Here is a 144179-nt window from a genome sequence, read left to right as displayed (position 1 = left end):
ATAAGGATGTTAATATGAAAAAAGAAAAGTAGATTTGTTTTAATTACCAATTTAAGAATTAAGAAAGCCCCACAGAATCCAAATTCTAAGAGCACACTTCCTTATCAGATTAACATAACCCCTAGTGATTTGTAAATCTGTCAGAACTGATTTTGCAAACCTGAATAGCTAAATGAACGTTGAGATGACAAAATTCTATTTGAATTCTTGTCAACAAAATACCAGACAAATGTTTTGGTAAAGAACCAGTGTGCATATATTTTCAGAGATGAAAGTCTTTTAATTATGGACTTAATCCACCTGCTAAAACTTTTTATGAGTGTTGTTCCCCACCTCCACCTCGCCCTACCCACCGTCACCCACTCGTACCATATTGCTCTACTCTATAATAGGAAGGACATTTTTTATTCAATCTGAGAATGATCAAGATGCTATTGCCTGTATGCTCTTATATCATCTCTGTAAACCATAAGTAAAATTATAGTGCAAGGACAAAACTCTGTGCTATTAGATGATTCATTCATTCATGCATACCATGAGCATTTACTTTGTGCCAATCAAGTGCCAGGCACTTGACATAGAAAAGTAGTCCCTGCCCTCAAAAAAATATAATCTAGTTAACCAACAATTACAATATGATCTGTAAGTACTCAGAGAGGAATGTAAACTGGGTATTACTGAAGCACAGGATAGAAACATCTGGTCCAGCCAGATGTTGAGAAGGGAGAGTACCAAAGGAAGAGTCTTAGAAAAAGTGATGCTTGAATTGGTTGAGACCTGAAACGTGTGGAGTCGGCCCTGCCACTCACTAGGGTCTAGGAAATGGGGAGATGAGTCAGTGACAGCGAGAGATAAATAAATACATTCAGTTAATGAATATTTAGCTAAATGTGTACATAACTTATGTTAAGATCTCCATGAGTCAGGTAATGGTTAGTACGTATAATTATCATATAAAAATGACTGTGTATATCATATATTAGGGAGGGGAAGTGTCTCTTTACCACCAGTGGAATGCACCCAATTATCTTACACATGAAACCTCCTTAAGGAGGCTATTTCCAAACTTTCTCCGGTAACCCATCGCAAGACTTAAACCTTTGTTATCGAGGACCCTTTTCCCAATACCAAATTTTATAAACAAAGGAAAATATAAAGGACTTAAGCACCAAGGACAACAACAAATGCCTTAGACCTTTCCGATGTGTTGAGAGTTATTTTTAACCTGTGTTGGAAACACGTTGGAAGATTAAGGACTACTTGGGCAGAGGTCATATATATGTGAAAAATAGCCATAACTGCAGTCCTATGAAGATTAATTCTAACTGAAGTCTTAATCACATTTATTGCATTTGTTGGTTTTCTCTTTGAGATAACTCTCTACTCAATGATAATTTGATTATGAATAAAGTGGGGAAACACTGATGCTTTCATGTTTCACTTGCTAAAGTTGATCGTGCTTTGAACTAGTTTAAAAACTCAGAATATGGACCATTTATCATTTCCTTCCCATTCTTTTGCTATTTCAGTAGATGTTACCTCTTCCCACCTACTTGCTCAATCTAAAACCATGAAAGTGATTCCTGATTTTTCTCTTGTCTTCCTCTCCTTCCCCTATGCTCTCACCCCTCCCCTCCTCAACTCTGCAAACAGCAACATACATATTTACACATACAACTAATACATGAGCATGCCCAGGTGTTTCTATGACTAAAATATACTTTAGTTCTGCTTATTTGTACTATCCCCTCTCACATGGGCTACTATGATAACTGCCTTCCTGTTTTACTGTTTAAATTTCCTCTTCTTCCAATCCAGTCTCCATACTCTAGGTTGTGTCTTTTTAAAAAAATCTCCCACAAGTGGGAGACGGGTGGAGAGAGAAGGAGACACAGAATCCGAAGCAGGCTCCAGGCTCTGAGCTGTCAGCGCAGAGCCCAAAGTGGGGCTCAAACTCGTGAACCATAAGATCATGACCCGAGCTGAAGTCAGACACTTAATCGACTGAGCCACCCAGGCAACCCTCTAGATTGTGTCTTTTAAAAATAGAAATTATGTTACTTCTTGGCTTAACTCTTTCTGGGGTTTTCTATTGCACTGATGGTAAATCCAGTCATCTTATCTTGATGAAAAAGCCCTAAATAATCTGGTACCTGCTTATTTTTGCATTGCTTTTCCACTGGTTCACTGTAGTCAATTCACATGCCTGCTTTCAGTTACTTGAAATGCCAAGTGTTTCTAGCCCTTAAATATGTAGTTCCCTTTGCCTGGAAAGTTCTTGTCCCGTATCTGCATGGCTGGCTTCTTCTAATTATTTCTGTCCCAGCTTCCACATCACCTCCTGAGTCTGTACTGACAACTCTACCAGAGAATCTGCCTCTTGGCCCCTGTTCCTCTCCATTTCAAGGTCTTTTGTTTCCCTCATAACCTGTCAGTCACATTTTGTAATTATTCATTTTTTGTTGATACGTTAACTGACTTGGTATTGTAAGATTCATGAGGGCAGAGACTATACTTAATTTGCTGCTGCATATCATAGTAATGGACTCAATACAAACTTGCTGAGTGAATAAATGAGTGACTCAGTTGATGAATGAACCCGTGATCTTTACTTGGCATGTACTGGTAATGAAAACTATGGGCTAAAATGTCTATTAAGTTAATCTATCATGCACACCTGTGTGGGGCAAAAGAGCCTAAATAGCGAGAAAGGTGTTGAATAAAGGAAAGGTGCTCGACAATGTTAGTGCTATTCCCCAGGAGGCCTGGAATTTATTTTTAGCATCGAAATGTTAAGTAAAAAAGTAGAAGCATGAAGAATAGAGCTGAAGAGAAATAAAATGCTATGTTCTTCTTTCAATTATATAAACCAAATACTCTAATTTGGAACAAACTAACAGCTGAAATGGAATTGGCAGCCATGTTTCAGAGAGCCTAGCTATCAAATGAATTGTCTAGAAAGTTTTAAATTCCCCCTGTGGATGGTGACAGTGCCTACATCTTTTTAATTTTAGTTGTCATATTCACTGCCTTCAGGCTCGAAAACAGAAGTACCGTAAGATGCCTATCAATTAGGAGGTAGAGAAGACTTGTAACACAATGGAAACTGAGGAAGATGTCAGGTGTTTAAAGCTTAGGAAATGAAAGCCCTGTGTAGCCAAATAAAAACAGTGGGACGAGCTGCAAGTTTTCAGAGAAGTTGGCATGACCAGAAGTAAAACGTGGATGTGGAACAATTGCCCTTTTTTGGGCCATTGAGCTCCTTACCGAAACAAAAGTGATGACCCCAGGAAAAATTGCCACAACGTTAAAGCTTAGAAACCTATTTAGGTTTCTTGCAACCTACTTAGGTTTCTGAAGAATATACAGAAAGGAGACAAAAAGATACTCTCAACACCAATGGCTTTCAGTTCATTTTGCTTAAACAAAAACTAGTCTTGTTTTGAAGAATTTATGTCTGTCTGTTTCTGTCTGTTTATATTTTAGGGACAGAGGAAGAGAGTATGAGTAGAGGAGAGGAGCAGAGAGAGAGAGAGAGAAAGAGAGAGAGAGAATCTTAAGCAGGGTCCATGCTTAGCTTGGAGACCAACCTAGGGCTCGATCCCATGACCCTGGGATCATGACCTGAGCCAAAATCAAGAGTTGGATACTCAACCAACTGAGCCACCCAGGTGCCCTTATGTCTGGTAATTTAAAATAATTGATCTCAAGTTTTTACACATTTTTACTGTCTTTACTGGTTATTTAGCACTAAAACATGCTTAAGAGTAAGGAAAGATATGAAAATCAACATTTTAAATTCTACTCCTGGCCAAGATTGAGTAACAAAGACAGCACTTAACCTCCTGCCGTGAAAACTTAGATTGACATATATATATGCGACAACTGTTTTCGAACATTGATTATGTTGGCATCATGGTACTGTGATCCCTGAGAGAAGGAAATGAGGTGAACCCTGTGATTGGGCTGTTTTCTCCCTAGAACCAATTGTAAGATTATAAAAGTAGAGAATATAGCCTCCCATAGCACCAGCTTTAAGGTGGTCTGGGGCCTCAGGCGGAGAAAGGTTAAAAACTAGGAAATGAATGGGGCTGGGGTTGGGGCCAAGTAGTAGGTTCCACCCAAGGACAAGCTTTCAATAGAATGGTAACTTGATGTGTAGCTTGATAGGCATTGTGATGGTTAATTTTATGTGTTAATTTCACTGGGCCACAGGATGCCCAGATCTCTAAACATTATTTTTGAAAGTGTCTGTGAGGGAGTTTCTGAAGAGATTAGCATTTGAATCAATGGGCTGAGTGCTCCCTTGTGTGGGTGGGCACCATCCAATACTATAGAACAAAAAGGCTAAGGGAGGTTGAAATCACTCTCTACCTGACTAGTTCAGCTGGGACATCAATCTTCTGCCCTTGGTGTGACTGGTTCTCAGACTTTCAGATTCAGGTTGAAATCCACATCATTGGTTCTCCAGCTCATAAGCTTTTAAACTGACTTTCCTGGGTTTTCAGCTCGCAGACAGCAGGTTGTGGGATTTGTCAATCTCATGATTCTGTGAACTAATTTGCTTGTAATAAATCTCTATTGATTCTGTTTTTCTGGAGATCCCTGACTAATACAGGCATGCAGGACCCAAAGGTCCACAAGAGGCTTAGGACAAAGAGATTATTTCTAGATCTACCTGCTGGTAGGAATAGGACTGGTAGACAGAAGCTAGACAGGGCTGACTGTAGGTCAAGGGGAGCGAATGAGATCAAGCAGGGGCTGACACCTGAAGTAATGCAAGCTCTATTCTGACATCTAGGGCATCCCAATTTGGGAAAAGTAGAGTAGCAATGTCATCTGGAATATTTGCAGCCTTTTCTGGAAGCATATTGTTAGGCAGCATCATTTTTGGGTCAGCAGGTACTGGTCGGGCTGGTCTTTCTGCCGTGTGGAGAAAAAGGGAAGAAAAATAACACTTCTTGCATGTATTACGAGCCATCTATGGGCACTTTGCCTATATTTCATTTTACCCCCACTTACTGTCCACATTTTCATAAATAGGAAATCCTGAAACCGAAGCTCAGAAAAAAATTGTCATTGCTTAAGCTCACACATTAAGTCATTAGAGTTAAAAATTAAAACTCAGATCTGTCTCCCTTCAAACACTGTGTTCTTTGTCCAACTTTGCAAGGCTAGGAAGTCATTTTTGTCAGAACGTCAAAAATTGGTAAGATTTTCACAGACAGATTCATACTAATCAAATTTACAGGAGACAGATTCATTTGAGAAGTTGTAATTTATAAATATACCAGAAATAAAAGTGACAAGGAAGACTCGAATGCTTAAATCAAAAATTTAGTGCACTCTCTCAGTAAGTTGAAAAGTTACCTAGGAAGAAAACCAATATTCAAAATATTGCTTGGTCGGTATAAATCAGAAACAAATGACTGCCATGATCTTTAGTATAGGTGCCTCCTTTAAGACAGATGGAGGCGGTCCTCCTCACTTGGGAATAGGTTGTCATGGTAGCATCCCTTGGTCAGATCTCCTCTTCAGTGGGCAGAGCGGAGTACCTATCACCACCATCATATTATTACATATACACATCACGTGAAAACAATTCTGTTTCAGAATCACATTCATTCATTTAATATATACTGTGTATCTCTAATGGCCATTCTGTTGTCTTTAGGAATAAAGTAAATCAAAATAAAGTCCCTGCTTTTGAAGGAGGGAGTGTTAAAAACCAGAACAAAGGAAATTAAAGCATTGACTTAGCTACAGCTTTAGATATGCAAATAGAATTGTTTTTACAAAGTGATTTTCTATAAAGCTCTTCTCCACAAATCACTGTACTTTAAAAAGCGGGGGATAGCTTGCTCTATCCCAGTCTGTCACCTATGTAAGGTAAATGAATGGCTGAAGAAGACTGATTCCTCTAAAAGCCAGCAGTACTCAGAGAATTTTTATCTTGTAACATCTGTACGTGTTCCTGTAACCACTCTTAATGCACAGGTGAATTCTTCGAAGGTTTACTAAATCTCTGAAGAAGCCCCCTGTAAGCAAAAAATTGCAGGAGCGTTTCTTATACTCACACAACAAATGCCATCCTCTCTGAGTGCTATCTGGTCCTGGGAGACTACTGGCTTGGTTCCCAACTACCTTTTATGCTTAGACCTTTCTGAGACACTGACTTCACGGCAGTTAATGCCAATGAAAATGCTTCCATAAGTTCACACCGGGTGATCTGGGGCTTTCATGTGGCACTGTTATCCTTCTTATCCCTAAGAAGGCTCTATAACCTTGATTCAGTCTTATTTACTTTTTATTCTAGGATTGTGTTGCATAAAATAACAGTGGACTGATGGCTGAAAATTGAAACTCATGATTCAATAAGAATTTTGATCAAAACGCCCCTTATAAAAGAATTTATCCTCAGTAGGAAAGCGGCCTTTGCTCTCTGCTCCCCAATCCCTGCCAAAATGAAATTTAGAAGACCTAATCTTTGATATAATAGAAAGTTCTTGCTTCTGCTAGTGATTAGGCAGATTTGATACAGAATAAAAAATCAGTTTCCGCCTTCACATAGTTTTCATTCAAGACCGAGTGGCATACAACTTATACACGCACTGATCAATGCTGCAGTCTTGTCTTGGGGGGATGGGCCAAATTCTTCCTCTTCTATTAACTACCTGCGTGAAAGCTCCGTTACTATAGAGGCAGTAAGCAGGGGGGTTGAGCGTGCAGCATCTACAGCCAGACTGCAGGCTTTAAATCCTAGCATGGCATTTACTAGCTGAGTAATCATGAACAAGTTACTTAACCTCCTCATGCTTGAATTGCCTTATTTGTATAAAACAAGCATCTTAGTCCATTCAGGTTATCCAACAGAATACCATAGATTGAGTGGCTGAAACAACAAACATTTTTATTTCTCACAGCTCTGGAGGCTGGAGAGTTCAGGATCAAGGTGACAACAGATTCTGTGTTTGGCGAGGGCCTGCTTCCTGGTTCACAGACAGCCATCTTCTCGCCGTGTCTTCCCGTGGTGGAAGGAGTGAGGGAGTGCTTTTGGCCTCTCTTTTACAAGGGCACACATCCCATTCATGACCGAATCACCTCCCAAATGTCCCCACTTCCAAATACCAGCACACTGGGGATGAGTTTTTAGCATATGAATTTGGCAGCATTGGTGGGAGTGGGGGAAGAATGCATCAATGTATGGCAGAAAGATAATAATAGTACATGCATCATGACAATTGCTACAAGGGTTAAAGCAGTTATTACACATAAAATCCTTAGGACAGTGCCTGGCAAAGAAGATGTGCTCAATAAATGTCAAAGTGGTGCTGATTCAGTCACACTCATTGGCTCTTACTCCTCTTCTGCCTAACTTCCCTCTTCCCTCACACTTGCTTCCCTGGGATTGTACTAATAATACTAATAAAACTAATAAAACTCTAGGAGATACGCCATTGCCTGAGGTTTGCTTTCTGGAGGTTGGGCAGGATGACCTCGCAGATTCCTTAACACTCTAAAAACCACACGTTGTGGTGCAGAGAGAGTGAACTGCAGTCAGAAGATCTAGTTTTATGTCCTGGTTTTAACGATGACCTTGAGTCATCCATTTAACCTCCTCAAAATTTGTTGCTGTTTTTATTGTTTTTGTTTGTTTGTTTTTCTGTTTTTGGTAAATGAGGATAAAATGTATTTGATTCGATGAAAAGCAACTTTCTCCACGAAATGATTAAAATGATCGACTAGGACATTTACATGAAAACAGTGTGAGACTGCAGAGTTTTGCGAATCTGTGTCTGTTGAGGAGCAGTCCTTACCTCTTCCCCTTTATATTTGCGTAACTAGGGACTTCCGCCCCTTTACCCACAAGGGGTGAGTACTATGGGGAGAACTCATTTGGCCTCTTATTCCTCCTCCCCATAGGAAACAGAATGACTTAGGTTTTGGGTGGGTGGGGCACATGACTCAGGCGTGGCAGGCCCTTTTGCTCTCAGGCATCTCCATGAAATCAGACAAGGTGCCTACTCATTTATTCTAGCCCTCCTCTTACCATCCTGCTATTCTGGTACCATAAGTACATCTATTCCCCCACATGTATAGGCCTATTATTGTTTACTCTCTCCCTGTCCTGTCAGTGACTGGGTACATGCTTGCCACAGGTTAGAATAAACACGTGTACTTGGTGTCTACCCTTCAAGTTCAACTGTCCTCATAGCCAGGCCCCAAGACTTAGGGGGAAGAAAATCCCATTAGTCTAAACTACATGACTACCACAGTTTACAGAAGCCTAGGGGTGAACAGTAATTAATGAAGCAGACACCATGTAAGCCTATTCTCTATTTGATTGGAAGAGGGGTGTTTCTTCCTGGTCCCACTAGATCCCTAACCTCTAGCAATATCTTGAACAAGGGATTTACACTACCCCCAAATATTTATCACTTTTATTCTTTTTGCCGATGCTAACTCTTCAAAAAGGAAGAGTTAATTTGGAAATATGAGTGTAGAATAATTTTCCCTTTGAGAATAGAATGAAAGGAAAAAAATCTGTTTAGAGGGCTAGATATAAAAACTTTTCACAAGAAAATGACCTTACCTGCATTGAACTATATTTAGATGGAAAGCCAGCTGGCCACCGTCCAATTGTGTCTCCATGTTCTGCTCAGAACTTAGCCTACTCTGTCAGCTCAACAAAATATACCATGAGCAGTAAACATTGCTTATTTCATATGGGTTTTGACTGTTAGCAACAACAGTTCTAAAAATAATCACTCAGTATACTTCACAGAATATCTGTAGGACGGGAAAAGTGTTTAAAACACTTATGACAAAAGATTGAAACCAGCACACCACGGCTATCTCGAACTAATCAGAAAGGCTGCTGTCTCATTAGTGGGACTAGTTTTAGTTCACAATGTTAGGTATAAAAGTTACATATTCTAAGAGATTTGTATTATTCCCACTGAGCTAAGGTGAAACTATATTTTCCAGAATGCCCTTCTCTGAATAGTCCCATGTTCCATGGACCACAAAGGATGGTTTGCATGACATCTGGTAGCAGAAATGAGGCAGCCGCCGTATTCTCTTACATTCGGTGATACAGCGAACCAAACTCCCTCATATTATCACTTACCTGCTGACTCTGCTTGCGGGTGTGGCACAGGCGGCATTGGCCATGCAGCCCCTCCAGGTCCTGCCAGATCCTCCTTCAACTTCCCTGACTTCTGGGCCAGGTGCATGTTTAGCTCCTGTAGAACACTCAGCAAAGTCAGAAGCTTAGAGCCAGTGAGAGATCAACAGATTATAGTCCATATTATGGGGTCCAGGATTTCTTCCTACTTCTTGTCTTCACATTCATTTTCCTTTCCCAGTGGTTTCAAACTCTAGCACCAGTTGTAAAGACAACAACCTTACCTACCTAGACTGTTTAACAATTTCCCACAAATATGCAAGGTCATAATTTTTAAATAAATCTTAACGGTGCTGCTTCTCTGACAGAAACTTAACTAATACACATTTTGGTACTGGAAGGGTTTCCCCAGAACAGAACCTTAAGGGTAGGTTCTCTGAATTGGCTGTACATTATCTGGAATTGATTCACCTATATGATTAGATTTGGAGTCATTAATTACCATGTTCCCAGTGATAACAGCTAATGAAGCACAGCAATGAGCTCAGGCTCATGGAATTTGCTGGTCTGATTACATTCCTTATCACCCTGAAGTAGCTGGCCTGAAAGAATTATGGAATGGCTTGTTGAAGACTCAGTTATGGATGGCAATGCCAAGGCTGGGGCAATATCCTCATTTTTTTCTATAGCCATTTCCCTCATCGCTAGGATCCACAGGTCTAGGAATCAAAGGGCCAGAAGTGGGATAGCTCCTCTCACTAGAGATCAACTAGTGGAAGTTTTGCTTCCTGTACTCATGTCTTAGGACTTTGGTCATCTTACACATTCTGGTTTCCAAGTAAGGAATGCTTCCCCCAGAAGACTCAGCAGTGGTTCCACAAAACTGAAAGTCGAGATTGCTATCTACCTCTTGATGTAACTTGTGTCAGAAAATCACCAGGCAAAGAATGGGGTTACAGTATTGGCTGGGATACTTGATCCTAATGAATAAGGGGAAATTAGGCTGTTTCTTCACCATGGGAGAAAGGAGGAGTATGTCTGGGATGGAAGAGATCCCACCAGGCACCTCTTAGTATTCCTATCTTCTGTGACTAGTTCAGTGGAAAACTATATCAACTCAATCCTGGAAGGACTGCTAAAGACTAGACTATTCAGGAATGGCTTGGTTATCCCACTAGGCAAGGAACCATAGCTATCTGAAGTGCTTTCTGAGGCAAAAGGAATTGTGGAGAGGTAAATGGTAGTTCTAGTCATCAACTATGACTACATGACTGGTTATAGAAACAAAGAATGTAATAGTTTAAACATTTCATTTTGATATAAATATATAATATTTATTATTCCCTGTCCCATGTTTCTAGTATATAACATAAGATAGTTAGTAGGAGCTAACTTTATATGTCAATATTTAAGTTACAGGATATCCAGGGGAGAGTGTGACTCACCTAGAACAGGAATGAACATCACTTAAAGATGGGTAAATAGATTCGATTTCTTTGCAGAAGAAGGTTATCATGTTTTCAATTATATGAGGGGACTGTTGCATTTTGCTGAAGAGACGCTTGGTCTTGTCTGTATTTGTACATTAAGTATGGTTAAAGGACGTAGTTATAGATGGCAAATTGACAATGGGTAGAATGTAGATTTACGTTGTGCCGACTTAGCTAAACTGAGACTATACCTTCTAGAATTCCTTTCTTTGCATGAGTCCCAAAGTCAATTTTGTGCAAGATTAGAAGGCAGAAGAGGCCACCATATTCCTTCAATTCTCAGAAAGTAGGTGCAGAGGCACCAGGAGCAATTGTATATTATACACGTTGGTGCTTATCTACTGGTTCACCTGGTTGGCATGAGGCGACAATGGTCATGTACCTGTTCCAGCTTCTGCTCTATTCTTGTTTACCTTCTCTGACTCCTAGGCCAGGTGTGTATTTATCTGTGTCATAAAAGAACACTTTCTCATTAATTTGGAGGCTTGAGGGTGGTGAGCAAGAAATACAGTTTCCAGTTTATCATGAATTTCAGTTTGTGCTTCTGGGTTCCAGTTTGCCTTCTCTCTACCCCTCACTTTATATTCTTTCCCCTTCCCAACTATCTGCTCTACTGGACTTCAGATTTTAGCACAGATGTAAGAAAAACAGTTTTACTTTGACTGTTTAGTCAGTTCTCATAATTGTGCAAAGTCAAATATATCTATATAATCACCAGATGTATATGTGTGTGTGCATATATACATATACATACATATATATATATATATATATATATATATATATATATGCAGAGATACATAAATAAACACAAACATAGCATACACACATAAATAAAACTATCAGCATCTAGCATAACACTTGGCAATAGGCACTCAAAACACGTATGTTGAACTCAAACAGCAAATTGAATAGAATTGAAAAGATGGTATGAACATACATAACATTTTTAAACAATACAAGTTTGGGAGCACCTGGGTGGCTCAGTCAGTTGAGCCTCTGACTTCGGCTGAGGTCATGATCTCATGGTTCATGAGTTCGAGTTCTGTGTTGGGCTCTGTGCTGACAGCTCAGAGCCTGGAGCCTGCTTCAGACACTGTGTCTCCCTCTCTCTCTCTCCTCCCCCATTTGCACTCTGTCTCTCTCTCTCTCTAAAATAAATAAACATTTAAAAAATACAAGTTTACTATCTCACAGTTCTGTAGGTCAGAAGTCTGGTGGGCTTGGCTGAGTTTTTATAAGGCTGAAACCAAGGTATAGCCAGCCTGAGATGTTATCTGGAGGCTACGGAAGAAAACTTGCTTCCAGCCTCATTCAGGTTGTTGGCAGAATTCAGTTCTGTCTGAGGTCCCTGTTTCTTTGTTGGCTATAGACTGGGGATTGTTGTCAGCCTATGTTCATGGCCCTTGCATTTTCAAAGCCAGCAACCTTATGTTGACTCCTTCTCATGCTTCCAGTCTTCTACTTCATCTTCCCTGCCTCCAACTGGAGAAAGTTTTGTGCTTAACAGGGCACATGTGATTATACTGGGCTCACCTGGATAATCCAGGACCCTCTTTTTATCTTAAGGTCAGCTGATTAGGAACCTTAATTATATGTACAGAACCCCTTCATAGTAGTATGTAGAATAGTGTATGATTGAATAACTAAGTAATGGGACTCTTGGGGGGGATATATTTGTAATTCACCCACCATAATGCGCAGTCATATTTGATCATAATCTTTGAGCTTAAAGAACAAAACAAAGACTAAGGAAGAAGACCAAGACGAGTCATAGACAGACTCACATGCTCCGCTGCAGCATAGAGCCCTTAATCTGCAAATAATTGAATGGATTTTAGTAGGGAGTTCAGGGTTTTGTTTTAGTTGAATTTCAGGTTGCAAAAGAGAAGGCTGGAGATAGTTGTTTAAGGTCAAGAGTAAAGATGAGCCAGAACTATGAGGGTGATAATGGAAATTAACAAAGAGTAATGCATTCCAGAAGTATCTACAAGGTAAAATTGCTAGGAATTTGGATGCTGAGGGTAAGGATTAAGGATAGGGAGTGCTCTCAGATAATTTCTAAGCTTCTGTGTGGAAGAGGCATAGTGGTGGTACTGAGACATGAAATATAAGGAAGCAAACAGGTCTTAGAGGGTATGGGAAGGGAATGAGAGCTTCCATTTGGGATCTACTGTACTTGAGATTTATGAGAGAAATACAAATCTGTGCATGTGTGCATGTGGAGATTTTGTTGTTGTTGTTGTTGTTGTTGTTTTTACATGGCTATAGGGTAACAGCAAAGAACAAGGGAGCAGATTCATTGTAGCACTCAAAACTATGGTCACTTGGAAATAACCAGACCAAAAAAAAAAAAAAGACAATCCCTCCTAAAATTAGCTTGTACAAATCTCATACAGATTATTGACTGACCCTTTGTGACTGTCAATACTCGATCAATTAGTGGGTTTCAGAGATTTGGTGATGCAGATTTCATCCACCTACAATATCAAACTGTGTTCAGGTCTGTTCTTCTTTCTGACATTCTTGGAGAATGAGTAGCTGCTCACAACTTAAATATACAGGCAATGGAAGTTAAAGGGGAGAAGAAGAGTTACTCAGTAGCTAAAGAAATGGGCCGTTCCTCTCAATTTGCCACATCCACCCCAGCTTCAGGACTCACATTTTTTTCTTTTCTGGCTTCAAGGGTGTTACATGTAAAGAAACACAGAAACTTGGCAAGGAAATTTAGACACAAGCTACACAGCTTGAGTCCCTGGTAGGAGAACTAGAAAATTAAAAAGTGGCTATAAAACCTTGCTGCCATTACCCATGAGAGATTTTGCTGAAGCAAAAAGTTAATGGCAGTGGTCAAACTCAACCTTCTCCAAACCAGCGGTTACCCATGTTGATAAAACTGAGTCTATAAAGCATGACGTGTTTAATATATTTTTAGGAATTATAATAGAAAGTAAAAGTAATTTCATTAAAAATATAATTGTAATATGAATTAATCGTGTTGCAGGTCCTGGACTTTCCTGCATGGAAAGTTACAGGCATGGTCAGAAACTTGAATTTTCCTGCATTTGCATCCTAAAAAATGCAATTTTGTGCATTTTGATAGCTCAGAATCAATTGGGCCATTTTGACAAAGGACTAATCTTGTAAGGATTGTCTCGTCTTAAATATATATTTTTCAGAAAGTTAAATATAGCACAATTTGTTATATATGGCACACACCGTCACCCACATGAACTGTATCAAAGGCCTTTGTGTCCACGGTCTCCAGTTAACCTCGAACTTCACACGTGGCTCATTCTCTTCATCCTTGGAGAAGTAAACTCAACACTTCTTTGTACTTTTTCTCATCTGAATTCTTTTTGAATGACTCTTGGAAAAATTTCATTTCCATTACAAGTAACCAACAAGGAAGAGCTTTGCCCTGGACCAAAAGTGGGGAGTGATCTGCTGAATTAAACATAAAATCATGAAGTGTTTTCACAGCTTGTGAGAACAGTTTGTGTCGTTTGCCCGGTAATTGTAGGGCTGATCACGTGCAGAGATGAGGGTCCTCAGCCACGTGTGGGCTCATTCTTTACCAGCTCCTCATTAGCACTGCCACCACCCTGGCTTCAGCCCTCATTAGCTCTCACCTGGGCTGTCTAATAGCCTTCTACTGGTTTCCTCCAAATCAGTCCCCTCCTGAACCTCTGCTTTCGAAATATTCTTGCAAGATTCATTGTCTTTAATCGCTGTGCTGATTATGTCACAGCTCTGCTCAGAAGCTTTAATGTCCCCCCCTTCCCCCCACCACCGCCTCGGTGCGGATCAGGCTAAACCCAAGCTCCTCTGTGGCTATTGAAAGGCCCTTTAGAGCACTTTCCCCCTTCTGCTTCCGGCCTTCTCATTTCTCCTCCTTCACCTTTCCTGCAACTGTCAACTAGACTCTATCTTCTTCCTCTTCATTGAACCCCCGCTCCTTTATTGCCTCCTTAACTGTGCTATTTCTTCCACAACAATTGACATATGAACATGTTTATGCCATTTAAAAAAATTTTTTTTAATGTTTATTTATTTTTGAGAGAGAGAGAGACAGAGCGCTAGCAGGGGAGGGGCAGAGAGAGAAGGAGACACAATTAGAAGCAGGCTCCAGGCTCTGAGCTGTCAGCACGGTGCCCAATGTGGGGCTTGAACCCACAAACTGTGAGATCATGACCTGAGCTGAAGTCAGATGCTTAACCGACTGAGCTACCCAGGTGCCCCATATGCCATTTTTTGTCAAAAAAAAAAAAAAAAAAAGTGCCAGTCATGCAAAGCCTCTCTCAATTCTGTCCTTTTTCATTAAGATTTTTTTCTAACCATTTGCTTCCCCTTCTTGAGCTAGAGAACTGTTCATGCATCTTTCATGGCATTTATCTTCTTCTGCTTTATATTATAGTTATTTTTTTCTTCCAAAATAATCTGTCTCAATTTCTTTAATCTGTGTTCCCTTTGGGGGGAAAAACCCCAATACCTCATTTTAGTATTTTTGGGATTTCAAAAGAAATGAATTATCATGACCAATAAAGAAATCAAAATATTATAGTATTATACTATAGTTATAGTATTGACTATGCTACTTAAAACTGTAATGGCCCCAACAGAATGTCTTCATCAGTTGATAATTACAAGTCCATTGATTATACTGGAAATGTATATAAAAACTAAGTACAGTATGTATATCCTGATAAGTGCACAATAGTAAGAGAGTGCATAAAATAGCTATTTTTATGATTGTAATGAGCTCCTTGAGAACAGGATTGTCAACTGTTGGTTGCAATATTCACAACTGGCTGGTCCATTAAATGGTATGATTTTTACTTCATGGCACATTTAAGATCATGAGTTCTCAACAATGACAATCAGTAGTAACAATTTTCTCCACATTTTTTATGACACGGCTAATGGGCTTAAAGAATAAATGGAACAGTGGCCAAAGGGAGACAGTGTGTGTTATGCACTGTGGGTGGCAAAGTACTGAGAAGTTGACTCTGGGCATTTCTAGACATCACTGTGAGTTCAGAATCAGATTGTTTTCACACTGAAAGAAATATACAAGATACTCTGATTGATAGTTCAGCAAATCAGACAAATACCTATTTCAGAACTTTAAGTTGTTCTACCATAATTGTCAATGTGTCATCTCAGAGCTTGGGTAGGACATATGTCACATGATTCAAGTAACTTCTTGAATCTACACAAGAGAAAACATTTCAATGTTTCTGATTCAGTGATCTTAAATGGGGGTTGTATAACAAAAGCACAAATTAATAATGTCAAACATCCATTTCAACTTAGTAAAAAATCATGTATGGTTAAGTATTTATGAGCTTAGAATCACCCAAACAGGACTCTTCTAAAATTTTCAGTTATAATTATTAGAAAAGAAGGCTTAGAAATTGAGCCAACATCAAAAGATAAAGTTGAAAATTGAACTCAATCACCTCTGTTAAGAAAAACAAAAAAAGCTACAAGCCTTTTCTTGTCAGATGACTTAGAAGGATATAATCCAGAAAAGCATGGTCACACCCCAGTATGTCATTAAATGCTGATGAAAACACCACAAACATTCCAGGAAACATTTCATTGTCCCTTAACATTAATTTTATTATTTGTTACTAAAAACACAAACTACATTCTATAACAAATGAGGCAAACCATCTAAGCATACCCTTTACATCACTGCGGACACTGGCATGATTGGGGAGCTGGATAAAGAACTAGGAGTTTAGGGGTGCCTGGGTGGCTCAGTCCGCTAAACATCTGACTCTTAGTTTTGGCTCAGGTCATGATCTCACAGTTTGTGGGATCAAGCCCCACGTAGGGCTCTGTGCTGACAGTATGGAGCCTGCTTGGGATTCTTTCCCTCCTTCTCTCTGTTCCCCTCCCCCACGGTCATTCACACATGATCTCTCTCACACGCACAAAATAAATAAACTTAAAAGAACTAGGAGTTCAAAGCAACACATATACTTGGTTTTGAGTCTTTAAAAAAAAAACAAAAACAAAAAACTGAGTCCTCTACATCATTTATTACTCCCTTATCTTTAAAAACTACAAAATAGGGGCACCTGGGTGGCTCAGTCGGTTAAGCGTCCGACTTCGGCTCAGGTCATGATCTCACGGTCCATGAGTTCGAGCCCCACGTCAGGCTCTGTGCTGACAGTTCAGAGCCTGGAGCCTGTTTCAGATTCTGTGTCTCCCTCTCTCTGCCCCTCCCCCGTTCATGCTCTGTCTCTCTCTGTCTCAAAAATAAGTAAACGTTAAAAAAAAAAAAAGTTAAAAATAAATAAATAAATAAACTACAAAATAGCACAACAAATAATTTTCATTAACTTGATGGAGGCTTTTAAGCAAATATCTAAGTAAGCACCCAGGAACGTTGCAATGTATTGCCTGTATTCATGCTCTGTTGGCACAGCCTCCAGCAGTGGCTGATGCCTTTGTGACAACAGGCTGAGTTCATAACAAGAGCCTTCCTCCTATGCTCTGGTGATCTCTGGGTGAACTTCAAGTAGGGAAACCTAGTCTGGAGCACAAAATCAAGGAAGGCTTCCAAAGGGAGGAGAACTGTGAGCTGAGATCTCAGTAATGAATAGGGCTGGGGGAGGGGAGGCAGTGAAGAATGTTCCCACTGAGGAGCAAGAGCAAGGAGCAGAAGAGCCTGAAAGGAAGCTGGTTGGGAGGCCGGGAGTGACAAAGACTCTCCTTGACCAAACTTTGGTCAGGCTCCTCTGAGCCCTCTTCTTGACCTTGCCCCTTGCCCTCTATCCCCATCATTGGCCTGCCTAGCCCGGTTTTAACAAAAATTCTGCTAAGTCAGCTGAGAAAGAATCTCTCACTTTTGATATCTGATCACCCTGGTCTACCTGCAGCAAGAATCCTGTGAAGTCAGTTTAGCAGAACCACTCCGCCTTGACGTCTCCTCTTAGAAATTTTCCATCACTGACCTCTTCATGCTGCTCACTGCCTATACACTCCTGCTGTCCTTGTTGTATTGAGAGTGGGGCCAGCTCTTTCTCTCCTATTGCAATAGTCCTGAACTACGCCTTCCTTACCATTTTAACAAGTCTCAGATCACTGTTTTCTTTAACAGGAGTAGAGAGCAAGGTGTCGGGGGAGACGAGAATGAGGGCGTGATGAAATAAATTTCTAGGCCCCAGATGGAACTGTTCCTGCCGAGGGTGCCACGTCAGCAAGCTGAAACTTAGATAACTCTTGTGTCCCTGCTTGTCCTTTTGCATCTATCTGCTTGATGAGAAATGCAGTGTATCTGGTCAGCCGATGCCCAAATGCCAAGCCAACTCTGGGCTCTATACTTATTTCCTGGTTTCTTATTCATTTTCTATTTTTTCTATCCCTTGTTCCTTACTCTTTATCCTATAAAAACTTCCTGCCTTCCACCCCATTTTGCAGTTCTCTGGACCATTGGGAACAGAGACCACCCATTAATATGAAGTGTTAACATCACCTAAATTGCCTTCTTTAATCATTCCCAGCAGGGGGAAGAAGCAGAGGGTAAGGGAGTTGGGAGAGGCAGACAGGACAGATCAGGCAGGGACCCCTAAGCCACATTAAAGATTTTGGTTTCTGTTAAAAGAGCGAATAAAGGTATTGAAAAGTTTAAAGATACACAGAGACGTGAGCAGATCTGCATTTTTGAAAGATCATTTTGGCCTTTTACAAAGAGCACCAATACCAGTTTAAAAATTCTTTCCAGTATGTAAAGGGACATGAAAGAAAAATGAACTCATTTGTACATATACAACATGGCACCACCAGAGGCCACGTCTCCACAGGGATTTGAAATCTCCAGTCAGGCCACAGCTTAGTGCTCCTCAAGTCCACCTGCAGCTAAAAGACGTTAGCCGTGATTGGCATGACCAACTTGCTCAGGATACGTCGTGTGGGGGTATTCGTAGTGACTCCAGCACCCCATCTGAGATTGCTGCGGGGCTCTGAGGAAAAGTGCTTACTGGTAGCACAATCTATACCCCCGTTTCATTAAGATATGATGAAACTAAGATGTTATTTTGAGAAAGCTCCTAACTAACTGCAAGTTGAGTATCCGGTGTTACAGAGGTTGGAAGGTGAAGTATAACAACCCAGTGAAACCATTGCAGGCCATTAACACTTCAGGCAAAATTGATTCACTGAGGTTAGCAGAATAAGAGGAGGGGTTGAAAAAAATAGAAGGGGTAAGTTTCAGGTGAAGAAACGTCTAAGGCGTTCCACATTGTGAAACCATGTACAGGTAGGAGAGGGGACAAGAGTGTGCAGGTATCCAGAGTAAGAGCCGGATAGCCTTGACAATGCACCCTAGAGAGGAAAGGAAACCAGAGTCCCTAAGAACAAGGTAAAAAGTGTGATATGCAATCTGTCAACTGTACAGGATGGCATGGCTCCATGTGACTGATTCATCAGGGACTGTGAATGTCTTAGAGAAACTGAATTATCTCACTCCATTCTACAGTGTTACCTCATCTTTTGTTTGTTGGGACAAATAAACTCAGTGGGAAGCATGCTTCCCTTCTGCTTTTCAGAACAGCACTGTCGAGTACATTGTCTTGATGTTTGGAAATGGCTTCAAAAACACAAGTATGCCCCTTATTACAAATTAGACTCACTAACAACTTTGTTTTCCTCTGATAAAAAAAAAGGTAGCTCCCTACATTTTGCTCTAGATTTGCCCATCCTCTGCTGAATTGTGGGATGTTGCTCTTCCATTCACGGTCAGTTCATTCGCTAGAATTTTCCAGCATGAAGATTAAGCAAGCATCTGGAGGGGAGCGTTTTGCTTCACAAAGGGGCTGCCAGCTCTTTTAAGATCAGATCTTTTTAGGGTTTGGTTATGGTATGTTATCTGGCTCCATAAGTGTTTGAAAATAGGATTGCAATTTGACAGGTGGGAACATGATTCGTGTCTGACAATGCTTTTCAAATAAGCAATGGAGGCATTTTAAGAAACCGAGCTGGATGCACTTATGTACTCTCCTCTGTATGACTAACTGTGATAACGATGATAAACAAAAGAACTTGCGGTCCTGTAGGTACAAGCCAATATTCTATTATAACAGCTAGAAAGCACAGTCGCTTCTAACCTGTTATATAAAAATGGGCTGCAATCAAGGCCCTCCTGGTGTAGTCATCACACAGACACAGGTATTTTTAAAAGGTGGGGAAGTAGGCAAGAGGAACAACGTCCCATGAATTTTTTTCCCTCCCACCACTTTTTCTGTGGGTGGCAATCAGCGGTGGATATTATGTGGCAATTGACCTTTATATAAATGAATGAGCATTAGTCTGGAGCATCGATTGGTAAGAATTCTGCTTTCATTAAGCAGTAAGACTTGTGGCTTGCTATTTGGGTCAGAAAAGGTTGGTGCAATTAGAGTTTTAATTAGAAACATGCTAGCCTTAATGACCTGTTTGTCACTTTTGTTTGATGTTGGTGGAAATGGTCTTACTTTTGATTCACAGTCCCTCTTTCCACCTCCAATCTACCCCCTATGGCCAGTTAAATTGGTTGAACTAAAACTTAGAACATTTAGTATTGGAAAATCACCTTAATAGTGGAAAGAAAGAGATTGTCACAGGCTAAGAACATAAGTAATTATGCTATGGACTTCAGAAAACCATCTCTTTTTCTAGGAAATGTCTACTCAGGAGCATCTGAGATGTCCTTTTATGGCCCCCCGCAGATAGATGATGCCGTTGACTTGCACAAAATGAAGCCAGTTCCATTCCTGTCCCCTAATCTCCAAATGCAGCAGGTTACTTCTCCAACAGCCTCTCTGCAGCCCAAGCTACCGATATACCCCATCCCCACCACCCTGGCATGGGCTCAATCCCACCTGGTGCATCAGGTGATCTGTGCAGGTAGTAGGATGCCCAGGACAGCGAAGCCCAGACAGCCTGTGACATAGCAAACTCACAGGGGAAAGAAACTGTCCTTTTCATCTGTGTGCCCTCAACACACACACACACGCATGCACACACATCCTGCCCTAGGGTTTACCACATCACCAAGCACATTGAAATGCCTAATGAATAGTTATAGATTGACTGACTGGTATGATGGACCAGGGAAGGTCTTCGTATTCCCCAGTACCGCACAAAGTAATCTGTCATTTGAGGGACGTTCTGTAATAAGAGATGAAATGACTTGTGTTAAGGTGGTATTTTGAAAAAGCTCTCTAAACTCCAAATGACTTGAATAAAATAATGTCAAGTCATCAGCATTCATTATTAAAGTTTGTCATTGTTACTGTGTGTCCATGCTAACCACTCCACAAATATTCAGATCCCGACCCTGTCCCAAGGGGACATTTGCTCTTACTCCTATTCTGTAAATGCAGAAAGTTATTACTCTGCCCAGCTGAGTTTGTATAAGACCACATGAACAGTAAGTAGCCAAATCCTACAGCCCTACTCCAAGGCCGGGCCTCCTAAACCTTACTTTATACTGACAAGTTCATTTATGAACTAAGGTGCATGAGAAGTAGCCCATGTTCCTGAGGAAATAGGACAGAGAACATGTGTCAAGAGGGGAGCAGGAGAGGCCCAGGACAAGGAGAGAGAGAGAGACAGGGCAGGGTGGCCTGGGGCATCTGTGGAGGAGAGTCGGGTACAGGGACAAGAAGTCCTCCGAAACAAACCTGCCTGGGTCTTACTTGAAACCTCCAAAGTGTCCATTGATGGATGAATGGGTAAAGAAAATGTGGTGTGTACATATACAATGGAGTATTATTCAGCCATAAAAAAGAAGGAAATCCTGCCTTTGGCAACAACAAGGATGGACAATGAGGGTGTTATGCTAAGTGAAATAAGTCAGACAGAAAAAGATAAATACTGTATGTTCTCACTTATGTGTTGAATCTAAAAAAAGCGGAACTCCTAGAAATAGACAATAGAATTATGGAGGCTGGGGGTTGGGGGTGGGGTGGGGAAACGTGCAGATGTTGGTGAAAAGGTGCAAACTCCCAGCTATAAGATAAATAAAATCTGGGTGTCTAATGCACAGCATGGTAATTACAATCAATGCGGCATTCTATACTTGAAGGTTAAGAGAGTAGATCATAAATGTTATCACCACACACACACACACACACACACACACACACCACAAATTGTAATTATGTGAGGGGATAGAGGTATTAACTAACTTTATTGTGATAATCATATTGCAGTGTATACTTGTATTTATTCATCACAATGTATGCCCTAAACTTACTTATGTTATATGTGAATAATGTCTCAGTAAAGCTAGAAAGCAAAATTCCAAAAAGCTTTACATTAAATATTTCCTAATCTAAAAAATAAAAAAATAAAGCTCTCTAAGGTCAACCCCAGACATTGCTTGGAATTGCCAGCTTTCAGATCTGCATCATTCAGATTAAGTTTTCAGAAGGGAAGAAGTTTCGTGTATTTGTTTCCTACCGTTACTGTAAGAAATTCCCACAAACTCAGTGGCTTCAAACAACACAAATTTATCATCTTATAGTTCTGAAGGTAAGAGGTCTTAAAATCAAGGTGCTGTCATATTTCTATTTCTTCTGGGGGCTCCAGGGGACAGAATACATTTGCATGCCTTTTCTAGCTTCTTGAGGACGTCTGTACTCCTTGGCTCATGACCCCATTCTTCCTCTTTAAAGCCAGAAGCATAGGCATCTTCCAATCTCTTTCCTTACCTCTGTTGTCATGTGGCTTTTTTTCTGACTTTGGCCCTCTTGTCTCTTTATTATAAAGACCCTTATTACATTGGGCTCATGCAGATAACCTACCTAGGAAGTAATCCATCCCAAGACCCTTCATCTAAGATATTTAATCACATCTGCAAAGTTTCCTTTACCAAGTAAGGTAACATGTTCATAGGTTCTGAGAATTAGGGTGTAGACATCTTTGGGGTGCCATTATTCAGCATACTGTAGTCAGTAAAAATCCAAAGTGCTATAAATCCAATCTCCTGTCTGACCAGCAAAAGTCACAAAGACTGGAAGTCATGTGTGCTGTTGAGCATGTGCAGAGTTAAGAATTGTCCCACACACTAACAAGAAGTGATGAATAGAGGGGAGCAATTATTATCAAACATTTCAAAACTTGTACTTGCTTTTAACCAAAAATTTTATTTTATTTTTTATTTCTTTTAACGTTTATTTTGAGAGAGAGAGAGAGAAAGTGAGCAGGAGAGGGGCAGAGAGAGAGGGAGACACAAAATCTGAAGAAGGCTCCAGGCTCTGAGCTGTCAGCACAGAGCCTGACATGGGGCTCGAACTCACAAACTGTGAGATCATGACCTGAGCTGAAATCAGACACTTAATCAGTTGAGCCACCCAGAAGCCCTTTAACCAACAACTTTAAAAACACATGTTCCTCCAATTGTTCTGCTGTTTTTCTGTGTTGTGTGCAAGGAAGGGAAGGAAGAGGAGGGAAGGACGTGCCCACCACTCCTAGGAGGAGCCATGTCCTTGTTTTGCCCCACCACCCTCCATGGCTTTGTGGCTTTACCTTGCTTTTGCTACAAAGCAGCCGCATTCACTCTGCAGTTCTGTTTGTGACTGTTCTTGCTCTCACTCTAGGTATATAAAATCTGCTGCTTGAATCATGGCGCTGAGGCATCGTGATCTAAACTTACTTGTCCCCTTTTCCACTTTAAGCCGTGCAAGTAAGAGCCCTGTTTTAACACTGTTCACAGACTTCGTGTGTATGAGTTAGACTATTTGGCTACAAGCAATAGGACACCCAAAGCTTAAACCAATCAGGAATCTGTCCTCCCCAACGAGGAGTCTGGTGCTTGTTAAGCTGGCCAATAGCTCAGAGAGATGCCATTGAGGCCCAGATTCCTACTCGCTACTTCCCCTTCCTTAGCAGGTGGCCTTGGCCTCATGGTGGCAAGAGGGCCACTGCACCTCTCAGTGTTGAGTCCATGTTGCAAGGGGAAGGAGGTGAGCCAAAGGACAGACGAGGTTTCAGCCTGCGTGCCTTTTCTATAATGTGTTCCCAGTGCTCTTCTCAGGGACTCCTGCCTCAATATCACTGGCCAGACTGGGTCATGTTGTCAGCCCAGATACCAAAAAGCCTGGGGGTGCAGGGGGCTCCTGGGGGGCTCAGTCGATTAAGCAACCAACTTCAGCTCAGGTCATGATCTCACAGTTAGTGAGTTCAAGCCACGTGACAGGCTATGCATTGACAGCTCAGAGCCTGGAGCCTGCTTCGGGTTTTGTGTCTCTCCCTCTCTCTGCCCCCTCCCCCCAAAGAGATAAATAGTAAACATTAAAAAAAAAAAAGCCTGGGAAGGTGAGTGTGGTAGCTTTCTGGATTCTCGTAGTGGAGGAAAAGAAGGAAGGCGGGGGTTGTGAACAGATGTGGGGATAACCCACAGCATCTGCACCAGCATGCTCCAGAAGTGCCTTAGAGGGAACTCTGGGTTCTTGAACCGAAAGAAATCTTTATTATCTGAGACGGAGCTAAGTTTGTCTCATGCCGAAGGCTACTCTGCCTGCATCGTGGATGCCTCCCAAAAGTTAATTTTTTATAAAGATTGCCACAGTATCTCGAAATCTGTCAGAATTACAATTCTGTGATTTAAGAAAAAGTAGAGGCTATCTATACCAGTGCACTGTCCCTAATTAAATTGTATTTATACCATTATTATATATCTTGCACTATAAAAAATGGGATTTACCAAGTGCTTCAGTTGGTTACTAAAAATGCTTCAGATTTTATCCAGATTTACTCTCTTTTTTCGCAGGTGGGTAGTGGCGACGTGATGTTCTCAGGGTTACCCAGTCAGCCATTGTCACAGAGGCGCTGGTGTCCAGAGCACCTTCTCCTACCCCGAGCTGCTGGATGGTCAGCCCCACGAGACAGTAGGTGGGAAGCATAGAGAGCTGCGCCCTTCCCCAGGGGCCCTGCCCAGGGAGCTGCACAATCTCAGGCTTTCCTTTCATCCCCAGAAAATAATTCTATGCCGCCACTGCTGTTTCGATCAACACACATTCTATTTATACTTTTTATAAATGCAAATTTGATTTTAAGGGGGAACATTTCTAATCTGGAAGTGAGGAAATTCCAGAGTCTGTGTGTCTGTCTTAATGACGGCTAAAATATACTCCATGGACCACTTGTTAAATATATAAATAGGAACATCTTGAGATGAATGTTTATTTTTAAATGCCAAAGATGCTAATGTCTGCAGTGAACCACAAAATTAATACACATAATTTTGCTAAGTAATGTTGCCATAGTAACTTTAGATTCTGGATCAACTTTGAGGTTGTCATACACTCATAAATTTTTTATTCTAAAACACTTTTCTATTGATTTTTTTTTAAGGAAAGTGAAATTCAGTACCTATGTGATATGCCATCTAGCTTTCTGTGGGATATTAAACTAAATAATCATAACTGTTCTCTATTTTATTAAAATAATGCTCCAAGTAGTGTCAAAGTACTAATCACTGCTTTGACACATCCTTTTTAAAAAAAGTTTATTTGAGAAACAGAGAGTGAGAGAGTGAGTGGGGGAGGGGCAGAGAGAGAGGGAGAGAGAGAATCCCAAGCAGGCTCTGTGCTGTCAGTGTAGAGCCCCACACAGGGCCCGATCTCACAAACTGTATGATCATGACATGAGCCGAAATCAAGAGCTGGATGCTTAACCTACTGAGCCACCCAGGTCCCCCCATCCTTCACTTTTTTTTTTCCTAAAGCAAACTGATTTAAAGTCAATAATTTAAAATACGGTTCTAGTCATTGTTAAAATAAAAAATCGACCAAGTAAATAAGCTGGGACCTATTCCCATGTCTGCCAATGCAGCTGTGTGGCTTCGATGGTGATCTTGACTTAATGTCTCTGGGCTTTAGTTTCCGCATCTGTAAATGAGGTTGGTGGACTAGATTACCTCGGTGATACTCACAGTACCAAAGAGAAGTACCAAAGAGAACATCTGATTTGCATACTTTGGTTTTGAACACTGTTCTCACTGTATCAGTTCAGGAGCCTCCAAGAATTATGCGCCAATAGCTTTATTACAGGAATTAGACCCTTCACAGTTTGGGGTGGGTGGGGGAATGCCCTGAGGAACTGATGGCCTCACAGGGGAGGTGGAAGATCCATGGGGTGCCTGACCAGGCCCTTTGAGAAGGAAAACTCATGCAGGCACAGAAGGGGTCACCAAGGGGGAGCTGGTGGAGAAGCCTACTGGAGAAGTGTATGGGTCCATAGTCCTGTGTCTGGGTTTACGGCTTGGGACTGCAGGGTCAGCAGGGTGAGAAGTCGGGAGGAATGGCTGAAAACTGGCCCCTGCTGGCACATCTGGCCCCACGATCTGTGGAGAGGGAGTTGCTGCCTCATTCTGTCTTCCAGATCTTGCCCAAGGTTCTCGTCCAGCCAATTCCAACCAGGAACCGCTCAAGGATGAGATTGTAGGAAGCATAGCTGCAGCATAAGTCAGTTGGTAGTAGAACAATTTAATACAAACACAGCCCAACAAAGGGGTGGGATGTTTGTTCTGATTCTCTTGCCCTATTTATTCAATTTTTCTATATTCTGTGCATCTTTGGAAATAGTCTCAGGTCCTTGGTGCAGAAAATTAGGGAAGGAACACTTTGAAAGAAGTATGACCATGAAAACACTGAGGATTTAGGGACCACGTGGACAATCTTAAAGCGAAGCTTTGGTCTAGAATTAACCTGACTGCCTGCTCACACCAGCACCCCACCCTCCTCACAGATGCCCGGGCTGTGGGAGGGAAGAGTGGGAGGTTCTGCAGAAATGGGACACAGAGCCAGAAGGGAAGGGAAGGCCGTGGGAGGAAGTAGCAGGTGGAGATACGGGATCGAGAAAGTGGGAGAGAGGAGTTCGGGAGAAGGGGAATAGGAGGTAATAGGAAGGACAGGAGTTTGGAGGAAGCACGAAGAACAACGAAAGCCTGGGAAACAAAACTAAATGCACATGTGGTTGATCATAAGAATTACTTATGGGGACTTTTGTTTTTCATTATACTGAAATATTTTAGATATCCCAAGGAATGCAAATAACATTTCTTTAAAAGTTGATCATGATAATGCATCATATACCCACCACCCAGCTTAAGAAAAAGAATATTGCCCACTGTTTAAACTTCCTGGGTGCCAGTTCCAGACCACCTCTCTTGCCCTGGGAAGGGAACTTCTTTTTTTCCTTTATTCTTACCTCTTTTTATTTTATTTTACTGTTAGAATCTGCATTTTTAAAAATTTATATTCATGTTAGTTAACATACAGTGTAGTCTTGGCTTCAGAATAGAACCCAGTAATTCATCTCTTGCATATGACACCAGGTGCTCATCCCAAAAAGTGCCCTCCTTGACACCCATCACCCATTTAACCCGCCCCCCACCCACCTCCCCTCCAGCAACCCTCAGTTTGTTCTCTGTATTTAAGAGTCTCTTATGGTTTTCTTCCTTCTCTGTTTTTATCTTATTTTTCCTTTCCTTCCCCTACGTTTATCTGTTGAGTTTCTCAAAGTCTACATATGATATCTGTTTTTCTGTGACTGACTCATTTCACTTAGCCTAATACCCTCCAATTCCATCCACTGTGTTGGCAAATGGCAAGATTTCATTCTTTTTCATTACAGAGTAGTATTCCATGGTGTGTGTGTGTGTGTGTGTGTGTGTGTGTGTGTGTGTGTATGTGTGTGTGTATACACCACATCTTAATCCATTCATCAGTTGATGGAAATTTCCACTCTTCTGGAAAGATAACTTCCATCCTGTACTTAGAGTACAGAAACATGAAGTTGCTTTTAAGTTTGCAAAGGAGATTAACTGATAGGAGTAAAAGGAGAGTGGATGGGGTTCATTGAGTAATTTTTCTTTCTCGGGTAAACACCCCACTGAGTTTCTGTGTACTCTGACCATGACCTGGCTTCTTGGCTCTTCAGAGGCCACCTGGCTACTCTGACTCCAGTATGTTACTCCAATGTCTTTTGCATTTTTTCTCTAGGCAAACTCCAGTCCTATGGTTATTACATCTGAACGAGCAGAGTAACCTCATCTGTGGAGAGATGCTTTCTACAAATTACAGGCATTAACTGACACCGTTCTTGTATACAGAAATGCAGTACCTAATAGCCCCGTTGAAGGCTGTTACCTTATAAGTGATAAATTAACAGAATCTTCCTATACAGAGGGATATTGTTCTGTTGCCTCTTCTGGGACTTCTAGATTGGTCTCTTTGGGGCCTTTTAGCTTTGCAGGTCCTAAGCAGCCAATAAATAGAAGTCGCTCATAAGGAAGGGCTTGTAGGCGGGCGAGGAGGAAGTACGTACACAGCAGAGAGAAGGAAGGTGGAGACAGCTGAGGCTGTGGCTCCTTGAGGAAGAGAATGTTTCATCCAATTTTGACTCCTTCCCTGTGTCTTACACTTTGCCTGGCACAGAACCATTTGTTGAATTGTTGAGTTGGAATGAGACATACATAATTGGTCAGCAGAGCCTCCACAGCTTTCTAGTTTAACCGTGCTTTTCTATCATCTACTTTGATTCCAACTCCACTGTTTCTGAACTGCAAGTGGAATTGAAATCCACAGAGAAATCTCTCCAACACCAGTGTGTCTGCCAAATGCAGTGGTGACTCAGGAGTGGCCACGTGGCAGCCAGTCGGCCTTCAAGCCTGTGAACAAATTGCCTCCAAAGGGTCAGCTGTGAGCCAGCATTTTCCATCCTGCATCTTTGTACCCAGGTTGTCAAAATGCTCCATAGTAAACTCTTGAGACAGAGTGGCTGCAGGTTGGGGTGAGTGGCGAGCAGGGGCCATGCACAGGCTTGACTGCAATCTAAAGGCAGAAGGGCGCCTGGACGGCTCAGTCGGTTGAGTGTCCAACTTTGGCTCAGGTCACCATCTCACAGTTCGTGGGTTTGAGCCCCACATGGGCCTCTGCACTGACAGTGTGGAGCCTGCTTGGGATCCTCTGTCCCCTCCATCTCATCCTTCCCCCGCCTGTCTCTCAAAAATAAACCTAAAGGCAGAATGTTCTTAGTTTTGGACCCACATCTGAAGAGGTCAGTTATGACTATAGGGAAGGTTTTGTCAACCTTAACACCATTGTCATTTGGAATCAGGAGATTCTCTCTCATTGGGGCGGGGGGTGGGGGGCAGTCCTGTGCATTGTAGCACATCCAGTGGCATCTTTGACCTCTGCCCATTAGATGCCGGGAGCACCCCCCACGACCACCACCAAATTGTGACAATTAAAAACACCTTCAGGCATTGTCTCTGGGGGCAAATTCACCTCCAATAGAGAATGTGTCTGCCGCAGTTTCTCTCAAAATATTATTCTAACCCTGTAGCAGAAACACCTAGTATGTTCATTAAACTACACTGTCCTAGAGGCCATTACATATTTACTGGGATGATAACATCTGAGTGTTTGATGAATGTCCTGAGAAATTCTTTTTTTTTTATTTTTTTAAAAAAATTTTTTTAATGTTTTATTTATTTTTGAGACAGAGAGAGACAGAGCATGAATGGGAGAGGGTCAGAGAAAGAGGGAGACACAGAATCTGAAGCAGGCTCCAGGCTCTGAGCTGTCAGCACAGAGCCTGACGCGGGGCTCGAACTCATGGACCGTGAGATCATGACCTGTGCCGAAGTCGGACGCTTAACCGACTGAGCCACCCAGGTGCCCCTGTCCTGAGGAATTCTTATATACATGAAGCTTGCAGTCATGGTCTTCACTAATACTTGAAGTAAGGATCTTTACAAATAATCCAATAATGTGTGGCCTGTAAGTAAAACTATTTTAATGAATTTCCTTCAAATGCAAGATTTTGTTTGAGAAAGCATTTCCATGTTCTGAAGGATAGGACCTGTTGCTATCATAACCAACTCTTGCTTAGTTCATTAACATAAATTTTCCCAAATAAAGTATAGCCATCTACCTGGCATTGACATTCCTTACTGCACTAAGTGATGTCCCTTCTGCTCTATTTGGTCCAATGGCCTGTGAGTCCCACCACTGGATGTCCCTGTGGGCTGAGGCAGAGAAAGTTCCTGTTATTATGCAAACATATTACTTGGTAGAGGAAACTCTTTAAAACTTGGAACCACTCAGGGCACCTGGGTGGCTCAGTTGGTTAAGCGTCCGACTTCAACTCAGGTCATGATCTTGGTTTGTGAGTTCAAGCCCCACACTGGGGTCTCTGCTGTCACTGCAGGGCCCACTTTGGGAACTCTGTCCCCTTCCCTTTTTGCCCCTCCCCGTTTGTGCTCTCTCCCTTGGTCTCTCTCAAAAATAAATAAAAACATTTAAAAAATAAAAATAATTTAAAAAAAACCCACTTGGTACCACTTAGTTTTAAGGTTAGTCCCAGCATGCTCCATGGAGGAATGGGAAACAGACATTTCCATTTACATGAGGGAGAAGATGTTTCCTGAGTTTTGAATATAAAGTAAATTTTGTTTTGTTTTTGTTTGAACTGGACAATTTCTTAAGATGCTGCTTGTGGAAGCAGCTTCAGTCTCAACATTCTTGGATTTGGTTGGGGGGGGTGGGTGCTGGATGCTATATGCCTGGTTAATTTGGAAGAGAGGCTTACGTCACCAGAGTCCTGGGTGTGGTAGTTACAGGGAATGTGATCCCTTTGGGACGTTCCTCTGGACACCAGAAGGTTAAAGCTGCCCAATAAGATGTGGAAGAACTGAAAGAACTGGAAGACTAAAAATTAACAGAGGCTGCTTTACAATTTTTCTTAAGGCCGACTGCCAGTAACAACAGCTAATGTGTGCGATGCACTCACTGCATGTCTAATGGTCATTATCTCATTTAATCTTCTCAACAGCCCTAGGAGGAAGGTACTCCTCCTACTCTTTATTGCAGATGAGAAAACTGAAGTTTAGAGAAAGACTCGTGGCCAGAACACAGATGTCTCTTCTCTAACCCATGCTCCTAACTCCACATGATGGGCTGAGTAGGTTCCTGACAATTTGACTTGGAAAACACCCTCTAGGGACGAAGGTTCACAGTCTTCTGTGATCTGGCAGTTAATCTACACTATGAACATGGCTTTGAGTTCCACGATGTGGGCTTCTGTTATATCAGTGTCATATCTGCAGAGCTGTCCCAAGGGTGAAGGAAGATCTTGGAGGAATGCAATATAGTCATCTGGGCTGCCTCTCCACCACCCCCACCCCCCAATGGTAGGTTGGGAGGGCCCAGGATCCGAGAGACTGTGGGCAAGCAGGCAGTTCTCCCAGCTGGTGCAGATGTGAACTGGAGCCCTTTAAGCAAGCCAGAGTCCTTCAATTTCTTTTCCTGCACTCTGCCCTTCTGCTGCATACTCTTCCTAAGACCTTCTCTTCCATCTGACTTAATTCACTTAAGAATATAAGGGAGACAGGGTGCCTGGGTGGCTCAGTCAGTTGATTAAGCATCTGACTTCGGGTCAGGTCATGATCTTGCAGTTCTTGAGTTCGAGCCCCACATTAGACTCTGTGCTGACAGCTCAGAGCCTGGAGCCTGCTTCGGATTCTGTGTCTCCCTCTCTCTCTGTTCCATCCCTGCTCACACTCAGTCTCTCTCTCTCTCTCTCTCAAAAATAAATAATTTAAAAAAATAAAGAATAAAAGGGAGGCAAGGAGGATGATTCCAAAAGATGTTTCCCATCTCTGCAGCCCCATAGGGAAGACGAGGCTCTAGAAATCTGCAGAGCCCCTAGAGGAGGCTGTTGGACACTGTGGGGGACAGAGAAGGTCAGGGTCGAAAGGAAGGTAGCTGTCAGAGCTGAAGGTGCTAAGAGAAGCAGCAGCAAGCTTGCTTTATTCAAAGCAGGAAACAAAGAGAAAACACATGGTATTCTGTTCCAACCATAGAATTTTAATGTCCAATCAAGGATATTCAGATTAGAATTTACTTGTATTGGTCTACTCTGTGTTTCCGTGATGCTGTCCTCTTTGATGCCTTTTTTTTTTTTAACGTTTATTTATTTTTGAGACAGAGAGAGACAGAGCATGAATGGGGGGAGGGTCAGAGAGAGAGAGAGAGACACAGAATCAGAAGCAGGCTCCAGGCTCCGAGCCGTCAGCACAGAGCCCGACGCGGGGCTCAAACTCGTGAACCACGAGATCATGACCTGAGCCGAAGTCGGACACCCAACGGACTGAGCCACCCAGGCGCCCCATGATGCCTTTTAACGACTGTGTTTTTGCTCTCCCTTCTCATTTGGTCTCAAAAACATGATGCCTCTGGAGGCAGGACCTCAGGCAATGACAATGTGACCTTTACAGTTACCAGGACACTGTATTACCTGGTATCCTATTTGCGCCCCTCCCTCCCAAATTCAAGTTCCTGAAGTCACGCAGAAAATGTCTTTCAGAACGTAAAATTGAGCTGTCTTTGTCCTCAAAGCATATCATGCCCCTACAGTAGGACATGCCCTCAAGAGGGCGGGCACTTGGCCTGAGGCTTGGCCACAGACAGAGCTACTGTAGAACAGAGCCACCTTTTCTTTCTTTCTGCTCAAGGTCATCTTGTAAGCCACCTGCAAACCGAAGATGCTGTGATCGAGAGCTTTTCTTGTACTTACTTCAGGGCCTCGCTGCTTCAGGCTGGTGCACTTATATTCATTCTGGGGGAGAACCTGGCTCTAACTGGGTCACTTACCACCTCTTTTTCCTGTGCAGGGGGCAAGTCAGTGGAGAGGGTGAGGCTTTCATTCCAAGACTGTTGCATCCTGTACCTTGTAAGTGCTCCACACCAACAACCAAGAAGTGTCTTCGTGCCCCTGTTGTGGGGACAGAGAACTAAATAGCTGTTACACAATGAGAAAAATGCTTGAAGGGGGATAAAGGAAATGGAACTTGGAAATAAAGGAACCGCAGGAAATGACTCGCTCTCCACCAAGAAAGAGAGAAAGAGAGAGAGCTGTCAGGAAACCCAGATTTCCATTCACTCAGTGGAGAGCAGTCACCATCAGGAACCCAGACTCTATAGCTTGCTTTCAGAAAATAATTTGGTCTTAAAGAATCACATCAATGTATTATAAATGAACAAGTTTAAATAAATTTTATTTTAAATAAAATACACTATTATAAATAAATTTATTATAAATTATGAATAATTTAGACATTATTTATTTTAATGTCTTCCCCTGGGGGAGTGTCCACTCTCTGAATAGCCACCTCAAAGATAAAGTGCTCCCCTTAAGAGAACTGAGCTAATTATACTGATGTCTAGTTCAAATGATTCCTTTTATCATGATGACAGTAGACTTTGAAACCAGTCTGAGATTCGATGGGGATTTTCCTCATTATGAGCACAAAAATGTGACAGAGAAGCATACCTAATTACTGTGTCCCAATGCTGGTAGTGTTTTTATGTCCTTGCCCCTCAACCGCTTTATATTGGAAGAATTGAGAGAAATACATACAAGACTTAATTGCTGACTTTCAAATTTTGGAGGAAGAGTCAGGATGGGGATTCAGTCTGGGTGATTAGTTATTGTCACATCTGGAGATACTCACTGTCTCTGAATTAAGGAATAAAGTAGAAAAGGTTCAAAAGTTTGGATAGGTGCATCCTGAGATTGTTCTTTGTTTAAACCAGCCCTTTGACTAAAAATAAGGTTTCTCCTTCCCTCCTCTTGCAGTGTGTCCTCAGCACATGGAGGGTGACGTTCCCCTCCTGGGTGCCCGGCTTCCCTAAAGTTTGTCTCTGCAACCAGCAGGCATCAGATGTCAACACTTGCAAACTTTGTGGGGCAGCTGTCATCAGAGAGCAGGGTAGGAGTCCCCAGTGCCCACAGCTGTGTGGCCCTTCTAAATGGTCAAGCTGCAAATGGTGACTTCGCTCTCTGTCCTCACACTTTCTCGGCTCTATCCCTGCTCTCGGCTTTCCCTGCTCCTGTCCCAGGGATGCTAAAAGCGGGTTTTTAAGAGGACAATGTTGTATTCTGTGGTACCATTCTAACCCTTGGCAATGGAAAAAGATGCGGCCAATTTTGTGCATCGTGATGATGGAAGATGCCTACATGGCATTTTTTTTTTTTAAGTCTAGGAGAGCTAGCATAAATTTATTAACCTAATAGGTCAGTTGGATATTTTAGAAGACATGCAGGATGGAAAGAACTTGAAGAAACGTGACAGGAATACAAACACTATTAATCCAAAGGACGGAGAACCTGTAGTTTTGCCTCAGGCCATATTTCAGAAAAGGCTTTCTTCCACATTTAAATCTACTAAGGTGTAAGACAGCCTGCTCATTTTTATCGTTCAGGAGACTTTGTAGGAAAATCTTATACCTGGTACAATACTTATTACTTCTGATGAGGACAGGAAAGGTCGGAGACTTCTCATTTACAATTCACCCTTGAATATTGTTAATTTTGGAGAAATTCAGAAACTTTAATTCATTGTCACTTGGTCTTGATTGATATCTCTGGTTTGGAGAATACATAAAGTCATATTTAATATTTATTTTCTTTTTCCTTGAAGGAATTATAGCTAGACCGCCTCAGTCTATTTCCACATAAATATGGTAGTAATACATTATATATGTTTAAAATTATTATGAAAATTTGGATGCAAATACCAGGAGCTCCTTTAGTCAGCAAAAGCCATTTGGACCTTAAAGCCTGGTAACCTGGAACCAAAGGACAGGATTGGCTCCGAACACCTTTCTAATTCAACTGTCTGAATACGGATTCATATTAACGCCTGGAAGTATTGAACCAGTTTCCTAACATCAGCAATGAGAAATTTATGACTGAAACTTAACATTTCAGGATTATTCAGCCCTCCCAACCATTAGAGACCAGCCAGGGCTGTGGCGTAAAAATAAATATTATAGTTGCCATAGAAACTGAATCACCTTGGAGATGATTAATACCAGCAGAGCTAACAGCAGAGGTTGCCATCACACCATTTCTGGCCAAATTAATCATGATCAAAGAGCAGCAAACACTTTTATAAAGGCATATGAGCCCAAATCCTCTTCTCTAGACCATTTAAGAACTATTATCTAGTTTTGTTCTCTGTGCAGAAGGAAGTCTCCTAGTAAATAGTTACATTTTCATTTACTGAGCAGCTTTTTACTAGCTCAGCTGTAGGGTTGTTGAATGACTTCTCGATAGTGCAGGAATGAAGGTATAACGAGGAAGGTCCACCTTGTAAAGGAACGCTCTTCAGCAATTTTTTTTTCCATTTTTTTTCCTTTTGCTGTGAATCTTCATCTTTTGAGAATCTGGGGACTCTAGATGGTCATAATCTTTGAGGTTTTGATTGTGGCTTTTACAAAGTTTGCTTTGCTTAAGAGAGCTTTGTCAAACCATCAATACCTGATGATGTTATCAAGACAGTCTATTATTGAACAGGGAGTAATTGCTATTGTTTAAACAAAAGAGTTCTTAATGGAATGTAGAGACAAGAAACAAATTTTTGTTACCTCGCATGGTTGGTTGGTGATCTGACTGTTCAACAGAGCCTGTTCCAGTCACATAGTTCTCTCAGAAATTTTAGTATCAGAGAAAAAAATAGTAGTAGAAGTAATTGTGGGTTTTTTTTTTTTCAGGTAAAGGGGTTACATTATAAAAATATTATTGAAAATTGATCATGTCAAAAATGATTGTCTTCATGCCTGTAATTAATTTATAATATTTCCTCCTGGACAAAGTGGTTTTATTATAGACGTATTAATAATGATGAGTAACATGACTTCTGTAGCAGAAAATTCCAGCAATCGCAGAGGTTTAATTCAATAAGTATTATTTCTCAATGCAAACTTAACAGCCCGCTTATCACAAAAAAGGGCTACAGAGCTCATGTGCCTCCTGACAGGATCCAATGAGAAGTACACAATACCATCTATCAAATGTTCTTGCCAAAAAACCTCACTAATCAAATGATCCATACACAGGACATATGAGGCAGAAAACCTTGTCAAATAACACCAGAGGGATGCAATCCGCTAAATCCAGAATATGGAGAATAATAGAGACAAATGGTCCGTTTCTTTTCAATAAAGAAATCACAAGGATCGGGGGGCAGGGAGGGAGAGGAATTTAAAGATTAAAAGTGACTTAAGAGATATTAACCAATTGTAATGTGTGGACCTTATTTGGATCCTAATATGAAAAAAATGAAATGACTAGGAAAGTTTTAACACCAACTGAGTATTTGATAACGTTAAGAAATTAATGTTAGCGGTACCTGGGTCCAACTTCGGCTCAGGTCATGATCTCACGGTTCATGGGTTCGAGTCCTATGCTAGGCTCTGTGCTGTCAGTGTGCAGCCTGCTTCCAATACTCTGTCTCCCTGTCTCTCTGCCCCCTTCCTGCTCATGCGCACATTCTCTCCTTCTCAAAAATAAATAAACATTAAAAAAAAAAAAGAGAAATTCATGTTATTTTTTTTTTTTTTGCTGTGATGATAGCATTGAAATTAAATTAAGATAAAAAAAGACTCTTTTAGGGGTAAATGCTGAAACATTTACAGATGAAATGGTATGTCTGGGATCTGCTCCAAAATAATTCAGTGGGAAGTGATAGGCAGTAGAAGTGTGACCTTCACCTTTTTGCTTTTTTAAACTCTCAGCAACAACAGAGATTTTGCTAATTAGTATAATGATATTAGAAAGGATCTTCCATTGTTTGTTTATTTATTTATTTTTAAAAATTTAAATTTTTTTTTTTTAATTTATTGTTAACAAGGAGAAAGAGAGAGAGACAGAGCATGGGCAGGGGAGGGGCAGAGAGAGAGGGAGACACAGAACCAGAAGCAGGCTCCAGGCTCTGAGCCATCAGCACAGAGCCTGATGCAGGGCTAGAACCCACAAACCGCCAGATCAAGACCTGAGCTGAAGTCAGCTGCTTAACTGACTGAGCCACCCAGGACCCCTTCCATTGTTAATATCAGTGGCTTTCTAAAAGCAAAATGGGTGAGAGATGGGCTGTCACTTGTGACATCCATAGTGTTTAAGACAAGAGGATTGGGTTCAGTGGTTTGGAGTTATCTCTACACGTGTATGAACAGATTTAATTTAAAAGTCCTGGGATCCCTTTTATTTCCTCATTCATCTTTCACCCTCAAGGATGGGGCCTGAGATTTTATTCCTAAATCGTTCTACATCCAGACATTGGTTCAGAGGGTTCTAGATGCATCTATTTATAACAACTGAATCCTGACTCCAGATCGGTGATTCTGAAAGTATGTTGTCAGGACCTCCAGGAGCCCCCAAGACCTGAAACAGGTTTCAAGCTCAAATCTTTTTTTTTTCTAACCTTTATTTATTTTTCAGAGAGAGACAGAGTGTGAGCAGGGGAGGAGCAGAGAGAGAGGGAGACACAGAATCCAAAGCAGGCTCCAGGCCCTGAGCTGTCAGCACAGAGCCCGACGCAGGGCTTGAACTCAAACCATGAGATCATGACCTGAGCTGAAGTCGGACACTCAACTGACTGAGCCACCCAGATGCCCCTCTCAAATCATTTTTCTAAGAATAAGGTTAGAAAGGTGGCTTTTCTCACTCTGGTTCCCTTAAAAGTGTACAGTGTTTTCCAGAACCACATGATATGTGAAAATATCATTGCTCTGAAAGCTAATGGAATGTGGTTTAATTTTTTAAAGTTCTCAGTTTTATTTTCCAATACAATAAATACCTATAGATAGAAAATACAAAAACAAAATCTCTTTGGAGTCTTCAATAAAGTTTAAGAGTGTGAAGAGTTCCTGAGCCCCCAAAAGTTTGAGAACCCCTACTTTAGATTGTTATCATGTGTGTTCTGAGTAAAACTGTCATTCAGGGTGTTGATGGGGTTCAGGACATATTACTCCAAAATATGGCACCTTGGCATATTGAATATTTTAAGCTGAACGAGACTGAGAAGACAGCAGAAGCAGGAAAGCCACGATGATCTCCCCTCCACATTTGCTTTTCTTTCCTGAAAGCAGGAGATAAATCTCCCTGTATCAGGAGGAAGACATTCTTATCACCAGAGAAGGGGATTTAGGGCCAGGAAAGCTATATAAACAAATCTTGTTACTTCTCCATTTACTACCTGTAGCCCAAAACCCTTTGTCTTGTCAATTCTTCACAAATTTATTGTTTCTTTGGCTAAAAGGTATAAAATTTCCTGCTTTGCTCACTTCTTCAGCCCTTCTCTTGTGAAGGCTCCCATGCACATGTAAGATTTTAATAAAATTTGTATTCTTTCTCCTGTCAATCTTTCTTTGTCAGTTTCGTTTTTAGACCCCACCAGAAACTCTAAGAAGGTCAAGGAAAATTTTTTTTCCTCCTCTTCAGTGTAATAGAAGCATATACATTTTTGGAGAATTAGGACTTTATCCAGCTTGCAGAACAAACTATTTTACTCCCACTTGCTAATAAAAGTCTCTATTGTTACGAGACTTGCCTTCATTATAGCCTAGCAGCAAGTTAAGAGACTAGCTGCACCGATCTGTAACTATTGGTGAGTATTATAATCCATCAAAAGAACTTAATGGTTATTTGTGCCCCCATTGACTTAGTCGATTTGTACCAGTAATGAAAACCATAACGCATGTGCTCGGGAGACTTGGAGTAGGTGATTGGGAAGTTGGAGGAAGGGGCCGTTATAGAGGGAATGTAGAGGTTTTAGGTGTAGAGGTTCTAGCACGTGATATGGGTCTTAGGCTCTTCCATTCCCAGCAGTTCCTGTAATATCTCTCTGGCAGCCAAGCCAGCTCTGGTTTTCTCTTCTGGAGAAAGGAGTTTCCAGATGCAGAGTAGAGCCTGAGAGGTATACTTTCTCCCTGCCCCACCTACTTGCAAAGACTGGGATGATTGACTGGGGAACAAAGATACTCACTCCACAGTTAGAGATAAAAGGCAAAAATCAAAGTCTAATCAATTACTTGATTAACAAGCATGAATGATCATTTGAGATCTTTCTTGTTGGGAGCTCAGGGGAGGGAGGAAGTTGCTCCCAAAAAGCCATGTGTAGAGATAGGAAGAGGACAGTATGAAGGCTGAATTGCTAATAGGTGTATATTAAAAATTTCCTAGGGTCTCCTGTGGGCTGGGTCCAGTACACCTCCTGCCTGGGTGCTTTTTTAGGTGTAGCTGCCAATCTGTTTCTCAAGGTTTGAGAAGACTTCATTTTAGCCTAGGGGACTTTCTTCTTCTTTTTTTAATAATAAAAAAAGTGGGGCGCCTGGGTGGCGCAGTCGGTTAAGCGTCCGACTTCAGCCAGGTCACGATCTCGCGGTCTGTGAGTTCGAGCCCCGCGTCAGGCTCTGGGCTGATGGCTCGGAGCCTGGAGCCTGTTTCCGATTCTGTGTCTCCCTCTCTCTGCCCCTCCCCTGTTCATGCTCTGTCTCTCTCTGTCCCAAAAATAAATAAAAAACGTTGAAAAAAAAAAATTTTAAAAAAATAATAAAAAAAGTTTTAGTTCTTGGAAGATCTGTCACTGAGAAAGCAAGAAGCTTAGAATATATGCAAATCCATTCAATGATAGGTGAAATGGGGGAGCCTGGGTGGCTCAGTCAGTTGAGCATCTGACTATTGATTCCAGCTTGAGTCATGATCCCAGAGTTGTGGGGTCGAGCCACATGTTGGGCTTTACGCTGGGCATGGAGTCTGCTTGAGATTCTCTCTCTCTTTCTCTCTCTCTCTCCTCCCCTCCCTCCCTCTGCACTTCTCCCCTGCTCATGCTTTCACTCTCTCTAATAAAAAAATATATATATAGGTGAAATGACTTAATAATTTTTGAGTTTCTGTATCATCTGAGAAACTGTCTTTTAAAAATGTTTGCTTTACTCTTCCTGGCCTCATTCAACCTCTTCATTCTTAGTGCAAGCATTCTCCTTCCTCATCCCTTCCCTCATACTGTCAGCAAGGATGCGCAGGGCTAGGGCAGTCCAGGGAGGCAGGAAGGTGACTGGCCAGAGTAGATGGTTAGTGCCCAGAACAAGGTGCAAGCTAACAGTGATAGCACAGTGGCTATGCCCACATTGTGAAGGGGGATTTAGCTGTTTGAACTTTATCAACTCCTCAAAGGACAAACAATGTCTTATTGGGTTTTGTTTTCATGGCACTTAGACAATGCCTGGTACACAATGAGCTTTCGAAAAGTGAGTGTTACATTGGCCATGAATGGGTGGGATCATGGGGGACCTTTCATTTTCTAAATTATGCAGTTCCATTTTGTTGACATGTGTTTGGTTTTCAAATAGTGACCGCACATTATTTCCATTACCACTAATAATCATGAAATAATATCACTGAAGAAAGTCCTGAAAGCAGAGAGAAGCAATAGCTTGGGGTGTCAAATCAAAAGGAAAAAACGAGACATGGTTGAGAGGTTAAATAGACAGGGGACAGTTAATGGCAGGGAGAGCAAGAGAGGAAGATAGGAAAGACAGAGTCTAGGAAGAGCCAGCATCCATTGTCCAGAAGAGGCAAGACACAGGTGAAGGTTCAAGCTATCCCTTGGGGAGCTGCGGGAGGGACAGAGTGTGGAAGAGGGTGACCATAAACCTTTCTCAGTGTATTTCTCTTATGCTTAGGGTCCTCACCAATGCCCTGAGACCTAGCTCCTTGGCCTGCCTTTTTAAAAAGTTCCTGCTAATATGAACCCCATGTTCCTTTCCATTTATCTCCTGTTCGTCTCCAATTCAAACTCAGTACTCTAGGAAGGGCTTGTGTACAGCAGGCTTTACTTCTCCATGATTCTACGTCTTTTTTATTTTTTATTCATTTTTTTAATGTTCATTCTTGAGACAGAGAGCGCTAGCGGAGGAGGGGCAGAGAGAGAGGCAGACACAGAATCCAAAGCAGGCTCCAGGCTCCTAGCTGTCCACACAGAGCCTGCTGTGGGTCTTGAACCCACGAACCGTGAGATCATGACCTGACCTTAACCGACTGAGCCGCCCAGGAGCCCCTGCCTGATTCTACGTCTTAACCTGAGCTGCAATTTCTCTCTAAGAGACTGTTCCTGAAATATTTCCCTGATTCACACCAACCCTTCAAGATCTACTTCAAGTTGTTTCACTTTAGAGAGCATTACTTCCTTTTTGATGTGTTTTCAGTGTGTCAAGGATGGTCCAGGTGTCACAGAGGGTTCCCAGCGCCACAGACAGAAGTCACATGGGCGTGCACGAGTTGCTTAACAATCTTTTAAAGAATCTATTTCTTTACCTTAGTTAATAAAATAAATAATGGCAGGATTTTATTTTCTCACTTAACTTGGAAGAGTGGATATTTGCATCTTAAATTTCTATTTTCCTACTCTGTTGGTTATCTGCTGTTAGCGCACAGGTATAAAATTTCATTAAGAGCAAGTTTCTATTTCAGGTTTCCATCTAGGAAATGAAGGTAATTTGCATGCTCAGGTAATGTTGGGATTCCTGGGAGACGTGCACATGGGAAGATGTGCTATACCAGTCACAAGACCTTGGTAATGAAATGTACCTTGCAACTCTAAAGAAACGCTAACTGAAGGTAATCATTTCGACTCACAGATTCGTGAAATTGTAAGATTATGTACACATGGGTAACTGTTTCATTGATGAAATAAATTTCAGATAGGCGATGGGCCTTAAAGATTAAAAGCAAATGTAAGGGACAGAAAGATGATACAAAGTTAATGTTTCAAAAAGGTCACTGACCAACTCCATAAGTCCCGAATTCCTTCTGCAGTTCTGAAGTAGCTTTTCTGTGTTCTTTGCTTTTAAAAAGATATATACAGCTTTTGAAATTACTTTCTTATTCATTCTAGGATCAAGAGTACCACTGGATTAATTCCACCTTTACCTTCCTGCAATTGGTTTATAGACCAGTCTATGCCTTCAACTTTTATAACCAGCCACATATGTTTTCCCCTTCTTACCACAGAGATTTTTGCAAACTGACCCGTAAGTGTAGGACAATGAAATACCGCCTATATTTTTCATCATGAACTAAAAAGTAAATTCTACCAATATCCATTAGGAGTTCAATATGTTCCAACATTGTGCAAGACTCTGAGGCATCTTGATAAGTAAATTTTAAATCTGGAAGAATAGGAATATCGAGCAGAGAGTCTACAACAAACATGTTTAAATCAATTCTTGGATTTCCTGGACTTTTCGGTGCCCAAATTATTCATATTGTGTAAAACACCAAAATTGACAATAATCTCCATTCTGCACAAAAGTCAACCCTTGGTTGACTGTGGGAGCAGTCAACAGAAATAACACATAAAAAGTATATACTTAGAAATACCCACATCGCACCTTCTCAGATATTCTCCCTTTTCTTCCATTGCGAGCCTGTGGCAGCGTTACCACCATGTTGCAGATGGTCAATACTCAATTTTAGGTCTCCTTTAGCCTATCAAGCAGAGAACATAGCCATAAAATTGTGTTAACAAAGTAAATAATGGCATATACAAGTAAAAAAAGAATTTGAAAGAGAAGAACTTGAAGCATCCACAGATGAAATACTAAACATGTAAATATTTGATAGCCAGCTGCACTTTTAGGACTAGATATTTTTGGTATGAGTTTGTAGACATACAATAATTTTGTATCAGAATTTCTTAAGGTATATCATTGCCAGAAGTCAAGCGTGAGAAAAGAATGGCTTCTATTAAATTTGCTTTGTTAAGGTGCTAAATATCTCGCGAGCCAGCATAAAACACAAGGTGGCGTTTACACACCAGAGTGTATTTCATTTCGATTGGTTCATCAGAGAATTTTTTTCCCGTGAGTTGGTAATGAGCATGCTGTACTGTAAGGGATATTAATTATCATTTATACTAGATATGATCCAGGTTCTAAATGCCCTTTGATTCTTGCTCATCTATATTTTATTTGACCCTCTTAAGGTCCTGAGACAGCAATAGACTAGAATAACAAACACAAAATGCAAGAGCCTTTGCAAGATATTTCCTTAACTCTTCAATTAACTGACTGGGAAGCTCATTTGACTTTGCAGCCTATTAACATTGTAAATGATAAACCCCATTTGGAATTGGAAGCCCTTTAGAGAAAGTTTACCGAATGAACACGGAAGTCATCTGAGTGTAGAAAGAAAGTGACTTCACTTTTTAAAATAATAATCTATGAACAGCTTTGAGCTATTGATGGCTCAATATTTGATGACTTCAAATTAGAGATTAATTCACAAACCCTTATGGTTACTGACAAAAATGAGCTGGGAAATAAACACTGATAATATCTATTAAAATGTATGTTTAAGTCAACTAAGGATATTTTCTCACTGCTTCAATGATTAAAAATTATAAGCTTGGTTTTATTCCAAAATAAAGTGTAAATGAAATGCCTTTTGCTGTGCATGGGTTTTCAATAAGCATTAAAAACATATGGTATTCTCTCCTCTTTATCCCTCAAATCTCCCCCACTCCTTCCTTCCCTCCTCCTTGTCTTCCTGCCTTGCTTCTTGTACATGTGGTTTATTGAATATGGATGCAAATGACTCATTTTAGTTTCATAAATCTTGTTCAAAGACAATATAATGGCTCAGACAGGCATAATGGCATACTTTTCATGGCAGAGTTACATAATTAATATCTTAAAACACAGGAAATCAATGTGTAAAATCAATGCTAAAAATCCCCTTTCCAAACTGTGCCTTGTCTAATGTCTGCCCCAAGCATATCACCCCCTGTACCCCCTGCACATCCTTCTAAGATGTGATGAAAGTTTCAATACTATATTTTCTGCCTCAAATTTTAGATACTTTTCCCCTTACCAGTCCTAATAAACTCAAAATCTATTCACCAGATTTTGAACATGTTTTCTTAAAAACTTTAAAACAAAAACAAAAACAAAAACAAAAACCTGGCTTGATTTTTTAATTAATGTGGACACTGGGAATCAATAGTCCCAGATTCAGATCCTGGTTCTGCCACTAACTTGTATGTCCCCCTGGGTGTCAGCTCCAATGGTCTTAATGCTCCTAAATTCCAGGCTTTTATGTTTCCATTAGCAAGTATTCAATCTTTTGTACCACAAATATCATGGCCTTATTGTCTAGATTGTAAGTAATTGCAATGCAAACAAAATCTCTAAATTTAATTTATAGTACGTGTGCTCTATACTATGTGTGAACACATACTCCTGGAGACACAATTTTTACTATTTGGCAATGAGAAATAACTAGAAAAGTGTTAGAAGTCTCAAAGGAGTCAGTGGTGAATTAAAAGGGAGGAGCAAAAATAAAAGTAGATTTCTCAATCATTTCTGTAATAAAGTAACTATTGAACCAGCCAGTTGTAAAGGGAAGCAATACAAATACTCAAAATTTAAGATTATGGTGAAAACTGACTTGATGCCTGAGAATGACAAGGCATGTCTAGAGTTTCTCGTATCCTTTTTATTACTTATTTTCTCTTTTCTTACAGTCAACAAAAGGAAAAATATACATGGAAATCAGTTTACCAATTTACCAGTTTATCAGTTTTAAGAATAGGAATTGACTTGCCAACATTTAACGGCTGAGTGATCTAATTCTGTCACTTTTATGAACGCTGTTCTTGGACAGACCAGCTTTTTAAATTCTATCTCAAGATGGCATCAATGAGTAAAAGGCACTTCAGTGAAGTTGGCCTTTTTCCCCTTTTGTGCCATCATCCTGAAAGAAACTGCATATAGAAAGAAATATAGAAAGAAACCAACTGAATTACTTCAGTTTGAATTCAGATCACAAAAGACTTAGATCATTAAATGGGGATCTGATCCAATATCAAGGCGATTATTATTATTAATATTAGGTCTAACATGGGATTAGATACAGCATAGGGGAAGGGTAAAAGGGCAATTCTTTGGCAGTAAGTGAAAATAATCCATGTATGGCCACTCTAGTTCAGAAAATGGTGATTAAGATCTTTGAACAATCTGAATACCATAGCAGTTGGATGCATGTATATCATTACTATAGGTAAAGTTTTGGTAAACAGATGGATCTTTTTAAAATTTATTTTACTTTTTTAGTCATTCATGGCATGTTTCCATAAATTAAAAAGGGTTAAATTTGAACTGCTAAGACATGTAATTAAAAATTTATCTTTAGGAGATTGTTAATTGCTAGTACAAGATCCATTTTGATACAAAGCTGTGCTAAAACAATGCTTCCTTTTTCCTGATATTACCACTGTTTCTTCTAAAATTATATAAACAGAAACACTCATCTCACCCTGAAAACTTTTCCAATTGATTGCTGCTCTTAAGCCAAGAGCTTAAGATATGCTTTTATCCAAATATGGGAAAATATATATATATATATATATATATATATATATATATATTTTTTTTTTTTTTTTTTTTTTTTTTTTTTTTTTTTTTCCTGGAAGTTTGTACCTCTTAATCCCCTCCCCTCTAGCAACCACCAGTTTGTTCCCATTATTTGTGATCGGTTTCTGGTCTTATTTGTTTGCTTGCTTGTTTGTTCATTGGTGTTGTTTTTTAGATTCCACATATAAGTGAAATCATACGGTATTTGTCTTTTTCTGTCCAACTTATTTCTCCTAGCATAATACCCTCTAGGTCTATCCATGATGTCACAAATGGCAAGATTTCATTCTCTTTTATGGCTAAACCATATTCCATTGGGTCTATAGCCACATCTTCTTTATCCATTCATCTACTGATGGACACTTAAGTTGCTTCTGTATCTTGGCTATTGTGAATAATGTTGCAATAAACATAGGGGTGCATATATCTTTTTGAATTAGCGTTTTCATTTTCCCCAGGTAAAGACCCGGAAGTGGAATTACGAGATTGTATGGAACTTCCATTTTCAGCCTTTTGAGGAATCCATATTGTTTTCTATGGTGGTTGCACAAATTTATATTCCCATGAACAGTGCACAAGGGTTCTCTTTTCTCCACTTCCTCACCAGCATTTGTTATTCCTTGTCTTTTTGATACTAGCCAATCTGACAGATGTAATGTGATATCTCATTGTGGTTTTGATTTGCATTTCCCTGACAATTAGTGATGTTGAGCATCTTTTCATGTGTCTGTTGGCCACCTATTTTTTTAAATTATCTATCAAAGTCAATATTTCCTGCTTCAAAGAAGCTCTATCTCTTTTGTCTAAATTGTTATACTTACATTGTCAGTTAAAGTAAATTTAAAATTGATCATACATCCTGGTTTGGGTCACCTGCTATCACCTGCATTGCATGCTTTCATCCTGCTTATTAGTCTGCTGACAACTGGTTCACTTCTTTGAAAAAGCTCCTTTGGTTTTGGAGAATGTATTAATTTCCTATGGCTGCTGTAACAAAATATACAAACCTAGTGGATTAAAGTAACGCATATATATTCACTGACAGCTCTGGAGGCCAGAAGTCCAAAATCAGTTTCACTGGGCTAAAATAAATGTGTCAGCAGGACTGGTTCCTCCAGAGGGCCTAAGGGGAGAATCCATTTCTCTGCTTTCTCCAGTATCTAGAGTTTTGTCCCTTCCATTTCTTGGCTTGTGGCACCTCCCTCCATCTTCAAAGACAGGGTCTTATCATCCTCTATTTTCTTTCTGGTTTGGTCACATCATTTTCTCTGTGGTCAAATCTTTCTCTTCCTCCTTCTCATGAGGATTCTTGTGATCACATTGGACCCAGCTGAATGATCCAGGATAATCACCCCCATCTGAAGATCCTTAATGTAGTTAGAGTTACAAATCCATTTTGTCATATAAGGTAATACAGGTTCTGGGGAATGGGACATCAACATTTTTAGGAGGGCTTTATTCACCCTGGCACCAGGAATATACTTGGGCATGGGATGTGTATGGGGTGAAGAAGATGGCAAAGCTCTTAGGTAACACTTTCAGACAGTAATAGTAATGCTACATGCTCACTATGTGCCCACCTACGTACCATCCTGGAACCTCTATGAACATCATTCGATTTAATCTATACTAGTCAGAGAGTGGGGCTGGCACTCAGTTGGTACTCACCAGTGGTCTTGCCTCAGCGCTGACAGAAGCCAGAAAGTGGCAGCCAGGTGCAAATCCTGGTACTCTGGGTCCAACATCCAAGAATCTAACCACTCTGCTCTACTGCGGTGCCTGCCCCTCATTATTTAAGAAGCAAACTGCTGCAGAGACAGTAACAGGCAGTGGGTCTCCATCCCAGGGCATCAAGAACCCTGAGCCTTTAGAGTTAGAGCTTTATTGCTTATGTTCTTACTCATCTCACTTCGTAGTTGGGGAATAAGGCTTGAAATAAGAAGTTAATTAAAATTGAATTCAGCGAAATTGAGAGATTGATTTACTCAACACTACACAGCTGGGGTGGTAAAGCCATTGGGGGCATACTGTGTTTTCCTAACCTACTCTAGGGTAAGAATATTCACTCAGCTCCCCTACTTCTCAAAGGGACACCCTTTGGCATTTGTGTTCCCCTCCAAATTCATACGTTGAAATCCTAACCCCTCGTACTTCAGAATGGAATCATATTTGGAGGTAGGTAGAACCTTCAAAAAGGTCATTGAAGTGAAAATAAGGCCCATAGGATAAAGCCCTATTCCAATATGACTGATGCTTATAAGAAAAGAGACACAGAGATGTGCATGCAAAGGAAAGGTCATGGGAGGCCATAGTGAAAAGATGGCCTCCTATAAACCAAGGAGATAGGCCTCAAGAGAAACCAAACACCTTGCTTGATCTTGGACTTGTAGCCTCCAGATCTAGCCTCCAATAGAAAATAAATTTCTATTGTTTAAGTCATCCAATTTGTGGTACTCTGTGATGGCAGCCTGAGCAAACCAATACATCTCAGATAGGCCACAGGTCTTAGAAACTCTTTGGGCTAGAGGCAGTTAGCCCAGAGCCAGATACCTGAAGTTTCCCAGAGGAAGAAATGGGAGTTCCTAAGTAATTTTCAACATTTACAAAAGCCTAAAGGAAATGTATAAAATGCACTCTAACTAAAATTCCAAGTGCTTTTGGGTAGAATTGTATCAAGTCAATATGGTCACATCCACGGTCTCATATTCATCCGAGGCTTTAAGTAGCAACATGTGTCTGATTAATTTAAGGTAAAGTTAATCATTTAATAAAGTTGATTTGTTTGGGAAATAAACTACTCAGGGTGTTTGATGGAGAGAAGGTTTGAGCAGGAATCATTGCTTTGAGCCCCAATTCCTTTATTTGGATTCTCCAAGACCCATGCCGTTTAATCTTCTTCTAATTGCTACAGCTCTTTCAGGGGGGAACTGAGCAAATTACATGGCTTTAGTCATTTGTCACCTCAGGGGTGTTTAGAGCCAGTTTTCAAAGCTGGAAGTATCACTGACATATGCTAGGTGCTATATTTCTGGTTATTTTCCTGAAATTTTAAGTGAAAATGATCCCAAGTATATTAGTCAGGGTTCTCCAGAGAAACTGAACCAATAGGAGATAGATGATTGATAGATAGATAGATAGATAGATGATAGAGATATATATAGGGAGGTTTATTATGAAGCATAAGCTCACATAATTGTGGAGGCCAAGAAATCCCGCAATCTGCCATCTTCAAACTACAGAGGCCCAGGAGATCTGATGGTGTAGTTCCAGTCCAAACTGAAGGCCTAAGAACCAGAGGAGACAACGGTATAAACCTCCGTCTAAGTCCCAAGGTCCAAGGAGCAGGAGTGCCAATGTCTGAGGTCAGGAGAAGACAGATGTCCCAGCTCAAGCCCAGAGAACATATTTGCTCTATCTCTTTTTGTTTTATTCAATTCCTCAACAGAGTAGGTAATGTCCACCTGCACTGGTGGTCTTTCCTCAGTTGACCGATTGAAATGAGAATTCCTGAAAATACCCTCACAAACGCACCTAGAAATCTGGGCATCCCTCAGTATAGTCAAGTTGACTCAAAACATCAATCATCACATGAAGAGAATAAATATGAAAATGGCCTAATTCAATAGGTGGATAGACTAGCACTTTAATCTAATGGAAGCAAAATAAGAAAGCCACAGAGCCCGATACATATACTAAAGTATCAGGTGCCTTCAGTGGAAGATATTTTGAAAGTTCAAAAAACAGTATTTTAAACAGAATTGTACATTTTATTTAAAAAGCAATAGCAAAAGTAGGAAGAACACAAATTTCTATTAAGAACAGAACTTTATTAAATGCTTGATAGTAAAATATTGAGCCCACTCTATTACAATACACAGGCTTGGTGTTCTAACAATTAACACGGACTCAAATCAGGGAAGCCCGTGACGCCAACACAAGCTGGAATCACGGGGAGCTACGAACAGAAATGTATACTCTTTCTCTGCTTCCACAACAGCTGCAATACTGATGCTCAGAAACATTTAGGCATTGGGAAAAACCTGTAAAATTTCCTGAGTATTCCATTAAACAGTTCTTAAAGTCACATGTTACCTTAATGGAAAACATAAACATTTTCTAATGGAAACATCCATTTTAATATTTATTATCTTCAGTAACTGAGAACCAAAATCCCCAAAAGGCCTTACATCATAAGAAAATCTTTGGGGTCATCATAAGGCTTTCCTGCACAAGGTAAATTTCAAAGCAATTTGTCAAGGACTAAAGTTTCTTGAATCACCAAGCGAGTGAGAGGCAAAGATAAAAAAGAAATGTCAGGGTTAGCTGATTATTTTCCAGATAATAGGATCTAAAAAATATTGAGGGGAAGTGAGGATTTGGGGATGAGTGGATGTTGGATAATAAAAGAGATGGCTGGGAAAGGTACTGAGACTAGTTAGCATTAACTAACCCATAGTGTATTTTTGTTGATTAGTCAACATTTTCTTCATGTATATAATTATTTCAAGATAGCATGTCTACAAACTAATTGGTTCATTCCTTTTTCAAGTTAGTTGCAAAGAAATTTTGATTCTGAATATCTAAAGTTATAGCTATTAGCATTTTGATATTTACCCCTACAAATCCCTGGCATTCTCAGCCATGGTGCTTGAATACATGGTTTCTTGATAAAATATCACTAAAATAGAACTAATGCTGAAAAAAAAAATACTACCTACCTAGAGCTCAGGGTACTGATCACAACCAACTTAAACAATTCCTATCAATTAGCTCAAGTAGAACTAAACCAATGTCACGAATTCACATTATTTAGCTCGCCCAGAAACCAGATCTTTTTCCTGTTAGATAATTTAACCAATTTTGTAAAAAAGCAATTATTTAGAAAATCACATCTAAGATTTGCACTCATGCTCATTTAGAAGTATATATTGAATCTTGGCCCTAAATTTGGTACTTCTAGTCCACACTTTGGTACCTTACCTCTTCCAAACTGGACACTTCATTCTATGTATATGACCATCAATGAAAGAACTTGAAAGTAAAGAATGCGAGCTTTAATTCAGATGGAAGTGTTCTGTATTCATATTAATAAAAGAGATAATCTTTTCGAAGGAATGGAAAATGTAAAATCATTTGTGATAATATAAAGTGCTGCAATCATATGTAACCCAAACATATAACCATCTCCCGTATAAACAGCCAGGTCTAACACTACACTACATCATTTGATTACAAGGGCTTTTCACCAATACTTTAACAAGGAAACACTGGTGAAAATTGTTTTAAAATATGTAGCCTTGTAAAATGATATATTTCTGAACATTAAAATCTCGTTTCAGAAGTTCCCCGCTTTAGGTTGTTACTCAAAAACTCATCATGTTCAAAACTCAAATTATTGTGAGACCTTGAAATCATAAGAAGCTTCTCCTTATTGGTAAAGTCTTTCTTGATTGCAGCTTGGGGTACAAGCAGCCTCTCCATCGGGTCCTCTTTATTCTCTAGTTTCATATATCCTTTGCTGTTGCTCCGATCCAACCGAGGCCAACTTGGGTGTTTTCGTTGTTCTGCCTGGACAGTTAGGGTGGAGGGACCCCGGTCTAAGTCTAAGGATTTTGAATGTGACGAGAGCAAATGTAAAGATGTGTTGGACCCAAATTGTCTTCTAGCAGCCCCAGGAGATAAGAGCTGTCCAGCCCCAGGCCCAAGGGCCACAGAGGACTTGTACTGGCTCGACAGAGACTCCCCGATGGAATGATTCCTGGGGAGCACCATGCTGACTGGCTGGAAGGACTCGTTGGCGTTGGGCAAAGGGACCACAAGGGAATCCATCGACAAATTCCTTGACCTACTTTTGAGGTTCTCAGCATCCTCGGTGATGTTATCTATACTGAGCTCATCAATAACACAGTTATTCAGTTTGATCACAGGCAATGTAAAAGCGCTGATGGACGATGACACAATTGATTTGGTTTCACATTTCTTAGGGCCGCTGGTCTTATCATCAGTGGTTTTGGAAGGAGGTGGGTAGAGGCCAAAGACAGACAGAGAGCTGTCAGCAAGCAAAGGTGGCATAAGATGCCCCAAACTCTTATTTTCGTTTAGCGCCAGCTCATCCTCCTCGACAGAGCTGTCCATGCGAAAACTGCTCCTAAAACCTGAGAAAGGGGCAATGGTATTTGCTGCCAGCCTCGAGGCACAGGAGCTCCCATTCTGTTTTACTTCTGTTTCTCCCATCAAACCGGTGTAGATGCCATTCATATGCTTTTGCTCCTTGATTCTTAGCGTGTGGATGTCAATGACTGTGGAGTAGATATCCCTCATGTGTATGATTTTGGTTTCTTTGTCACGGTTCTCATGAAGAATGGCATTTGCACAAATGAAAATGAAGATGCCAATCCCCATTGTGAAAGGGCCGAGCATTTTCATTTTGTCAGAATGCAAATGTTGCTCAAAGAAGCGAACCACCACGCCGCCTTGGTTCCGAATGACCTGAGTTTCGTTAGTCGACAGTGTCGTCTCAGCATCAATAAAATGTTCTTTCTGGGGCCAATAGCCGAGGACCGCCATTGCGATTCCCACAATGGAGATAAGCACTCCCAGAATGAGAAAAAAACCAGATGGGGAATAAAGCCGGATTTTGCCTCGAACGACTACGACATCGGCTTGTGGCCGACGCCTGACTGGTTTCTTCTCTTGGGCAGTAGGTGATGGGCTGAGGTTGACGTGATGCTGTGATCTGGCAGAGTCTTGCCTTTTCAAGGCGGCCAGGCCAGTTATCACTCCACCGGTTGCTATCATAGCTCAGTCTGTTGTTCTGAAAAGAAGGAAAAAAGATGATAATCCAATAGTTCTGGGGCATGCTCGTCAGTTCAACAATTGTTTAGATATTTGTGCTGTTGTTTCATGATGAAAAGGGGCCATCTTTTGAATTGACATAGTTTGGGGAGAAGTTTTGTTTACTGGATAATGTAAAATTCTGGAGATTTCCTTTTATGGCTGAATTAGTGTTTCTATTATTAATGAAATGTGAGCTCAAAGTATATTTTACTTTGATAATTTTATCACTTATTATATAAAACAGTCCCCTGGTCACAAAGTACTCTCTCTCTCTCTCTCTCTCTCTCATACACACACACACACACACACACACCATCTTTCATTATCTGTGTTATTTTAAACAAATGGAAAAATTCAGAACACTTAACAGGCCCCAAACCATCAAACCCTAGACTCACAAAGAAAATACATTCCAGCAACTCACGGTTTAAAATCTCCTCTTGTGAAAGTCACCAATGAACTCTTAACTACCACATTTAATTTCTCCCTCTCCATTCTCAACTTCCTTATTTCTCTGTTTCCATAGACACTGCTGACCCCTCCTTCCTTGAAACTCTCTCTTATCCAGTCTTTTATGATCCTAAGTCTGGCTCTTCCCTGACCTCGCTCACTATTTCAATTTGGCCATCTTCCCTCACCTACAAGTAGACCACCTTCCCCTGAGAAGCATATCTCTGGCCATCTTCTCTTTATACCCTCCCATGGCATTCATATCCACTCCTGCATCTGCCACCATTACCTCTGTGCTAATGAATCCCAAGCCTGTATTTCAGACTGTAGCCTGAGTTCCCATTTCACATCTCTGACTCTCCACTGGGGAACTCATGTACATTCATGCATCGCTAGCGAAGCTTAACTCCCCTTCCACCAGTGTTGCTTGACTTGTCTGACTTCCTTAATGGGGTCACTTCTCAGGTTTTACTCTTCATAAGCATCTTTAACTCCTCCCTTCCTTCTTCCTCTCATCTTCCAATCGGGTTCTAAATCCTAGAAATATTCACAACCTGCTGTCTCTCAATTCTATCCTCCAACTTAATCCTACCCTTCCCAGCCCATGTCAGCTCTAAGTTACTCTCAGTAGACCATTATCATAACTTCCCCACTGGCCTTCCAAACTCCCAATTTCTCTTCCTCCACAGTCAAACTTATATGCTGAGGACAGGTTAATTATCCGATTAATTATTCTCAAACACAGCTCTGAAGTTGTTTAAAGAGTGAAATAATGGATACAACATTCCCCATCACCTACCAGTTAAATCTGGGATTTCAGACCTACGGGACTTAACTTTACCTCTAACTGCCCCCTTTCATTTACATAAAGCTAAAAACGAACAATATTCTCCGTAATTGATAGTATACTATTTCTGAGACTTTGTGAATAATGTTTCATTCATCTAGAGTCCCCCTTACCCTCCATGCCACATTTCATGTATTAAATCTGGCTAGTCACCAAAGTTCACACCCCACTTCCTTTAGGAAGCCCTCTCTGACTGACTCATCAAATCCCACCCGAGCCATTTCTCAGAGCATTTTAGCAAGTATTCTATAGCAACTGCTGTATTATAATGCCCCTCTTCTTTCACTTGTGGTCAAACATCCTGTTCGATTCATATTCTATTACCAAAAACATTCAATATGACTTGCACATGGACAGTGTTCAAGAAACATTTGCTTAAATTTTCAATAAGAGAGTAATTCTTTTCCTGAGATTTGCTGGCTGGCCATCACACTACTCTACTAACTTTCCTAGTTAAAAATACGAACAAACAAAATTAATACCGAAACAAAAAGCAACATGTTGTGAGTTGGTGAAATATTTGTCATTATTTGTAAGAATAGTTCCCAAGCTGCCAGATCTGGTAGGAAACAGAGGATATTTTAGGACTCACAAGGTCTCTGGCAAATTTCTGAGAGAGTTTCTTCACCGCATCAAATCTCATCTTGTGAAACCAAGCTCCCCTTTGGAATTGCTATTTATGATGTCTGAATTGTGTTTAAATAACCAGGGTTGTGGATGATATCTACACTTTTAGCTAGCTGAACAAGCTGGTGAGGGAAGCCAGCCTTCAATGGAATTATAACCAGGATTAAAATAGTTCAATGTTGAAAGAACAGACTATACTGTAACCCATCGCGCAAGTCTATGAAATTCATCACAGTATACATACTGCAGTTCAGAACTTCTCCCAAACCCTGGCTACCATGGAGCTTTAGTGTCGACCTGTGTTTTCTTAATCCCCAAACAGCTTCAAATGTTTGAATAAAATACTTTGATTAGATAGCAGCCATCTAACTCAGTTATTTCCAGGTGGCAGGATAAGGATTTAGTTGGAAATCCTTCTAAAGAGAATGAAAACAAGGGCAAAGACTTTCATCTGGTTTGAAAGCCACCACCGCGAGTGACCGTTCCATACAGAGTCAGCGTCCACCTCCATTTGTTAAAACACGCCTGCGAGCATTGCCACTCTCCATTCCTGAGGCTGACAGAGGAGAGGAGGCTGGAAGAGAAAATCATATTTGAGAAAGATCGATGAGGACAGGAAGGGAGAAAAGAGCGACAGTGAGTGGGCTTTGTGAGAAAGCAAGCAGGTCAGACTAGACAGGAATAAAAAGCAAGCACAGTTTACATGTGAAAACTTACAGCAAATGGAAGGAGAAAAGGGTCGGGGAGGAGTTTAGAAATAAAGAACAGGGTGGGGGGAAATGAAAGGATCCCACAGCTTCTTCAGCCAGGCTGCCCTGGCCAGGCACAGACAAGGGCGCCATGACTTTCAAGGATCTGAAGTTCAGGTTGGGTGCCGATGCACTCCGTTAGCCAGCTTCTGTGATAACTGAGCCCCAAAGTGACCCAACAAGAAAGCAGAGGTGCTTAAACATAGCCACTGCTTCAAAGAGCTTAAATCCCAGTGAAGGAGCTAGTCTATCCCCATAAAACAGAAATAACACCCCTAGAATGAACATTTCTATCACGGAGGACCATTACTGCGGCTTCCTGCAGGTGACAGCATGCTAACTTTCTTTACGGTGAAAAGTCACATGAACAGCATTTCAAGTAAGATCAAGAGAAAACAAGGCTGGAGAACAGAGCCCAGGCTTGTCCCAAACACACAGCTCACCACTGAAGGAGGAAACCAGGTAAGGCTCGCGAGGAAGGGGAAGGCCAGGTCTTGGAAGGTAGCAAATGTCATTCCCCAGTGCTTCAATATTACATTCATAGGCAACAGGACTGGAGTAAGACACAAACACTGTCGTTACAATCTTAGGAAAATTAGTCTCCAGGCAGAAGCAGTACTGAGGGATGGATACTGGTAACAGCATAATGATGCTAATGGCAATTTTGCAAAAAGAAGCCTTTGGACCTGTAAACCTAGAGGGAAAAACACACAGGCCTCCATACCCCCAAACCGATGTCAACTTGGTCCACAGTGTTCAGTGTGGGTGAAAGCAGCTGAAGTCTATTTTCTAATTTATTTTGAAAAGCCACACACATCCCTCCACCCCACACTTTGACCACTGTGCGTGTGTTCTCTACCATCCCAGGCCAGGGCGGGGACTTACTTCCTCAAAGATCCAAGTGAAAAATTTCACTACGACGCTGTATTTCATTCTGATCACTTGGGCACAGAGTTTGTGCCTCCCAGTCTCTCTGGATCCACAGCTTTACCTAACTTTTGGAACTTGAAGAAAGCTCTGTGGTATTCCAATAGCGTCCTCCTCCCAGGAGGGGCACTGTCAGTCTGTGTAGATACTCAGTAATTAGTAAACACTGATACCTGCTATATGTTCAGGCCTGAAAAATATAATAATCAGCAACTATCTTTTTGAAAAGGCCTTTTGACTAGTTATAAATAAACTGAACTAGAGGGTCAGCCACACTCACTTTCCATATTCTCCAAAAAGACATCATGATTTTTCAGAAGTCAAACTGAAAGACAGATATAATCATCTGTGGACAACCAAACATTAAAAGAAATAGTTGAAGTTAACTTTTAGCTCCATATTAATCAGCCTGTTTTCCGTTCCCAGCATCCAGAAAATCAGCCACAATGTTGGTAGAAATAGCTATTATCAGCCTGTAACTTGCACAACGCACCTTCTTCCTCACTGTGCAAACCAGGTTCCTGCTAGGCTGTCTCTGGGCCTTACCCAATCATTGTGGGTCTCAGAAATCAAACAGTAGGAATTCAGTCTCAGTGGCTACCTTTCTCACTGCAGACGTAGACTCTGGCACTCACTCATGCACTCTGTTCTCATCTACTTGCTTGCCTGGGGCTCACCTTTCCTTTGGACCATGTTTATTCTACCCCCTCAGCCAAAAGCTCTTTCTCCTTCACTGAGCAGATTCCCACTTTGCACATCATCTATCAACACCACACCATCATGTCTCATCGTCAGGCTTAAGCTCTCCTATTCTTGCTCTGATAATCACTTTAAAAGGCTTGTTGTTGCGGTCCTGTGCCCTTTCGCAAGCTTATGCACATTGTAGAATTCGCTCTCCACGGCATTCATCCACATTTAGGATTCACACCCTCACGGAAGCATTTTCCTGTACTCTTATGTCCTCTTCTGACCACACGGACCGACTGTTCCGACCACACTGTGAGCCTCCCACACCCAAGATATGGCTCCCGATGCACGCACACACATACATCTGAGACAATGATAAGTAAGTATTCTTGCAGAGTTGGAAAGACCTTTAGATGTTTTGGGTTTTTTTTTTAATTTTAAATTTTATTTTAACTAGTCTCCACACCCAGGCTTGAACTCACAACCCTGAGACTCAAGAGTCGAATGCTCTACTGACTAAGCCAGCCAAGTGCCCCTTAGAGGTCTTTGAATCAGATGTCCTTTCAGGAACGCTGTCTAAAGTCTAACAATGAATTAGCAAAAAAGAATAGGATTGGAATTCAAGGTCTCCGACTCCCAGTCCAATGTCCATTCTTGGTTAAATATTCCGCTTTCTTTTGATGTCACGCTATCCCAGTGCCTCACAGAGTGTCGGGAATGTGATAAACGCTCAGCAAATTTCTCTGTTGACTATGAACTCACTTGATTAATGTCTGCATATTACTGAAATGTGCCAGAGACCAGGAACACCAAGTCAGTAACATTTGGTCCCTGATTTCAATGAGTATGGAGTGAAATCGGAGAGCCATCAAATATGTATTTAAAAGGAAATGTGGGGCGCCTGGGTGGCTCAGTCGGTTGAGCGTCCAACTTTGGCTCAGGTCATGATCTCAGGGCTTGTGAGTTCGAGCCTTGTATCAGGCTGTGTGCTGACAGCTCAGACCCTGGGGCCTGCTTTGGATTCTTAATGTCTCTCTCTCTGCCTCTCCTCTGCTCACACTCTGTCTCTCAATAATAAATAAAACATTAAAAAATAATTTTAGGGGCGCCTGGGTGGCTCAGTCGGTTAAGTGTCTGACTTCAGCTCGGGTCATGATCTCGCGGTCCGTGAGTTCGAGCCCCGCGTCGGGCTCTGTGCTGACAGCTCAGAGCCTGGAGCCTGTTTCAGATTCTGTGTCTCCCTCTCTCTCTGACCCTCCCCCGTTCATGCTCTGTCTCTCTCTGTCTCAAAAATAAATAAACATTAAAAAATAATAATAATAATTTTAAAGGAACTGAACTAGGGGCACCTGGGTGGCTCAGTCGGTTAAGTGTCCAACTCTTGATTTTGGCTCAAGTCATAATCTCACGGTTCTTGAGTTTGAGCCCTGCACTGGGCTCGGCACTGACAGTGTAGAGCCTGCTTGGGATTCTCTGTCTCCCTCTCTCTGCCCCTCCCGTTTCATTCTCTCTCTCTCCCTCCCTCTCTCTCTCAAAATAAATAAATAAGCTTAAAAAACTAAAATGAAATGAACTAATTGTTACGATGGTGTTATACTGAGGAATGCTCTTTCCCACTCGCTGGAGGGATCAGGGGAGGGTCCCAAGAAGCAACAGAATGGAGGCTTAGTGTATCGGTAGGTTTGCCACGCACACGGATTCTAATTCATTTTTGTTCCTCACAAAGTCTGTGCACTATGGTTTTTCTTCATCCGCTCAGCCGAAGTGTGCTTATCATCCCATATGTATTTGCTACTGTCTTACTTATATATTTGAATTTTTATTCTTAGCTCAAGGTTTAAAAATTCACCAGAATCTGAGGCTATCTGCCAAAAGAAAGCAAAAATTAATCTGTGCCTTCAGGACCAAACAAAAACATTATATAAAAATCCCACGTGGCATCCACAAATGTGACAGATGGAAATATTTTCTGTTCAGCTAGAACGGTTTTAGGACTTTCTTCCCAATAGAGACATTTTAAACTTTCAGAGTAGGATTTTTAATCTATATCTTTACCAGAGTTGGAAGAGACAATGCCTGTGGGTGACTAATAGTTCAATTATATTAAAGTTTAAAAAATAAGAATAGAGTAGAAATCACTTTTTAATGTGTAGCACGATGGTTTTGCACATGGACACTGGAATCACAGAAACCTGATAGCCAGGCAACCTTAGACAAGTTGTTTTAAATTCTTCTTTTTAAAAATTTTTTTCTTTTATGTTTATTTATTTTTGAGAGAGAGAGAGAGAGACAGAGTGCGAGCAGGAGAGGGCAAAGAGAGAGAAGGAGACACAGAATCCGAAGCAGGCTCCAGGCTCCAAGCTCTCAGCACAGAGCCCACCTGACATGGGGCTCGAACTCAAGGACCACGAGATCAAGAATTGAGATGAAGTTGGACGCTTAACCAGCTAAGCCACCCAAGCGCCCCGAGTTGTTTTAAATTCTTATCTCAGTTCCACTATCTGTAAAATGGCAAAAACCTTCTTTAATACATAGCATATGGTGCACTGGAGGCAGAAAACCTGATGGGAAGGGCTTGAATTCCTCCACACCACTTAATGGCTACAAGTGAGCAACTGACTCAACGTCCTGGAGCCTCAGTTTCCTCACCTGTAAAATGAGGATAACACTGGTTGTTGCAGAACAAAGACAATAATGAATGTGGTGCACAGCTCAGTGTCTGGGAACGAAGGTCCATGTTAGTGACATTAGCTGTGTCTACTATAAGGTCATTTTAAGGATAAAATGAAGCAATATCTATAAAATATTTCCTGTAGCATTGATTATAGTAAATTCTGAATAAACAACAGCTGTTGTTATTAACTCTTTATTCTCAGTACTATTACCACTTTCATCGCTCCACTAGGCAAACCAAAATATACTTTAATACATTAAGTTAAATAATTAATGATGGCTTACTGTACACGGAGAGAAAATTATGGCTGCAAGTTTGTACTGGGTCGTGGAGTCTAAACCTATCGGAATGCAGATCGTATTTTAGTGGCAGAAGCATTAATAATTTGGCAGTTGTAAAGAAGAGCTGCATTTCTAGGAGAGAGAGGCAGGTGGGGGTTATAGAAGAATATAAAGCATGCCTTTCTTTTTCACTCTATTTCTCAGATTTGGAGACCTGTCTTGGGACCAAAAAAAAAAAAAAACACAAAAAACCCCAGCAATAATAAAAAATAAAGTAGGAAAGCCCAAACCAGTTCATCTGATGGTTTTACTTATCTTAATGATGCTGTTGAACCAAATGCATGAGTATCGGATCAATTCTGCAACCACCATTCTGTTTCCATTGGGACCCTTGGGCATAAAACGGCCTGAAAATGAAGAGCAATTTGGGGCTTGGGGATAGAGGGACTAGAGAATTTGCCATTAGGGGGATATAAAGTGAAAATTGCAAAATATTAATTTTGTGGCAAGAGGTATAAGCTATGATTTTGTACACTATGAAGACCTTTGCTGGTCTGCCTTGGAGAGAAGGGTTTCTTAACATTCAGTATGGTTCTACATCATCATGAATGCTAGAACTAAAGGGAAATACAAAATTTTTTATAATTAGCAGAATGATACCCAAGTCATTCAATACAAAATACCATTTTATGGTCAAGTACATCCTACACAGGCAGAAAATGCTAGGAACAGAGAATGCGCTTGGAAATCTATACGTGTTCTTTGTTACTGATGCCTTCAGAACCCGCCAGCCTGATAAACTGTAAACTATGGGTCCAGATCTCTTATGAACCGTGTGATAATGACATGGAACAACTGCTCTGCGAGGACTAAAAGCCATGAAGCTCACAGAACACAAAAGTCTTCAGGAGGCCAAATAACAGATCCATAATGAGCTTTTAGAAAAAACCCTGCTGAGACCCAGTGGGAGATATTTTCCACAGGAAGAGAAGAAACTAGAAGCCCATTTCCCCCAAAGTAGAAATATGCTTCCCGCCTTGTACCCTAATTCTTCAAACCTGGACAAGCTCTTCCAATGACTGTCACACTCCCTGTTCACTGAAGTTCCAAGTAGGAAGTCGACTTGAAACTGATGTCCAGGAGCTATTGTTAAATGAGTCACAGATTTACTAAAATGCAGGAAATTAGTTGAGATATTTGTGGATCAAGAGCGAAAAACATTTAAAACCAACATTTAAGTTGGACTGTGTATACAGATTTCTCTTCTGCAGAAGAACATACATGGTAACTTCACTTAGAGGTACGGTGGCCATGTGTTTGGAGACAACATTGGAAAGTGAGACTCCAGCAAGTATTAATAACCTTTCCAGCGATTTTAAATGCCTGGTAAGTCCCAAACACACTGTTGACATTCCTATAGGAAGGAAAGCTGGAGCATGGTAGTAAGTTTCAATTCTACTTGTTTGGCTTTCTAACAATATCTCATGTAAGTCCACCAGTTTTCTATGTAACACAGCTGGGCCAGAACTGTTAAGGATGCCAAACTTCTTACTTTCTTCTCTACTGCATATTAGCAACCATTTCTCACCAGAGCAAAACAGAGCTGTGTCATCACATGGTAGCTCAAGGCCGCCACGAAGTATTTTTAAAACCCTAGAAAAATATTAGGAAATAATTCAAACCACATCATTCCCACTAGAGAATTTCTTTTTGCCTGTAAGTGAAACCTGAGGAGGACTGCCCTTTAGGCAAGGTAGGAAGAGGTGTGAAAGGCAGCCTCATGAGGCAGGGCAAGACCAAACTCCTCACCAGTCACAAAGAATGAATGTATTAGACTTCCAATTTAAAGAAAGCGTTTGTTAGTCAGTCTGTCCTCTTCCCCCACCTCTCCCTCTATTTGGTAGTTACTTGTACTTAAGGTAAAAACCCAGCAGTGCAAAATGAAGAGGAAGTCTCTGGCTTCCCTAGTTTCCCCTTCCCAGAGGTCAGCAGACTGTTGGAGAAGTAGGAAGAATGTTTTCTCATTTGGTTTCCTAGAATTGATTTATATGAACTCTTTATATATTGAAGAAATCAGCTCTCTGGTAGTGATATGCCTGGCAAACACATTTAGCTTATATTTTTACTTTTTTTATCGTATCTTTTATCAAACAGAATACTCAATTGTATGTTGTCAGCCTTATCAGCATGTTGATTGATGGCTTCATAGAATCATTAGAAAGATCTTCAATGGAAGATCATGTTAAAAATTCTCCCATGTTTTAGGGGCACCTGGGTGGCTCAGTCGGTTAGGCAGCTGACTCTTGATCTCAGCTCGGGTCCTAATCTTGAGGTCTGTGAGTTCAAGCCCCACACCGGGTTCTGCCCTGACAGCGTGGAGCCTTCTTGAGATTCTCTCTCTCCCTAGCTCTCTGTCCGCCGCCCCCCCAACTTGTGCTCATGTGTGCTTTCTCTCTTTCTCACAATAAATAAATAAACATTACAAAAAATCTCCCATGTTTTCTTCTTTTATGTTCTTTTATGTTCTAATTCTCTTACATTTTAATTTCCTCCCGAATCTGGATTTGTGTGTGTGTGTGTGTGTAAGAATACAGGTAGGGATCTAACTTGTTTACAGGTAATAAATCTTCCCTCCCTTGCTTTGAAATGCTACTTTCATTGCATACTAATTTCTTATAGTTGTACAAAAACCAAATCCCATATGCATTTGGATCAATATTAAGACTGACCATCCTGTTTCATTACTCTATTAATCTGCCTTATCCAAATTGATTTGATTACTATTCACGTTGTAATACATATTTGGATACCTGATAAGATTATCTTATTCTCATTCAAGTTCCTTGTCTATTCTTACACATTTTACGTTCCTATGAACTTCAGAATTTGATTTTTAAAAATCTGGCACTTTTATTGAGAGCGTGCTAGATCTCTAAATAAATACAGGGAGAACTGACACTATTATACCACAGCAGCATTTTATTTAAATGTTTTCTTTTATGTCATAGTTTTTTTTAAAAACATACATCTTTCTCATTTCTTGTTACTTTTTGTGTCTTGGGTATTTTGTCACTGGGTTTCTGTTGTGTATCGGTATGTTTTCTGTCACTATTATTTCTATCTTCAAGTGGTTGCCGTTTGGATGTAGGAAGTCTACTAATTTTTGTGCATTAATTTACTAAGCTGCCCTGCTGAACTTGTTCACTGATTAAAAATATATATATATATATATATATATATATATATATATATATATATTTTAGTTCATTCTCTTAGGTGCCTTAGAAGGACAATTACATCATCCAGATAAAATATTTTTGCCTCCTTTTTCCCAATTTTATTTATTTTTATTTTTTGTAATGTTTTTATTTATTTTTGAGAGAGAGAGAGAGACAGAGCATGAGCAGGGGAGAGGCAGAGTGAGAGGGAGACACAGAATCCGAAGCAGGCTCCAGGCTCCGAGGTGTCAGCACAGAGCCTGACGCAGGGCTCGAACTCATGGAGTGTGAGATCATGACCTGAGCTGAAGTCGGACGCTTAACCAACTGAGCCACCCAGGCGCCCCTCCTCTTTCCCAATTTTAAACCTATGATTGCAAAAAAAAAAAAAAAATAAAAAAAAAAAAAAAAATAAACCTATGATTGCTATTTTCTTTGGTTATCTGTTTTTTATTTGAGGGGGAGAGAGAGAGTGCGAGCACATGTGCATGTGGAAGGGAAGGGCAGAGGGAAAGAGAGAGGGAATCTTAATCAGGCTCCATGTTCATCAAGGAGCCCAATATGCGGCTCAATCCCATGACCCTGAGATCATGACCTGAGCCAAAATCAAGAGTCAGATGCTTAACCAACTGAGCCATCCAGATGCCCCTAAAATTGCTCTTTTATAACTGTACCGTCTACTACTGTCTGTACTGTCTCTAGAGCAAAGGCAAACAAGTAAACAACAGAGAGGTGTGGCCATCCTTGCCTGGCCCCTGGATTTAATGGGAACGCCTACTGTTCACCACTGAAGAAGTACCAGTCAGTGATGGTTTTGTTTAGAGTTTCTACCTAGCATTCCAGTGACAAAATTAATTGTGTCAGAACTGCTGCTGGATAGGGGCATGGAGGAAGTCAAAGGAAAGAGGAGGGGAAGGGGGAAGGGTAGAAAAGAAGGAAGAAGGAAAGGTGGATGCAGTGGAGGAAGAGGAGAAACATGTCCTGGGGCAGAAAATTCTGGATTATTAATGCAGTGTTAACTATCTGAAACCATGAGTCAGTTCTATATATTTTCTTAAAAATCCTTACTTCTGTCCATCTCTTCTGTTAAAAAATAATTATTATAAGGTCAGGAATTGTCTTTCTAGGATTCCTGGGATTATTGAATCATCTACAAATCCTGACTAAATATATTAGCTGAGAGGGGAGACTTGAGGAGAAGGATAAACTGCATACGATTTCAGGAATAGAAAAAAAGAAACTGGAAAGAGTGCTGAGCAGTAAAAATGATTTCAGAGGAGGCTTAACCTAACAACAACAAAAGATGAAACCATGTTTCTAAAAGCACCATACATGCACACCACCGCTTTCTAGAAGGGTAGGGTATTTGGGGATCATCCCTGAGATATTTTTAGCTTCAAATATCTGTTATAATGGTTTGCTTCACTGGTGATTTCCTGCGAGAGATGGCAATCCAGGAAAAAAATGGACAAAAGACATTCATAGTCAAGTCACAGAAGAAAAAGTACAAATGCCCGGTTAGCAAAGGAAAAGAGCAGCTCTACGGCAAAGAGAGAAATGCAGACTAAAGCAATTTCAAAAGTAAAGACAGAACTTCATTTACTAATTGACAAAAAATAAACAGAGGGATTGATTATGCCCATCACTGGTGAGGTGTAAGAAAATAAACCCTAACGAGCTGTCACTGAGAGGACAAATGGGTCCTTTTCTGTGCTTAGTTTGGGAGTGACTTTCGAAAGTTTAAGTGTCCATTCCCCTTGCCCTCGCCTCCCTGCACCATTTCACTTCTATGACTGCATCCTTTAGAAAGACTTGTACAAATATCCACGACATGTGCATCCAGAGCGATAGTCATGGCAACAACCTGGAAAAAACTTAAAAGTTCATCGGGAGAAGATTGGCTAAGTCAGCTAGGCTGCATCTGTATGACAGAATAGTACACAGGTATTTAGAATAATGAGTATGTGCCAATAAGGAAAAATATCTACATCAGACTTTTGAGATTTTTAGAAAGGAAATAGAGACTAAGATCGAGTTTATGTCAAACATACAGAACGTGTGTTTGGATATGCACTGAAGGGACGCGGAAGGCAACAGGACTGTTCACAGTTCTTATGCGTAACAAGTGGGAACGCTCACTTTATGTATAACCAAATTATTCACTCTTTTGCAAGAAGCATGTATTGCTTTTATTTCATCTCCATTTTGGAACTCTAATTACAGAACAACAACAACAAAAGGACGCTACAGCTTAAAAAATAAGAATAGAAGGCAGAGCAACCCAGTACACATTTGGGTAATGTGGCGGCTTGCTCATTTAAAAACAGGTGTAGGGGCATCTGGGTGGCTCAGTCCGTTGAGCATCCGATTTCGGCTCAAGTCATGATCTCACGGTTCATGAGTCTGAACCTGTGTCAGGCTCGCTGCTGTCAGCGCAGAGCCCGCTTCAGAATCCCCCGTCCCCCTTTGTCTCTGCCCCTCCCCCACTCATGTTCTCTCTCTGTCTCTCTCTCTCTGTCTCTCTCTAAAAAATAAACATTTAAAGAAGGTGTAATTTTGCCTTTGAGGCAAAAACGCAAAACTAGAGAAAACAGAAAATGGCTAAAATCACTAAAGAGACTGAATCAGAAATTCAGGAATAAAAGATTTACTCGTGCTACATGCCGAGAAAACAAAGCGCAACATCTACATTTACGGGGTGCAAAGATGAATTAAGAACTTGAATCTGTCTTTAAGAAACTTACAGTCTAGGATATGCTCAAGAACAACGCGCTGCATTGTCAAGCAAATCCTTTATCTGGGTGACTGGCTCGCCTGTGCCTGGGTCATCCTGACTTACTCACATGGCTCCCTGCTGGTCAGAGGGGCTATGGCATTATTCTTTCCCCAAAACTCAGTCCTCACTGACGATCTTCAGTTATTCTAACCCGATGACTTTGATTCACTTGTGGAAGTGGGCTTCTGTCTGAGATTAGCCTGCGACTTCAGAATTATTATTCTCATAACGCATGCAGCCACAGAGGCTGGACAGAGTTCTTCAGCCTTCCTTACGAGGGGAACCGGGGCTGGGGCTCCGGAAAGGGTTCTTCCACTTAACCTGATTTACATTCGTCTCCTCACAGAGATGATGGAGCAAGACTGAAATTTATTTAATTTTCAGGCCCTGAAATTAGATCTCTGTGCGGCCCCCTCCACTGGCCCTGTTTCATCGCTTTACGTGCAGCACAGCCCTGTGTCTACAGAGACCCAGTATCGTCCTCGTCGTCCCTGTTCCAGCCGGGCCTTGTGGCAAGAGTGAGGAGTGGGGCGGGGTCGTGGGAAGGAGATGGTTTCTTGCACTCAAGGGTTACCCCGTGCACGCCTTTTCCCCGCTTCATCTGAACATCAAGCAGGCATATTTATGTGGACCTTTTCTTCAGGCATTAACATCCCTGGGGCTTATTTAAGATGAGTTCATGCCAAGGTTGAGCCGTCCTATAAATTCACATGACTGAAATCTGAGTTTTAAAACATGCCTTCAGTCCTGATGTTTTTTCACCAAAGTCAAATACTAATAGGGTTACAGCGATGCGTTTCTGATGTGTGTGCTTTCTAAACACATACTTAGCATTTGTTTACATTTTTGATCCTCAATGATATCCAACCCACAAACATAATAACTGCTTTAATATTCTAAGTATTTTTTAGATTTGCTGTGGTTCCACGCTAACCCACGGATTTTACCTGTAGCCTTTTGGAGATGAATCAAAAATGTGTTGGTTTATTCATATGCTGGCTCATTGAATCTTCACAACTCCGAAAAGTAATTATCAACATCCCCTCCTACCGATGAGCTCAGAGTCCAAGAAGATACACACGTTACGTAGAAATAACGGTTTTACAGGTCTGCCAACTCAAGTTCTGACTATACAACTCCTGTAGCCTCTTCATTCCTTCCAAACTGGCGGATCCTCAGAAGGAAAATTATGTAGAGGATTGAAGTAACTGCTGAGCTGGTTCATGCTTCAAAATCCTTTGTTTTGAAGCATTTATTTATAGGGCGTCTGCGTTATTTTTTTTTATTACTTTTTGAATGATGAAGAGAAGTCTTCCTTCTTCCTAAATCCATATAAGATAATGAAGTCAAGTAATTAAATAAATCAAATAACATTCCTAATCCTTCCAGAACGATGTTGGTAATTTATTCAGATTTCTAGTTCCCTTTGGAAAGCAGAGAATCTCACTCATCTCTATTTAGCACTGCTTGGACTGCTTTTAATTCAGATCACCACTTACAATAATTTCAACCTTCTGTGCTCTTTTATCTGAGGGATCCATGCCTGTGATGTCTAACATTTATTTCGGCACTCAGTACGTATCTGTTGAACACCGACTATGTGCCAGAGCTCCGAAGTGAATCTGACATCGCCTGCGCGTTTTATCAGGCTGACAGCCTAGAAGCAGGTGGACAAGCAGGTGGTAAGACACATTCTAGGCACGTCACAGAAGCATTCATGGGGTACAGAGAAGGCCAAAAGGAGACAGTGACCGTACAGGGTGGGGATACAGCGAGGGAATGAGCAGGAGAGGTTTCATAAACAAGATGACCTTCACACTGTCTTCAAAGGAGGGAGGAAGAAAAGCAGAGAGACAGGGATTCCCAGGAGAGAGAATGGAGGAGAGAGCCGTTAGTATAACATGAATGGACGTGCAGGAATTTAGGCGGGCTGGGGGTTTAGGCCTAAGAAGCGTAATTTCCTATCGGCAATCTCCAAGCACAAGACAGAATTCAGTGGTAAAATCCCCGAGTCTTACTTGATGGAGACGCCAGTCACCGTCCATAGCTCCCCAACCCAGCCCTGCCTACCCTCAGGAAATAGTTGAGGATTATGCACAACTTCAAAGGTCATTTTAGGATTCGTTTAGATTTAAAAGGAGTAACGTTGACTGACCTAAGCTCTATAGCCTTACTGAGATCAAAGTAAATATTAGTTAAATGGTGACTTTTTTTAAAAATGATGAATTCCTCGGGGCGCCTGGCTGGCTCAGTCAGTTGACCACCCAACTTCGGCTCAGGTCATGATCTTGCGGTGAGTTCAAGCCCTGCGTCGGGCTCTGTGCTGACTGCTCAGAGCCTGGAGGCTGCTTCAGATTCTGTGTCTGCCTCTCTCCCATTTGCTCTGTCTCTCTCTCTCTCTCTCTCAAATAAAAACATCTAAAATTTAAAAAAAAAAAATGAATAAAATGATGAATTCCAGAAACAAAGAAAAACTTTGAATCTTTTCCAAGAAAACAGTGAAGAAGTACAAATTATTTATCTGGAGACTTTGGGGGAAAGTATGAAAACTGAAGGAAGACTGAAAAATTAGAAATGAGAAAGAAACTAGTGCTTGTTGAGCTGTGATATTTTGTTAGGAACTTAATATGCATGATTATATTTAATCTTCAGAAAAATCTGTGAGGGAGAAAAAACTGTACCATTTCACTGAAGCTCAGAGAGGGTAAGTAATTTGCTTAATGTCACACAGCCAGGAAGTAGGAGAGCGAGGCTTCAAATCCAGATCTGTTTAGCTCCGAGAACATGTGATTTCTCCTTCAATCATACTGCACATTTAACAGAACTAGGATGAGGGGAAGGATGAGGCATGATTGGAAATGTTCAGAGAAAACAAGGAGATGAGGGGAAGAAGGAAAAATTTATGCTCATGAATTTGGAATGCAGTGGGGAAAAATAGGTTACTCAAAGAAACAACAAAGTATGTCATTAAAGAAAAAATGTCATTTAGAGAAAGAAATCATATGCATCTCTGAACTGCACAGCACAATGCCATGCCCTCAATAACTTGCATTTGTTGGTAATGAAAAATGAGTTCCATTTCTAACCTTTATAAGAACTCATTTCTGTAAAAACCGTCAGAGTTGTATGTGAGAAATAATCGAGTTCGTCAAAAAAACACAAAACATAAAAAAAAACCTACCAAAACTACATCGCTCAATGCATAGATAACATAAAAATCAAATATTCCAAAAAGCAACATTCTTCTATTTAGTTTCTTATGTATCTTATTACTGTGAGGCATACTTATTGGTATTTTATCTCTTCCCTGCTACAGATGTGACCAAAACTAAGAGAAGATTATTTAAAAACGACCCCATCACCCTAAACTGATTGAGAATATTTTAAATCCCATCAGGTTAAAGATTTCATTTTTTCCTCTAAAGTATCATATGTATAAACTAAGGAAATATCAGCAAAGTTTTTTTTATTGGTTAGCAATGTTTACATAAAAGCGTTTTCTCTCTTTTTAGAGGGTAATTTGACAATTATACTAACACCATGATTCGACCAACTAATTATGGTACTCTCAAAGAAAGAAATAACTAGCAGTCCTCTCAAAAATGTAGAAAAACATTTAATGACGAGAAGAACTGGTCAACCAATATGTTAACTGAATATAAAAAACTCAAAGTGATAAGCACTCTAATTTATTTGGAAAACCTATTTCACACACACACACACGTGCACACACACACACACACACACACATTCACGGCTGCAAAGCAGATACACGGGTGTCTACAGCCGACTGCCCATCGAGCCACACAAACGCCTCTGTGTAACTAGAGACACACAGAGAAAATACCCAGATAAGCCATTTGGAAAAGAGCTCACTCTAACCATCTAACCAAATACAATCCCTAGTTTGCTCATCTAATAACAAATATCCCAAATAGAAGATCACTTAAAATCCAGACTTTCATTCTTCAGGCTCATGTGTGTCTTTATTCTCAAAAGTCAAAGTCAAATTACTTTGTTGTTACACCAAGATCGATTCAAGAGCTACGGCTATGAATTTGCAACCTGACTCAGGCAACCAAATGATAAACTCCTTGTGCAAAATTGCAGACACATTAATTTTACATTCCACCCATATAGCTGATGTAACTTTTTTCAATGATTTCAAAAAAGGCCAACTGGCTAACTAGCTTGATACCAGGAGAATAATGAAAACACTCATAAATTTTTTAAATAGCTGATGAAGGGATCCAATGTCTTTGCTACAAAGAAGCCATCCCTTTACTATTCTGACCAAATACAGCCTTCCTAAGTGCTGGGTGGGCAGGCAACTCCCTCAGCCTCCCTTCTCTCTATAAGGTCTTCTGGGACGAAATGGTTCCAATCCTTAGGAATTCATAATCCGTAACAATCAAAACAATATTTGGACAGACACATAAAAGAGAACACGAGTTCTCTTAGAATATCAGAAGAGGAATAATTAGGATCATTCCAGCAGTTCAAAAGCAACATGAGAAAATTAAGCAAAACCAGTACCTAAAAAGAAACTAGCACCAGGAAGTCTGGAGGCATCCGGAGGAAGGAGCCCAGGCAGGGCTCAGAGTAACGCCGTTCAAACTACAGCAACATTGCTATAACTTGTGAGTTGGTTGGAAATGCAAGTTCATGGGCCCACTGCCACCTACTGCATCAGCAATCTTGGGGATGGGCCCAGCAATCTGTCTGAACAAACTCTCCAGGTGATTCTGATGCCTGATGAAGTTTGAGCCACAGAGATGGAAGAATTTCCTCAAGAGATCCAGCCTCTACTCAGATAGAACACTGGGGAAGGGACCACTGTGTTTCTTCTAAAACAGGATTCTTTTTCAGCAGTGGAAGGAGGTGGGTAAGGGAATGCTATTACTAGAGAAGTAAGGCTCAAGGCAACAGTGTCCAGTGGTGTTGTAGGATCAGGGGACTCCTCTTTGCTCCTCTCCCAGTGGTTATGGCCTGGTCACAAAGGATGGAACAAATGAGGGGGAAGGGAAAGACGATTAGCATAGAAGTTCAAAATCCTGTGCACTGAGAAAATGCCCCCTTGTGCTCTCTCTATGCCTGAGATTCTCTTAAACGGGGACAATATCTTTGTTGCATATTCATTCTGTTCTTCATTCAGTTGGTGACAACCAACCAAGTTCCAGATGCTGCTGGGGCGTTAGGGACCCAAGACGAAAGGAGAAGAACGAGGACTCTAAAAACTGAGGGCTTATTTTTGTCTGAACGGCTCTATGACCTGACCTGCTCACTATCAACCTAGAAGCAGATTGGCTGTGTTTGCTGCTTAACACAGCACAAGGGAATGTGCAGAAACAGGGCTGCCCTCTCAAAAATAATGTACTTGGCTTTGTAACATGAAATGTATAATTCCAATCCTCTTTGTCCTTAGCAGTTTATAAACCACAAGTTTCCCATCTGGATAGAAAAGAATAACTAACCACCGTCACACCTAAGTCATTTGAGTCATTATGCTATGTCTGTGTAGTATACCGAGGTATTTCCGTCATGCAAGGTTATGAAGTTATGCAGCCCTATGTTTTCCCTAGACACAGGCTTTCTTTCAGAAGTTCCATTTTCTTAAGGGACACGACATGCAATGAGCTGAAATAAGCTTCAAGCAATCACTGTTAATAAAGTTTGTAACCAATGTAAGTCAGAACAATCCCTAACATTTACTTAGTTCTTGTAAGGTCCCAAGCATGGCGCTTAGGCTTACATTCACTAACTTAATCCTCCTGACAATCCTAATAGGGCCGGGTAGTGGTCATTTGGACTGTTCACCAATATTCCAATTCTCTTCCCAGGCCCATAAACCCATTATTGGATTGCATTTTCTCAACGCCGTGAATCTAGGCAAGAGAAGTGGGTTGCCTTAGTCACTGAAATATGCGTGAAGAGACATGTGTTCCTTGCTGGCAAAAACCTTTAAGAGCCAGTGCTAATTTGCTATGATCCCTTCTCCTCGCCGTGATGACTGACAACATTCCAGACGGTAAAAGTCGATCATCTCAGGTTTTCACGTAAGGATGATGTGGAAGCTGCTGGGCAACCCACAGTGGGCATGAATAAGAAATACATCTTCGTTATTTTAAATCATTGAAATGTGGGTGTTGGTTGTTACTGCACATAACCTACTCTGACTGATACAGCTAGGTATTGCTATTATTCCAACATTTTATAAAGAAACTGAGGGAGCCGGGGGCGCCTGTGTGGTTCAGTTGGTTGAGCATCAGAGTCTTGGTTTTGGTTCAGTTCATGATCCCAGGGTTGGCAAGTTCCAGTCCCACATCAGGCTCTGTGCCGACAGAGCAGAACCTGCTTGGGATTCTGTCTCCCTCTCTCTCTGTCCCTCCCCCGTTCACTCTTTATCTCTGTCTCTCAAAAGTAAATAAACATTGAAAAAAAAAAAACAAAACAAAACAAATTGGGAGCCAGAAAGGCTAAAAATTGACTTAAATGCAGAAGGGTATTGTCACCAAGTAAATATTTTTTCATTTAATGCTTGACCCTCTAGCTTCCGGAGCTGAAGGAAATTCATTAGCTGATTTCTCAAAGATTCAGTCTTGTGGTTCCAGTTCACTTTCCACCAAACTTAAGTGAACAACTTAAAAATTGTTCAAAGATTGCCCCCATCTACAGAGATTAAGCATATTGCCCACTGTGACTCAGCTGGCATGTGACCAGAGGAAGGACCCAAACCTAGATCTTTCTGACACTAAAACCTGTGATTTTATCACCCTGCTATATTGCTTTTATGGCTAAATGTATCTTGAAAAGACTAAAAGTTCTGGTCCTTAATAAGCTGTAATCTTGAGATAATAATTTAAGGTAGGGCTTCAAGTTTTTATTTGTAAAGCGAGAATATTTACCCTCCCATCCCTCATAGGTTGCCGTGAGCTAGGTTGGGTTTAAAGGGCTTGTAAAATCAGAACAAATCAACACTAAAACATCAGCCCTGGGACACTCTCTGGGCTTTGTATTCACAAGTTCTACAAAAACAGAACTTTGTATTCACCTTTTTTAACTTTCATTATTAGGGATAAAAGTATTTCTAAAATATAACACTTCATTCCAGGTTCCTCAAACAATATTAAACATAATTTAATTTTCTCTTGATGTCTGAGTTGTTTTGCTGTGTTTTGAATATGACTATTAACAATGACATGGTTTTGTATGATATTCTGAAAGCTTTGTGAAAAAGTCAAGGTCTTGCCTTAAGACGTTTATGATCAAAAATGGGAAAAGACTTTTTAAAAATTTTTTTTCACATTTATTCGTTTTTGAGAGACAGAGAGAGATAGCATGAGCAGGGAAGGGGCAGAGAGAGAGGGAGACACAGAATCTGAAGCAGGCTCCAGGCCGTGAGCTGTCAGCACAGAGCCTGACGCGGGGCTTGAACTTGTGAACTGCGAGATCATGACCTGAGCCGAAGTCGGACGCTCAACAGACTGAGCCACCCAGGCGCCCCTGGAAAGAGACTTTTTAAAAGCATAACTGTGTCACTAGGTGAATGTGGTTAGTGTTGCCACGTGAATAAAGTTGCCCAGAAGTCTGGGGGAGGGGGAGATAAATGATGAATGTGCTGTTGGCTGACATTGCCATTGGGAATCTGGTTACTACAAGTGCTTTTCCCTCTCCAGTTCTTATGTGGGGCTTTGTCCTTAGAAATGAGAGAGCCAAATAAATAAGTTGACTGATCTTATGTGCAAATTGAAGGCAAACAAAGTTGGAGTGAAGACTTTGGGTATACATATGCTTTGGGCTTTAGGACATCTATTTACCTTGTTTTTTGACTTTTGAAGGTGTGCTTACTTCCTAGTTTTGCTGTGTTCTTATTAAGTCTGCAAATTTCTAGAGAACATAAAATTATTATTTTGGATCAGCCTTTATAGGTTAGAAAGTTGTTTAAATATGTTGTAGTATAAGTACGAGAAGATATTTTCTAGATGTTACATTCTATATACATTCTCATAAAGAAGGCTTTCCACTTGTTCAGGGCTTACCAACATATTTAAGTTTCTTCACCTGATGCTCTGTATTCCCACACACTACCAAGTCAATCTGAATCTGAGACACAAGACTATTGAGAATCTTTTTTTTTTTTTTTTTGAAGTTTATTTATTTTGAGTGAGTGAAAGAAAACACACGCACAGGGAGGGTCTGAGAGAGAATGAGAGACAGAGAATCCCAAGCAGGCTCTGCACAGTGCAGGGCTCGACACGAGATCATGACCCGAGACGATCATGACCTGAGACGAAACCAAGAGTCGGACGCTAAGCCCACTGAGCCACCAGGCACCCCACTGTTTTTTTTTTTCTAACTTGAATTGTCATAATAATTCAACACCAAAGTAAGTTTCTGAGTGATATTCACATCAGTCTGTTATTCATTCACTCACTCATTTCATTTATTCATTTTCATTCACCCAAAAAATATTTACTGACCATTCATCATGTGCCAAGCATTCTGCTAGGAGTCAGGGATAAAATGATGAAATTCAGACTTGATCCTCCCTCCTTGGATCTAACTGTTGAGTGCGGAAGACAGACACTGAACAAATAATCACAAGTGTTACATGTGTTAAAAAGGGAAAATGTAGGATAGCATGGAAGTGAATATCAAGGTGATCTACCTTAGTCTTAAGGAGTCTGAGGACGTGACTCTAAGATAGGGTAGAGAAAGGAGGAAAGAACAGCGTGTGCCAAGACTCTGAAATGGTAGAGTACCGCATCTCAAATGAGCAGAAAGCAATGTGACTTGGGCAAGGGGATGAGGGAAAAGGTAGTAGGGGCAAGATCACATGAGATTTCATAGATCATATTAAGGGCCATAACTACCTTGGGAGACACATAAGTGGGCTTTAAGCAGAGATAGAACAGGATCAGATTTGCATGATTATAAGATTCCTGCTGCCAGAGGGAAAGGAGGCAAAAATGGGATCTAGGAAGACCAGTTAAGAAGCCCTACAGCAATCCAGGTAAGAGATGATGGTGGCTTGAAGCAGGGTGGTGGCCATGGACAGAACTGAGAAAGAGGAATAAAGAGATCTTGGTGTTAAAGCAGATGTGAGAGGTAAGGGAAAGGAAGATGTCAAGATAAGGCCACTTGCTTGCTTGAGCAACTGGATGGATGAAGACACCACTTAGACAAACAAGGAACAAATGAAAAGAAGCTGTTTGCAGGAAAATTTTAGTTTTGAGTATGTTATTGGTCTCATATTCCTGCAGACTTCCTGTTAATTGATTTTATGTACATACACACACACACACACACACACACACACACACAGAGCAATCGTATAATCAAAAGTTGAAAATTTATTTTTATTTTTTTAAGTTTATTTATTTTGAGAGAGACAGAGAGAACACACGCACACATGCACAGGGCAGAGAGGGGCAGAGAGAGACAGGGAGAGAGAGAATCAAGCAGGCTCCACGCTCAGTGTGAAACCCAATCCAGAACTCAATCCCATGACTGGGATCATGACCTGAACTGGAACTGAGAGTCAGACACTCAACCAAGTGAGCCCATCCAAGTGCCCCAAAAGTTGAAAATTGAATTCACTGATAAAACAAGCATGAGGTTTAATGACTGTGAATCATAATAATGTTGTTTTTCCTTATGAAATAGGCCCCCTGAATCTTTACACTAGAGTCAAAGACTAAATGATAGACCTGATTTTGGAACTGATTTCTGTTTTCCTACAGCATTATTTATTTTTTGACCTGGAAAGAATACCAGCAACAGTTAGTATGGAAAAATTGTCAAACTTATTTACTATTAAAAAAAAAAAACAGCAATAATAACCAAAACAAAAAACAAAAACAGAAAAAAACCCTGCTCCCCCCAAAAAAGTCTTAATAAAAATCAATGTAATTATGACATTTAAAATGCAAAAAGGAAAAGAAAAAGCAGGGATGTCTATAAAACATTCAGTATATGAAACACTTTGAAACCTTGGAAGAGATGGGAATTCAGAGTATTATTGCTATCAAATTATCTCTAGTCTAATATCCAAATGACTTGTTTCATTAAAGATGATGGTTTTTCTCTAATGATGCTTACAAATACTGTAATAATTCCTTACACATACCTAGCACAGCAACTCATTTACATATCAGATTGCAGTTTTCTTTTAGATAAAAGCACAACCTCAGACACCCTCCAAGAACGATCTTGTGGGAAGGAGGGAAGACACTAAGGTAGAAGGAAGATCTCTAGAGCAGAGAGGGGTGGGCAGATCTCTCATTAATTTAGAAAACTATCAGGTGCCTGGGTGGCTCAGCCGGTTAGGCGTCCAACTTCGGCTCAGGTCATGAGCTCATGGCTTGTGAGTTCGAGCCCTGCATCGGGCTCTGTGCTGACAGCTCGGAGCCTGGAGCCTGCTTTGGATTCTGTATGTGTGTGTGTCTCTCTCTCTCTGCCCGTCCCTGCTCACGCTCTGTCTCTCTCTTTCAAAAATAAATAAAGATTAAAAAAAAAATCTTAGTAAACTAGGACAGTGAGGCTCAAGGGAGTCCACATGTCCTATCAAAACTTAGGCCTCTATCATGTTATGGAGTCTTTGGTTCTCTTTTTTTCTGACATATTGTTCTCTTGAAATTATAAACAGCTTCTTTCTTCACCAAGGAACGACGTAATTCATTAATAATGAAGCTTGCTGTCGGCAAGCCAGGCACACAGAATTGAGAACATACTAAATGGTTCATCTCTCCGTGTTCCAATTTTATCTGTTAGTCCCTACAGCGTGCATGGGGATTTGGAGGTGAAGGAGGTTTCCTTACTCTTTTGCTCATCTCCCTGACCTGGCACCTCATCAGGCACTGAGCAGAAGAAAACCCTTCTGTTTGGGCCAAACCTTTGTTCTCTCCACCTTCCACAGTCTCTAACCCCCTCTCTCTTCTCTTTCCTCCTGCTTCCTCAGAGGCTAGATTTTCAAGCCCTTGCATGCCATTGAATTCTACTCTGGATGGGGTGGTGGGGATGAGCTCTCAGCTCTCCTGGATACATCATCTACAAAATGATAAAATCTTTATAAGTATCTCCTAGGAGTTAATATATCAAAAGAGTCTCTGACTCTTCCTTTCCTCTGTATTTCATATCTAAAGGTTGGTTTGGAAGTTCAGTATGTCCCTGGCTCCAGAAATACAGTGTGTATGAGCAGGGAAAAATATCCCTCCAGGCACATCAATGTATTTGTTGGCTTAATTGTTTATTATGTTTCTCCTCTGGTAGATCATGAGCACACTTTGTTCACAGATTTCTCGCCTAGGGCTTGATGCAGAGTGTGCTCCTCAATTATTTACTGAATGAAGGTGGAGCCCAGGGCATTGGACTTGTCGAGTGATGCTACACAGGTCCCTTCTCTGATTTCATGAGGTTGGAAATTCAAGAGAGACAATGTGTGCCCACCCCGTTGTACACTGGACTATCCCATGTACATGGGAGAAATTATTATAGTACTTACAAACACCATTAATAAAAATTCATCATCTTTCCTGAGGTGAGTCATGTGAAAACTGAACTAGAGATAATTCGGTAACAATAATACTTTGAATTTCCTTCCCCACCCTCCCCAGGATTCAAAGCGTTTTCTATGCTGAATATTTTATAGACATTGTGGCTTATTCTCCTTTGTACATTTTCAATGTCACAATTACACTGATTTTTATTAAGACTTTTATTTTGGAAACAGTTGGATGAGGACTTTTTCTTGTTGTTTTCTTAATAGTAAATTAAGGTTAACAACTGTTTCATACTAATTGCCACTGAGATTCTCCTTCAAGTACAAAATAAATAATACTGAAGAACAGAAACTAGTCCCCAAACCACACTCATCAGTAAGCAGGTGGCTCTGGTGTAAAGATTCAAAGGTTCTATTTGGAATAGGGAAGTTAATGATATTCTAGGCAGAGGATGTTCCAAAGCTCTCAGGTAGCAAAAAAATCTGATATGTTCCAAGAACAGAAAGAAGGCCAGGTGCTCAGGGCATAGAGAGTAGAGGGGATGAACAGAGAAAGATAAAAGTGGAGAGAGGGAAAGGGGTTGATCACGCAGCTGTACATAAGAATCATGGGGTTTGTTAAGCGTTATGTGTGTTTAAGCAGGTCAGTGACATGATCTGGTATGCAGATATCACTCTGACAGCTGTAAGGCTAATGAATAAGGATGAGAAGTAGATGAAGGAAGAGAGTTTTGTTTTGTTTTTTTCTTTCCTCCTCTTTTCGAAAGAAGAATGCAGGCCTCTCACTCGCTGGGCTCCATGTACAGCCAATGGAAGTTTTCTCTTCCCCAGCCCACAGGTGTTTCTTACTCCAGAGGCACCCAGCTTTCCAGGAGGATTGTACTAGGCTCTTCATTTTCAACTTTATCTCATTTTCATCTAGAATGAAGAACTTTAGCCCTCTATATATCCATTTCTATGTTTTTGCTCTTTTTTTCCAAGTAGGTCCTCCTTTGGGGCCCTTCACAGCCAGTGTCTCAGAGCAATATCCTATGCTTTAAACTGGGAAGTCTGGCAGAAACCTTGTGACTCTGTCATCAGTTGGGCCACAGAACCCCTTGTAATTTGCCTTTGGGAACTATATTGACAAAGGGAGGCCTCAGGCATTTGATGGTGCCAAGCAGGATGTGTTTGTGTGTAGGCAGGGCCAAAGGTTTTGAGAGGGAGCTGTCCTCACTTCAAGGTCAGGGTGAAATGAAGTTTGACATCTCATTCCCAGCTTTATCCCATTCCCACGCCAACTAGAGTTAGTCAGGAAATACTGAAAAGAACAGAACCGACCACAGGATGCACTGACCTAGTCTACACAGGGATACAGGAGATGATCCAAGAACATTTCCAGATCTTTGGCTGGGGTCATGGTTGTGCCATGGGACAGGGTATACTGGGAAGAAGATTTGTTCTGGGAAGGGTGGTATTGGTAATCAAGAGTTCAGGTATGGACATGCTGAGTCTGAGATGCCTGTGAGGCATAAAATAAACACAAAATCCAAGGAATGCTTACTTGACATCTCCATTTTGATATCCCACAGGCATGTCAACGACAAAGCTTTCACACAATTGAGTTGAGACAAAAGAACAATCTAAAGTAGAGAGGTTTGAAGGCAGTCAAGATCTGGGCTGCAAATATAAATTTGGGGTCACAGATACACATCCTATGTGCAGAATGGGCACTCCCTTAGGCCTTTTGTCTAATTTCAAAGATCACAGATCTGATGGAATGTAAATGAGGAACTGCTGTTTCTCGATTCTGAAGTTTTCATCATAGATTTCTTTGGACACAAAAATCCTCTGAAGATAACTTACTCCTAAGTAGTTAATGCACATGTCTATTTTGGAGATGATATGCTATAAATATGTGTTCATTTCTTATTGAATGCAGAATAAATTAAACATCAAAGCTCTTCTGTATTAAAATATGTATCTTTGTATCAAAAAACAAATCTTAAAAAAATAAATTGACATGAAGATACTTTTCTTTTAATTTTTAAAAAATGTTTATTTATTTATTTTTAGAGAGAGAGACAGAGAGTGAGCGGGGGAGGGGCAGAGAGAGGGAGACAGAATCCCAAGCAGGCTGCCCACCGTCAGTGCAGAGCCCTGACGTGAGTTCGATGGGGGCTCGAACTCACGAACTGCAAGATCATGACCTGAGCCGAAATCAAGAGCTGGACGCTTAACCAACTGAGCCATTCAGGCACCCCGACATGAGGATACTTAAGAAATCATTTCTCTTTGGGGCGCCTGGGTGCCTCAGTCGGTTAAGCGTCCGACTTCAGCTCAGGTCACGATCTCGCGGTCCGTGAGTTCGAGCCCCGCGTCGGGCTCTGGGCTGATGGCTCAGAGCCTGGAGCCTGCTTCTGATTCTGTGTCTCCCTCTCTCTCTGCCCCTTCCCCGTTCATGCTCTGTCTCTCTCTGTCTCAAAAATAAATAAACGTTAAAAATTAAAAAAAAAAAAAAAGAAAGAAATCATTTCTCTTTAATGGTATGTTCCAGAATCTTGGTTTAAAAAATATGACCATACATCTTTTGAGTTTAGCAAATTATTAGGTTACTTCTACATCAACGTTTAAAAATGGTATTGAGCCTCATTCTGCTTCATGAACAATTCACTCCTAAAGCCATTTGGTGAGGTTAAGTAAGGCAGAAATCCACATGGGAGTAGGAAAGCCATGGTGTAACCAAGAATGGGGTGTCAGAGCCTAGCTAGAATGAGGAGGATGTTTGGCTAACCTGGGCATCAAAATCTGAGCAAAGAAGATATCCCCACAGGGAGGGGATGGGGGATACCCAGGCACAGATTTTCAGAGCCCAAACAGAACAAGGAGCATTTTCACATGGGGCTGTGGCTTAGTGCAGGGTGTCATAGCCTGAGCAAGGGGAGATAGGACTCCCTGTGGGAGTGGGCAAGGTGTCCTGATGTGGGTGCTGAGACCAGAGTAGCACAAAGGAGCAGTGCTATTGCACTGTAGCCCAGCACAGGGAATCAGAGCACAAACAGTGAGGAGAGAGCCCCCCTAGGGTGGGGTGGGGACAGCAGTGATGACTATTATCTACTGAGAGGGTCTGTGAGCAGTAGAACACCCTGACAGCAATGTACACACCTATCACCCAGATTTTCATTTCTAAATACCATTCTCCACTAAAAGGAACAAGAGCTCCCGGGAGAAATGGCTAATTTCAGAACTAGGGTAGAGAAAGTGTGTAACATGTGCCCCCCAAAAGTAAGGAAATGCTCACAATGATGGCTATATGTCGAAAGGACATAGAAGCCAGGTTGAATGAGCTCCCTCTGGCCAAACCCGGAACAACTGAACATCAAAATAAATAATGGTAGTAACAGATTATGACCTATGAAACCATGAGACTGTGATACTATAAACTAACAAATGCATAAACTGGAAGTTTAAAAAGGAACAAGATATTCACATAAATTCAAAGTACCCCCTCACAAAATACTCATTAATTATAAATGGAAAACACTGTGAAACTTTGATTGAAGGGTGGCAGGCACCAGATCAAAGTGAACATCATTATCATGAGATGAACTGAACTCATGCACTTGAATGACACAATAACACTAGAGAACCATGAAAGGATCCGGAGGAAGCCACAGTGGCATAAAAATTATTTTAAGATACAGGCATTTTGAATTCCTGAAATCCCTAATCTGCCTAAAAGCAGAGGCCCAAAAGAACTTTAAAAAAAAAATCCCATTGTCATAAATCCCATCTCTGGGAACAACTCCAATATTCTCTTTCAGACAGAGAAGTTGGTACCACACCCGAACAGATACTGTCACTTAACCATCATATCTCCCATCTATTCTCCTAAGGGCCCATTTATCAGTCCAGAGTCATTTGTTTTTCCCTATGTGTTCTTTCTCTGCAGTTCCCTTCTAAAAAGCCATTAGTTCTCTTAGAAGTACTTATCTGGCCTTCCCTATTCCTTATTAAAATGGGATAGAAGTCTCAAATCTTCACTACTTCTTGGAGTCACATTGCGAACTCCTGTACATCTGTAACTAAATCTATTTTTCTTTCCTCTTACTAACCCATCTTTGTCAGTTTAATTTGCAGGTCTCCATACATTGAACCGAAGAGGGTACAAAGTTATTTTTCCTCCTCAACAACTACTTCTTGATACTCCTGCCAAACCTGAATCTAAGAACAAGGAAGCATCATCAGACAAACTTTTACTGAAAGATATCCCTCAATAACTGGCCTTTCAAGATCATGAAGCCTAGCACAGACCAAAGAAACATTCCAGACTGAAGGAGAGAAAGAGATGTGACCACTGAGTCCAACACGTGATTCTGGACCGGATCCTCTCATTATAAAAGACATTACTGGGCCAACTGGCAAAACTTGAGTGGGGTCTGAGGATCAGATGGTAGTAATGTATAAATATTAATGTTTCGGATCTGATGGTTATATTGTAGCTATGTAGAGAAAGTCTTTGCAAGAAATGCCTACTAAGGTACTTGCGTGCCAAGAGGTTATTTTCAAGTGGTTTAGGGAAAAAAGTTCTTTGTACTATATTTGCAAAATCTCCGTAAGCGTGAGGTTTAAGAAAAATAAGCACTTTGAAATCTGGCGTTGATTTGCCTTAGCACCCCATCCACTCATCCCCATCAAACACAATCAATTACTGGTTTGAAACAAATCTCGAATGCCAATGTGAGTGAGGTGCCATATTGATTTTCCCAAACTTCCATTTGACACAAGTATAGTAGCCGCTCTGTACTCCACTGTGGTTTCCCTACAGCTCCAACAACACACTGATAACTCATTATTAATTAAATAAGAAGGTCATACAGCCCCCAAATTCAATCTTATCAGAATTAAGACATAACTTCACTAACATTTCACTTGGGCTTTTAAAGTAATCATTCTTGTCATGTTCGCTGATGATCATTTGTCTTTGTTTAAACAAGAGATCTGTCACACTGAACAGGAGCAATGTCTCATTCGTGCATGGGTTCTAAATACCGCAAAGTTATGATATCACATGAAATCTATTCAACAAATAGACTCCTAGCACTAATAAACAGTATCACAGAAATACGAGATTTTTCGTTCCATGGTTCTTTTTCACATTTAAACAACGTATTACGTATTCTCTTCAAATGAAAATTTACTAGAAAATGCCCACAGTTATAATTAGAGCATTTGGACTTAAAAAAAATGTGTGTTTTTAATGGAAAAGTTAATGTTAAAGGCATTGAACATCTTATCACTCCACAGATTTCGAATCCATCTGAATTTTTGTTGGCGTTTTAGCTGTCTCTTACTGAAGCGCTTCTAATGCGTACATTGAGAACAAAGCAGTGCAACCAACAGACGAGGTTGATCATCAGTCCCTCCCTAAGTCCTGGCCCACCCAGAGAATTCTCATTCACAGAGAACTTACAAAGGAGCTATGATCACAGGAACACTTGCAAGTCAGGCCGGGAGATGAGATAAAGCTCAGTTCCACAACTTAACTCAAACAGATTCATTTTAGTTTCGAAAAACATCACAGCTGACCTAGCACTTTATTTTCAATGAATGTAGTATAGAATTTTGCTGTTAGCCTTATTACATGAACTGCAATAAATATGATAGACCTTCTCAAAACTAAAAATTAGCTTACATACTTGTCTGATGTTCGAAGATTATAGCTTACTTTAAGAAGATGATTCAATTAGTGAATTTGTACTAAAACATGAGTGAAGAAGCATCTTTCAATGCATAAGGCATGATATTCCAGAGTCAAAACTGCCTCAAAAAAATCACACGGTAGTTTGCTATAATTAATCCTGTCCCCGCCGCCCCGCCCCCCACAACCCCCCCCCCCCCACATGCTAGGTCACAGGCTTTTAAGATGCTGAATTATCTCCCTCTTTTATCTAACCACCTGCCAGTCATGAGATATCAAAATACTTATAAGAATGACAGGCAGGAAAAAAATCGTGTCTGAAGCATTTCCTGTCCATGAGCTCTTTGAACCTGAGCCAATTCTGCCATGATGGGATGTGGGAACTACTTACTAAGTACAACGAAGCAAGGCTGGCAATTCAGCACTGGTCATCCAGAAGCCCGTCAGATCCCTGGTAGCAGTAATGATAAACTTGTGCTGAGAAGCCTGGCTCTCCCGGGAGTCCAATCTCTCCTGAGATAATTTAGAGATTACTTCTCACTTCCTACAGCAGTTTATTTCATATAATGGAAAGCATGCTAGCTCAGAAGATAAAACATATAAATAACCACGTGAAGACATACACTAAAATTTAAAAATAGACTTTGAAGCATCAGGTGTCAGTTCCCGTCCTATGGGAAGCAGATGTCAAGACATAATTAGAAATGTTAAGAGATTACTGGGGGAAACCCCCGTGACAGAATGGGGAGGGTTCAGAACAGGCAGCAGAAGCCTCAGGCCACCATAAACCCTTGGCACCCGTGAAAGGAAAGGGGGAAAGAAGGAGGATCTAATGTGGCTGGCTCTAAGACAGTCTCTGCCAGCACAACCTCAAGCAAAGGCTGCCTACTAGAAGAGTCCTGCGTTGGGCAGACCTGGCCTGGCACCAGTAACCTGCCTGGCTCAGTCATCACTGGGGAGCAGCCAGGGAGGGGAGGCAGATCAGAAGATGTGGCACCTGCAGGCTATTGGCCAACAAACAAGACGGGCAGGTTCTTTGAAGGGGGATGGGAGCGGTGTACCTCATCAACAGCCTCAAAGGAGAAACAATAAAATTAGGAAACACTACGCATACAATGCCTGTCTTTTCGAGTACTGTGCTACTTGAAAGCCTTTCAGGTTTTTCCCATTCCCACATAATAACATCCAAACCCCCTCAACAAAGCACACATGTTCTTTCGTGGTCTGGACACTGCTTTTCTGGTCAACTCTATTTCCCACCTCTTCTCCATAAAGCGCCCTACCTGTACTCAAGCCACACATATTTGCTCACGCCCCCGCATGCCTCATGCCATTTAAAAAAATTTTTTTATTGTTAATTCGTTTTTGAGAGAGAGAGACAGAGCATGAGTGAAGAAGGGACAGAGAGAGAGGGAGACACAGAATCCGAAGCAGGCTCCAGGCTCTGAGCTGTCATCACAGAGGCGGACACAGGGCTCAAACTCACGAACCGCGAGATCATGACCTAAGCCGAAGTCGGACGCTTAACCAATTAAACCACCCAGGTGCCCCTGTCTCACGCCATGTTTGCATCCCTGATTTTTCACATGCTCCTTTCTTTCTGTGTCTGATTCCCCTGCCCTGTTGAAGCCACAGTGTCTGCTAAATCCAATCTGGGTTCTGCAGACATTCAAAGCTCAGAGACAGGAATCATGGAAAACAGGTAAGAAATAGAAGCCTCCAGGGATGCAGAGTGGAGACAGAAGCAGTGACAGAACTAATCACAGGGTGTGGGAAGAGGTCTGTCATAGACCTTCTCTAGCCTCAGGTATAAAGAAAAACCCTTGAAAGGCGCCCCCTCTGGGTAGAAGCCTGGAATGTACTCCTTTTGCGTCCCTCTGGTTAACTTTTGATTCATCCTTCAAGAGCCCCACTGGGTCCTGAAACCTGTGCGATCTGCTTTAGCTGAACAGAGTTCATACCTCCCTCCTTCGGGTCACTACAGTATTGTGCAAAATGGGGCACTTTTGTACCACACTGGGAATATGGTGTCCATATTTGCCTCCTCACTGCTCTGAACGTCTCAACCACGTCTGACCAATCTTTGTATGTCCATTAAGTACCCAATGCAAGTAGGATAAATGAACTACATTTAGCACAAATGTTAGGATACAGGTGGTATGTAAATAATGCATCCATACAGTGTTTATATAAAAATTAGAAGGACAGAGGATAGAGATTTCATGTTTGATATACAGTCTCTTCAACCTGCTTCAAAAAAGAATGTTTCAAAGTTTGGGAGAGTCAAGCTCCCTCTTCATATGAACCTTTTTACCTTTTCTGTTTCGTAAAGGCAATTTGTAATCTGATTTGCAGCATAACTTATTTGTCTACTTTGGCTTTATCTCCTTGAGATTGGATGCAACTTGAGGGCTATATCCCCCATTCATCTCTGGGTTTCTTGCAGCATCGATCAGTGTTTTCAACATAGTAGGCATTTATGATATTGGTCAAATGAATATCTTCATGTACAGAGGTGTAAAGGGACGTGGGTAATTAATGGTAAATTACCGAGATAATTATTAGAACAGAGAAAATTGTGGCAACAGAGATTTGGGTTTTGAACGTACCTAGCGCATTATTTTAATTCTCTTTGCTGAACTTTGGAAACGCAGACAAAATATAGCTCCTAAATATCAACAATTCTGTGGTGAGAGTCTTGCCCAAATAAGAAGTATTCATCCTGCCACCCAGTATGTCTGATATTTCACAATCTTGATGCCTGAGCCATATTCCAAAGCGAACTGAATCCCTGAATAAAAGGAAACATTTTTAGATTTTTTCCAATTAATTTTGCTTCTCATCACTGTTATTCAGAAGGTACTTAAAATATGTTTAAGCATCTTCAGATGCAAGGTCAAGTTTCTCCATCTTCTTTCATCCCCTCAGTTACACAGGCTTAATATGGCCCCACAAAGCTTCCAGAGCACAGTTATAATTCCAGAAGCCTTTTACACTTTGTGAGGGAGGCTTCACCCTATCCATATGAAATGAACGGAACACTACATTAAAACCAGGTACAGTGTGCTCAAAACCAAGAAAACCAGATTATAACTCTTTGAGGCTCACACTAACCTTTAGCAGAGGCAAAAAAAGAACCTACCATGAGCTTTATGAAGAAAACCAAAGGAGAGAGTTTAAAAATCACAGAGAGGGGCGCCTGGGTGACTCAGTTAGTTAAGCGTCCGACTTCGGCTCAGGTCATGATCTCACAGTTTGTGGGGTTCGAGCCCCACATCAGGTTCTGTGCTGAGAGCTAAGCCTGGAGCCTGCTTCAGATTCTGTGTCTCCCTCTGTCTTTGCCCCTCCCTGCTTACACTCTGTTTCTCTCTCTCTCAAAAACAAATAAAACATTAAAAAAAAATTTTTTTTTAAACACAGAGAGATCAACCATCAAGAGGTCAAATGAAGCCTGAATGGGAGGCTAAGACATAAAGACAGTATGAACCACTCACTCTAAGACTTTTAGTCTTGAAGGAAAGGAGAAAGGCAGAGACGAAGTTTGAGATGGATACACAATTAAGGAGAGGGATCTGGTTTTCTGTTCAAGACAGAAGAATGTTGTTTCTGGCAACGAGGCTGACCAAGTGAAACAGAGTAAGCAATTTTCAGGGAATAAAAACTGAGAAGTAAGGTTATTTTGTTTGGAATTGAGGACATTATGCATCAGGTGCAGAGTCCACAAGGGTGCACCAGGCAAATGGGAATCAGATGAGAGAAAACTACCTGTTAACATAGATTAATCTCACAAACGTAACAGAGGGTGAAAAAGCTGGTTTCAGAAGACTATATACATTTTTATTCTATTTACAGTTAAAAACATGTGAGGCTAAACAAAAGACCTTTAGGAGAGATACATGCATGTGACAAAACTATAAAGCAAGGAATAAAATACAAAATTCAAGATAGTGCTTGGGGGAAGAAGGAGGAGAACACACAAGAGCTTCAGACATATTGGAAAGGGTCTTGTTTTAAGATTGCATTTGTTATATGAGTATTCTTTAAACTGCTCATATATTTTGTATTTCTCCTTTCTATGTGTGGTATGTTGTATATGGTCTTAAAAATCAAATACAAGGACACAAAAGACCAGGCTACGTTATTTGCTAATAAAAAGGAGCCAAGGTGCAAGGTAAGAAATGAAAAGATTTGACAAGAATAACTGAGGGCGGCAGAGCCCAACAGGGAAGCAATTTATGGGTTTCTGAGGTGGATGAATTGACCTTGGAGAAGAGGATCATCTCTTCCCGGAAGTCGGAGAATGATAAAAGGATGAAGACAAGCACGGATTAGCTCGAAGTAGATGCGGCTGCTGACTTGGCGAGCCAACACCAGTGAGACAATGGTAATTTCACATGGGTCCATACAAGACGTGGACAGACGACGGTCCACTGAGGGGCTCACCGTCACAGGTCTGTCATCTGCACTAGGGAGAAGTGAGTGAGGAGGCCTGCCGTGGGCGGTGAGAGCAGGCACAGGGAGAGGACCCGAGATGCGCCAGAGGGCAGTGGCGTAGCCTGGAAAGTGCACCTGGGGTGGAAACCACAACGGCGTAATGGCACCAACTAGCAAAGCTGTGGCATTTTCTCCAGTGGCCCTGAGCAACCCAGTTGTCAGAGGTGAGGGGCTGGGCACACGGACATGAACGCACGTAATTTCTTACTCTTAGTTAGAATGACTCTCCTGCCATGACACAAAGTCAACTAATGGCAAGTGAACTGTAAGAAGAAATCCGAAAACAGCTGCAGTAGTGCGTTTCAGCACTGAGAGCAGCCCTGAAAAGTTTCAGAAATAAGGATTTCATGCAAAAGCAGTAAAATGGGGGCGCCTGGGTGGCTGAGTCGGTTGAGCGTCCAACTTCAGCTCAGGTCATGATCTCACATTCCGTGAGTTCGAGCCCCGCATTAGGCTCTGTGCTGACAGCTCAGAGCCTGGAGCCTGCTTCGGATTCTGTGTCTCCCTCTCTCTCCGCCCCTAACCCACTCATGCTCTATCTCTCTGTGTCAAAAATAAATAAAAACATTAAAAAAAATTTTTTTAAAAAGCAGTAAAATGAACACTCCATGTCCTTTCACTTAAAAATACAAGTTATCAAAGGTTATGTCTTCCTCATTCAAAATACTGTACTTTTCCAATAACTATCTAAATGATCATCAATGTAAATTAGCAGGAAAACAAATTCCCTTGATGTTAAAAAGAGGGAACTATTTCTGGACACAAGTTATTAAGTAATCACAATAATAAGGAATAGTTCGTCATCTAGAATTTACTTGTATCTAGAATTTACAGTATCTAGAATTTACTTGGTATGAAACTGGTGTCTTCTTTGGTCATTCGTTCTATCCCAACAACTGGAAAGGAAATCTGTGAGCTGCCGTCATTAATTGTAACATTCCGGTGAATTTTTGTCACATTTATCCACAGCGTTCAAGTTAGTAATTAGTGATCACTAAGGCGGTTGTATGTCAGATACCCCTCAGAAGCGATGGGACCATTAATGTGAGGAGCCCAAGACAGAACTTTCCATGACTGTGCTTTTTCCAGGTGGTTTGTACCTGGTGTGGCTGCACCTAGATAAAGAAGCAGAAGCTGTGCTGCCCATGACCGAAATGATACAAAATGAAGCCCTGCAGATTCGAAGGATGGAGAGTGGGAAACGGGACTAAGATGTAAAACCTACGGTAGAAGTGCGCGGGAGGACAGAGAAAAGAGGTGAAGAAACGCTCTTGTATACAAATAGGTAAGTTAAATATGCAATGTAGTTACATAATAACTTAAAAAGTTATTATGTAAATAAATTTCTAAAAGAAGAAAGGGGTATTTCACTTTATCTAACACATGTATTTTTTTTAATCTTGTGCATTAATGTGAATTTTTAAATTTATGTTTTTAAATTCAAGTTAGTTAACATGCAGTGTAGTCTTGGTTTCAGGAGTAGAACCCAGCGATTCATCTCTTACGTATGACACCCAGTGCTCATCCCAAGTGCCCTCCTTAATACCCATCACCCATTTAGCCCATCCCTCCACCCACCTCCCCTCCAGCGACCCACAGCCCGTTCTTGGTGTTTAAGAGCCTCTCGTGGTTTGCCTCTCTCTCTGTTTTTATGTATTTTTTAATACATTTTGTGTAACAAATCTCTGTAAAATGAAATAAACTGTAAACCTAGGATTTATAGAAATTCCTTGAGGTGGTTGTGAGTTGTATAAGCTGCACACAGCATAGCTTTCTCTTTGGCTCCTGCAGTGCATTTCACAGTAAAATACATCCATTTTGAAAAATCTTGGTTATGGGATACGTTAGAGGACAAGAACCAAAGGGAAAGGGGGAAATGCTGGAACTACAGAAAGAGAGGCTTAATGAATGTAGTCAACTTCTGGAAGAGAAAAAGGAATTATGGAGTCCTGAGGTGGCTAAATGAGCCTTGGATCCGTCTAGCAGCTGGGGGTCAAGTGGAAAGGAGACGGGAGAAGAGCCGGATGAGCCGCGCTGGTATGAGGTTGAAACAGATGACACTGCTGAAGCCGTCAGGAAGAAACAGGTCAGGTGCAGCAATTTCATCGGGATCAATAAGCCAAAATCAGTTACAAATTATTTTCTGGAACACAGCAGGTAATGAAACATGTTTACTGAATAACAAACGCAAAAATTAAGTTTATTGAAAGTTGAACAGATGCCCAAGTAACGCTCCTAAGTGTAATAAAAAGTTCCTTTGTAGATCTTATCCAATTAATAATAAATCGCCAAGTAATATGTACACAGAACGGCTGACTGTGGGTTTTCTATTTCCTTCATTTAGATTTACTTAGTCTCAACGTTTTTTTCCCATTTTTTACTGAACTGTGTCCCATTTTCCATGAACAGTATTGTAATATCTCTACCGGATGCAGAGTGCCTGAATTTTCATTCCTTGAAAACTGCTTGTGTTACACTTTAAAGTTTCATTATTTTTATTATTTTAAGTGTATACATATAACTTTGCCCCCTATATATTCTTTTTTATTTTTTTTTATTTATTTTTTTTTTTAATTTTTTTTTTTTCAACGTTTTTTATTTATTTTTGGGACAGAGAGAGACAGAGCATGAACGGGGGAGGGGCAGAGAGAGAGGGAGACACAGAATCGGAAACAGGCTCCAGGCTCCGAGCCATCAGCCCAAAGCCTGACGCGGGGCTCGAACTCACGGACCGCGAGATCGTGACCTGGCTGAAGTCGGACGCTTAACCGACTGCGCCACCCAGGCGCCCCTGCCCCCTATATATTCTGAGAAATGTTATTTTTACATAATGTTCCATTTATTTATTATGGCAAGTTAGAATTACTCATGGCAAGTTAGAATTTTTTTTCTGATAAAAGCACTTCACAAATTCCTTCTTTTGAGTAATTTAGTCATAGTAAGAAAGCCAAAAGCCATTAAGGTTTTTGGGTTTTTTTGAAGAGAAACTATGAATATATAAAATTTAAAATTATTGTAAGGCAAAATCACTGTAGTTAAATTTAGAAAAGAAACTGCAAACAAAGAAAAGTTGCAACATATATGACAGGCAAAGGAATACCCTCCCTACTATGTAAAAAGTTCTTAGAAATCAATGGCTAAAGCAACAATAACACCCCACTGGGGGGAAAAAATAGGACATAAACAGGCAATTTATAAAAAATTGAAAAAGGTTATTAATACACAAAGAAATGATTCCCTTTCTAGGCATTTATTCCTTCATAAAGTTGGGTATGTGGGATAGGAAAACATTTATGTAAATTTTAAAAGACACAAGACAATGCTCTAAATAGATCAGGTACAAACATATACAACAGAAGTACAAAAAAAAGGGAGGTGGAAGCTGTATGAGGTACCAGTTACTTCCAAGGAGGGAGGGCGGAGCACGGGATCTGGTAGGAGATGGCTGTCAATGGTACCCAAAGCATGTATTTCTTAAAAAGTAATTTTTTTTAATGGCAAACTGTTAAAATAAATTAAGTTGAAGAAGGGTACATAAAGTGCCTCCTACTCTGTATATTTTTCTATATTTGAGGTATTTCACTATTAAACATAAAACATTAACAAATTTAGAAGTCGGTATATGATGATTCTATTTTTGTTCGATGCATTAAGTATATAAATGTGCACATGTATATACATATTGAATGTGCATATATTTTTATAAATTTTTTAAAATCAGGAAGGCTATGCCCAAAATATGGATAGCTAATTTCTCTAGAGAGAGTTTATTGTTAACTTTTATTTACTTCTTTAAGTTTTTCTAATTTATCTGATTTGTTTTTTAGAAATATTATTTTGATAAAACCAATGACCATGACAATCACAAAAACCAATTCCCTCATTTCCTCCTGAGGAATCTGATTCCTTACAACTTTTATCTCACCAATTTGGAATATTTTAGTTTAAAAAAAAACTGGTCAAAATCCAAAATCCAAAATAAGTCTGAGGAATTTCTCAGAATTCTAAAAAATATAAGAAAACAAAAATACATAAATTAAAAAGTGGTGCAAAAGATTCTTCTCGAATTTTCTGATCTCCTGTACCCGCTAATATCTGCAAGGCACCCACCATGTGGAAGACACTGCTGGCCCCATGTCCGTAAATGTAGAAACGACTAAATTAATACATAAAAAGTATGAAAGTGGAGAAATTTTTTTAAGCTGTCGTTGGTATTTTTAAGCCAGAAAAAAAAAAATCACGATTTTGCACACAAGTTCAGACTAAAGTATGTCTGATACTTTTCGTTGAAAATAATTCTGACATCAAACGTCCCTTCTCACTATTTAAATATTTACTCCAGGGAGGAAGATGTAGATGTTACAGTGTTAAGTGCCAGCCTTTAACATAAGGGAAACACTTCAAGCTTGATATCCCTGCCCTTTTTAGAAAAGCCATCAAAAAATGATTATGGTTGGGGCACCAGGGTGGCTCAGTCGCTTGAATGTCCAACTCTGGATTTAGGCTCAGGTCATAATCTCATGGTCATGGGATCGAGCCAGCCTAAGGCGTGGAGCCAGCTTCAGATTCTCTCTCTCCCTCTCCCTTTCCCTCTGCCTCTACCTCCTGCTCTCTCTCTCTCAGAAAAATAAATAAGTAAATAAACAAATAAATAAATAATGGTCATTGTCTTAAATAATCACACCATTATATCCTCTATATTTTAATTGCCATTACATGCAGCATTTGCTTTAAATTCAAACTTTGATCCAGCTTGAGTTACGTTCTTGTGGCAAGCCTGTTCTATCATCATTACCAGCAAAATCTTCTCCTTTTGACCAAGAACTTAGAAGCAATTATTATGAATAGAAATGTAGTTCATTAACCTTTTATGTAAAAAAAAAAAAAAGTCACTTCCTAATATCAGGTTTAATAAACAGCTTTTTAAAAATCACTTAATTGAGGGGTGCCTGGGTGACTCAGTCGGTTAAGTGTCTGACTTTGGCTCAGGTCATGATCTCACAGTCAGTTCGAGCCCCGCAACGGGCTTTGTGCTGACAGCCCGGAGCGTGGAGCCTCCTTCTGATTCTGTGTCTCCCTCTCTCCCTGCCCTTCCCTGCTCATGCTTTGTCTCTCTCTGTATCTCAACAATAAATAAATGTTAAAAAAAATTTTTTTTAATCACTTAATTGAATAGAGTCTCAACCAGAACCTGAAATATTCTGAGCTACTTTTACTCAGATTGTTTATATAATCATTCCCTGTGAAGAAACAATTTGGGAGATCCGTTCTTCCTGAGTATGCCTTCACAAATCTGCTATTAATGTTTCAGATAGTATAATAGAACAGACTGTCCAGGGCAGGCAATTGGAACTGCTTTTTCAAGTCTCCAAAATTACAGATTGATTTTGACATGTTTCAGCTGGCTGGCATTTCAACTAAGGTTCCAACCACTTGGGAAAGGGGAAAACTACTGAAATGACCCCTTTTCCAGGCAACTCAATCTAGCTGCAGGAATTATAGCCAATCCATCCAGAATGGCTACATAGCTAGTCAGAACTGTTTGGAGGAGAAACCGGGAGAGGTTCTTACTTTGTTCCACCCTATATGCAGAAAGAACTATGCAGATAAATAACTAGATATATCTAATACAATCTACTGAGTGCCTACTACTTGTAAAAACATTGCAATGTAATGAAAATGATTCAGAACAAAGAGAGGAGACCAGAATGCTAGTATAGGATCTAGCACGGGCCAGCTGGGTGAGCTTGGGCAAATCACTTAAGTATTCCTTGCCTCAATTTCCTCATCTGGGAATAGATCACACTAACTTCTGAATCCTTACCTGCTTACAAGTTTAGGGTTGTGTGATTCAATGTTCACAAAAGGGTCCTCTGACTTTTGCAAGAAGGCCAGCAACTCACGCTCACTATCCTCTATTTGGCCAGTCCTGTAACCTCTATTCCAAAGAGAGAATTTCAATATCTCATATCCACAGGAAGCTCCAGAATGTAAATTCAGCCTTCACTCCAATACTTTGCACATACCTTTTGACATCTTAACAAATGCATAAAGGATGCCAAAAAATAAATTAGCAAGGGCACTGTCAGCCAGACATGAAGAAATGAGGATAATCTGTGCCAAAAAATGTCCTCCCACATGTAAAGAAACTGGTAATTGGAAGAGGAATCCCCCACCTCCTGGAGCAGACTGTGCAGAGGCGGGGCGCCCGTGCCAACACCCAAACCTTTGCCAGAAGCAGAAGCAGCGTAGGGGGAGAAGAAAGCTCTCCACCCCTGCACTCTGAGTATTTACAGGGATTCGTTCCAGTTCCTGGCAGGAACCCGCTGGCAGAAGAAACTATTCCCTTCTGCAGGAACGGAAGGGAATTTCAATACGATAGTTGTGAAATGGCAAAAAATCATCTCAAGCCCCGATAAAGGTTCCATCTTGCATATCAGCTCAGTATTTCCCTTCAGGTGGTCTCGGATCTTACAGATTCTAGGCTGGGTTTAGCCGAAGGAGGTTGGCTCCCTTCGACACAGAAGAGTCAAGAGCCAAATCTTCCGGGGTTGGTATAAAGTTTTGAGAAACGGACAAATATTGACTTCAAACCCGAACAACTGACTCACAAGTATAGTTTATTGAATCATTAAATACAACCAGGGATGTGATTCATTGCTGTTTCACCTCAACAACAAAGTGCTGCACAAATAATGGGAATGGAAATGCGTTCATTATTCTAATTGAAGAGCAGTGTGTGATACTCAGATCAAAAATGGAAGCAAAATCCTTTCTCAAAAGGTGAGGTGAGATTTCAAAAGATAAAACACGGATAGAGATTTTTCAAATCTAATTTATGAAGGCACATATTTGGGCAATGTACAAACATGTTCCTTGTCCAATCAGATCAACACAGTTCTTTACGAAATCATGGGTTAAAATGGTTAGTGATGTTATTAAGTGATTTTGGTCATCTTCGTGCTGAGAAACCTGGGTGTCATGTTTCCCTGCTTTACATGATGGGCCTGGAAAATAATCTTGCTGAAAAACAAGGGCTCTTGAGACTGTTGCTTTTAGCAGCACACTAGCTTAAAAATGCTTAGGCAGAAAATGACAAAATACTGGCACCTTTTGCGGCTGAGACCATGTGATCTGGGGGCAGCCTGGTGGATTCAATATGATCCTTGATCAGGCCCTTTACATGAAGCTGTTATTGACACTGGAGGCTTGAAACTGATGTAAGATATCTGCCTACCACACATCTGCCTCTGATATCTTAGCTGGTCATTTCTGGTCCCCAGGCAATGTCATGACTCCAGCTGTTGAAAAATTATTTAGTCTCTATTGCCATAACACTAGGTACGTACTTTTTTAAATAGCACTCTCTTATAAGAATTGATTTATTTTTTTCTTCTGTTGTTTCTCCCTCATGACATCTAGTTCCTTGAAGTTGGGGCAATAAAAGAAGGCGGCATACCTTAATACCCAGACCCCTTGGTATTTCTCCCTCTACTACCTGTTACTAGTAAGCTTATCTTACTCAGCTAGCACTTCTAACTTGATCTCAGCTTTAAGATTCTGTTTTAGATTCTGTATCTATGATCTCCTGCTTCTACCCAATAAAGATACCTGCCTGGTTTCTTCATTTCTAATTGTTGCTGGTTAATGCCGTCAACTTATTCTGATTCGATCGTTCCTACATGTTTGTAAGTCTATATTGCCTGATTCAATCTTATGGAATCCTAGCTTCATTTGACTATGAATTGTCATTAAATGCCTACTATGTGTCAAGAAGTGGGCTACCCATCACAGAAAAACAAAATGAACAGGAAACCAAAATGAACATGATATCAAAATTTCACAATTTAGTGTGGGGCACAATTAAGAAACATAAGTTATGCATGGTAAGTGCTAGAAGATACACCAGCACAGAGCGTTGGCGTGCTAGTAAGCACATGGCGGAAAGTCATCTCAGTGGAGGGTGATCAAGCATTGCTTCTGAGTTGAAGAGATGATGGTGCTTTGTCTTAAAGAGATGTTAGTTCAACAGAGAAGAGAAAAGAAAACAAGGAAGGGGGAACAGCCAGCACAAATGCACGGAAGTATGAGGGGCTGGCATGATGGGATCAGAGTTGCTGAAGCATGTCAGGATACTATCCATGGTAAGACTGAACTTCGGGAAGCAGGAGGCAGGTCACAAAGGGCCATCTACATCATGTTCAAGGCTAACCTTTATTATAAAGGCAATGGCAGACACTAAGGAATCTCTCTGTCCAGGAACAAGACAATAGACAGGCCGAAGGTGAAACTAGAGGCAGAAAGACCGGTTAAAAGGACCAAGGATCAGTGAAGCCACTGCACCAGAAGTGGGCAAGAATGGACCACCTGAATTTAAATGGGAGGCAGGACTAATGAAAGGTAGGGACCTTTTGGATACTAAGAGGGAAATGGTGAGGAAAAGAGTAAGAGACGGCTTTCAGGTAGCTGGTTAAAACATGTTTTTAGACAATAACAGCACCTGCCATTTATTAAGCAGAACAGGTATTTTTTTCCCCTAGGTTATTTATACACATTATTTCATTTAAGTAACTTGCATACATTGTCTCCTGTAATCCTCACAACAGCCCTGGGAGATCAATATCCACTTGACAGATGAGGAAAATGAGGCAACAAGAGTAGAAATAATCTGCAGAAGGTCACTGAGTCATCAAGCAGCAAAGAAAGATTCTGACTCCAGATCCCTGCATCAGGGCTGGGATGGCTTTGTTCCCTGGGATAAAAAATGCAGAAGGGAGTTGAGAAGGAGCAAGGAAGCAAGATGAGGAGTTCCGTCTTATTCACACCAGGTTTCTGGTTTTGAAGTCTGTCAAATACACAAGAAGGGATCTCCAGGGGTTAGAAAACATGATTCTGGAATTAATAGGGAGGTTCTCAGCTAAAGACACATATTGGGGGGTCTTCAGGGAACAGGTGGTTGGAGCTCAGGTGTAGAAGGTGTTCTAGGAGTAGAAGGAGTTCCAGGTGTAGAAGGAGTTTAAGAGAGAGACAGAGGTGCCTTTAATCCCTGCCTGGACTTTGAAGCCTAAAGTCTCAAGTATTCAATCCCAGATTAACATCTACTTTGAGTGGCACACTGCATAATTCTGTCAATGATCAAGGCATGAAGGGGGAAGAAGATCTGAAAAGAAGGCGGTGACATTAATGGCTTCAGGAAAAGAGACCTGAGGTGATGGGGAGTCCTTGCCCTTTTGGTCTAAAAGGAAACAAAAATCCTCTATACGTAAGGGGCCAACGCGATTACTCTGTTTCCTTCTTTAGGCATCTTTTCTTTTTCCCCCTTCTGTATTTATTGCTCTTCGACCAGCATGGGAACCACGGCTCAGAGAAAGACACGGCACTTCCCGTTGGAGGTGGCAGTCCAGGGGGCAGGCGCACAGACAAACCAATTACCACATTGCAAAGCATGGAATGCTGTAGGTCTGCTGTCGACAGTAGTGTTCAACCAGGGGCAACCTGTGCCCAGAGGACAAGAGGAAATGTCTGGAGACATTTTTTTTTCTTTGTTTTATATAAAGAGAAAGAGTGCAAGCAGGGGAGAGGGGCAGGGAGAGAGAGACAAAAAATCCCAAGCAGGCTCCACACTCAGCATGGAACCCAACACTGGACTCAATCCCATGATCCTGGGATCATGACCTGAGTGGGAATCAAGAGACAGATGCTCAACTGACTGAGACACCATGCACCTCTGGAGACATTTTTATTGTTATAACTTGGAGTGGGACATCACTGACATCTAGTAAGTAGAGGCTACAGATGCGGCTAAACATCTTAAAACACATAGGATGGTCTCCCACAGCGAAGTATTATCTGGTCCTAATTATCACTAGTGTGGAGGTTGAGGAATCCTGCTGTAATGAAAGAGAGCCCACGAAGACCAGGGCAGAGGAAACCAAACACTCAAGGTTGCCTTGGAGGATCAGAACAACCCCACAAACGTGGGAGCTGATCCAGAAGGAATTTACCAGCAATGAGGCAATATCTGGTGTTAGTGGACATCTACTTCTTACTGGGCAGTCTTTTCTTTTCACAGTCCTAGTCCATTATCAGCATTTATTAAGCACCTACCATATGCAATGCATCCCCCTCCTGCTATGGAGGAGAGATATTCATGAGAAAGATAGTTTGTCCTTTTAAGTGTATAAAGAATACTAATTCTTGTCAAGCTTTCTCGTATACTTCATTACTGAAACCTTGCAGCAATCCTATGAAGTAGTACTAATCTTGCTTTGCAAATTCAGGAACAGTTTATTGAGATTAAATGACACTCTTCAGACCACAAAGTGGCAGAACTTCTCTGAATGCCTCACTCATGCTCCCCTAGCCTCTGCATGACAGCACCCTACATAATGTGTGCTATCTTTGCATGATACGGTACATGGTGCTGGTCATTTCCAAAATGTGACATATTCAAATTTGCTTTCCAGCTACCGTTAAGAACTTTAGAATGCTTCTTGGTTAAAATTAGATGACTGATGGACTCCTGGGTGGCTCAGTCAGTTGAGGGTCCCACTCTTGATTTTAGTTCAGGTCATGATCCCAGGGTCGTAGGATCAATCCCCGCATGTGCTCCTTGCTGAACACGGAGACAGCCTGAGATTCTTTCTGTCTCTCTCTGCCCCTCTCCTGTGTGGCACGTGCATGCACACATGCTCTCTCTCTCTCTCTCTCTGTCTAAAGTGAAAAAATAAAGTTAAAAAAATTAGATGACTGAGAGTTAAAATAAAATCTCCAGGACCTAAACAACTGAGATAAAATAAATAAAACTGTATGATTTATAATCGTGTCAATCAAGACATGAGATTTAAAAAAACACTTTTTTTAATGTTTATTTATTTTTGAGAGCGAGAGAGCCAGATGTGGGGCTCGAACTCACCAGCCATGAGATCATGACCTGAGCCAAAGTCAGATGCTCAACCGACTGAACCACGCAGGTGTGCCAAGACATGAGATTTCTTTCATCAAAGAAAGATTTATAGTCAAAAGTAGTTTGGGGGCTTGTTGCACATTTCATTTGTTCTACTTTTTGAAAATTGATAAAGCATTTAGAGCAATTCTTGGTTGACTAGAACATCCAAGAAACCAAAACACTTATTTCTGGCCATTCTTGACAAATGCTTAATGCACTGGAAAGCAGAATACTATTTATTAGTAACTTTAAGTGTCAATATGAGCCATTTTTATAAAGCAGTTTTTACCCTTAAGTTATGGGTATTAACAAAGAACTGAGTGGAGACCCTGTGGCTTTCTTATAACAATGGAAGCCCATGGAATGAAACCAGCCCATGGAATATTGAACTTTTGTCCCTTACTTAATACAACTGACCTGGAAATTTTACTCAGAAATTTTTAAATTTTGGGGGCGCCTGGGTGGCTCAGTTAAGCGTCCAACTTCAGCTCAGGTCATGATCTTGCGGTTTGTGGGTTCGAGCCCTGTGTCAGGCTCTGTGCTACAACTCAGAGCCTGGAGCCTGCTTCAGATTCTGTCTCTCTCTCTCTCTCTCTCTCTCTCTCTCTGTCCCTTCCCCCTCATGCTCTGTCTCTCCATCTCTCAAAAATAAGTAAACATTAAAAAAAATTTTTTTAAATAAATTTTTAAATTTTTGAGATCTGAAAATCAGTAAATCATCAGAATCAACGGATGGTACTAAAATCTGGCTTGTTGAGGTTCTATGTGTAAAATTAATGGTTTCTTACAACTCTGAAGAACTATAGCATTGTTTTCCCCTATCATGTTAAAAAATCTTTGGTTGGGGTGCCTGGGTGGCTCAGTCGGTTGAGCGTCCGACTTCAGCTCAGGTCACGATCTCACGGTCCGTGAGTTCGAGCCCCGTGTTGGGCTCTGGGCTGATGGCTCAGAGCCTGGAGCCTGCTTCCGATTCTGTGTCTCCCTCTCTCTCTGCCCATCCCCCGTTCATGCTCTGTCTCTGTCTCAAAAATAAATGAACGTTAAAATTAAAAAAAAAAAATCTTTGGTTGGAGAGCCCTGGGATCCATATTAACACTGTATATTACTTTCAAGTTTATAACAACTTTTGCCCTCAATTTATTTTTTATTTTTTATTTGAGAGAGAGAGTGTGAGTGGGGGAGGGGGGAGAGGGAGGAAGGGAGAGACACAGAGAGATAGAATTCCAAACAGGCTCCAAGCTCAGTGCAGAGCTGAATGCAGGGCTAGATCCCACGACCCTGGGATCATGACTCGAGCCAAAATCAAGAGTCAGAGACTCAACCACCTGAGCCACTCAAGCGCCCCTCAATTTTTTTTTTCTTATATAATGATAGAGTTGTGGGCTGAGGGAGGTAACATAGTGTCAAAGAGCAAAAGTTCTAGGGACGAACCCCTTACCTGGAAAGCAACCAAGGGTAAGTTCCTTCATTTTTCTAGAATCTTCTTAGATGGAGAATTGTTGCCTCACAGGGTATAGTGAGAATCAAATGAGAAGGCATGAACAAAGTACCTAGCAAAGTACACAGAGTACACACTAACAAACTTTAGGCATATCCTTCACAGAAAGATGAAATTCAAGTTCTAAAGTAGTACCTATGTCACACAGTCCTTTACACTGGAAAAGCCTACCTTTCACAAGAGTCCTAAGCAAGGGAGTTGGCTTGGTGTCCTACAGTTCCTGGTCCTAGTTCTCTTCTGCAGGCTCATGCCTGTGTCTTCCCCTAAAGGTACAGACACCGAAATAGCTATCCTCCTCGTCATTATTCCCAGTGTGTATCTTGACTGCCCTTCTCAAAATCCACACTTGGCATTCTGGACAGGGCACAACAGTGGGAACAAGCCATGGGCTCAGAAAAAGGAGCTGCCCCCCGCCCCAATCTGGTTCCTGCTTCTCCAAGCCTTGCTGCATGATTGAGCCCCAATTCTAAATCTTTGTTTCCTCATCTGTAAAATCAGAGGACTACCCAAATCCAACCATCTATAGTTTCAATCTAAAATTTATTCTAAAGTTATAATTTGTTGAGAGGCAATGAATGGAACTGGAATATACTAGTATTTTCATATTGTATCTATTTTATTTTTATATAAAACATGTTTTATTTTATATTTATATCAATACATCTTTATCAGATGAATCATGCATTGTTTTTTTCAAAAAAATAAGTTCTGCTTGTCTTCTCCTTAAACATAATGATTAGTGTTAAAATTATTGCCATGTAGGGGTGCCTGGTTGGCTCAGGGTGTAGAGCATGTGACTCTTGATCTTGCGGTTGTAGGTTTGAGCCCCACATTGGGTGTAGAGATTACTTAAAAATAAAATCTTTTAAAAAAATGATTGCCATTTAGTGATACGCTGAATGTCATGAGTTAAATGGTTTTATAAAGGCACCTATACCTGCAGCAATTGATGTCATTCATATAAACTGCAATAAATATTTTTCAGTAAGGACATTCAAATGCTTTCTTTTTTCAGTCTTGATAATTTTAGTGTTTATAACTGAATGATGTGTGTATTTTTAAGTATTATGATTATTTTAAAAATCCAGTATCTACTTACAGACATAAAAATTAATAGTCATCATTTCTGATGACAAGATTGAGAAAGCATAATTACCTAATTATGCCACTCAGTAAAAGAATCAATCATCTTAATCAGAAATAGAAAAGATAAAGATACATGAATTTTTATTATAAAATACTATACATGAATGAAAACACACTAAGCAAGAATACACGTATCACATCAACAGAAACCTAAGCAATGAGGCATCTCACCCAGGGGACAGGTCCCATTTTCTCCACGGACAGATATAATACCTTTCTTGATAACTCTTTCTGGGGCTTATCAACTTTCTTTGGAAGCATCTACAGATAAATAATTTCCTAATGTTGTAGTTTAAGCACATTTCCTTTTTAATTGGTTTTTCCCTAAAGAGGGAGATATCTGATTCTTACACATTTGAAAACCATTAATATAAATAAGGCTTCTCATCTCCAGAATCCTTCCCCATTTTCCAACTTCTTCATCAAGACTTAATGCTCACCTAAAACTTCAACTCCTTCACTTCCCTCCCGATATGTAGATTGCTGAAGTGGACATATTCCCCAAGGGATCTCCACTAGTGGAGAGTATAATAAAGTTACTGAATTTTAAAACTGTACTCTCCTCTTTCCTGAGTGGAACTTGCCTTTCTCTCTTCCACTCTCATACTATTGATTATGAAAACTTTTGCCTGTGAAGCAGAAACTAACTACAAATTTTCAATGCTCTAACATATTGGATCACCTCCCATTTTTGTGTCCTTTCCTACCGTCACAAAAGGACATAAAAAAGGACCTCCCAGAGAGAAAAAAATAAAACACCAGAAGTGGGACAGGGCTCTACACCAGCCTCGTCGGTGTAAACCTTAGGTCTAGTTGCTCATGTATGACAATTTCAGGGGAAGATACTTATGGGTAAGGAAACTGTGTCATGATTTTTCATCTAGAATTCCCTCTACAGATTTGAGTCCCCATAACTCAACCAACTGCAAACAAACTTTGGGAAGCCATGTGGTCAAGTCTACATGACTGCACTCAAACTTAAAAGATACAGGTTTCCCATCCTTTTAAAAACCCTATCCAAACAATAACATTCATTCTGCTACTAAGGAATTATAGGAGTTATCCCAAAGGCCTTTAGTATGGCTATATTACTTTTATTATAAACACAAGAGGATTAGGAGACAGTCACAGACAGGTGATCCCTCATTCTTTCTTTTTAAGCATTCCAGCATCTTTTACCTAACACCTCTGTATAAGAAAGGCGTACTGCCACAAAATGATAGCGTTCCGGAGCATCCTAGGGGCCAAATCCTCTTAGAGTTGATAATTAAAGAAGGGCCCTCTTCCACCTACTCACTTTAATAGCATTAAAGGATTACTGACGAATGAGCTGTGTTGTATGACTGCCTCACCACAGTCAAAGGGATCAGGTTTAGAAATAGGTTCTCCAAGAAGGAGTGCCTGGGCTACTGCAGGGTTATCCATAAAAGGACCTGGCTTTCCAATGCTGCAGGTGAAGAAAAAGGAATACTGCCTTCGGACACAGTTCTAAAATAATGGTATTGTAATGCAAACAAACCTGTTTTATTGGAGAACATTCTAAGGTCATTATCTGTTGAGATTACATTTTTACCGGTCTTTCTTTCTTTCTTTCTTTTGGGGGGGTGGTGGTTATTGTTGTTGAAAAAAATATTTCAGTGCTCATCACCTACAGTAGCTTTTAAAGACCCAAGGTTTCCTTTCTGTACCAGAAAGCTGGTGCTCGGCAGGGACAGAGATTGGGCAGTGCTGCATCTGTGGGCCAGGCAGCTTGGGGGGGGGGGGGGGGCACACAAGGTGAAGAGTTTAGAAGCCTTCTCTAATCACCTCCCCACATTCTCTCTACTGGTCTGAAAAGCCCATCGATTCCCCAGGGCCAGTCTTTATGGCTGACAATAACACAGTCTCCTTTAGTAACTCTAAAAGGAAACTGTGCAAGGGGCACCATTAGGGCAATTCTAGCCTCTCTGACAAACAGGAGCTCGGTCCAGGACAGCTCTTAGCTCTGTTGCAAGCAAACTGAGCGGCTAGTCTTTTCCTCAGAGATTTCATACCATTCACATGTGGGCCACACGGACATCTCTCCCGTCCATCTCAGCTTGAGTGCACAGGACTGGTCCCTAATGGGGCTCCTGTTTTACTTTGTTAGAGACCATTTCCCTTTCCTGGATGGGGTTGAGATGAGCCAACAGAATGGAAACCACAAAGCTTTCAGTACTTCAGATCTTCCCCACCCCCCTCACCCGACGACTGCATGTCAGTTGTGTAAACGCAGACACATACATGTAAGTGAAATAAAGAACACAGGATAACTGGATAACTCAAGTTTAAGACCTAACGCCTCACAAATACACAACTTTTCTCCAGGATATCAGTAAGATTTCAGAAAAAAGGGGGAGTTTCTTCCTCAACTAAAGGATAATTCTCTCAACCGAGCATTTTGCATTTCAAAGCATGGCCAAAGGGCAAAAGGTGGCCCCTAAAAATATGCCTGAAAATCCTTCTTGAAAGTTATTTATAATAATGGGAGATTACATAGCTATGAGTTGGTTGATGCTTAGACTCCTAGAAAAGGTTTTCAAAAAAGAAAGTGGCATGCATGATCACTGGTTGCAAGGCTGTAAGCCTTCTTTTACTCCAAGTGGAACATAATATAACTTTAAAATTAAAGAAGTACAAAGAAATTAACTTTTTTTTCTTTTCTTTTCTTTTTTTTTTTTTTTTTTTTTTTTTTAGACTATGAGCTTCTAATTAAGGGCGTTTCTTTGGAGGGTTTTGGTGGAGCTGAAAGAACTGGAAGAATCGGAAGCAATCCTATTAAACAGCCTCCTCTACAAAATGATCTATAAACTTACTTTTATGGTGAGTGTTTAGCCAGGGTAGAGACCTAGCTTTATTTTGCATTACAATTATTTATTGGAGGAGCTTTGATTTGACAAAATAACACAACTGTTTTATGTAATAAGGTTAACAGAAGAAATGGTCTGCCAAATCCCCAATAATAAACTCTGTTTAGAATGTAAACAAACTCTGTTAGATTACTGGAAGAATAAACAGATTATAAAAATGGCCATAAAAAGCTGCTGAGTCCTCCCTGGGTCTTGGGGGGAATGGGTGTATTTTCTCAACTCACCTCCAGGACAAAGCGTCCCAGCAGGGAGCCCTGGCCCTCCTCTGTCCTTGGGGTGGCTCCAGGAGCCAAGAAATTAAAGTTCTATTGTTATGATCTCTGTAACTTACAATGCCCCCAAAGCACATGCATGGAACACCATGTTAACAATGCAAAACCCCTTTTCTAGATAAAGATTGCTTTTTGCGGGGCACCTGGGTGGCTCAGTCGGTTAAGCATCCAACTTGGGCTCAGGTCATGATCTTGTGCTTTGTGGGTTTGAGCCCTGCATCAGGCTCTGTGCTGACAGCCCAGAGCCTAGAACCTGCTTCGGATTCTGTATTTCCCTCTCTCTTTCCCACTTGTGCTCTTCCTTTGTCAAAAATAAATAAATACATTTTTAAAAACCATAAAAAAAGACTGCTTTTTTTCTGACTGCTTTCTTCTATATTTATATCCAAAAGATTGTATTAAAAATGACAGAATGGTTTTCTCGTGTTTCCATCAGTGGGTGAGATGCTGCGATAGAAATCCCTTTGCAAAAAGACAATAAGTAAATGTACTCCAAACACAAGCATTTGTGATATGTGAGAAAAAGCAAAAATAATCCTGAACTGTCTGATACACTAAAGCTTCTAACAAGGAGAAAAGAAAAAGACTCCGTCAGAAAACTTCAGGGGAGAGTTATCTGCCCCACCCCCACCCTGGCAAGTTCACTTCAGTGTGATTTGATCATCACTTCAAGTGTTAAGCTTGATAGGAAATGCCAAAATACCCGAAGATACATCTGGGAGACATGCTTTTTCTTTCCTAAATCAAGAAAATTGCAAAGGAAAACCCTAAATGTCACAAGACTTATTATTTCCTTTTTTATTAATTAAAAACTATAAAAACATAGGTAACAATATCGTGCAGCTTTTTGAAAAGTATGTTAACAAAATCTTTAGTAACATGGCAAATGTTAATAAACAAAAAGAAATACATTCATAAAGGGTAAAGTTATTTTATATAAAGCACTGATTAAAAAAAATTAATAATGTTCAGAAAGTACTTAAGAAGTGATTTCTTCTTTTTTTTGATTATTTGAATCGAACTACTTTGGGTCCGTTGGCTCTTGCAAAGTTTTACTATTTATCAGAACTATTCAGAAAAATTTAAAAAGGGAAAAATAATCATTTGTACTCATAATAAAGACATTACTCAGCACTTTTTGATATTCATTTTTATCTCTATCGCAACCAAATGTGATTTACTAAAACGCTAAAAAATAAAACTGAGGACGCTTAGTGAGTTTCGAGCACGACAGCTCAGAATTTATCGATCAGTATCCTCAGAGAGACGCGGAAAACACTGTCTAGTTCTGATGAGTTCTGATGGCTACGGGGACCAGATTATTAGCCACTGCCAGGCGTTCAAGTGTTCAGCTGTCAATTTTATTAAGATGGCTTCATGGATGTTTCAAAACATCAAAATGAATAAGGCCAAGAAAAGACTGGATTATCTATTGTCATGCAATATTCCCATCTGGCTATGTTTTAGAATGCCAGCATGCCCGGACTCACCGCCTCAGTGTCTCACTCTCCTCAGGATGGCACTGCTGACTTCTTAGCAATCATAAAGAAGAAAATGTCTAAGTATACAGTGGCTCTTCCTCTGAATTAGTTAATACCTTCGGCTTGATAAGACCCTCCGATCAAAGAGCCACTATACTACAGGCACCTAATAAACCACTCCCCTTCCCAGAACTACTGTCCTAATTCAACTTAATTTGACAATTCCACAATCTCCTGAGAGGAGTCATAAACACAATAGGACATCACACCTGGCCTTATGGGGTGCACACAATTCATCAGGTGAGAGGGTCTGCTTCCTGTCTGAGGTCAAGTGCCTTGAGGAGCCTGGCCACAGACGAAGAACTTAACAGTAGAAATATGATAGCGCAAACTCAGCAGCCTGAATAGCAGAAACGTTCCTGCTTGGTGCATACTCCTCGCCCCTGCCCCAGGCAAGTGGTGGGGGACGTTGCCTGGGCACAGGGACGGGGGTACTTCTTGTGCGGAGACAGCCTTTCTTCAATCCACTGGTCTCCCAAAGGCAAGTGCACAGCTCTCCAACAATACAACTGAAGTAGGCTCTGTTTTTTGGTGACATCACTAGTGGTAACACCACTAATAGAAAAAAAAAAAAAATCCCCTTCCATTCTCCATTTGATTCTTTCTGTTGTCCTGAAAGAGACATTAGATCCGTTTTTACTACTTACACCCCTGTGGTTTGGAGAGACAGAAGGGGGACAAGTCATTCTCAGGGCACTGGCCCGAGCTGCTGGCATGTGCAAAGCACCTTGGAAGTTCTGGAAAATGCATCCAACTCTCCCGAGAGAGGCACAGAAAGAGTCCACAGAAGAGGTGTATTCGAGGTGGATTAGAAGAATGAAGAGTGCTTCCCTCCTCGCTCCCCCAGCCCCTACAAGAATATCACATTCAGGCAGAGCTAACAGTTGCCTCACCCAGAGCAGGTGTACAAAGCAAGGTCATCCTGATGGAAGTCAAAGGAGAGAAAAGACCGCACTGGGCAGTGTCCACTTAGAGTCACACACTCTGCAGGATCTTTAACTTACATGACCTTTTACAACCCAAATAACCCTTCTAAGGAGATCACGTCACATGCTATAGATAAGCAATGTGGGGCTCGGCAAGGTTGAGCGATTTAACCAAGGTCACATAGCTTTTAGGTGGTAAAGCTGAAATTTTCCAGTGATTTTCAAGTTATCCCTAGCAATGGGATTCTTCCCCCCCCCCCCCCCGCAAATCTCACTTATATCATAAATAGCTCAGATAATCAAAAGCTGGCTATATATTTTAAAAATATCTCTGAAGGAGAGTCACTTGGGCCAGGGAGCCAGACGGCAGTGGTTTCCAGAATGAATGTTCAGAGAGAGCACAGATCAGAGAGGGAATCCCACCCAGAGAAACTCCAGGCAGGTCAGCTAGCCAGCCTTTCAAATGATAACCGTTAGTTAGCAATTCCCCAAATCCTATCCGGTAAACCACAGAAAACTAAAGAATAAAAACCAAATAAACCCTCCTGGCCCCTACTTAAATTTTACAAAGACACTCTGACTCTTTCCACAAGCTGCCTTTCAGGTGCGCACCTCAACAGAAGGAAAAGGCTACCTCCCGTTATCTAGGTGTAATATCGCGTGATGATGTTTGTCTGGCAGCTTTGTGACTGCCACTCAATGGGCAGCAGTTACCACAGGAAGACGGCTAACATCCTGAGAGCACTGTGCCTGGGGAAAAGTTAGAGAGCGGTTCTTCACGCAACCTCAGTGACCAGCCACACTGGTCCAAGGGCAGGTCGACTTCCACCAATACTCATAAAAGTCCTCTCCGAAAATGGGAGACAGCTCAGCTCCTCTCTTCAAAGGTTATCTTCAGAGATCGTTCACTAAAAGGCAGATTCTTTTCTTCCATCTTTTTTCTTTTTTTTTTTTTTTTTTTTTGTTAGGGGCAAGAAAGAAGATGGATGGATCAGCGAACACAGCAAGGGGTACCTGGCACTGCGTCATTGATGAAGGTCTTACATAACCGATGGACACTTAGGCCGGAATGGATAAAACCATTGCCAACATCCCCCTTCTAAGCATTCAAATAAGACGTGGAAAAGTACCAAAGGAGATACTAAAGGCTCTCGCTGTCACCAGAGATGCTGAGCAGCACGGTGCTAGCTTCCAAAGGACTCAAAGTCCAGAGAGTTGTCGTTTCATACTTTTCAGTTATAACCTAAGAAAGTACTGGAGACATAATAAGCATTAGTAAGTGCTCTGATAACTTCATCTTATACATAAGACTATTCCTGAATCTTAGATATTTTCATATAACGACAAATATAAAAAATGAGAAGACTGCATTAGAAGACTTGAGAAAATGTAAAGGAAACGTAGTTAATCAACCTCTAATTTGACAAAGATGATTTTCGATTTCTGCACATTAGTGTCACATACTGCTGGTGACTCTCCACTGTTTTTTCCTTTAGGAAAATACGAACAAGGACGTGATGCTCCCTCAGGGTCCACCACCAGATACTGAATGGACTAAACTAAGCTCCCAGATGGAGAGGCTAAAAGTAACCTCTAATAACAGGTGTCTTTTCTCTTCCATTTTAATGAGCTAAAAATGCATTAGTAATAAGAGCCAGCATAATCCTGAGTCTTCAGCTAGATGTTCAAGCAACTATCTTGAATTACATAATTTTTTATAGTGTCCTGGAACATAAAATAGCTTAAGCTCCTATTTGTGGTTTCAAAAACATCTATCGCAAAATTAATATATGACAGGCTTTAAAATATATGCTTTATTAATTTAGAAGTATATGCAAATGCTTTAAAAAGAATAAAGACCTAGTCAAATAGAAGGCAGCAGTGGAGTTGATAAGAGAATAGATTGGTAGTCAGCGCAATAATGAAACTGACCTTCAGATGTGCTACTCAATCCTTATTTTATTGTGAAGAAATTAACTCGTGCATCTATTCTGTTCTAATTCAATACCAACAACTATGACATGAAATTCAAAAGGAAAACGCTCAGTAATTTCTAATCCCATTTCACCCAAAAGTTTGAAGGCTATGCTACATCTGGGAGATTAAATTGGAGAAAGAAATTGAACCCAGATCTTCAGAAAGTGTTCACTAAGGGACATTTGCAAGCAAAGCTTTACTGCTAATACAATGTACCTTTCATCACTGATATCATAGCCCTGGCTTTCCTTCTACCTCTAGGGCCACTACTTCTTGGTATGTTCTCTAACCACCTCTAAACGTAGAAATCCCCAAAGCATGATCCTAAGTCACTTTCTTTGAAGCTCAGACTCTATTCACTCCATGACTTATTACCAATGACATCCTCATTAACTCTCAAATTTATGCTTCCATTCTAAATTTCACATGTGAGCTCCAGACCCATCAGTCCAAATGTCCACTTGCTCTTCTCCCTGGGATGCCTCATGGGTGTCTCAACCGTAATGAGTCCAAAATTGAACTCATGAACCAAAGTTAGGAAAAGTCTTCCTCACCTATGAAATGATACCACCATCCATCTACTCAGTCATGCTAAAATCCTGACATTTCCTGGACCACAACTTCCCACGTCCTGTCAGTTACCAGTGTTGGCTGATGCTATCTTCAGAACCTGTCCTCACTCTGTCCAGAAATCTCCAACATCACTTCCGCCACCCAGTCTAAGGCTTTGTTGTTTCTTCCTCCATACATTCTTGCCTCCTCCAACACCTTCACCACAAAACAGCCCAAATGGTGTCTAAACGTAAAGCAGTTCACGCATTTCCTCTTTCTTTCAAAGCCTGCTCTTTGGAAGCCAAGTATCCAGCCCTTATCATTTTCCATACAGCACTTCATGATGGCTTTTGCCCAGCTTATAACCTCTCCTTCCACCTTCTCTCCCCTGCTGTGGTCCAGTAACAGGGCTTTCTTTCTGTTCCTTAAAAACATCAAATTCTTTCTCTCCTCCACCTTCATGCACTGTTTCTGTCTCTGGCAAGGCTTCTCTGGACAAGTTCCTCTTGTCTCTAGTCCCATCTTACAAGGTGAATGTTTCCCAGGAAACCCACTGACTCATGACCCTCTCCTCCTAGCTCCCTGTATGTTTTCGTGACACTACTCACACTTATCAGCACATCATTATTTAGGATGTAATTTTTTGTGCCCCGCTACCAGATGACGATAAGCTCCCTGTCCAGATTTTCTCCCGCACAAGATATAGTCAGTGGCTAGAACATAGTAGGTGCTCTGTGAGTATCTGTTGACCAAACAATGCTGATATTTAAGAAAGTTTTCTGGGTATGCCCCAACTCTCCGACCCTGACAGCCCTAGTAAATATTAGGTGGCTAATTTCAGTCCAAATTTCACAGATTTTCTGCTCCTTAACATGCATGTGTCACCCAGGGGCCAAGATTAGGAGGAGACAGACCTGGATTTTAATCTGGTCTCTGCACCTGTGCTTAGTAGGCAGACTTATAAAAAAGTGAACTGCTTTTCCAGACCTCAGATTTCTCACTGTTGTATGAAAAAAACTCCTCACAGCTCTCACACTCTCAATCTGTGAATACACAGTGTTTTCAATCCACAATAAAATTCTGTACACATCCAAAATAAAACATCTCCTATGGGCTTTAGAATCCTCTGGTTATTCTTGCTTCAAGGTCTTTATCAATCTCACTTTCTTTTGATCCCATGATTTCTGAGGACCTTGAATTACAATTCAGACCCATCAGGCAGGGTCTCCAGATGGTGAACGCAGACACCTAGGCCTCCACTCACTGCATATGTCCTTTGGGGACTAGTAATGATGGTGAGGGCTGGGCCCAGCAAAGCCCCCGCTGCAGGTTAGGACTGGCAGATGCTTCCCAAGTCACTCAGATTGAAATCCAAAGTTTCTTTGTGGTCCCACGGCCCTCCAGTATCCTCTGCTTTGTTCTCCTCGTGCTGGCCTCCTTGCTATTCAAACACTCCAAAGCAGCTCCCACTTGGGAGGCTGCCTCTGCATCGCCTTGTGCTTCCCGTTCCCCTGCCTGGCGCTCTCCTCCCCCAGACATTCAAATGACTACTTTCCTTCCTTCATTCAGGTGTCTGCTTCAAATACCAGAGGACTTCTCCATGACGATGCTACACGAGTCCCCATCCCAACTGCTCTCTGTCTGTGGGCCCTGCTTAATTTTTCTTATTATCTGTTACAATAAATTATAGGTTATTGTCTGTCTCCTCCAACTGGAACGTAGGAGTCCTAAGGAGAGGAGCTTTGTTTCCTGTTAGATATCCAGGGCCTAAAACAGTACATTGTACGCACTCAGAAAATAGGTACTGAATGAATGAATAAAGGAATGAATGAGCGGTGCTCTACAAGAAATCAAGAGGACAGCGGGACTGAAGGTCTCCCATCTACAGCTACAGGGGTCTGTAAAGGTCAGAAAGGAGCAGTGTGATGAGAAAGAGCTTAGGCTGTTGGACCCCAAGGCAGGAGAGCCAATAGGCACCTCCCCCCAAATTGTTACCCACCCCCCACTGAAGAAGAAAGAGCTTGGTTCATGGGGTGGCAGGTGGAGGTGAGTCCCAGGGGCTGCCAGTCAGCAGGTCTCCTGCCAAATGAGCAATGAACTTCTGACAGCTGTGGCAGGAGAACAGCAATCCCCAGGGCAGTACCAGTGGAAGTGAGAGTTAGCCTGCAGGTGGCCTTGTTACCCGGAGATGGATGGCATGTGTTATCTTTGTCATCTTTTTGTAATTTGTCTTTTAAAAATCACTTAACCAAATTCTGAATTTAAGGCATCTGTGAATTAGTGCACAGTCTCACTCACGATCACCCCTTTCCCGCAAACTTGGACTCAGGGAGACCCATATATTATCTTCCAAAGCTGTTCCGCGCCCTCTAGTACTCAGCCTTACTGGCAACCTCTAGACTGTGAACTCCTCCAGAAGAGCCCGTGTGCTCCATGGTGACTGGCACTTAGCCTGTTCTCAAAAAACGTCAGATGACTCAGTAAGTATATTTTGAACTAGATCTCCCCAAAGACACTGAGCTAAACACTCACTAACAAACATCACTAATTACATGCTATTATTGTCTTCTATTCAACTATGTAGGCATTGAACAGAGTTAGTTGTGGACAGAGATTAGTTTGAGAATTGGAAGACTCACAAAATAAATAAGGAATTGCCACGTGTCAAGTAAGGTGTGATAAGACCACCGTGCGGACTTTGCAGAAATTTCTGCATATACACCACAGGCGGGAAAGTATGTAAAGAAGATAATTATATCTGTGTATTATATTTTTATTTTCAATATTGCATTTTAGCACTGAATATAATTTTTAAATATTATCAATATTCAGAGTAAAATTAACACTTTACATATTTTCTTTTCTTTTTAAGTTTATTTATTTTGAGAGAGAGAGCATGAGCAGGGGGGGAACAGACAGAGGAGACAGAGGATGCTTATCCGACTGAGCCACCCAGGCGCCCCGTGCACTTTAAATATTTCCAAAGGAATGATTTAGTCTTTTCCTAAAAAGTCTGTGTCTTCAATGTGATTTTATATCTCACAGTGATATTTCTCCCTGACATCAGAGAAGAGCGAATATAATTAACTTAGCCAACATTTCCTGAATGCATACAATATATAAGTCACTATGCCACACACAGTTAAAAAATACAAGTTTCACATAACAAAAAAAATGTGCAGTGGACTAAGGTGTTTATGTTCTACTGAGAGAGCTATATTTATATTAGTACTTAATATTTTATTTATATTAAACACTCTTTGAAGGTGGATATACTATATACGGAATGTCTTCAGCTATGCAATGATGTATGGTACATCTTGAGTTTCTAACATGAATGTTGTTTTTGCTCCCAACCCCTTACTTTTAATAAACGATCTCAAACATCATGCTCTCTAGCATGGAAAGAAAAACCTTCCAATAGCTTCCAAGTACCCTGAGGATAAAGCCTTCCCTCCCCGCAGTATGCAAGGCTGGCTCTTATTATCTTGCAGGTCTCAGCCCAAAAGCCTCAAACACAGAGGTGTCTTTCCTGATCATCTGATCTGCAAAACCCAGGCTCTCTGTTACATCAGACTCCATAGCACTTTCCACATCTGAACCTGCCTTGTTTGTCTCCCCCCATCTAGAATGTACCCTCACCACAACCTTGGTTTTGATCCCTCCCCTATCCCCAGCTGCCAGCACGTATTTATGGAATTAATTATTAATTATTAATTAATTATTACAGAGCTTGAGTTGACTATCCTATCCATCCATGTCTTATCAGGAAGCAAACAATAAAAGTATGGGTCATGATTTCCCATGTGGTTTTTTACATTATCATTGTATACGATGTGCCTCACATTTGGCAAAATGGGTCATAAGTATAATTTAGCAGCAACTCCTGAATGAAGCTCACTAAATCATGGCTTGGTGAGTAAATGAATGAAAATAATTATGTTCAAAATAACTGACTGAGATCCATCAAAGAAAATGGAGTTATAATGCTATAATGTTCTCCTTCGACTTTTAGAAGAAAACCAAAATTATTTTTATTTTAATTGTGTATTATTTTCATAGAAAAATAGCAGTTGTGGAAAGGTTGAAAATGGTACTCAACACCCATCTCAAACTGACTACTCTAGTAAGCTTAACAGTTCTCTTGCAGTCTCAGGCAATGTTTTTGAACAAAACCCCGTACCGAGGTCTAACGAGGATGCAAGTTCCTCGTTCTTACGGACGAAGTCAATGTTCACAACTGCGAGAACTAGATACAATGATTGGGCTGGGTTTTTGTTTTTGTTTTGTTCTGTTTTTGAAAAGGGAGCAAAGTCAGAAGGTTCCGAATTCAAGATCTTTGGCTTATTCGAGAGGAATCGATGTTTAACAGAGCAGATGTTCTCCAGGGGGGATATCTCAAGCGTTTTCATATTCTAGCTGGGACTTCACATACTGCGTACTGGCTCAACCCGGTCCAGGGTCACCTGCTGGGAACACGGCCATAAACAAAATAGGCACAAGCTTGCCCTCACTTGGCTTACACTCCCTCTGAACAGTGTAGGGACCGGGAACATAATAGTTACAACACCCCCCGGCTATGAGGACCTGGCCACAGAACTATGGAGGCAGAGGACAACCAGGTTCACTCTGCAAAGTGGGGCTCTGGCATTGCACGTTCTCAACAGTGTGGTCTGAAAAGCACCCTCGCAGGGTGTGCATATTACTGATTTTAAAAAATTATTCACCGGCTAATCTTCTCTCTGTCTTGTGCCTCAATCTGTATAATCAGGAACACAGGTAAATAAAGTTTTAAAACTTGAATGGTTGATCGCAATAGTTTAACAGGTTACATGATCCAAGAGCGGTTTTGAAAAGAAAGAAACAAAGTCTGCAGTTAAAAAAACACTGTTACTCATTTCGAAATGGTAGCTTTTCTTATTTAAAAATAAATACATAGAACCCTAGTACAGGCATGAACAGGTGGTATTTCCATCCACTGTCAGTCACAAGCTCACCTATTCTGAAAATCAGTTTTGCATTTAGTATCAGGAGTCTTAAGACATTCATACCTTTTGACCCAGGAATTAATCTCTTCCACAGATCTCGCTTAGAGAAGTAATCTGAAATGTGAACAAAGATTTCATCAAAATGCCATTTATAATGCCAGATATTTGGAAATCACCTTAAGGTCCAATTTTAAGAGCAGTTAATAAATTGTGGTGTGTCCACACAATCAAATATTATGCCGACATGAATTAAGCTTGCCTAGAAGTCGGCAAATGTCTTGGACATAAGGTTAAGCAAAGAGAGCAGGTTGTGACATGTTATTAACTATGGAAACAATTCATTAAAAATGAAGAAGAAAATGCCAAAATATGATGGGTGCTTTGGGGTCATAGGCAAATTTTCTCCCTGATTTTTTTATACTTAATGCATTTTCCAAAGTTTTCGTTGGGAGCATCTGTTGCTTTTATGATTAGAAATAATAACATCTCTTAAGAAATGCTAAGTAACTCGACCGTATTACAAATACTGGCACAGGTGTGTTCACACAGCGGATCCGATATGTGGCTTGCCAAGTGAGCCCAAATTTGTGCCTCTCCTGTACCTAAATCTCAGAGAGAGAACACTGAGATTCCTTGGATTCACCCTGCACTTCAGCCCAAAGATGCTGATTCTCAAAAAGGAAAATATTCCTTAGCAGCTGCCAACCTATCGGCACCTCTGTAATTAGCTTACTATTTGCAAAACAGCCTGCTCCTTCTCAGCATTCCCTTCATCGCAGGAGCCTCTAATATTCTTTACTGACTCTGGTATCTCCGCCAGCTTTATTTCAATGTCCTGTAATCACTCATTTACTTCTGGCTCCACTAGATTATGAAATTCTTGAGACCCTTGTCATCCTGACACCCACAGAATCTAGCTGAGCCCCTAGTAAACAGTGGCATTTAATCAATGTTGTTAAACAAACCATTACAATATAGGAAGAAAATCCACTCAATAACCCCCAAGAGAAACATTCCCTAACAGGACCCTCTTGTAAGGGAAATCTTGGTTGGTGTATGGAATCAGAAACACATTGGGATATAATTTCCAGTTTATGAAAGAGCGGAGCCACCCCCGACATCCAGGAGCTGGCCTGGCGCTCACAACCAGGCCCCGATGTGCTCCTGTCGATAGAAACAATTTCACAGAACGTCAACACCAGACAGGCCAGTCTGTGACCATGACGGTGCAGGACAGGAACAAGGCCATTCTGTAATCATATCTGAACACAAACAAAAACATGGATATTGCCCAAAATGACCAATATCCCTCTAATCTGGCTAATCAGTAACTGCTACTTCCTTGCCAATAATAGTATTAGCCTCTCTCGTCTTGTCTCCTTCTAGATAAGATTTATTAAGATACAAAGTCATAGGATTATCCCTACTTCAATCCAGAGCAAAGCCCTGCTTCTTTAAACCTTCTCCCAAATCACATAACACAAGCTCAAATCTTAAAATCTTATAATTAATTTCTAACACCCTCTTACTGAGACGCCCCGTATCTCCCTATGGTATACCTTCTCCCTTGCTGAAACGAGTTGCAAACCCAACCTGTTCAACCACGGGTAATTCCTGGTGGCCTCTGGCTGGAGAGCACTGACAAATTCTTAATCTTACCTGCAATACTCTCCTCTCATCTCTCTGTTCATACATAGTCATCAGAACTCACTTCCTCCCAGACGCCTCCCTGGATTGGCCTTCTAGGTTTTAGATGGTTCCATTCCCTTTAGTCTCCATAACATTTGTGTTTAACTGCTACTATTAAGTTTGTATTTCAAAATACTAGCTAACACTGTGGTCTTGATTGCTCTCTGAAAAAATCCTTCTAACTCTAAAATCATATTATTCTATTGTGTTGCTTTAAAAGTTTTATGCATGGTTGTTTTACCTCTGCAGTTCTCACATATGGGCCTAAAACATGTATTTTTATATACCTTCACATTCCCTTTCCAGTTATCATAGATAGATAGATAGATAGATAGATAGACACACACAAAGTCCACTGCACTTAAGATCTACAGTCACGTGTCTAAGCAGTTATAAGTTTGATCTTGGATTTGTTGGGAAATGACATGATGTCACTCATATTCTATTAGTAAGCAGTTTCATTTAGAGTATCTTCAAGTAGAGACCTGTATAGCTGGTGTGTGCTCCACATACTTACTATATTCAGTATGTGCTAGTGCTCTCTCTCCTGCCCCCCCATCTCTGCGCGCGCGCGTGTGTGTGTGTGTGTGTGTGTGTGTGTGTGTGTGTGTGTGTCATATTTCAGGGCAAAGTACCTGTACATATAAAGGTAAATTCAGGCCATGGCAGCTGGCAAAGGTTCCTTCCCTTCAACAGAAATCAGTGACTAAAATTAAGCCTTCCAAACATCTGACTTGCTGACGTATCTGTCCTGCATAAGGATAGAGATCCTGCACCAAGGGGACAAACCTACTGGATTATTAAATTCTCTGCTAAAGCCGGATATAATCCTGCTGGACAACTCCCTTCAGATGACCTGTACCCCGCTCACATTCTGATGACTCAAAGTTCACTCCTGATCTCCTTTCACAACCTTTCACAAAGTCAGCCTTGCTGACTTCCCCATTTCTATCACCCAGACTTGACATTGACCTTGCCTGCCAGGGCGGGGATGACTCCCTGAAGATCCAGAATCAGGTCTAGATTCAGACAGAACTGGGTTTCCATGACAGCAACCTCATCCCCAGTGTGGCTCCAGGAGCTCAGGCAGATCATTTAACCTTTCTAAGGCTCTAGCTCCTGGCTCAAAAGAAAAAAAATAAAAAGCCATAATATTTACCTGCCAAGGACTACAATGAAGATTTGGTGAGATTATGTATCTAAGACACATGTCAAATACTCTACAAATGTTAGCTCTTTTTTTTTTTTTTTTTCCTAATGGTCCCTGACAACTAATAGAATCCTGTTTCCCTCTGAGGACCCACCCAATATATGTTCTTACTGCCTTACATCAGGAAGGGTATTTAAAGCAGAACAGATGGCAGAGTTCCTGTTCTCAGATCAACATTCAAACTCCGGTTGTTGTATTGATCTGCCCACCTGTTCAACTTCCTGATACCACTCCCATCCACTTCCCTTGCTACACCCCAATTCCCAAACCAAGAACCTATGTATGTCCTACTCTTGCTTTGGGATTCCTGTCCATTTTGCTGCTAAGCATGGATGTTCTCCACCTTCGCCTGGATAACCTCTATTCCATCCCCTCTGGAACTTCTGTCACTGTGGTTGCCTGTTAGAAGACTCGACCTTCAATTTAACCTCATCTACAGGATTCTGACCATGGGCTTGAGAGGTAGTATCACACGGTTTATTAAAGCACGGATATTTGTTTTGGACAGCCAGGGTTTGAAAATCCAGTGCTACCACTTAATGACCACATAACCTTGAGCAAGTTATTACATCCCTAACTTTCAGTTTTCTCACCAGAGAGGGATTTTATGAGATTTAAATCATATAATGATTTTAAGGCATGTAACACAGGATCTGGCATACAGGTAGGTCCTCAATAAATGTCAGTGCTACACATGTAAAGATTTTGACCACCGGACTCACAGTGACCATTGGCCTCTTTTCTACATAGTCCAGTTGCCATGAACCTACCCACAATACTCAGCCTTTTCACCTGCTGGCCCAGCTGATCATCCTGGTCTGGTCCCTCTTGATCCATTTCATCCCACAAATGCTCTGTCCACACAGATGCTCCTTTATCCTGACACACACCCTTACCATACTCTCATAATGTCACTAACACATGCCAATATATAATTTTATGCCTCCTAAGTGATAACTCTATTCTATGCCTGCTGCCTCCCCTTGGCCCATCTCCCACAACCTCAGTGAATTTCCATGAACAACAGTTCTGTGTTCATCACTTCACTGTCCTGTTCAAACTTTTGCTAGATTTATAGTGACCAAAGTAGGGGGTCTCCAATCCCATGATCTCTAGATGACTGGGACTTCTGATAATGAAATCACCAGGCTGGAAATAAAGCACAACGATATTAACTAAAAGTATATAGAAATGGATAAATGGCAGGCTCCTCATCTGGCAACCACAACCTTTCAGCAAAGTCTAGACATGGAGAGTGTTAGTTCATCACTGGATTTTGTCTTGGCTGGGAGGAAGGTCCCATTTCTGGAATTTGCATGGTCCTGGACCTCTGAGTTGCCTCCACATGTAATCTTCACATCATTGTTTAGGGGGTCTGTCCCACAAAAGGAGAGGGCAATTCTCCACAATAATGTTGTTTTTTGATTAACAGCATCATCAGCTTTAGAGAGGCCCAACTGTATGTGATCATGGGGGAACTGTCCATCATGGTGCCCTTATCAGCCTCCACCCCACCACCAGCACCACATACACAGCATGGGGCACATGACCTAACATATTGCACTCTCTGGTGGATGTGGACTGATTCAGTGACCACCAAAGCAGGGCCAATCAGAGCTCTTCCAGGAAATTTCTATGAATGGGACCTCTAAGAAATAAGACCTCTCTTTTCTATGTCTCAAAAGCCCAAGAATATAGGCTGGGAACTACTGAGAGTCAGCTTTCTAGTACATAGAAAGGGGCCTTGGAATGGAGCTGATCCGGAGACAAGCGGAGCTGAGAAATGGGGGGAGAGAGAAAGGACCCTGACAAAGCCGCGTGAGTCTTTGGGTTCTCACCATGAGTGAAGCAAGGTCCATCTTTGGACTTTCCAGTCACATGGGCCAATAAATCCTTTTTTCCTTAAGCTAGTGAAATATAGGCTCCTCACACAAATAATCAGATGAATCCTGATGAACTCCCTTCACCAGGAACACAGAATGGGGCGGGGTTGGGGGGAACTTGCTCACCCTTGGCGGTGCACTTAATGCTTAGGGCAGAAATGAGTGTGCAGCAGGAGGGAATGTATAGACACACATCTTCACATCTTCACACCTTGCTCACATTCTTATGACTCTATGTAATTTTACCCCCAGTGACAAAGTTTCCAGAGCACAACTTGCTACTAGAACATATCCTATTAGCAGTGCAATGGTCCCCAAATCCCCACCTTTCTATGAGAATTTCCTTTTCCCATCTGCACTCAAAGCTCTTGGAAGAGTCTTATCGATGACCCTATAATCAAATCCCCAGAATTCCTGCTGGGGAAGGTTAGGTGGGGAGGAAGCATACAGAAATAATCAGACTAAACATCAACAATAAGATTCAAGACATTTCAGGAGGTCTCGAGATCCCATAATCGCAGACTTATCTTCCAGAAGGCAACCTAAATTTTTATTCAGAAATTTGCACCTCCACTAAAATCTGACACCAACCTTTTCACTCTGTCCCATTAACACAGGGTTTCCAAAGCACGTTCTAACTTCTCCCATCTCTACAATTCTGCAGAAAGGCAATGAGGTGCACTGGTGCAAGCATGCTTTGCAGTATTAGTCCTGGCCTCGGCACCTTTACGCTCTAATTACCTCCTGGGGATGTTGTGAAAAATCAATTGCCATTATTTGCAAAAACTCATGAAAAGCCATCTAAGCAACTAAGCCAACTAAGCAAAAGTTGGCATTTATTATTTTATTACATATTATAAATAGCGAAGATAATCAATGATGGGCCAGATGCCAGGTGCCCCTTTACTTGGTATTAGCATCATCATTACCCCTTCCCTGTGCCCAGCGTGGTGTCCAGCTTGTCCTCCCCTGACCCAAACTCTACTCACTGCACCCTTTGCACACTACATTCTGATTTCTCCCTCTCAATTCCACCGGAACCCATCATATAGCATTTTAAAAAGAGGACAGAAGATCATGGTCCAAAGCCCTCGATCTGTGGATAAGGGAATGTGGGGACAAGAGCACACACAGAAGCCCAGAAAGGCCAAGGAACATATCCATAGCCACGTATTCAGCAGCCTGGTCAGGACAACTTGGGTTTTCCAACTCCCCATCCAGGGTTCTTTGCAACCCACCGCACTGCTCCCAGTATGCACCAGACCCCCGGTGCTCAAGGACCAACCCAGGTGCTCAGGGATCTGTGACATGCTCTCCAGCCCTCTCCTCACCCGTCTTTGGCTCCCAGAGGAGTCCATCGGCTAGTAGGACACAACAGCTGTCCCTCCGTGTTCTCTGAGTGTTTGCGCACATAACAGACCTTAGCAGACAAAACCTGTCTTAAGTCGTGAAATGGAATGGATACACATCATATACTCCTTAATAAAATGAGGGGTCCATCTCACTGCAGAATTGTTTTTTGGTCTCTACATGTTTGGTTTTTTCCCAAATGTGTTTTGCTTGAGGAAGACTTTCCGTGCTGTCTCCTATCAAGGAAGAGTTAACAGTCAACAAAATTTATTTTAAAGCTGCCTTCCCTTTTAGACTCTACATTGTGTTTAGTAAGTAAAGTGCATTATTAGGAGGACTTATTAATTTATCTTCTAATTTTGCTCAAGAAATGTAAAAGGTAACATCTGCTTTTATCTTTGTTCTTATCTATTTTCCTAAGCTAAATATGTATTTTTGTTTCCTTTATGCTGAGAATCTTTACGAGAATGAATGGATTTAAACAATCAGTTCAGCCTCACTCCCCCCTACGTATGAGTAGTTCTCTTCTTCTGCCAATAAGCTATTGCTGAAACCACCCAAGTCTGACTATAGCAATCTAGCCCTTGGAGCACTCAAAAGCTTCACTAAAAATTCCTCCAAGTTAAAATAACAAGTACAGTCATCCTTCCAAACAGTGATCTTTTCTGAAAAATCCCTTCTGATTATGGGTGCCCTTGGGATACCCCATACCTTTACCTGGACCAGACTCAGGAGCAACAGGTAAAGACTTTCTGTGCCAACTGCCTGGAAATCACACACAGAGACTTCCCAGGCAACAACTCCCTCCTTCACTGAAGGCTTTCCCAGCCTAGGATACAAAGCTAATTATAACCAGGGTTACAAATTACAGCTAAATCATCCTGTAATTATGAGCTCTCTACTAGGACTTGGTTAGAGAAAATCATTCCTAACACTTCAGTATACATTTGTAAGAGTAAAAAAAAAAAAAAATCTCATAATATTAAATTGCTAAAACACTTCCCTATAGTTTCCACTTAAATATTATTTTGTTTACAAGGATTCCTCTTCTTCACTTATGCTGTTTGAAAAGCAGGAAACTACAAGCAGTTGCTTCTATATAAACAGCAGAAAAACAAAGGTTTAAAAAGTTTCAAAACTGAGCCTACTTTTCACAAAATGGTAATATATTCTAGAGTCAGTAGCCAAGTAACAAACTGAAGGTCACTTGATAGTAAGTATTTCTATAATGCAAGTCATGACAAACCATCATAGTGAGTAGCTTTTACAGGAGCTGGGAATATTTACGTATAAAGCCCCTCAGAAAGTGTACCTCAGAAGTTGGTTTCACTGCAAATCCAGAAGAGTTGAATATTCTTACTGACAAATAAGAATAGTTGTCGATTCCTTACATGTATTCTCTATATACAGTTGTCCACAAGTACTTCTGAAGGTCTTCAGAAGAAAGAACAAGGTGAAGAGACACTTTAGTGCAACATTTAGTTCTGAAATACACCAGGCTAAGGTGGACTGGGATGACTCCAATTAGTAAATTACATACATGTGAAGCATGTGACTTCCTGGCATTACCAGTGCCTGGTACTGAATAATGAATCTTTTTTTTTTTTTTTTTTTTTTTTTTTTTTTTACAATTATCACACATATACACTTCTCAATCAAAATCTAAGGACAGTACATAGACACAGAGAGCTTGCACCTACACAATGTGAAAGGCTGGCTTGGACAATTAATTACAGCAAAAGAATGATTACTGAAGCAAATCTTGCAAACCCCAAGCTCTTTTTCCTGAGAGCAGACCAAATGACTGCATGGGGAGAAAAGTAATGCTGAATTTGGCAAATAATTGCTTCGCCTCCCCATTTCGCCCAGGTAGATACCACCACATACTGCTTTAGGAAACCTTGACTACACTTTGCTCCTGCCAAGGACTACTATAAATTGCCGCTGTGGACGTCTTCACAGAGAATGCTGACTCTCTGGAACGGAGACAAAGGAGGGTGTAGCTCGGAGAAACCTAGCCAGGCGCTCCAAGGCTCTGGGCTACCGGAGGCTGCTGCCCCGCAAAGCTTCTCTTGCGCTCTCGGCGCTGGGGAGTCCGAAACTGATGGCGGACTTGGTTCCTTTCCCAAACTTCGGGAGACGGTGTTTACCCTAACTCTGGTGGCTGAAGCAGGGGGCGTGGGGATGAAGAAGCGCCCCGCTAAGGCTGCTGTGGCTGTCCACCCACCTCCCCGCCGCCCGGCAGCACTCTTCCCTTCCCCCTCACCTGTCCTGAGCGCGGGGCCTCAGGGGTCCAGTCGCCTCTCGGGACTCGCACTGCAGGAGCAGTTGGGACGTCGGGCGCCTCCGGAACCAGCGAAGGAGGCGGCGGCGGGCTCGGGGGCGTCAGCGGGAATCTCGGCAGCCGCGGGCAGCCTCGGGCTCCCTCCCCATCCCGGCGGGGCTCGGGCAGCGGACGCGGCGCGGCCACCGAGTGCGGCTGAGTCAGGCGAGGGGGCGCGCGGGGGAGGGTGGGGGGCTCCCCTACCCCCGAGCCGGGGGGGCGGCGGCGGCCTCGGGGCGGGGGACGTGCCGCTGCTTGTGCCCGCCGCGGGTCGCGGGGCCGCCGGCCGCCGCCATCGAGCGCAGGAGCCTGAGCGCTCCAGCCCTCGGAGGTCACCGGGTGCGGCGCGCGACTCGCGGCTCAGGCGTCGTCGCCGCCTCCAAGAAAGACAAAAGGGACCCGGGGGCTGGGAGGGGAAAAGTTTTCTGCTCGGCTCCAGACAGATCCCCACCAAACCTCACGCTCCAAGCGCGGAAGAGGCGGGCTGGGGGGCTGGGGGCTGGGGGCTGGGGGTTGGGGGCTGGGGCGGGGGGCGGGGCTGGCTTCCAGGCGCGTCACAGCACGATCCGGACCCGGGTCCGAGCCAAGCTCGCCGCCGCCCACCACCCGTGGGAACTCCCCCCGCCTTGCTGCCCCCGCTTTCGCAGCCCGCCTCCTCCTTGATGATGCAGACAAGATCCGCTCTTCCCCCTCCCAGGTCCCCAGTCCCCCAACGGGTGACCCGGCCGCAAAGTTGCACTTCTGGAGCCGGGATTACCACAGACAAAACCTATCTGTGGGAGCAAAATACCCACTTTCAGGAGCTCTTCTCTGGGCTGGAAGGCCAGAAGGTGGAAACGGACACACCCACCAGTGGGGCGCGCCTCTTGCTGTGGTGGAGCCCCGGGTCCCAGAACCGAGGTCGGCGCCCCGCCAGTCCTCTGGAGCAATAGGGGAGCCCTTGCGGATTCCCGGTTTTCCTGGAGCAGGCGCTATGGCCCCACGCCCCTCAGACTCTTTCCTATCAGACGCCGCCTGGGCGGGTCGGGGTCCCCCTGGCGGGCTGCTCGGGCGCTGCGCGAGCGGAGCCAAACTGCTCCCACCTGACACTGCGGACGCCCCCTCTGTCTACACCGCCCTAGGGCGTCTAACAGGTCAGTCGCAGGTCGGCCTCCGAAAGGGCTCTGAGAGATGGCTAGGGGGTGAGGGTTATGGGCAGGAAGCCTTGATAAGGGCGAACCAGATGGCTGAAAGCTTTGATGAAAGGTGCTGACGTTGAACTGCAAACATCAAAGTCAGTCAGGGGTACAGGTTACTCCTCCTTGCTCCCAAACGTCCAGTGAGTGGAGACTGCCCTATTCATAGAGTAAAACGATCTGGTAATTACCTCCAATCTGGCAGTGGCAGAGTGGTGATTTTATTATATGCAGGTCAATTCAGTAAATAAAGGTTCATGTAAAACTCTGGGTTACTAGATATTCCAGCCATAACACTGGCATGTGCTGAGCACATCAGCTGCAGCACTGGGAGTGAGATACGCCTGTGTGCATCCTGAATATGTTTTAGGGGACGGACTAGAAAGCAAGTATGGGGTTCCCAGGAAGTATATTTGTGTATTTGACATGGGAGGAAAGGGGGAGTGGGGAGAGGGATTCTGTGTAACAACTCCAAATTTCGGAATTCAGACATAGCAATGAGGAGAGAGACTATAGAAATTGGAGATTTGTGGTTCAATCTTCCTGTCTTAAAGAGTTTGGAGATTTGGCACTTTTAGTAAAAATTTCACAACCAACATGTTAAAAAAACAAAAACAAAAACTGAAGGAGTAGGCAGAGAGGTGAAGAAATAAGTCACACCAATAAACCACCTCCACAGGTTTCATTTTTACCCCACCTGCAACTAGTAGTCTTTAGCCCACAGCCCCTTGCTCGATTCTCTTGGTTTTCTTACACATTTTTCAAGGCACCCGCCAAAGGAGTGTGATTTCACTGGGACTTTCTTCTAGTTGTAGTCTCTATATATTTATGAAACCACATTTTACTATAGAGCTCTTGAGAGTAGACATCTCTTGGTCATGTTCACTAGCTTTCTGGAGAATGAATATCAGGTTCATAGTGTCCATAGAATCATCAAACATGACGTTGTGTGTAATACAAGTGGTGAAACATTTAAAATGGTCATCTAACCATTTTACACATTGGGTACCTGAGCCTTCCTTCCTCAAAGAGGAAGTGATAAGGGCTATGAAAGAAAAAATAATCCCATTCTTATGGCCACAGGTATTGATGATCCCTCATTCCTGAAGTTAGATTTCAGTGATTCAGCCAAAAAAGAAGAAGAAGCAGAGATGGACTACATGAGACCACCAAAAAAGAATTATTTACATTTCTTCTAAAAATAATTATTATCTGTCTCCGATAAGACTGAGATTAAATGTTTTATAAATAGTTATCTACAATTCAGTAGACTAAGCAACTCCCAAGATAATAGTTACAAATCCTTTCCTGGCATTGAGTGCTCAGGGCAAGCTCAGGTAAATTATTTAATCTTTGCTAATGGCCAGTGTCTCTCCATCTGGGGGAAAAAAAAAAAAGTCCAGTAAGTATAACATGCTGATAATGGATTTTGAATTTAGCTCCATATCTGCCTTTGAAGTAATGGATGGGATTTCTCACCATCAGGCTGCATTGCACTTCACACATAATATTTTTGCCCTGTCCTTATGAGATTCGTAAATTTCCACTAGAATAAGCCCATCTTATAAGAACGAGTGCGCAGTGGGAAGAGAGCACTCATCTCTGTAATTCAAGTTCAACTACCTACAAACACTACTAACAGAGGAACTTTGAACCTCATTTCTCCCATTCCTTAAGTAGGAACAAAGTTTTTGTGCAAGTTGAATGAAACAACACATATAAGACTCTTCACAGCTGTGACATAGATTCTCAATACATGTTTAAACACATACACACACACACACACACACACACACACACACACACCCCAAACTTGTTTTAATGTTATTTAACATAGTAAAAAAGAAGACTCTTCCTTTGGAATCAAGAATTAACTTGAGAAAATTTTTGAAATATGAAGATCTACATTTTCATTGCTGGTATACTATAAATGGAAGCCCAATGGACGGCAACAAATTTTTAGTAAATTCATTTTGAAAATATACACTGGAATAAAAAGAGTAAGTATTTTAAGTAGATCATGTAACAAGGCTAAGAAATGGAGTGTTGGAAAGTTTGTGTGATATACCCATTTTCTTTTTCCGTAAATGTAACCCATAGCATCTCCAGACTTGAGAAGAGGTCCTCAATCAAAAAAAACTTTTTTTTAAATCTTCAATGGAAAACAAATGCAATTGTTTGCTAGATTCTCATCTGAATTATTTCACTCCAGCTGTGAAATAGATTGATAGTCTCAAAGCCCCCAAGGTATCTCTGCTGGAAGCCATAGTTGCTGTTTCAAAGTAAGGGGTAAAAAAAGGACAAAGTCAATTAAAGAAAATTAGCTATCTGATTTTATCTTTAAAATTTGGAATTAGGCAGAAGGAATACAGGGGAAAGAAAAAGGTAGCAGGAATACATTTACAAATAAATCTTTAAGGTCATTTTTATTTCACCATGATTTTGAATACCACTCTAGCACATTTTTTTAATTTTTCTTTCTCATTATGGGCAATTGGCTGATAGTTCAGCATATTTAGCAGGAGAAAGATGCTGCTAATTTCATTAAACATGCAAGTGAGAGTACTAACTCCTCTCAAATAGAGGTTTCATAACTTTACAGCAGACACTATTACTTAAATATTTTATAAATTCTGTATTAAGCCCCTTATCTGATGATAATCTGATTAGATTATTTTTCCCTGAGGAACACTAACAGCATATAGATTCAAAATGTCTTTCTTCTAAAGTCCCAATTCTTTCCTTTGTACAGATTTGTACCAAATGTGGGGAAGGATCACTTTATGACTGCTGGCAATCCAGGAAGCACTTTCTCAAAAAAGTTTCTGACTGTGTGTTTTGTTACAAGAATCTTCCCACAGAAGATGGTAGATTTTGCTGAAATAGTGGAAAAGATGGTAATGGTAACCTACCTGTTCCACTGTCCATGGTACTGAACCATTTGGGCCTCAGTGCCTGGCTACTCAAAGTGTGGTCTGAGGATGGGAACATTGGCATCACTGGAGGTTGTTAGAATAGCAGGATCTCGGGCTCCAGTCCAAACCTACTGAACCATACTCTGCAATTAACAACATCCTTAAATGATCCATCGGCTTATGAAAATTTGAGAAGTGCTGCACTAGGACACAGTTCACATTATCTTGTAACTATCCGGGTCCTTTGCTTATATCACCCCTCATTTCAGTCCCTTCCTGAGGCACAGCCCAAGTGCTGCCTTTTAAGCTATGTTTTATTTGGTGATGCGAGTGTGGTATTACACAGACATCATAGCTTTGGAATCAAGCAACTAGGTCAAAATCTCAACTTGTACTGACCACTCTGAGCTTCATTGTCCTCATTCATGAAGTGTCAACCATTATAGTATGTCCTTATAATGCCATTTTAAGAATTCAATGATAATAAAATAGTATTTGTAAAGCACTTAGCCTGGCAGGTAGCAAATGTTCAACAAGTCTCTCAATCACCTTGTGAGTGCTACATCCTTTACCAAACAGGGGGGCCCTCTCAGTATCACACTCTTGGATATGGTGAAAATTTATTGTAAAACAATTTAATCTTTAATTTCTGCTCAATCAAATCACAGTACAACCACATTAAATTAGTTAATAAAGTACGATTTTAATACCTAACAAATCTTCTTTTGGTATTCTGTGTCTCCACCCATAATTATGACCTAGAGGAAAGAAGGATATGTTCTTTCTTGACAATTATGTGAGCCTGTTCTTATTAAATTAAAGCAAGATGACTTGTTATTTTGAATTGTAAAAATGTTTATAAATATCTGGATGCCTTAATTCTACTACCAACAAAAATCCATACACGTGTACAGCTGACATTGTAAACAGTAACCATTTACACTTATGTATAGTCTCTAATTAAGCCACAATGTTGGTTTAAAAAAATGGAATGCAGTTTAAGATCTTTTTTTTTAAATTTTTTTTTAACGTTTATTTATTTTTGAGACAGAGAGAGACAGAGAGAGACAGAGCATAACGGGGGAGGGTCAGAGAAAGAGAGACACAGAATCTGAAACAGGCTCCAGGCTCTGAGCTGTCAGCACAGAGCCCGACGCGGGGCTCGAACTCACGGACCGCGAGATCATGACCTGAGCGAAGTCGGACACTTAACCGACCGAGCCACCCAGGCGCCCCTAAGATCTTTTTTAAATGTTTATTTATTTCTGAGACAGAGAGAGACAGAGCATGAGTGGGGGAGGGGCGGAAAGAGATGGAAACACAGAATCCAAAGCAGGCTCCAGACTCTGGGCTGTCAGCACAGAGTCTGACAGAGGGCTCGAACTCACAAACCGTGAGATCATGACGAGCTGAAGTCGGTCGCTCAACTGACTGAACCACCCAGGCGCCCCTGGAATGCAGTTTAAATTGTGCTATTTAGGATCCCTGGGAATACCCTTTCACACACTTATTTTAAAACATGAGAAAATGTTGACACATTCATTTTTCAAAAGAAATGTCAAATCTGATAATCTGTTCTGTTACAATAGTCATTTAATGAGTTTTGACACTTGGAATCACTGCTCATTGTGCCACTGCTGATCTGAAAACACCTATAAGGTGTTTCTTCTATAAGGGAATGAGCTATAATGAACTTGAGCAGGCCAAATCTTCTTTTAGGCATGATCTTCATTTCTTTAACTTATTGGGAAAAAAGGCTTTGAAATACTTGACATATCATTCCTTTTGGCTCCCTCATTTTTTACTTTATGAACACAAGTGCCTGTCTCAGGATCATATAACTAGAGAGTGGTAAGGGCATGACTAGAACTTGGGTCATTTTATTCCTACTTCAGAGTCTATTCAATATTCACTCACATAAAACATGATTCATGTTGGGCTGCCTTAAAGTCAGCTTTAAAGTGACTGTTTGAAAGATTTTAGCATATCCCTGGAAGTAAATGCATTTCCCCAGCTTTACCACATGTCCACACCTAAGAAAACAGGCTTATAATAAAATGTGAATAGAAATTCAGTTTTAGATTGTTCATTCATTAATTCAGAAAGCATTCACATAATGTATTGGACATTATATTCATTTAAAGCCATATAAAAATGAACGAGTCAGAGCCCTTTCCCTCATATTTATTGTGGTCTGGTGTGTTTTTGAACTTTCATACGAATACAATTGCCATATGAAAAGTGCCCCAATAGGGGTACAAAATGATATAAAGTAGGGTTGTCAGAAATCCTTTGGAGAGCTATAGCTCAAAGGAGATTTCAAAGACATGGGGAGGCCAGATCTTGGTCTTAAAAGAGGAAGAAGCTTCAAAGGTGGACAGGGGAAACAGAATTCAAAGAAACAGAATTTCTGTGTGTGCAATTTCCAGAGGAGAAAACAGTGTGGTACATTCAGAGGAGTGTAGGTAAAGCCAATATGGCAGGAGTATGGAAACAAGCCAGAGCTATAGAAAGTAATTTGGAGAGAGAGATAGGGACCAGCTCACAGAGGGCCTTGCATTCCAGGTTAAGGAGTTCAGATTTTATCCTGGAAAAATTAGGGAACGTTAGACTATTCCTTTGGCAGAAGTGGCAGAAGTTACATGTAAGGGGTGAGAAACTCAGAAGCAGACAGGCAAAAATGTTAGAAGATTTTTGTAATAGCCCAGGTGAGGGAAGATGATGGGCTGAATTAGGACATTGGAAGTAATGATGAATTGGAAAAATTCAGAAAACACATATTTTTATTTACACTCTCTAGCACTGGTATTCAATGAGCAGAGCAATGCATACTTTTCTATTAATTCTTCTCCTGCTAAATAAGAAATGAAGACTAAGGGTTCATCGGCAGTTTCCACCATGGTATAATTCTGTGTCCTCAAAAATATCTGATCCACTAAAGAGTTAAAATTCAGGTATATATTGGAGCACCTGGGTGGCTCATCAGTTAAGTGTCTGACTTCAACTCAGGTCATGATCTCCTGGCTTGTGAATTTGAGCCCCACGTCAGGCTCTATGCTGACAGTTCAGAGACTGGAGCCTACTTCAGATTCTGTGTCTCCCTCTCTCATTCTGTCTCTCTCTCTCTCAAAAAATATAAACATTAAAAAAAATCAGGTATATATAAAAGCAATGGTTTGCATTATTATCCATAGCAACAATACCATAGCGAACCTTCATATAGTACTCACTATGAAGTAGGCATAATTCTAAGCATTCTGATGGAAGTGAAGTGATTTACACAAGTTAGTAAGCAGAGCCACTGGGCTTATGAGCCATGCAAGCTGATGCCAGAATCTGAGCTCTCAAGAACTGTTAGCTGCTTTTCAATAAAAACTGGAAAGCACCTCTGGGCTCATCAGTAGGAGCAGTCAAATTATGATATGGTCACGCAACGGAATACCATGCAGCGCTAAACAGAAAAGATCCATATCCAGTGATATGGGTAGATTTCAAAGAGATACTGTTAAATGAAAAAAGAAGGTGTAGACCATCTTGTATAGTGTGATCCCATCTTTGTGAAAGTGTGTGTGTGTGTGTGTGTGTGTGTGTGTGTGTGTGTAAGACAAGAAGGGATGCACATTTTTATTTTATACAATTTCGTTCGTTTATTTTTTTAATAATGACATTGTATGAATTTTTATAGTAACATTTAAAAACTAACAATAACAATCTTGAAGACTTTTCTCTATAACCATAGACCTAGCAACAGATGGATCTTACCGATAAATTACAGACTTAGGAAGTTCATGTTCATATTTTCAGACTTTTCTTCAAACTTGGCATATACACACAGCAAATTTAGATTTAAATACCAGATTTGACCTTATAATTTGTCAGCTAAAATACAGAATTTTTCGAATCTTTACTGGAGATGTGCAGTTTTTTGAGAGAGAGAGAGCATGCGTAAGCACTAGTGGGGAAGAAGGGCAGATGAAGAGAGAGAGAGAGAGAGAGAGAGAGAATCTTAACCAAGGCCCCCACTGAGCAACTCTTAAATGATTTTAAAAATAGAAAGTGATACGTTATTGCTAGTAGAGAAATTAACCTTATTAAATGGACTTCTGCTTAATTCAGCATTCCTTTCTTATTGACAAAATAAATCCTCATTCCTCAAATGCATGTCAAATCAGCTCTTTTGTTTTCCTGTGGGCTTCTTCATTAATTATTTAAACAAAGGTTGACATGGGCCAACCAAAAGATCTGAGAACAAAGCTTTCGCAATGTTTACCCAAATATACCCATGCACCTCTTTTACAAGGTTTTATAAAGTGTAGAGTGTACTAGTAGATTTTCCTTCACAGATTGACCAGTTACCCAATAGAAGATTTGAAATTACTTTTTTACCCTTGAAAGAAAAGATACACTTGGAATGTTGGAGTTCAAAGAGTTTAACTTGCCCAGGAACTGACCCAACAAATATTATTAGGTCTAGGACAAGGACAGGTCTCCTGTCTTGTTGCTCAGTACCCTCCTATGTAAAAATATTCTCTTCTGGTAAATGGTTACAGTGAGGATACAGGTGCTTTGCCAGGGACTTTTGCAAATCAAGAGATTAATGAAGGCCAGCCTACTGGACCTACGATGTTACTGGATGATTGAGGAAAGATGCTTTATTGAAATGTAAAGATGGCCTGTAGGAAAATGTGAAAAATCGCAGGGACTTTAAAGACAAAATACAATATAGCAAAGAAATTCTGACTTCCCACCTTATGGTTTGACTCATGCCCCAGTTCGTGGCACAGTAGATACAAAGGTAAAAACCCACTTTCCTCAGCAAAAGGAATATTTTGATGAAATCGTTTCTGAATCCCTTGCAAAATTAAGAACACTGAGGGGCTCCTGGGTGGCTCAGGTGGGTAAGCCACAGACTTTTGATTTCAGCTCAGGTCATGACCTCACAGTTTGTGAGATCGGGCTCCATGTCAGGTTCTGCCCGGTCAGTGTGGAGCCTGCTCGGGATTCTCTCTCTGCCCCTCTCCTCTAGCACTCTCTCTCTTTCTCTCTCTCTCAGAAGCTAACCAATATTGGGAGGAGCCACTCAGGTTTGAGAACATATGAAATATGAATTAATTACCGAAAACCAGTAGCTATCTGGTTGTCCTCTTATTTCTTCCCTACAGTTTCACAGGCAAAGGAACCTACTAGATCCAGAAAGGGCAAAGGATTGACAGTAGAGCACATTCTGATGAATTGTACCCTTCGGGAAAAAAAGAAGAACACCAAGAAGGCTGTTAGGACCTCTGATATCATCTATGGGAAGGTCGGAAACTATAAATTTGTGATAACAACTGTTTGTTCTCTTATTCAATATATTTCTCATGAGTTCCTACTACTAGGAGCCAGGCTTTGTTCTGGGCCAACCATCTGTACCATCAATGATTTGGATCCCACAGGGGGCAGAAAGTCACTGCAGACAAAGAATAGCAACAGGAAATGGTAAGTGCTGTAAAGAACATAAAGCAGGGGAAGAGGCTGAGAGTGATCCAGCGGAGGACCGTGGCTTTATGTAGAGGTGTCAGTGAAGTCCTCTCTGGGAGCAGATACTTGAGGGGAATATATAAAGGGGATAAGGCAGAGCCTTGACAATATGTGCAGCAGAGGAGACCAGGCTGAGGGGGCAGCAAATGCAGGAAAACTCTGAGGTGGAATATTTTGGGTGTGTTTGGGGACCAACCAGAGGCCAGGATGGCCAGGCAGATGAGGGAGAGGGTGAATGGTGACAGACGAGAGAGGAGAGGAGTCTGGGACTGAGTGTCCAGGGCTCTGTAGGACTCAAGCTTCAGCTGCAAATCACACCATTTAAAGTTGTACCCTTATCTCCTATAACAAGCACAACGGTAGAGATTGTGACTTGAGGGGCTCTTGACTGGCTCAGTCAGTGGAGCATGTGACTCTTGATCTCAGGGTCATGAGTTCAAGTCTCATGTTGGGTGTGGAGCTTACTAAAAATAAATAAATACATATATATAAAATTAAAAAGAGAAATTGAAATTTTATTTCTGGACACCCATTTCAAACTATTAAAATGCCGAAATTAATAACCTGAGTAAATAAAAGAAAAACATACATGCAGGTGCTTAGGTTCTAGCGGGTCCTTGTCCTCCGCTCGGTTTGAGCAATTGCACCTACACAGAAAAAACTGGTAGCCAAGCAGGGAGCCCAGTATCAGCTTTACAATGGCTATGCAAGTACGTTAAGCAAATTCCAAAATGAAGAGCTGTCTAACGAAAGGTGAATTGGAAACACTGCTATAGGCTGAGTCATTCTACTCCCTCTCTCTTCATCACTGGGCCCTCTGTGTCAGGCAGTTGAGCTAGAGCACAGCACTGGCCTTTTTAACTGAGAAGGAGTCAAACATTTCAAAGATGAAGGGATGTAGACCGGTGATCCAGAGATCTCTTTAACACAGAGATCCCAAAGGGAGTCGGGAGAGAGTCAAGAAGTATGTACTCCAACACTTTCCTCTTGGCTTTTTGCCCACAGAAACGCTAGGAGATGGGAACACACGTGATCACACTTACATGTGGAAGCTAGGAAAAACAAAAAAACAACCTCATGGATATAGAGAACAGACTGGTGGTTGTGGAAGCAGGGGATGGGGTTTGGGACAAATGGGTACAGGGGGTCAAAAGGTACAAACTCCCAGTTATGGAGAAAATAAGTCATGGGACTGTAGTTAATACTACCGTATCACGTATTTGAAAGTTACTAAAAGTAGAACTTAAAAATTCTCACCACAAGATGAAAAGCTTGTAAGTATGTGTGGTGGTGAGTGTTTAGATTTACGGTGGTGATCATTCTGAGATACCAATTCGAATCATTATGTTGTCCACCTGAAACTAATGCAATGTTATATTATTCAGTTATACCTCAAAAAAAGCAAACAGCAAAGAAACACGGGAAAAATGAAAGATGTTTTGACTTCCTCTAACATCATAGTTTTTAAACAATTATAAACCAAAAATAGTTAAGCTTTATCATAATAATCCTTTTTGCTGAGGCTCCTTAATTAAAAAAAAAAAAAAAAAAGGCTCTACGACTTTCAGAGCAAAGACACGTCTGTTCCAGGCGAGTCTCCCTAGAGTAGCATATGCTTTCTCTACTGCTTACAGAAACCGTGGATTTCATTCAACATAAAGATCAACTCCTCAAAATGTTTAATTTCTAGCTCAGTAAGCATGAAGACCTCAGACACACCAGAATGATAAGTTCTGAAAAAGAGAAAATTTCATAGTCTTTAAAAAAAATTTTTTTTAACATTTATTTATTTTTGAGAGACAGAGAGAGTGTGAGCAGGGAGGGGCAGAGAGAGAGGGAGACAGAATTAGAAGCAGGCTTCAGGCTCTGAGCTGTCAGCGCAGAGCCCCATGCGGGGCCCGAACTCAAGGACCTCGAGATCATGACCTGAGCCAAAGTTGGGTGCTTAACTGACGGAGCCACCCAGGTGCCCCCAAAATTTCAGTCTGCAACGACCGTCACTCTAACTGTAGCTAGATTGTCCTTTTCTTGAGTTGGCATTAGCACTGGTATTGAGAGCCCTTTTGATTGGAGGTAATTTGCAATCCTAAATATGAGAACTGGTGGTTCCTAGTGGCAGAGGTGAAATTTTATTTATAGTAAGAAAAGTCATAAAGTGAAGAGGTTTCAATTCAAAACCATTTAAATTGTGAGTCACACTTGAGTTTTAAGATATGATAAGTAAAACCGTCAGCCGAAATCATTTTAATGGGCTTTTTACTCATCAAGCCTTAATATCTTTATTCATTAACATAGCTCCTTAAAAAAAAATAGCTCCTTGACTTGAAATGACCCCCTCTTTCTTTCATAAAACCACCATATTAATTTTTAATGAAGGAATTTTCTTGCCTAAAAACTTCAATGGCTGCCCATCACAACAAGATAAATGCAAACTATTCAGCTTGTATTAACAGCCTGGTTTGTTTCTGACCTCTCTAGACTTATCTATAACCCCTCTCGTGGCACGAATAGAAACTGCTTTATCTGGATGTCCTAACATTCATCTGGGGAGTAGGACAAAATCCTTGACCCTTGATAGACGTTGAGAGTTTTCTAGTTCCAAACAGGAGAACCTGTTTTTCTGTTTTTCCTTCTTGAGCTCCCTATGTTCATATATGAAACCAGGCAGCCTGACTTCTTTTGTACCACTTGGGGACAGCTGACATATTTTCACTTCCTCACTGTGAGGAGGGGCTTCGAAGGTCAGTTTCTATGTTTCCCCCTTCAGTAAACATGTGCCATGGGCCTGCCGCGTGCCAGGCACGAAGGACTCGCAAGCATTCTGAATGCCCCTGTCTCTGAGGGGGCTTCAGGAGATGTGGATGCTCTCTCTATCCCCACCTCCCCCAGACCAATCTCATCCATAGTTTTGCCTAAGGCTGCCCTAGCCTAAGGAATTCTTATTTGCCAACACAATACAGTTCTATCTGGACTAACCCAACTCTTCCTGTTTTATCCAAACCATTCAGCTTAGCATGAGGAACACCTTCCTGGACAGGAGAAGCTGAGGAGTTGTTTCCACAGCTCTCTGACAGGAAATGCCTCGCTGGATGGAAGCATCTGCTTGATTGAAGACAAAAAGAAATTACAAGTTTTTGATATACTTCCTTTTTCATGCCTAGACCCCTTCTCCTAACACTTCTCTCCCTTGAGGGGAGCCCTCTGGCACGCTGCCTCCACCTCCATGCAGGCAGCTAATTGCCTCCCTGTTCTCTTCAGACTTCTTTCAAATCCCCCCCCCCCCACACACACACACAACAAAATCCAATTCAATTCAGCATTTTTTTTATTAAGTACTTAATAACTATTGGGCCACTTGATCATTGCCCCACCTTAAGACGTTTAGAGCAAATTAACTGATTAATTGTATGGAAAACTATTCACATCCCAGATTTAGATCAATGAAACATCCTTTCTTCCTCCATTTTTATACAATTCTGTGCTTCGAGTATAAACAAGTCGTGTTGAAATTTTGATAGGGGAGATAGAGGGGGTGAGTTAGGCACAGTGAGGGCCAGTATCCTGAAATAGCAGAGGAAAATGTCCCAGGCCAAAGTAAATCTTTCTTTCTTCCCTTCCTTCTTTCCTTCCTTCCTTCCTTCCTTCCTTCCTTCCTTCCTTCTTTCCTTCCTTCCTTCCTTCTTTCCTTCCTTCCTTCCTTCCTTCCTTCCTTCTTTCCTTCCTTCCTTCCTTCCTTCCTTCGTTCTTTGAAGAATCTGTATAATGGGGAAGGGGTGACATCAGGAGGAACGGATTGCCCATCAGGCCCAGGGGAAGTTAGAAGCCAGTGTCTCTGGAAAAAATGTTTAAGCATAAAACATTAAGAGAATAAAGTTAGATTACAAATTAGATTCCAGGGGTGCCTGGGTGGCTCAACTGGTTAAGCATCTGACTCTTGATCTCGACTCAGGGCATGATCTCATGGTTCATGGGTTCAAGCCCCGCATTGGGCTCTGTGCTGACAGCACAGGCTTGGGATTCTCTCTCTCCCTTTCTCTCTGCCCCTCCCTCGCTCATACTTGCTTTTTCTCTCTCTCTTTCTCTTTCTCTCTCAAAAATAAATAGGTAAATAAACGTAAAAAATAACAAAAAAATAATTAGATTCCAGGGTTTGGGTGGTGTGCAAAGAGACAGGTGGATAGAGATATATGTATAGGAAAGGTGCTGGGAAGAAAATAACCAAATGTTAGCCATTGTCCTTACTGGTTGGAGTGGTTGGGGGGGGGGAATCTTGTTTCCTGTGTATTACCAAGTTTTGTACAGTGAACATTTGTTACTCTGTAATGAGAAAAATAAATTGTTAGTAAGAAACAAAACCCAGAAATATTTTCCATGCTGAGGGTTGCCTGCTGCCTTGGGGGGGGGGGGGGTGTCCAGCAAGAACCTCTTTCAGGGGACTTATTGGGGTAAAAGAGGTGCCCTTGTCTCTGTGTCAGTGATTTCTCCTCCAGTGGCACCTCTGTTCTGTCATTTCTTGTTCACAGCCACTTGTCAGTATTTGTAGCCTCTAGCCCACCCAGCTCACACCGTGCACCCTATCCTTTGCCCTTGGGACTAAACACTCATAGTCTAACCCCAAGGAGAGAAGATGGGAGCAGTGTAAGAATCTGGACAATCCTGGAGAACTGGGGCTGTACGATACATTTAGCTTTGCTACAGAATTACAGACATGCCTTTTATTATTTAATCATTTCTTCACCCATACATCTGTGTGTTATTTTTATGCTGACCAGTAGCTTCAGACAAAAGTCCCGTGTGACTGGAAAACATCCTTTCCATTCTCTTGGCGATGACTTACAATATGGGTAGTTCACTTAAGATCCTGAGTTGTGGAGATTTGGGGCTGACCTGAGGGACCTCAGGAAGAAGGTCTGAGCTTTCAGTGAAATGAAATCTTTTGTAAGTTAAAAGGCTATTTGAAAACGATTCTAAGATAATGCATCCCTGAAATTGCATTCTATACCAGATCCAATATAAAATTATGCCAAAAACCCAAAAGTACATTAAAAAATCAATGAAAATAATCACAGAAGTAATTAAATTCTATCATCATCTCCACAAAGTTAAGCCGTTTTCTAGAAGTTTCTTAAAATTACTGATTTGACTCCATTCTAGAAGAGTCATGTTTTGTTCCTAGTAGTTTTGAATCAAGGCCACCCAATATGGTCTGGATTTTCTAGATTCACCAGCTATGTGCTTACCAAAACACAGTCAACATTTTCTTTTATACATTATAGATAAGGCCTCTGATAATTTTATAAAATTTTAATGGTATTTGTTACTGCTACTTTTCAAAAAAGCTATTTAGCTTCTTATTGTAGGTCCAAAGCAGTCAAAAACCGATTAGAATATTGAGTTCTATATGAAACTTACTATCCAATGGAATATTGGGTTAAATAATTTTCCTTTGTTTCTTTTAACAATAGAATCTCACTTTTTATGCTATCGTTAAAGAAAAAAAAATGTGTACATTTCCAATATTCCTGAAGTCCATCAAGACAATATGGTGTTTCGTATTTAAAAAAAAAAAGAGAAATCCTTGAATAAACAAGAACACACTATGGTTTGCAGAGCCTCTGAAGTGAGTTTTAAAGCTATTAACTTTAATTATAAATGTGATTGTAAGATATTAAAATTAATAGCCCAATTCTTAGCTAAAATTAATTGAAACTGATGCTTAATGCACAGGTTGTTTAGCAATTACATTTCTATGTTTTTACACTAATTTTCCAAAGCTACTGCTCAGCTTATTCGTGGTAGCCAAAAAACAGCTCATTAGGAACTCAAAACATTTTTTTCTGTGGTTTGTAAGCAACATCTTGGTGGGGAAAAATAAGACTCTAAATCTCTGGTCCATAGCCATTTTATTTTCTTTGTTGTTATTTATTAGACACAGGTCATTTGAGAATCTGGTAAAAAAACAAAACAAAACAAAACAAAACAAAACAAAACAAAACAAAACAAAACTATAGCTCCTCATCCCAAAAAAAAGACTAACACCAGGGTGCCTGGGTGGCTCAGTTGGTTAAGCTTCCAATTTTGGCTCAGGTCAAGACCTCACAGCTTGTGAGTTTGAGCCCTGAATCGGGTCCTGGGCTGACAACTGAGAGCCTGGAATCTGCTTCAGATTCTGGGTCTCCCTCTCTCTCTGCTCCTCCCCTGCTTGTGCTCTGTCTCTCTCTCTCAAAAATAAACATTAAAAAATTATAGAAAAATACTAATGCCATCACATCTACAATTTTTTCCTGTGCTTGTAGAGAATTCACTATTGGCCTGGTATCCTTTCAGACTACCCAATTATTCATAAGCCTGAGGTTAAGCATCCCTGTCCAAAGACCAGGTCAATGTTTCATGTTAAGGTCAAGAGACATGTCTGTGCTTTTGCTTTGTGGGAACTCTTTATTTCCCTGCCAAGTTTAGTCTACTGATAGAATAACAGGAACAATTTATGAATATCTGTAAATTTAGAAATTTACAAATGTGTCAGGGTGTAGAAAGCACGTAATTACACCTTTTAGTATTTATTTCATCCAGTTAGCAGGGTTAGAGAAAGTAGAGAAGACATAGTGAAATATCATCCTGTGGCCATTTATTTTCTGGAAAGCTTTCAAAGAGCATGTTTCAATGTGCCTAACAGCCTGTTACCTTAACAACAAACTTCCCACTCACAAGGGCTGCCATGATGCACTGATGTCATACTGCATCAATTCCAAGACATCCTCCAGGTCTTTGCTCATGGACAAATGTCACAAATATACACAGAATGTATATTCACTACAAACATCACTCTATCGCCTATGCAATGGAACGTACTGCACTGGAATATCCTCATTCACTTGTATATAATTTAAATGTTATTGGGATGTTTAAGTCGGAGTGGGCTTCATTTAATTTTGAGGCAAGTTAAGCCTAATTATGCTCCATTTCTCATTCAACAAATCTCTGTAGGTTCTTAAATGAGAGAAAACAACAAACCAACCAACCACTAAAACCTGAACTGAAAACAATAAGTAAAACTGGGCCTTCCTACTGTGTCTTTATTTAAAAGTCATTCATGTTTGACCATTTTGCATTGTCCATAGAATAGTCTCAGTTGTCAATTAGCTAAAGAATTCTGATGTCATGTGTTGTGTTAAAAGCAAGATAAAGTAATAGACCATATTGGTTATTATCATGCATCTTCCTTCCTTCCTTCCTTCTTTCCTTCCTTCCTTCCTTCCCTCCTTTCTTTTTCTTCTTTCTTTCTTCTTTCTTTCTTTCTTTCTTTCTTTCTTTCTTTCCAGAAAATGTCAAGTGATATCATTTGTCAAATAATAAACATTAATGCTGAGAGGTTATGGACCCTAATGTCAATAAGGCTCAATCATTAGAGGCACCTAAAATCTTATATGGCCCAAGTGTATTGGAAACATTTTAAAGCTTCCGACATCATATTTTGCTTCCAGACAGATGTCACTCAAAGATGACACACCTTGTCTGGCGGTCTGACTCCATCAGGGAAATTAAACATCAAGAAAAAAAAAAAAAAGGTTCAACAAGACACACAACTTGAAGCAGTATAACCTTGAACTTTATCATAAAGGATGCCAGACAGCTGAATTCAATAGCAGAAAACGTTACACAAAGGTATTTGCTAAAAACAAAAAAACAAAAAACAAAAAAAGAAAGTCTCAAAATGATATAAATATAAATATGATCAGAATATCAAATTGGGTCAGATCTAATAATTTCTTCCTTAAGCGTTTCCAAAAAACTTTTAGGGAATTAAAAGATGAGATTTTGAGAATCCATCCTGATTTTACTTCAATCCTTTTTGTGTTTACTTAATTGATTAGCGTTTGTGGTAGGCAGAATAATGGCTCCCCAAAGATGTCCGTGCCCCAAACCCCCAGAAATGGTGAATATATTGTGTTACATAGCAATGAGGAATTACATTGTAGATGGAATTAAGGTTGCTAATCAGCTGACCTTGACATGGGGAGATTATCCTGGATTATCCAGGTGGGCTTAATATGATCACCAGAGTTCTTTTAAGTGAAAGAGAAAGGCAAGAGACTCCGAGTCAGGGAGAAATTTGAGGATGCTATGTTACTGGCTTTAAAATGGAGGAAAGGGGCTCCAAAGTCAAGACATGTTGGAAAAGGCAAGGAAACTGAATTTCCTCTAGAGTATCCAGAAGGAACTGCCCTGACGACATCTTGATGTCATCCCAGGGAGACTCACTTTGGACTTCTGACCTCCAGAATTCTAAGATAATAAATTTATATTGTTTAAACCACTAATAGAGCAGTAATAGAAAACAAACATAGTGTTACTGAACGCATAGTATGTAACCACCTCTGCATTATAGATGGGGTACATATTGAGGCATAAGTCATGGTCTGTCAATAAGTTTTGTGGAGGTAAGATTACACATACAAAATGTCTCCTCTGCATATCATGGGGTGAGTTCCATGGGAAAACTTTTACAGTATTAAGAATCCTCTGACTTTGAAGGGGCTACCTGAGGAGGATAAACTTCATCATATAAACTGAGAGAAATAGAGTTAGAAATTTATAGAGAATATTTGAATTGGAAAGACCAATACCTTATGTTGAATCAGAACTAATGTCTGGACTACTGACGTTCCTTCTTCTATACCCAACCGCCTGTTTCAGAAGCTAACAATGAGAAATAATTCTTACAAGTCCTATTTTCTCAAAGAGGAGTTTGGAAAGGAGGAAGTGTGATTGTGGATTTATAAGTCCACGTGGACTCAATGCAAGCGGCAGATGGTGAATGGTGGTGGCACTGACAGTCACCACTCCCCAACTCCTGGTTTGCTTCAGGCTGGTCGTCCACTCTTTGCTGGTGCTGGTAAGCATCTCATGGCTAGTAAACCTCTGATTATAACTTACATTCAAGACTGTATAGTTGAGTAACAACACTTTACACAAGTGCATGTAAGTACAAACACTGCCCGAGGTGCACTTATGAAGTGGCTGGAAACCGGTCCTGTACAAAGTCCATCACAGGATTGTGCAGCAAGGTGAAAATTCCCCATCTTGCATGGAGGGGTTGAGATTTGAAAGAAGAGCATATTACATATCCAGATTCTGACATAAGTACAAGGATGTGCTTCTCCCTCTCAAAGGGTCACAGTTTTATAGCAACTATCTTTCCCTTCTGGCACACAGAACCAAAGAATCATCAAAGAATTTGTCAGGTGTTTGGGCACAATATACAGATGTGAGGAAAAGTGATGGCAGGTGCTCTCCCAATATTAGTGTGGGTAGCTGAGTTTTTATGTGCTTTGACCAGCATTTTAGAACATGAGTTTTCCAGCTTAAGAGTCAATATATGTGCATTTTAAAGCATTTATAGAACACTACCTACTGTAGCAAGATTGATTACCACATTTTCAGGTAGGAAATGACTACATTATCATAAGTACTTGCTTAGGACTACTACCCGTAGCATGTGAAAATACGGTGAATTTCTCCTCTGAATGTTTCTGAATAAAAATCATTATGAGATGCCCATTTTACTATGGCAAATACTCAAACAGAATCAGTTATCAAAAGTTTTACTTCCACTTCCCTGGTATTTCCTCTACTAACTGTAATTAGTATTCCTTCTTCCTCTTTTAGACATACGGGCATGCACTAAGTTGGACCCTAGAATGTGGTATTATAAAGTGATTAAATACGGGCAAATCAGGATTCAAATCCCAGCTCTACCACTGTGTGTGACCCTAGCAATCTGAACTTCACCTGTAAAGCAGGATACTAGAAAATCTCTCACAAGTATTTTCTTGATAATTAAAGAGATAACTCATATAAAGTGCTTGATGCATTGTATTAATAAATGTTCACTTTCATTTTAATAGCTAATGCAAAGAAATCTACTGACAGAGAATGTGTTTATGTTAGTTTAGACAACCCCAGATTTAATAATGTTGGTTAAGTGAATAAATGAATTAATAATTACGTATCCGATTTGCTTAAGCCTATGGCATGTAGTAAGAATGAGTACATTGTTCTTCATTTAGCAGCATACAAGCAGTGCTCTGTCAGGAAGATTCACTAATGGAATTGTCTCCTTGGTGGTGATTGGCTTGAGCTGAGCCATCACATTCCCTGATGTGTTTGTCCTGGTGACAGGTCATACACATCAGAGAGTTGCTCGGTCAGGGTCCGGACTGGACTCATCAGTCTTGGCACATTGTTGTCCCTCTCTGGAACGTACCTACCCATAAGGGGAGAGAACTCACAACCTTGGCCTCATTTCCATTCACCCTGGAGCATGACAAATGCCGCTCGTCAACTGCCTGCTGACCACTTGGCTTATCTTTGGGAACAGAAAGCCAGCTTGAGAAAAATGGCAGCTGGGAGCCCGACCCTTTGTTACTGTCAGGCCTTGGCCCATCCTCTGCAGCTCAGAGACAAAGGCGATTGGTGCTACCAAGTGTTTTTGCAAATATTATGAATCTTTTAAACGAAAAGGATTGATTGATAAATGCCATGTCCTCTTCACACTGAGCATGCAGACCACCTGTCTGCTGGTAACACATTTGCCTACTGTTAATAGGGCTTGGTTGTCCATCTTCCACTGCCTTTCTCAGAGGACCACACTAATGGTGCGATCTGAGAGGAACTGCACGGGAAGGAGGGGAACCTGGGATTTCATTCTGGATCTGCACATACTGCCCAGGTGGCTTTGAGCAAGGAGGAAGAGACTAGCATTGTTGAACACCTTCCAGGTACCAGTCGTTGTGTAAGATGCCATGCATGCAAGCAAACTCTTTAAACCTCCTGACAACCCTGTAAGGTAGGTGTAATGATCTTCCTTTTACAGATGAAGAAATTGAATCTCAGAGAGACTATATAGCTGAATAGGAACAGATTTGGTTCTTAATGCTGCTAATTGCAAAGCCTACTTTACTGTGTTGTCTCTGGAACTCAGTCATCTTATCCACCAAAAAGGACATGAATTAGGTGGTAGGCATCCACATTTTCCCAACAGAAAGTCACACAAGATCAAGATCCAATGACACGTAAGGGCACCTGGATGGCTCAAACATCTGACTCTTGACTTGGGCTCAGGTCAGGATTTCATGACTCATGGGTTGGAGCCCTGCATCGGGCTCTGCGTTGACAGTGCAGAGACTGTTTGGTATTCTCTCTCTCCCTCTCTCTGCCCCTTCTCCGCTTGCTCACACACTCTCTCTATCTCTCAAAAATAAATAAACCTAAGAAAAATCCAATGCCACAGAGATCACAGCCTTTCCTTTTCTCTTTCTTTTTTTTTTTTTTTTTAGAAACATTTTCTTTAATAAAAAGTCCATATACTATATAGAAAGGTTGCAGGATTATTCACTGAGATAGCAATGAGTTTAAATGTGTCTCCCTCCTCCCCTCTCTTCCCACTGCCAATTTTAAGCAGAGCTCAGGGCTGTGCTCCTTCGACTCACAGGATAATTGTGGCCGAATGAAAAGCAGAAGCCACTTGAAATAACAGAATTTTCCTCGTTTTTGTGAAAGCCTCACCTCCTTGATGTCATTAGGATAAGCGCAGCAGGGGCAGAGGAAAGAGGAAGCAGTGCCTGTGAAGTCAACAGAGGGAGGTGGAAAGATTTCAACAGAGAAGGAAAAGAATGGAGTTCTCTGTGCAGGATTCTGAGCACGGTGCCAGGGCAGGGCCCCAAAGAAATGGTAGTTCTGTACAGGGGTCTGGTTGTTTTCTGGCTCCACTGAGGCTGGGTCTCAAGCACAGGCTTCCGAGCCTCCATGTGGCTCGGTACACATGTACCGAGGGCTTAAAGCACAGGGTACATGGGCTTAAAGCTTGAGGATAAGCTGACCACGATGAACTAGAGATGAAGCCTTCCTCCACTTTGTCGGCACCACATACGCTTCCTGGATTCTTCTGCAGCCTTGATGACTAAGGCTGTGCTTCTCACCTGTCTGACAGTATAGGAGCTGAAAGCAGATTTTCTATGGATTTAAAATAATAAACAAATGGGATATTTCCTGCCAGCAGAGTTTATAGACTGAATCACACCTGCTCTACAGCATTGGTTGTGACTCAGACATGAGTCAAGTGTGCATGCAAACTTTATTCAAACCCATCTTCCTTTTGTTTCTAATCCCTCATAAGGCCTCTTTTTCATGGTGTAATTTTAAAGGAATTAAATTTGAGCTACTCAAAATTCTGTATTAAATTATACTCAGCATCCACCAGAATTGCTAACTGATCCAGGTCTATTTAACAATATAACTGCTAGTAGTCACTCATGAAACAATCATGCAGGAAGGCTTTAGGATGCACTAGATCGTTAGTTTATGCTTATGTCTTTCTATGCACATTTCAACATCTCGGTTGCTTCTGAGGAAGAGACAGAACAACCAGATCGGGAAGGAACATGTCACAGGCATGTGGATGGTTGTGGTCAAGTTGTTGTTGTTGTTGTTGTTTTTAAAGTTTATTTATGTTGAGAGAGAGAGAGAGAGAGAGCAGGGGAGAAGCAGAGAGAGAGGGATAGAGAGAGAATCCCAAGCAGGCTCCACACTGTCAGCGCAGAGCCGGACACGGGGCTCAAACCCATGAACCATGAGATCACGACCTGAGCTGAAGTCAAGAGTCGGACGCTTAACTGAATGAGCCACCCAGGCACCCCCGTTGTGGTCAAGTTCCAATGTCTAGCTCTCGGGCGGGAGGTAGGAGCACAGGC

The 144179-nt window shown here is 41.1% G+C and overlaps 1 protein-coding gene across 2 annotated transcripts; it reads right to left on the bottom strand.

Moving 5' to 3' along the window:
* Positions 1-48704: 48704 nt before the first annotated feature.
* On the bottom strand, positions 48705-121879 carry TMEM200A (transmembrane protein 200A). 2 transcript variants are annotated; one of them, XM_042939805.1, is made up of 2 exons: positions 121761-121879; positions 48705-51693 (listed from the first exon to the last, which is right to left on the bottom strand). In XM_042939805.1, exon 2 carries the CDS (start codon positions 51675-51677, stop codon positions 50202-50204), a length of 1476 nt encoding a protein of 491 aa, XP_042795739.1. In that variant the 5' UTR covers positions 51678-51693; positions 121761-121879; the 3' UTR covers positions 48705-50201. The 2 variants fall into 2 exon arrangements, 1 of the variants encoding a protein (XP_042795739.1); XR_006202827.1 differs by lacking the exon at positions 48705-51693 and adding an exon at positions 106915-107099 and having other exon boundaries at positions 121761-121774.
* Positions 121880-144179: the final 22300 nt, after the last annotated feature.

The sequence above is a fragment of the Panthera leo genome, chromosome B2, assembly GCF_018350215.1.
Source record: "Panthera leo isolate Ple1 chromosome B2, P.leo_Ple1_pat1.1, whole genome shotgun sequence".
NCBI lineage: Eukaryota > Metazoa > Chordata > Mammalia > Carnivora > Felidae > Panthera > Panthera leo.
Note: the sequence above shows the minus strand (reverse complement) of the source record. Positions and strands in the feature narration are given on the sequence as shown.

Bases quoted from the DNA above. Each gene is read 5' to 3' on its own strand.
- TMEM200A (XM_042939805.1), bottom strand. From the start codon at position 51,677: ATGATAGCAACCGGTGGAGTGATAACTGGCCTGGCCGCCTTGAAAAGG.